Here is a 144179-nt window from a genome sequence, read left to right on the forward strand (position 1 = left end):
AGACTTGATCACAGCAAGTGGTGGGTTGCTTGCCATTGACGTTCACATGCAGCATCACTGTGGGGTTCCACTTGACCGAGGAAGCAAACCAACCCTGTGTTTGACCCATGCAAGAGGGGAAGGAGAGAGGGAGTGGCAGAGTTTGAGAGGGAGAGGTTAAAATGGGAAGAGGGACTGAGCACAAGAGAGAGGAAGGGAGAGAGGGAAAATGAGAGAGAGCGTGAGAGCACAAAAGAGAGAGAGAGAGGGAGAGAGAGACACCCTGGGGGATTACTACAGTACACTCTAATTTCTCCTCCAGATGTTAGTAGCCTATGAGAAACATTCCAGTGTCAAGTGAGGGTCTCAGTACTGCACATTTGACCAAGCCAAGCATAAATCTTGTTTCTAACCATAATGTTTGGGCTGAATATTGCCCTAGCCTAGAGCAGTGGTTGTCACACACAAAGACTTATAGCAGTTCTAAATGGGGCATTTCAACCAGTAGCCTTTGAGAACCTCCCAGCCCTAATTGGCACCCTAACCCCTATGTAGTGCACTACCTTTGACCATGGCCCATAGGGGGACTATATAGACAATAGGGGGCCATTTGGGACACAACCTTTTATTCGGTGTCCTAAACACTTGAACCAAGGAAAGACCTCTGACTTCAAGAACCGCGAATTCCCACAATTGTTCTGCTGCCAAGGACTTTTATTTTTCTGTTTACTGAACAAGGCCAGAGACCACTTGGCTAAATATACCCTTTCCCATGCAACACGGGGGAATTAGTCCCCATGGCCAGCACACAGTGCTTTAATTCAAGAACACAGCAACATTAAGCTTCCGCCACACCTCTTTTGTTATTGTTTTGTTATTGTTTTGATATTTCCAAAAGGAAATACGAGTCATGGGTTTTGTGAGCCAAACAAAGTCAAATCAAATAGGCTAATAAAAAATGCAATAGGCTTGGTTTTTCTATTCTATCTCCAGAAAAATACAAGTTTTAAAGTTGCCTATTAGCAATACGTTAGTTAAATAGGTGTTCAATAATCATTTTAACTGTGAGACTGAGAGACCGGTTGAACCCGACTGAGCACCTTTACAGACATGAAATGGGTGGCTGTTTTGAATGATGGGACCCCAATGGAAACTCGTGATAATGAACTCTATACTTTCAGTAACAATGTCATGATTAAGCTCAACATCAACGTTGTTTCCAATACAAAAACATCTACATACAAAACCAAAATCTACACTCAAAATAAATGGTTAAAATGGCGGGGAAAGATTGTTAAATATCTTTCACTCATTCTAGCCAAGCCATTATATCCTGAGACATTGATGAAAACATCATGAGATAAATTATGCTTAAACTACTACATTCATTTTCTGTGACCCAGGGGTCAAAACATGTATCTTGTGATTTCAAAAACTAAAGCAGACAATTTCAGACAATTTCAAATTCAAGTCAATGAACATAACTTGAAATTTAAATAGATCATCCTTTATTGTGAAATTAAATGTTTCCATGTTTTCTTCCTCTGTGTTTATGACCTCAATGCAGCAAAGTAGGTAATGTTTTGACAAATAAACGCAGCAAAAAAGAAACATCCCTTTTTCAGGACCCTGTCTTTCAAAGATAATTTGTAAATCTAAATAACTTCACAGATCTTCATTGTAAAAGATTTAAACACTGTTTCCCATGTTTGTTCAATGAACCATAAACAATTAATGAACATGCACCTGTGGAATGGTCATTAAGACACTAACATTACAGACGGTAGGCAATTAAGGTCACAGTTATGAAAACTTAGGACACTAAAGAGTCCTTTCTACTAAATCTGAAAAACACCAAAAGAAAGATGTCCAGGGTCCCTGCTCATTTGTGTGAACGTGCCTTAGGCATGCTGCAAGGAGGCATGAGGACTGCAGATGTGGCCAGGGCAATAAATTGCCATGTCTATACGGTGAGATGCCTAAGACAGCACTACAGAGAGACAGAACTGAGAGAGGCTGGACTTAGGGCTTGTAGGCCTGTTGCAAGGCAGGTCCTCACCAGACATCACCGGCAACAACGTCGCCTATGGGCACAAACCCACCGTCGCAGGACCAGACGAGACTGGTAAAAAGAGCTCTTCACTGACGAGTCGCAGTTTTGTCTCACCAGGGGTGATGGTCGGATTTGCGTTTATCTTCGAAAGAATGAGCGTTACACCAAGGCCTGTACTCTGGAGTGGGATCGATTGGGAGGTGGAGGGTCCGTCATGGTCTGGGACGGTGTGTCACAGCATCATCGGACTGAGCTTGTTGTCATTGCAGGCAATCTCACGCTATGCACTACAGGGAAGACATCCTCCTCCCTCATGTGGTACCCTTCCTGCAGGCTCATCCTGACATGACCCTCCAGCATGACAATGCCACCAGTCATACTGCTCGTTCTGTACGTGATTTCCTGCAAGACAGTAATGTCAGTGTTCTGCCATGGCCAGTGAAGAGCCCGGATCTCAATCCCATTGAACACGTCTGGGACCTGTTGAATCGGAGGGTGAGGGCTAGAGCCATTCCCCCCCCCAGAAATGTCTGGGAACTTGCATGTGCCTTGGTGGAAGAGTGGGGTAACATCTGACAGCAAGAACTGGCAAATCTGGTGCAGTCCATGAAGAGGAGATGCACTTCAGTACTTAATGCAGCTGGTGGCCACACCAAATACTGGCTGTTACTTTTGATTTTGATTCCCCCCCTTTGTTCAGGGACACATTCAATTTCTGTTAGTCACATGTCTGTGGAACTTGTTCAATTTTTGAATCTTGTTATGTTCTTACAAATGTTTACACATGAAAGCAAGTGTTGCTTATGTTCAGCTTTGCAAAAACGTTGTGTGCTTTTCAAAAGTTAGGATTCTACTCCCATGGAACTATAATGTGTTTTTAATTTTCCCAAGAGGCTTACAACAAGCACACATGAAACAGTACAATGTAGAGAGATTGATTGTCTCTCCCATCAACCTCTGTCACCAAGATAATTGAGCAGCCTACAACGCTCATTTCACTTGATATACTTATACTAGCTGCATTCAAATATATTAATTTACGTGTGCATCACTGGGGAGCAAGTGAAATTAATCAGAACTATGCTTGGGATTTGCAACCACTCACTGAAGGTTGGCCCAACCCTGTGTATCTCAAATGGCACCCTATGCCCTACATAGTGCATTACTTTTGACCCCGAGCCCTAAGGGCCCGGGTTGAATGGGGTGCCATATGGAAACTCACTAACTAACTTATGTATTTCTGGTCAATATCCAGGCTTATAAAGGAGGAGTTCACAGCAAGGGCAGAAGCAAAGGCAGCGTCATTCTGTCTCATGGTGAGCCACACAAATTGGATCGATTTGGTCTCTAATAACTCTACAAAGTCAGGTTGAAATATTACGTCTCAAAGGAGGACGTACAGTATGTAAGAAAGAGCCACGGCAGACAGCACCGTCTTCCATTATATGTATTATCATAGGTCTATCTTATCTGGATGTCGTAGGGGCATGGACTGGCTCAAGAATGTGCAGACGGGCATTTAAAAGCTAATAAGGTAGGATGACAACAAGAGACTCATTGAGCCGATAACTCAATAATGATATAGATGGTCCGCTCACATGAATGTAATCACGTTATAGTGCTGTGATCAAATGTCAGAACGATGACAATCTCTCCCCGGCATCTTCGCATTATTTTAGGCCATCCGGACTGTTGCACCTTTGGCAGTCAGCTATGCACACTTAGGCTACGTACGGCTGTAAACACACTCTTGTTAACACACACACAGACGTACACATAGATACACACACTCAGGAAAGCACACGCATGCACAAGGGAGCACGCGCATGCACAAGGGGGCACACGCATGCACAAGGGAGCACACGCATGCACAAGGGGGCACACGCATGCACAAGGGAGCACACGCATGCACAAGGGAGCACACGCATGCACGCATGCACACAAACACTAATGATACATCATCCCATTGCATGCTGGACTCATTTCCTTTTAAGATTCTGATCAGAATGTCTGACATTCATACAAATCTGGCCTAGAGGCAGACTTGAAATAACAGTAGAACATAAGAGAAAATTCAACAAAGAACCATTACCCATGAAATCACAGTAGAGCACAGTAGAGTAAATAGAATGAAATCGTAGAGACCATTAGCCATCTATGAAATCAGAACAATCTTTTAACCACGTCTTTCAAGCATGCAAACAACTTCCTTCACACGAGGAGAGAAAAGACAATGTTGAAACGGTTACAGGGTGTTTGACTTTCAAAACAAATCTGTTATTTGCGACATGCTTTGTTAATTAAAAAGAGGTGTGGACTAACATTGAAATGCTTACTTATGGGCCCTTCCCAACAATGCAGAGACATTTTTTGATATTATTATTAATAATAATAATAGAGGAATAAATACATAATGAGTAACGATAACTTGGCTATATACACGGGGTACCAGTACTGGGTCTATATGCAGGGCTACGAGGTAATTGAAGTAGATATGTACAGTACATACAGTGGGGCAAAAAAGTATTTAGTCAGCCACCAATTGTGCAAGTTCTCCCACTTAAAAAGATGAGAGGCCTATAATTTTCATCATAGGTACACTTCAACTATGACAGACAAAATGAGAAGAAAAAAATCCAGAATTGTAGGATTTTTAATGAATTAATTAGCAAATTATGTATTTGGTCAATAACAAAAGTTTCTCAATACTTTGTCATTGCCAACAAAGGGTATATAACAGAGGTCATACGTTTTCTGTAAGTCTTCACAAGGTTTTCACACACTGTTGCTGGTATTTTGGCCCATTCCTCCATGCAGATCTCCTCTAGAGCAGTGATGTTTTGGGGCTGTTGCTGGGCAACACGGACTTTCAACTCCATCCAAAGATTTTCTATGGGGTTGAGATCTGGAGACTGGCTAGGCCACTCCAGGACCTTGAAATGCCTCTTACGAAGCCACTCCTTCATTGCCCGGGCGGTGTGTTTGGGATCATTGTCATGCTGAAAGACCCAGCCACGTTTCATCTTCAATGCCCTTGCTGATGGAAGGAGGTTTTCACTCAAAATCTCACTATACATGGCCCTATTCATTCTTTCCTTTACACGGATCAGTCGTCCTGGTCCCTTTGCAGAAAAACAGCCCCAAAGCATGATGTTTCCACCCCCATGCTTCACAGTAGGTATGGTGTTCTTTGGATGCAACTCAGCATTCTTTGTCCTCCAAACACGACGAGTTGAGTTTTTACCAAAAAGTTATATTTTGGTTTCATCTTTTAATGGGTGACTTTCACTTTAACTTAGTAATTTTTACTTTAAATTAGTAATTTTCTATTAAGGTATCTTTACTTTTACTCAAGTATGACAATTGGGTACTCTTTCCACCACTGCAAACTGGTGAACCCAGCACCTACTACCATACCCCGTTAAAAAGGCACTGAAAAATGTTGTCACCCTCTGAATGGCACACATACACAATCGATGTCTCAATTGTCCCAAGGCTTACAAATCCTTCTTTAACCCGTCTCCCCCTTCATCTACACTGATTGAAGTGGATTTAACAAGTGACATCAATAAGGGATCATACCGTAGCTTTCACCTGGATTCACCTGGTCAGTCTGTCATGGAAAGAGCAGGTCTTCATAATGGTTTGCACACTCAGTGTATGTGTGTGTGTGTGTGTGTATATATAAACTCAGCAAAAAAAGATACGTCCTTTCACTGTCAACTGCGTTAATTTTCAACAAACTTAACCTGTGTAAATATTTGTATGAACATAACAAGATTCAACAACTGAGACATAAACTGAACAAGTTCCACAGACATGTAACTCGGGCAGTTGTTGCCATCCTGTACCTGTCCCACAGGCATGATGTTCGGATGTACCGATCCTGTGCAGGTGTTGTTACATGTGGTCTGTGGGATCCTGGGCATCTTTCTTTTGGTGTTTTTCAGAGTTAGTAGAAAGGCCTCTTTAGTGTCCTAAGTTTTCATAACTGTGACCTTAATTGCCTAAGCTGTTATTATCTTAATGACCATTCCACAGGTGCATGTTCATTAATTGTTTATAATTCATTGAACAAGCATGGGAAACAGTGTTTAAACCCTTTACAATTTGGATTTTTATGAATTATCTTTGAAAGACAGGGTTGCTGAGTTTATATACAGTACCAGTCAAAAGTTGACACACCTACTCATTCCAGGGTTTGTCTTAATTTTACTATTTTCTACATTGTATAATAATACCGAAGACATCAAAACGATAAAATAACATATGGAATCATGTATTAACCAAAAAATTGTTAAACAAATCTAAATATATTTTATATTTGAGATTCTTCAGTAGCCACCCATTGCCTTGATGACAGCTTTGCAGTCTTGGCATGGTTGAGTCTTCTCAACCAGCTTAATGAGGTAGTCACCTGGAATGCATTTCATTTAACCGTTGGGCCTTTTATTAAAAGTGAATTTGAGAATTTATTTCCTTAATGCGTTTGAGTCAATCAGTTGTGTTGTGACAAGGTAGGGGTGGTATACAGAAGATATCCCTATTTTGTAAAAAACCAAGTCCATATTATGGCAAAAACAGCTCTAATAAACAAAGAGAAACGACTGTCCATCATTATTTTAAGACATAGCTCAATTGGGCCGACCAACCAGTGCCCCCGCACATTTGCTAACCTGGCTATCTGCATTGTGTCCTGCCACCCACCACTCGCCAACCCCTCTTTTACACTACTGCTACTCTCTGTTCATCATATATGCATAGTCACTTTAACCATATCTACAAGTACATACTACCTCAATCAGCCTGACTAACCGGTATGTAGCCTCGCTACTATATATAGCCTGTCTTTTTACTGTTCTATTCCTTTACTTACCTATTGTTCACCTAATACCTTTTTTGTACTATTGGTTAGAGCCTGTAAGTAAACATTTCACTGTAAGGTGTTGTACTCGGCACACATGACAAATAAACTTTGATTTTAAGGTCATCTGATGCAGCACTCCATCACTCTTCTTCTTGGTCAAATAGCCCTTACACAGCCTGGAGGTGTGGTTGGGGTCATTGTCCTGTTGAAAAACAAATGCTAGTCCCACTACGCGCAAACCAGATGGTATGGCGTATCGCTGGTCAAGTGTGCCTTGAGTTCTAAATAAACGACTGACAGTGTCACCAGCAAAGCATCCCCACACCATCACACCTCCTCCTCACAAATTCCACAAATTAACTTTGAACAAGGCACACCTGTTAATTGAAATGAATTCCAGGTGACTACAACGTTTTGGTTACTACACAATTCCATGTGTTATTTCAATGTTTTAATGTCTTCTACAATGTAGAAAATAGTAAAATAAAGAAAAACCCTTGAATGAGTAGGTGTGTCCAAACTTTTGACTGGTAGTGTATATACACACACAGTGAGCTCAAAGTATTAGGACAGTGACATTTTTTGTTGTTTTGACTTTGTATTATTTCAAATCCAAAGTACTGGAGTTTAAAGTGCAGACTTACCTATTTATTTTATTTAACAATATTTATTATTTGTGAATAATGATGTGTGAGAAAGTTGCAGACGCATAAATATCATACCCCCGAAAATGCTAACCGCCCCTTTTATTGTAATGGTGAGAGGTTGCCATGTCTGGGGGGGGGGGGGTGTATGATATTTGTGCGTCTAACTTTTTCATTTATCCGTAATCATGGCAGCATTCACATTAATGTAGAAGTGTTTAGAAACATATTCCATTTTTATTAACAACAAAAGCAACTCCAAAATGACCCTATTTACTATTCAATTCTATCAGGCAGAAAATACTCTGAAACACAACCATGTATTCAATTACACGTAATCTGACTACAAAAAAGCAAGAATATTGAAATCAGGTTAGATACTTTTGAAAAACTAGATGATTACTTCTTGGATTACTTTTAAATCAAGAAAAGATGTTTGCGGAAAAAAATACATTGATACCTTTTATGTTTTCTCAATGAAATTCAATTCAGCATTGAAAAAAGGTACACCAAGTCTAAGACCTCTATGATAACACACCAAATGTGTTTGATGGATCCTTTGTCTTCTTCTTATGCTCTTAAGGGAAAAGTAATCTAAAAGTAACTGAAAGTAATCATATTACATTACTGAGTTTGAATAAGCTTAAAGTTACACAATGGATTACAATCTGACAGGTAACTAGTAACTAATGGATGACATTTAGAAAGTAACCTACCCAACCCTGCCAGGAATGCATCTTATGGAGTGAGTAGAGGGGACTAGACTCAAGAGAAAGTGGGTTTGAAACTGAGCCAAACAGTAAGGATCAAGAGTACAGCGATGTGCTGTATTACCTCACTGCTGCCATCCTAATCAAGTCGGAGCCTGAGCATGTAATCAAGTTTTATCTAACCTTCCTTAATATCTTATAAAATATTGATCTAATTTGATCTTTAATCCTAGTAATCTTTTTGTGTACTTTCCCCTTACCTCCCCCTTATGAAAGCAATGCTTTGATCAGAGGGCAAAGTTGAGCTGATACCATATCCTTATTCAATTCTTTCAGATCAATATTACATGCCTAGGGGCTGGTGCTAGGAGTGAGGGCTAGGAGAAGTTTCTGGACCAGGCTTGCGTAATGTATGGCCGACTTCAGAGAGACTTGCTAGGTGCTGAAGCTCCCTCGGGAATGTTTAGCACACCCAAGAAATAATGTATTACTAGATGCATGTTTAATACACCATAGATTGCACCACCCCTACTCAACGACCAAGCCACCCCTTAGCTAGACAAAGTGAAAATTCCCTGGTGCACCCACTGGGGTAATGTGGCCATCAAAACAAACACCTACCATTTGTAGGACCTCTGACCATACAGTTGAAGTCACACACTCAGATTTGAGTCATTAAAACTAGTTTTTGAACTACTCCACACATTTCTGGTTAACAAACAAAAGTTTTGGCAAGTCGGTTTGGACATCTACTTTGTGCATGACACAAGTATTTTTTCCAACAATTGTTTACGGACAGATTACTTCATAATTCACAGTATCACAATTCCAGTGGCTCAGAAGATTACATACACTGAGTTGACTGCCTTTAAACAGCTTGGAAAATTACAGAATATTATGTCATGGCTGTAGAAGCTTCTGCGAGGCTAATTGACATCATTTGAGTCAATTGGAGGTATACCTGTGGATGTATTTCAAGGCCTACCTTCAAACTCAGTGCTTCTTTGCTTAACATTATGGGAAAATCAAAAGAAATCAGCCAAGAACATTGCAGACATCCACAAGTCTGGTTCATCCTTGGGAGCAATTTCCAAATGCCTGAAGGTACAACGTTCATCTGTACAAACAATAGTACGCAAGTATAAACACCATGAGACCACGCAGCCGTCATACCGCACAAGAAGGAGACGCGTTCTGTCTCTTAGAGATGAACATACTTTGGTGCGAAAAGTGCAAATCAACCCCAGAACAAAGGCAAAGGACCTTGTGAAGATGCTGGAGGAAAGAGGTACAAAAGTATCTATATCCACAGTTAAACGAGTCCAATATCGACATAACCTAAGAAGCCACTGCTCCAATACGCCATAAAAAAGCCAGATTACGGTTTGAAACTGCACATGGGGGCAAAGATTGTACTTTTTGGAGAAATGTCCTCTGGTCTGATTAAACAAAAATGGAACTGTTTGGCCATAATGACCATAGTTATGTTTGGAGGGAAAAGGGGGACGCTTGCAAGCCAAAGAACACCATCCCAACCGTGAAGCACGGAGGTGGCAGCATCATGTTGTGGGGGTGCTTTATTCCTGGAGGGACTGGTGCACTTCACAAAATAGATGACATCATGAGGAAGGGAAAATTAGGTGGATATATTGAAGCAACATCTCAACATCAGTCAGGAATTTAAAGCTTGGTCACAAATGGGTCTTGTAAATGGACAATGACCCCAAGCATACTTCCAAAGTTGTGGCAAAATGTCTTAAGGACAACGAACTCAAGGTTTTGGAGTGGCCATCACAAAGCCCCGACTTCAATCCAATAGAAAATTTGTAGGCAGAACTGAATAAGAGTGTGCGAGCAAGGTGGCCTACCAAATACTAATTGAGTGTATGTAAACATCTGACCCACTGGGTATGTGATGAAAGCAATAAAAGCTGAAATAAATAATTCTCACTATTATTCTGACATTTCACATTCTTAAAATAAAGTGTTGATTGTAACGGACATAAGACAGGGAATTTTTACTTTGATTAAATGTCAGGAATTGTGAAAAAAACGGAGTTTAAATGTATTTGGCTAAGGTGTAAGTAAACTTCCGACTTCAAATGTATATCGCCCCCAACTGTTGGGAGCTAGTCTCAGAAATCCCAGACCTAGATATACCGGAACACTTTTTAATGTGGAAGGCAACCGGTCTGCCAAGGGAGACTAGATGTTAGCTGTAAGACATACAGAAAAATAACATGTAGAAGTGAAAAGCACCTGGAATCCCCACCACTATCAAGCACCCAGGAGCCAAGTCGATATCAGGGCTCATATTAGAAAACAAGGGACAGTTTTAAAAATACATTTTTTATTTTTTTAAGCGATTTAAAATTAAAATAATTTATCAATTACATTGCAGGTGAAACATATTTGCCCATGACAAAAGTGATAGATATGGTGCTTGAATAGAATTGATGTGCTCTCTACAAATCTGATATCTTTGCAGGCGAGACAGTTCTTTCAAGGCATTTAAATATTCTTGATTGATTACAATTGTAACACTTTCGGAGCACTCGTCTTGCATGATAAAAGATAGCCATGCTAAACAACGTACCATATATTTTAAGTGGCAAACAATAACAGTACTGAGAGCTCACAGTGCATGCAATAAATAAACAAATACATACTGGACGTATATAAGCATCTCACACAAATCATCAAGGAACCCACCAGGTACAACCCTAACTCTGTAAGCAAGGGCACCCTCATAGACGTCATCCTGACCAACTGGCCCTTCAAATACACCTCCGCTGTCTTCAACCAGGATCTCAGCGACCACTGCCTCATTGCCTGTATCCGCTACGGTGCCGCAGTCAAACGACCACCCCTCATCACTGTCAAACGCTCCCTAAAACACTTCTGTGAGCAGGCCTTTCTAATCGACCTGGCCCGGGTATCCTGGAAGGACATTGACCTCATCCCGTCAGTTGAGGATGCCTGGTCATTCTTTAAGAGTAACTTCCTCACCATATTAGATAAGCATGCTCCGTTCAAAAAATGCAGAACTAAGAACAGATACAGCCCTTGGTTCACTCCAGACCTGACTGCCCTCGACCAGCACAAAAACATCCTGTGGCGGACTGCAATAGCATCGAACAGTCCCCGCGATATGCAACTGTTCAGGGAAGTCAGGAACCAATACACGCAGTCAGTCAGGAAAGCTAAGGCCAGCTTCTTCAGGCAGAAGTTTGCATCCTGTAGCTCCAACGCCAAAAAGTTCTGGGACACTGTGAAGTCCATGGAGAACAAGAGCACCACCTCTCAGCTGCCCACTGCACTGAGGCTAGGGAACACGGTCACCACCGACAAATCCATGATTATCGAAAACTTCAACAATCATTTCTCAACGGCTGGCCATGCCTTCCGCCTGGCTACTCCTACCTCGGCCAACAGCTCCGGCCCCCCGCAGCTCCTCGCCCAAGCCTCTCCAGGTTCTCCTTTACCCAAATCCAGATAGCAGATGTTCTGAAAGAGCTACAAAACCTGGACCCATATAAATCAGCTGGGCTTGACAATCTGGACCCTCTATTTCTGAAACTATCCGCCGCCATTGTCGCAACCCCTATTACCAGCCTGTTCAACCTCTCTTTCATATCGTCTGAGATCCCCAAGGATTGGAAAGCTGCCGCAGTCATCCCCCTCTTCAAAGGGGGAGACACCCTGGACCCAAACTGTTACAGACCTATATCCATTCTGCCCTGCCTATCTAAGGTCTTCGAAAGCCAAGTCAACAAACAGGTCACTGACCATCTCGAATCCCACCGTACCTTCTCCGCTATGCAATCTGGTTTCCGAGCCGGTCACGGGTGCACCTCAGCCACACTCAAGGTACTAAACGACATCATAACTGCCATCGATAAAAGACAGTACTGTGCAGCCGTCTTCATCGACCTTGCCAAGGCTTTCGACTCTGTCAATCACCATATTCTTATCGGCAGACTCAGTAGCCTCGGTTTTTCGGATGACTGCCTTGCCTGGTTCACCAATTACTTTGCAGACAGAGTTCAGTGTGTCAAATCGGAGGGCATGTTGTCCGGTCCTCTGGCAGTCTCTATGGGGGTGCCACAGGGTTCAATTCTTGGGCCGACTCTTTTCTCTGTGTATATCAATGATGTTGCTCTTGCAGCGGGCGATTCCCTGATCCACCTCTACGCAGACGACACCATTCTGTACACTTTCGGCCCGTCATTGGACACTGTGCTATCTAACCTCCAATCGAGCTTCAATGCCATACAACACTCCTTCCGTGGCCTCCAACTGCTCTTAAACGCTAGTAAAACCAAATGCATGCTTTTCAACCGATCGCTGCCTGCACCCGCTTGCCCGACTAGCATCACCACATTGGATGGTTCCGACTTTGAATATGTGGACACCTATAAGTACCTAGGTGTCTGGCTAGACTGCAAACTCTCCTTCCAGACCCACATCAAACATCTCTAATCGAAAATCAAATCAAGATTCGGCTTTCTATTCCGCAACAAAGCCTCCTTCACTCACGCTGCCAAGCTTACCCTAGTAAAACTGACTATCCTACCGATCCTCGACTTCGGCGATGTCATCTACAAAATTGCTTCCAACACTCTTCTCAGCAAACTGGATGCAGTTTATCACAGTGCCATCCGTTTTGTCACTAAAGCACCTTATACTACCCACCACTGCGACTTGTATGCTCTAGTCGGCTGGCCCTCGCTCCAGGCCATCTACAAGGCCATGCTAGGCAAAGCTCCGCCTTATCTCAGCTCACTGGTCACGATGGCAACACCCATCCGTAGCATGCGCTCCAGCAGGTGTATCTCATTGATCATCCCTAAAGCCAACACCTCATTTGGCCGCCTTTCGTTCCAGTACTCTGCTGCCTGTGACTGGAACGAATTGCAAAAATCGCTGAAGTTGGAGACTTTTATCTCCCTCACCAACTTCAAACATCAGCTATCTGAGCAGCTAACCGATCGCTGCAGCTGTACATAATCTATTGGTAAATAGCCCACCCATTTTCACCTACCTCATCCCCACAGTTTTTATTTATTTACTTTTCTGCTCTTTTGCACACCAATATCTCTACCTGTACATGATCATCTGATCATTTATCACTCCAGTGTTAATCTGCAATATTGTAATTATTCGCCTACCTCCTCATGCCTTTTGCACACATTGTATATAGACTCCCCTTTTTTCTACTGTGTTATTGACTTGTTAATTGTTTACTCCATGTGTAACTCTGTGTTGTCTGTTCACACTGCTTTGCTTTATCTTGGCCAGGTCGCAGTTGCAAATGAGAACCTGTTCTCAACTAGCCTACCTGGTTAAATAAAGGTGAAATAAAAAAAAATAAAAAAATAAAACATACACTATGTAGTGTTTTAGGAGCTCAATGATAAGTAAATGCATGATCATGTTGAGACTGCTAGGAGAGTCATGTTTCATATGAGGCCTCAGGCCAACCATCATATCACACTGACAATGTTTCTTAATTGAAGATATCAGCAGATTTCCATTAGGGTAATCGTGACTGACAGTGAGTGCGAACAGATGGACACACCATCTTTCAGTGAGTGCGAAGAGGAAAAAGGAACAGATTGACACTGCACAGTAGAGGTCTGCAACTAATCACCAGGATACAAAACAATCATGGAACACTGAGGGGTTAAATAAGGGGTTAAAGAGATGCAAAACAATGGCAGGCGAGTTTTTGTTTCACTTAGCTAATCATAGGTTTCTGACAAGTCACATTATCTCTTTCATCAAACATCAAACAAAAACACTTCCATTCCAGGTAACTCAAACTCAACATTAGAATGACAAGTTGAAAACAAAAAAAATCAAGATAGCAACAAACAGCATGTTAATTACATAAAGAGAGTGAAGGAAGACAGACAGAGAGATGGAGAGAAACAGAGAACAAGGTCAACGTGCTGAGCTGCAGTGGGAGAAGTAAAAATAAAGAGGAACTGTTATGCACAATAACTGTGCTGTGAAATCCTCCCTCAAAGAGAGAGGAAGCATCTTGTGTAAATGATAAAAAACACATGGCACAGCCTGAGGGAGAACATGGGAGGGAGAGGGGCGAGGAGGAGCATGTGTCACAATCCTCACGCCAAAACTGCCTGGTATTGTTGCAATCAGAGATGTTATGATACGTGAAGAGTGAAGACGAACAGCAGAAAACAATATTTCTGTCTGGTGGTGGGTCAGGTTGCATGTGCATGAACAGACATGAACTGAATACGAGACAAACAGCTCCATGGAAGCACTATGAGATACGGGCTTTGCTATGAGGAGAGTAACACTGACGACGTGGCAAACAGGAAGTAAAGGGTGAGATCAATAAGTGAAAATAGTCAATGGGGTGCCATGTGGTGTAGTACGCTGGCGCAGCAGCTGTAGTAATGGGTTATTTGGAGATGCATACAACATACAGAGATCCTGTATGCCTGCAGTAGTGTCCATTACGTCATTTCCTTTCATTGTTCGTGATACAATCATTCCTTTTTTAAACACAATACCTGGCTACGCACAGAGTGAGTCACACGTAAAGAAATCCAGTGATCAACAACTTATCTAGTAAACATATCAAAACAAACCAGTATAAATTAGGATATGATAAAATGACATTCAGAAGAAGCAACACACAGGGTTATGCATCTGTAGTGGAGATTAAATAGACTATGACAAATCGCGTTGTGCTCTTCCTTTCTCGTGCTGTTCAGAGAACAAACAAACCACAATTTCCCTTTAATACTTGCAATGGTGTTAAAATTATGGGACACAGCAGATAGGGTAGCCCCTAAACATGATTAAAAGAAAAAGTGAGTTAAACCAAGCATGATGATGTGGGGAGTGGTTTTGTTTCTTAAAACCAACAGAGTTTGTGGCAGTGTCCGAAATGCCACCCTATTCACTACTGTGGGCTTCTAACCTATGGGTCCTGGTCAAAAGTAGCGCACTATATACACTGAGTGTACAAAACATTATTATTTTTATTTGATTTTACTCAAATAGGCAAGTCAGTTAAGAACAAATTCTTATTTTCAATGACGGCCTAGGAACAGCAGATTAACTGCCTTGTTCAGGGGCAGAATGACACATTTGTACCTTGTCAGCTCGGGGATTCGATCGTGCAACCTTTCGGTTACAAGTCCAACACTCTAACCACTAGGCTACCTGCCGCCCGATTAAGGACAATTTACTAATATTGAGACCCACCCCGCCTTTTGTCTTAATACACACGGGAAACTGTTGAGCATGAAAAACCCAGTAGCGTTGCAGTTCTTGACACAAACTGGTGCGCCTGGCACCTACTACCATACCCCGTTCAAAGGCACTTCCATAGTTTGTCTTGCCCATTCACCCTCAATTGTCTCAAGGCTTAAAACTTATTGGCACCTCTCTCCTCCCGTTCATTTCATTTTAGACTGAAATGAATTTAATAAGTGACATCAATAAGGGAGCATACCTTTCAACTGGATTCACCTGGCCAGTCTGTCATGGAAAGAACATGTTCTTAATGTTTTGTATATGTTATCATAGGGTACAATCTAAGACGCATCACACCTGTGATTCATGGGCTGTTAGTAGCTCTACAAAAATGTGCCCTGCGCTGCGGTAAATAACAACAAGGTTAATCACCGCATAATATGAAGTCAATCTCCTCCAGTCTCTCCAAGGCGGATGCCCGTTTCTTCTCTATATCTTTAATCTCTTTTGTGGATTCGCTCTTAGTCCTCAGCTATTTGTCAGCCTGGCTGCCGTCCAGATGCTCTGATTGGCTGTTGCCACCAGCTCGAAAGCTTTTTGCCATGGAGGATTTCCGTGTATTCTTCTTATTCCCGGCACCCTCCCCAACCCTATCGCTGTCGGTGGCTCCACTCCCTTCCTCCTCCTTACCCAGCTTCTTTTCCTCCGCCTTAGCTAGCGTAGCCGCGCCCTCTGCTGACGCTGGGCTCAGCGGCTGCCACGCTGCAGACATGGGGCCGCCGTCTTGCCGCGTGCGATGCCCAGGTGGCGGCGCACGTACTCCTCGTTGGGGCGCCAGGCCCAGCGTTTCCTCCAGGCAGCGCTCCGCTCTCGGCAGGCCTCGCTCCTCAAAGTAGACCACACGCAGGGTTGTGTGTTCCCCCTTGCACGTTGGTGGGTGTCCATACGGAGGATCCTCTGGAAGCAGATCTTGGCACCCTGGATGTCCTTCTTGTGGTTCATCAGGATGCCTATCCCCCATGAGAATCAAACCGTTAACATGCTCTGGGTGGTGGTGCAGCAGCTCGTCTAATACAGGCAGGGCATCCACCTCCTGTCGAGACTGCGAGTGGAGCAGGGCCAGGTTGACGAGGGCGCGATGGGTGGCCTCCCTCATCCAGCGCTCGGCTGTAGCATTCTCATCTGCATCCATGGCAAGCATCCCCAGGTTGAAGTAGCCGTTGGCATCGTCTGGCTCCTGGATGTAGGTCAGGGAACGACGGTTGGCCTCCGGACAGAACCTGGGCTCACCTGGAAAACAAAGACAAAGAAAAATGCACACCCACATGCACACACACACATAATGGTTAGGGCACAATAACAACAGTCATTGTTTATTTAGTTGGAGGTAGGTGTGATTTGTTAAACGTGTTCGGATGGCAACACTATACTGGTTTGTGGGTCAAGGTGGGGCACGCACACTCAGCAAGTCACAGGTGCAGACTGTACAGCAAAAACTGTGTGATAAGATAGGAATGGCATTCAATAAAATGTACACACAATTTATACCGCCCAATGTTTCACCAGACTGTTTTATTACATCTATCAGTGCTTGCAACTAAAGAGTGTGCCAAGAGTGTTCATTTTTTAACATGAACTTATTGTATGTGCCCTGTGCCTGTAAACTATGCTGGGTGTACGTGCAGCCGCACAGTGTACGCGCAGCCGCAACAACCTCGTAGAGTGCCAAGGGACTCTTGCTGGCACCAAGTCAAAAACTCACACCTACAATTGAATCAACAGTTGGGCCACCGTGAACAGAATGAGAGTAATACCAAAAGAGAGAGAGAGCACAAAGAATACAGGGAGTCAGAACAAAAACATTGGTGGTGAGTGACAGCATTATTAGAACACAGTTATTAACAATAACACCTAGAGCCGAAATTAATCTCTCATTTTACAGCTGCAGCGAACCGTGAGTGATCTGGGCAGAGCCAGGGGAGTGCCGAGTCACACACACACACACACCACGCCACACACACACCTAGTGGGTAGGGTTAAGGTGCATTTATAATAATTGTAATAATACTTCTTTTGTCCAATTCCCAAATCTGAAACCCTTGTCGACCCAACCTGCTATCATGGTACATTTGCTCGCACCACGGGGGACCATTAATCACACTGGTATAACTTGTTAGTCTGCAAATGTGAGGAAAATGTCGACGTGTCGCGTGCTGGGACTTTTGTTTAAATTCACCTTCAGGGTTAGGGAGCACTGCCCCGGCCTCTTACAAAGAGGATAAGTTACGCTGAAAATGAGCGTGGGTAAAGAGAGCGGCCCAGGAGGAGGGAAGGGGGTGGAGGAAAAGTCAGCACCAGGAAGAGGAGGAGGAGGAGGCACCAAGGCAGCACCAGGAAGAGGAGGAGGCACCAAGGCAGCACCAGGAAGAGGAGGAGCCACCAAGGCAGCACCAGGAAGAGGAGGAGGCACCAAGGCAGCACCAGGGCTGTGAACTTGGCCTTGAACTCACATGGCTGTTTGGGTAAACAATCTAGTCAACATAGCTACAGACGGCACACCTGAAGGGCTCCAGTTCCAATGAAACCAAGCCTCTTCAGTAGAATAATTAAAGACATTAGGTTTGTTTAAAATAGAGCCCTAGTACTCTAATGCAATGGTAAATCTAACGCTATAGATCCGGGGGTGTCAGAAATATTTTTGATTTTCACAGCCATTATTATGTGCAAAATAGCTGCCGGTGGCATGAAAGGCTTGGGTTTAAATGAATAAATAAGTTGTAGGTGTGACGAGGGCTTGGACACTCACTGGTCCAACAAGGCGTTCCATAGCTTAATACTGCATGTGTTTGTCTCAAGTTCTGTAGGTTATTGAATGTCTTTGCATTCTCATCAACTCCAATGCGGCTGGGGGCACGAAATAATCTCCTCCTAGTCCATTGTGGAATAATACTACAAGTTTATATATTAGCAGAGGCTAGTGCGTGATAGCAACAGTAAAAAAAAATAATAATAATTAAGCAGTTATTGCTCAATATGTTTGGAGTCAACATTGTTGTAATTGGCTTCAACGAGTATAGGCTCCTGTAAACTGTATTGTATGTGTGAGTCGTGTTCTCAATAAGCAAGATATACTGTAGGCCTACTGTTGATATGGCGTTATAGACGGAATAGCCTACGTTTGGAGGACCGTGTCTTTGGTAACAGGACAAGAGGCACTCTTTGGAAATGGGGATGGATACAAGCCTAACGGAGTATGCACTGCAGGTAGGCCTATGTGAATTGTGAATAATGCAAAAGCATGTCGGCAAAAGCCTCACGAGGGGACCATTTGGAAACCTTTTATGCATAGGCTACTCGGCTAATGCATGGCCAGGATAAGAAAGACACCAGATACATTGTTGTGGAAACAAGGGTGGCCTATTAAGGGCTTTTTTAATCAAATAAAAAAGGAGCAGAATTGAAATGTTTCTAAATAGGAGTGTCACGGGATTCTCATCTCTCATGCTATGACGGGCATATAGCCAACATGGAGTTTTTTTAAATGCACAACCAAAATAATACCCCTCCTACCTCAGCGCAAGCGAGCTGATATAAGAAAGGTAAACTACCAATCCTGACACTAGGGTTTGAAAATAGAAGAGAGACTGCTTTATCAGGACGAAATGGCAACCGAGCGTGCGTTTGACAATTGGCTTGACGCCAGCCAAAAATAGAGCCCCTTATCTCTTATCTGGTAATGTTTATTAATGACAAGATGAGTGATTCATTGTTGATTGATAATCTACATTTCAAATGGAACTTCCTGATTTAAATAAAGGTTAACTAAACAAAACAACTGCTACGTGCTTTGGTTGAGCCTGGGTTGTATTCAGTAGGAGCAAAACGGAAGCAGACGGGCCGATACAGGAAGTGTCATTCCTGTATGCTTATTTTCGTTTTCCATTGCAAAACGTTTTGCTACGATGTGCACTAATGAATACAACCCTGAGTTTCTCAGCCTCAGTCACATACCGGATTCCTGCATGAGCAGGGCAGAGTTGAAGAGGGACAGTTTGTGGTATGGGTTGAGCTCCAGGGCGTAGTTGAAGTTCTTCAGGGCATCTGAAGGCTCCTTCATCTCGATGTTGACGATGGCCAGGTTGTACCAGAGGTCAGCGTTGGATCTGACCAGCTCCAGGGCCCGCAGTTAGGCGTCCCGGGCCTGGGTGGCTTGTTCATCTTCAGCAGCAGCTCCCCTCTGGGTTTGTACAGAAAGAAAAGTGAAATCAAGCCAAATCTAAAGCTCACCTTCACAACTGGCTATGAAAAAATTATTATAACTCTCATCTTATCGACATCAATTCTCTATTGTTGTTTGTTAAAGGTCCAATGCAGCCGTTTTGATCTCAATATCAAATAATTTCTGGTTAACAATTGTGATTGTTTCCAAAAAGAAACTCTTAGAAAAGAGCAATTTCTCATGCAATAATTTAGCTAGGACTGTCTGGGAGTGGTCGGAGTGGGGAAGTTGAAAACTAGCTGTTATTGGCTAGGTTTAGAAGAGATGTTTAGAACTCTTTCTTATTGGTCTAACTAATTTCTTACACTAAAATAGAATCATCATAATTTCACAGTAGTATTACAACCTCAGTGTGGAAATATATATAAAACACAGGGGAATCATGTTTTTGACTCCACTGGGCCTTCTCCTTTATGTACATGCTTTGATGAACACACGGTCACTATGATGTAGAGCAAACTGTATAGAGAATTATTTTTTATTTAATTTAACCTGTATTTAACTAGGCAAGTCAGTCAAGAATAAATTCGTCCCAATCACGGCCAGTTGTCATACAGCCTGGATTCAAACCAGCGTGTCTGTAGCGATGCCTCGAGCACGGAGAAGCAGTGTCTTAGACCGCTGCGCCACTCGGGAGCCCAAGCAGTCTGCTTGGTCAGCTGTGTTAGAGCAGAGTAAATAACTGGCTTTTGATGAACACACTGTCACTGTGATATTAGTAGACTGTACAGTTGACAAGTAGTCTGACCAGCCAACTGTGTTACAGAGCCGATTAAATGGCTTTGATGAAGGATGTAAACAAAATACCTTATGTTGGTGTAGAATTAGGGCTGTTGCGGTGAACATATAGATTACCGCCACACCGGCAGTCATGAGTCACAGTAATCTCCTTGTATGCTCTCTGGACATGTGTTGGTAGTACCTAACTGGCTAACGACGTCAGGTCGCTAATGGCCTGACACTCAATGCTCTATTGTACCTCTAACCACTCTGACATCAATTCCAATGCAATCGAAGCTCACATCAAACACTTATCAAAACAGTATTATGCCTTTAAAACCCAGCGTTAGTCAAAAATGTTTGACCTCAATGTGATGATCAATATGAAGAAATAAGTTCAACAACCGGTTGAAACTGAGTGAAAAACTTGGTCATTGTGGATGTTGTTTGAAAGCTAAACAACAAAATGGATAGAGTTTCCTAAGGTGATGATTTATTCAAAGCATTTAAGCCGTTGCATGTAGAACAACCCTATGCATATTAGAGCTTACGTATACACATAGGCCTATATATGAGCCCAAGCCCCCGCCCCCAAAACCTGAATTCAAATAATGATTGTGCCATTATACAATACATAGCCTAATAGCCTACCGCACGGCAGGCTATTACGCATGGCATTAAAAGAAAGAAAGATTTAAGTAATCGCCTTTGAGTGTGGACTGTTATGTATTGTTACTTTCTATCCACGAGTCTGGGAGAGAACATATAGGCTTAGGCAATACAGGGCAGTTTACAGAGTTCGCCTACAATTCTAGTGAAATATTTTCATAATTAATAAGCTGACATTACATTTAGCTACATAATATCTCACCAATGTGCGTTTCCATCTCCTCTCTCTCTCCTTCATCCCTTTCTCAAGCGCGCAGAGATAGGGGCTGTCAACAGTTGAATTAAATACGTTTTGTCGTGAAAACATGATACTATCGATGTTCCCGAAAAGATTTCACCTGGTTTCCCAAATTAAGCACGGGCTAGCTGCAGGAACAGAGTCGAAGAGCCCATAGCATACAGAGTTTGGGCGGAAAATCACCTGTCGCGCAGCGAGTGGCTGCATACTCCTCTAACAGTGGTTGATGGGTGAAGTGGAAGTATTCTTATAAACCCAGACATTTCTATATGCAATCCCAGGTGAAAGCAGAGTTGATGGTTTCCACTAAAAAGTGGAGGATCCCAGCTGCTACTATAGTTATTTCTCAACTGTTCCACTCTAAAATCGGAGTAGCCTCGACGGCATGATTTAAACTGTGGGAAAGCGGTCTCCATTCACTATTTGAGTGCATAGGGATGATTCCCCTGCTCCTTTTCCTACCCGTTTGATAATGGAACATTTTCATTATTTTTTTGGACATTAAAGATTAAATTGGGAATAGTCTGATGGTTGAAAATATGATCACTTGATTAGAGAACAGTGTGTGTGAGGCAAGTCACAGAGCGCAAGCTTTTTTGTTGTTGCTAATTTCCAAATAGTCAATAGGCTTCCGTCGCATCATGCAGCTCATATATGGTTTGATTTCGAAGACATTCTAAGGTTTGTATCATTCACAACAAAATTTGCCAAATAACTATAAATCTAGCGTATAGGACCTTTTTCAAATGATCACTTTTACACTCAACATAGCCACTTCATATTCGCACTAGCTCCGGAATGGGAAAAATATCCGTTCCATTTTATTCAGCTAAGTTCAATAATATATATATATATTTTTACAATAAAATCACATAATATAAAATAATGGCATGGGACTCATAAGCATATATTGTCTGATAAATGAAGTAGTCTTAAGTCTATGGCATGACTCCTATTCGTTTTTTTCTGAAATACATTTTCGTCATATCATGTTTGTTCGGCCCTGCCTAAAATAAATTGATTTATTGTGATGGTGTATATTAAATGGCTTATTATACTTTTATAAATGCAGATGTTCCAAAGGCACGCATCAGCGGCTTGTAAGTGTGGAGGCCTGGAGATGCTAACCATGTTTATGTTCATTAACGGTCAATTACCATGATACCGTCAGTCAATTGCATAACAATAACTGTCTAATAAAATGTCATGACCGCCGAAGTCCAACATAGAATCTAGAATGACTGCTTATGTAATTGATTCGTTTAAGTCTAATTAGTCATTTACAACCTACGTCAGCAGTCAATGGACCCTTCGCCGAGCTGAATTCATGTAATTGACTGCTTACGTATGTTGTAAATTAATTAATTCAACTTCTGATGGAGTGCCTACTGACGTATATGATAACCATTCAAATATCAGTATGCTCAAGGTTGTAATTAAACAGTTATGATGTAGATTGTACATCACCCTAGACTTCTGATGAAGGATGTTAAGAAATAGTCAACAGCCTTGTTCAACATCATTATTCTGATATGGTGTAAACTAACCACCTTGCCAACTGATGTAGGATGTTAGTAAAGGGGCCTTGCCTGCTGATGTAGGCTTGCTTGAAGTCAGGCCTCAGGCTGATGGCCTGTCTGTAGAGTTGGTACGGATCAGGTTTGTCAGGTTAATGTACAACGTTCAGGTGGTTGGGCGCCACACGGGTGGCGTACTTCTTCCCTGGAATGATTTTGAAGGGTAACATAATAAACGAGTCCTTATCTCTAATTTGTTGACGATTGATCAGTAACTGATCCATGATGCTTGTTCCACATGAAAGAGATTAGATCACACTATATTATATGCTTGCAGTTGTTTTGGTTTGTTATTAACTTCGTTCTGACAGGTTAGGGGTACTGGACACTAGTTTGCCAGGTGAACTATTACGAAACAAGTGTTCTTTTCTTCTCAGGAAGGCCAAGTCTGAATATTTTATGTCTGTTACCTCTGATAACCTGAATGACCCTAGAAAGTTTTGGAAGGCTATTAAGTCTATGTCTGGTAACAGTAATGTTAATGAATTAATGTCATGTGTATTGAAGGACTCTGTTGCTATATATGACAACTGAAATGTTGAATTGTTTCAATGAGCACTTTGTATCATCTGGTAGGCTGTTTGATTCAGTGTCCTCTGTCTCTGTATAACCCTGTGTGGATGAACCAGTGAGAGCTGGTCAAACGTTTAGCTTTTTGCCATTCTCAGTGCAGGTGGTACATGAAGCCCTGAAATCCTTAGATCAGAGAGAGCCTGCAGGTCCTGATCTTTTGGATCCCTACTTTTTAAATCTGGCAGCTGATTTCATAGCTGAACCACTTACATCTCTGTTCAATCTAACCCTGGAATGTAATGAAATTCCAAAGATCTGGAAATCAGCATTTGTCCTCCCACTTTTAAAAGGGGGAGATCCAACTATTTTAAATAATTATAGGCCAATCTCAAAGCTGTCACCCCTGATGAAAATACTTGAAACCCTTGTAAGTGAACAGCTAAAAGAGTTTTTATTTACTAACTCTATTTTATCAATGTACCAATCTGGCTTCAGGAAGAAGCATAGCACAATTACAGCAGCCATGAAGGTTTTAAATGATATCACTGAAGCCATTGACAAAAACAGCACGGTGTCTCAATTTTTATTGATTTCTCTAAGGCGTTTGATACAGTTGATCATGCTATACTAAGGCAAATATTGTCGAATGTAGGTCTTTCAGAGCATGCAGTTGCATGGTTTGCTAACTACAATGCCTTGCGAAAGTATTCGGCCCCCTTGAACTTTGCGACGTTTTGCCACATTTCAGGCTTCAAACATAAAGATAAAACTGTAAAACTGTATTTTTTGGTGAAGAATCAACAACAAGTGGGACACAATCATGAAGTGGAACGACATTTATTGGATATTTCAAACTTTTTTAACAAATCAAAAACGGAAAAATTGGGCGTGCAAAATTATTCATATATATTATTACTCATATCTGCAGTAATAGTGTAATGACGTTTCACAATATGTTATCCCACCCAAAAAATATTGGGCACACACAGAAATGCACTTGAATGGTGCAGCCTTCTTATATTGTCAAAAAGCATCTCTTGTTGTCAATTTGACTGGGCCAAGCGTCAAACATATAGAAATAGCCCCCAGTCAATTTGACAACAAATGATGTTCCTTCCCAGGGCCCATGTCCGGCCATGCACGGCCAGTCATTGTAAAACTCATTGCATGCTATTTCTATCTCACTCGAGTTGAGGGGTCCTTGAATAACTTGCCATCACAAAAAGGCGTCCCCGGGCACCGAAAGGTTTGAGAACCCATGACGTAGAGAATGTAGTGAGCTTATGGTACGTTCTTAACTCTGTTATACTCACCCCACAGAGATCCAAGCCGTCAAGCTGAGCACAACTGTGCATCCGGGTCATGGCACTACTGTTACCCGGGTCAGTGTGCTGCTAACAGCTTAGCTTCCTCCACTTTCCCGATTGCCCGATACTGGGCTCGAACCAGTGATCCTCTGCTTCGCAACGCACATGACCTCCCTCCCTCTGATAACGTTGTAACTTGTTGAGCCACCCAAATGGTAACAATTGGATGGCTCCATCCTTGACTTTCCAAGCTAGCTGTGGAGTTCTTAACTGTTACACTAACATCACTTTTCATGAGATTTTGGATCTTAATTTGAGAGATGGCATTGCAGGAAATGCAAACGTGTAGTTTATTCAAGGCTTAAAAAGGTTTATTAAGCTTGTAATTTCCACTTTAAAATGTCAAATTTGATTTGCCCTAACGAAAAATGTCCATTAATTATAATTCACATTTCCTGTTGCTGCAGAATTATTTTCCTGCTGTAGCAAATTGGCTCAAATTAAGATCCTACATCTGTACCGACGTTTCAGACATGGCCTTAAAATTACAAAGCAATCAACAGAAGAGACAACAAGTCACTTTCTTAGAGGCCTAGTAATGACTGAGCTGGAAAACTAGCATATCAATATAATTTCAAAGCCACCGACAGCCTCTGATGTGGGCAATATGCTTCTGTCATGGCCAACATGAGTGGAATTTTTTCACAGTTGGATTTTCTTGGAAGAAAAGATCAAATTTGTATATATATCCCAGTCATACATTTCTATACTCGCCACACATACAGCCAGAGGGAGAGAAGATCTGTTTCTTTTATGTTTTCTAAACCGATTAATCGAATCAGAGTTTACGCAGTTTGTCACACCCTGACCTTAAAGAGCCTTTTTATGTCTCTATTTGGTTTGGTAAAAGTGTGATTTGGGTGGGCATTCTATGTTCTGACTTCTATGTTTTGTGTTTCTATGTTTTGGCTGGGTATGGTTCTCAATCAGGGACAGCTGTCTATCGTTGTCTCTGATTGTGATTCATACTTAGGCAGCCCTTTTCCCTTTTGTTATTGAGGGAGGTTATCTTTGTTTGTGGCACTATAGCCCTTGTAAGCGTCACGGTCGTGTCTTTGTTTCTTGTTTTGTTGGCGTCATTTATATAAATAAAGTAATGCACGCTCACAACGCTGCGCTTTGGTCCACTTCTTCTTCAGACGGTCGTGACACATTCTTTCAAATACATTATGAGAACATGAGACTGAGGCAGGGACTTCCTCCATCGACAGGCTCACAGAATCGTATAAAACACGTACTAATGCACCATGTTGTCCGTTTCATGCCATGGGGTTGTCAGTCGTTGGATTCCTGGACAGAAGCGGGAAATCTGGATATAGAGTTAACTCGTTTGGGGAAAACCAAATGAAGAGGCATGATCAAAATAAGTGTAGTGTATCAAAAGCAATTATCATTGGGCCCCACGCGGAAATCCTGTTCAGTCCCTTCAGCATCGGTCGTCGATACATGATGGCCATAGCCGCTTGCATGCTTCAGCTGAAAAATCTCTTTAAAGCTCAGACAAGGCCTCGCCTGTTCCGTTTCGTGAGGATAAAATTGAAGAAATCAGCCCCGCTGCTTATTCACAAAATCGTCATTTGATTCGAAGCTGACCCCTCGCATGGGAAATACAGTCAGGCCCTTCAAATTATTATTAATCAAATAGGCCATAGTCCAGAAGTTGTTTTTCTTCTGAAAGTTTGGGGTGGATAAATTGAGGGAACTGTCACTCATAAATGACAAAGAAACACCACATCAACGCTTACCTACAATAATGACCAAAGGGCTTTCACATGCCAGTCATGTTTGTAGGGATGCTATTTCATTAGGTCTTTTACAAGGAGATCGGATCACAGAACTCGGTTTTTATTTTATGAACAATAGAATAGTGAGAACTGGGCAGTTACAGAGAGAGACCGACAGTAGAGATGTAATCTAGAGTCTGCAGCGCAACCACTAGGCCAGGCTGAGGCACTGCCATTTCCTTGATTCCTGAGATAAACCAACTTTGAGGGATTGGGGTAGGAAATTAGGCCGGCCTCCCGTTGACCTCTAAAAATGTAACCTCATCAGAGCTGAGGCGACGGAGCTGCATTTCTAAGCATTAGACAGCTGAGCATCAGCTCAGACTATTAAATGATCAATTAATGCCAAAGGTTTTTACAAAGACAAGTCTTCAGGAGACCTTTAACATTTAAATGATGATCAATGATCTGTCAAGCGTGAAGAAGTGCCCCTTTAAGTTGATTATGGTAATTGAAGCTGCACTTCATTTTGTAGAATATTGGCCTGTTGGAATCTACAACTCCCTACTTACATTGCACAGTTCGGGCATGATCTGATTTATCTCTAGAGAAACTTCGCATCGAGCCCACAAAAAGTGAAAAATAACCGACATTTTGGTTTGGGTAGGAAGTCAGATAAGAGGCATGGCCTTTATTGACCTCCATCATCATAACAGACTAGAGGTGAATGAGTTGCACTGATTAGCATTAGACAGCTAAACATGATTTGATGACTAAACATTTAAATTAATGTCAAAGAATGGCGCTGGAATGTATAACATCCATTTTACGGAATCCTGGCCCATTCTGCTATTTTGTGGGGGGGGGGGGGGGGGGGTTGTCGCTAATCTTAACTTCTTTTGTACATAATGTTTCCCCACCATCATTTCCTATGACCGAAAAGAGCTTCTGGACATCAGAACAGTGATGACTAACCTTAATTTGGTTGAAAATTTCTACTTCAATGAGTCAGCCGCACAGGACATACTGCTCACCCCGGACCAGGCACTAATCCCCCGGCACTCAGAAGAGAAAGATGGCGATAGAGGCCAATGTGCGAGTACCCTGATAAAACTACAGCGGAGAGTAAATAATCCGCCTCTACCCTCTGTTCTATTGGGAATGCACATTCACTTGAGAATAGTGCTGAGAGATTAACCAAAATGTTGGTTAGTTATGCCAAAAAGGGTGGTGTGTGTCCTTGTTAACAACAGCTGGTGCTTGACCTCTAATATTAAGGAAGTGTCAAGGTTCTGCTCGCCTGATGATAAACTGTAGATCAGGGGTACTCAACTCTTACCCTACGAGGTCCGGAGCCTGTATGTTTTCTGTTCTACCTGATAATTAATTCCACACACCTCGTGACACAGGTCGAAATCAGTCCCCGATTAGAGGTGAACAATGACAAAAAGTTAGTGGATCTGGCTTCGAGGTCCAGAGTTGAGTTTGAGGGCTGTAGACCACACTATTTACCAAAATAGTTTATCTATATTTACCACTACAAACCTATGCTGGCACTAAGACCACATTCAACAAGCTGTGTAAGGCCATAAGCAAACAAAAGGCTCACCCAGAGGCAAAAGAAATCTGTCTTACCTCATTTCTACCAGCATGTCACCTGTGCAACGAGAGAGAAAAAAACTATACACCACCTTTACTCCACACACAAAGACGTATAAAAAGCTCTCCCTCCCCCTCCATTTGGAAAATCTGACCATAACACTATCCTCCTGATTCCTACTTACAAGAAGAAAATAAATCTAACAGGAAGTACCTGTGACGCGTTCAATACTGAAATGTTCTGATAAAGCAGATGCTAAGCTACATGAATGCTTCACTAGCACAGACTGGGATATGTTCTGGGATTCATCAGATGGAATTGAGGAGTTCACCACATCAGTCACTGGCTTCATGAATAAGTGCATACAATGACAATGCCACCACAGTGACTGTACGTACATATCCTAACTAGAAGCCATGGATTACAAGCAACATACGCACTTGAGCTCAAGGCTAGAGCTGCTGCTTTCATGGAGCTGGGCACTAACCCGGACACTGATGAGAAATCGCTCTATGCTCTCCGACAAACCATCAAACAGGCAAAACGTCAATACAGGACTAAGTAGGAATCCTACTATTCCATGTAGCACTCACATCTGTAACCATGAAATACTTTGAACGGCTGGTCATGGCTCACTCACATCAACACCATCATCCCAGACCCCGCTCCAACAGATCCACAGATGACGCAGTCTCTATTGCAATCCACACTGCCCTTTCCCACTTCAACAAATCTAACATCGATGTGAGAATATTGTTCATTGACCACAGCTCAGCATTCAACACCATAGTGCCCTACAAGCTCATCACTAAGCTAAAGACCCTGGGACTGAACACTGCAACACTATTATCTGTCACTTTATTCATAGTTATATGTTCATATCTACCCAATTACCTCGTACCCCTGCACATCGACTCGGTATTGGTATCCCTTGTATATTGTGTATCTTATTACGTGTTTTACTTTTCTATTATTTCTCTATTTACTTTCTCTCTGCATTGTTGAGAAAGTCCTGTGAGTAACCCATTCACTGTTAGTTCACACCTGTTGTTTACGAAGCATGTGACCATTTGTTTTTTTTTTTGAGTTGATTTCAAAAAGGTGCTCCTTTAAGGTTGTCCTGTTGATCAATGATCTGTCATGTGTAGAGATTAAACCAGGTGCCAGGACATCATTGTACAAAATACCTTGTTCAAACTTGACTGCCTGGATAAATAAAAGGTAAACAAAAAAAAAAATAAAGTGTGAATGCAGCTGACAACAAATAGAAAACACAACACAGAGGGATTTTGTCTAAAAGCCTGGCACAATGAACAATGAGACACTATTCTTCCCACTCGCTGCTGTTACCTCCCAGCTACCGATTCCTCTCGTTGTCATGTCCCTCAAAGGATGATGAAGGAGAAACGTTCTGAAAAACAAACAACTGATGTTTCCCCTCTTAAATACACATGGGGGCTGAGGCGTTGTTGGCCTTGTGACATACAGTACCTGTGGCATGAGGGATTTGGCAACCAGGTAGGCTTCCTCAGCTTCCTTGAACTTGTTCAGGTTTTTGTAGGTCCTCCCCACATTCATATGGGCTCCGATGTCATCTGCAGGGACATGCCACATGAGAATGCACATGGGTTTAGGTATGACAACTTGGCAGGGATATCAAGACTGAATCGGGTTTAGGGATTAGTAGTACTGTACATGCCCATGCAGTCAGGTCAGGTGGTGGTTTGGCTGAACAGTATATCTGAACTGAGCTAATCTGAGGGAGTTTAGAGGAACATTGTATGTGTGCCAATTGCCACCCTATTTCCAATATAGGGCACTACTTTTGGGACGCATCATTTCAATAGGACCACACAATACACAGCACAGCTCTACAATTGTGTAGTGATGGAGAAACAAATGTTTACAGTTAAGTATCACAACATTATTCTTAGACAATATCATTTCGATATTTGACTCCACACACACACACACACACACACACACACACACACACACACACACACACACACACACACACACACACACACACACACACACACACACACACACACACACACACACACACACACACACTTGAAGTCAGAAGTTTACATACATCTTAGCCAAATACATTTCAACTCTGTACCCCACACAGGTCCCTCAGTCAAGCAGTGAATTTCAAAAACAGATTCAACCACAAAGACCAGGGTGGTTTTCCAATGAGTCAAAGGGAACCTATAGGTGGATGTATCCATAAATTAGATATCCCTTTGAGCATGGTGAAGTTATTAAATACACTTTGGATGGTGTACTGTATCAATACACCCAATCACTACAAAGACACAGGCATCTTTCCTAACTCAGTTGCCGGAGAGGAAGGAAACCACTCAGCGATTTCACCATGAAGCCAATGGTGACTGTAAAACAGTTAAGAGTTTAATGACTGTAATATGAGAAAACAGGATGGATCAACAACATTGTAGTTACTCCACGATACTAACGTAATTGACAGTGAAAAGAAGCAAGCTTGTACAGAATTAAAAAAAACATGCATCCTGTTTGCAACAAGGCACTAGAGTAAAACTGCAAAAATGTGGCAAACAAATTAACTATATATCCTGAATACAAAGTGTTATGTTCGTGGCAAATCCAACACAACACGTTATTGAGTACTACTTATATTTTCAAGCACGGTGGTGGCTGCATCATGTTATGGGTATGCTTGTCATCGGCAAGGACTAAGGAGTTTTTTGGTGGATAAAAATAAACGGAATAAATAAAATTGATGACCTACGCGGAAGATTAAACTACCAACGGAACATTCAAAACTGTAATATTTTATGCTTCACGGAGTCGTGAATGAACAACGACATTATCAACATATGGCTGGTTATACACTGTATCGACAGAACAGTGGCGTCTGATAAGACGAGGGGCGGCGGACTACGTATTTTTGTAAATAACAGCTGGTGCTCGATATCTAAAGAAGTCTTGAGGTTTTGCTCGCCTGAGGTAATCATGATAAGCTGTGGACCACACTATCTACCGAGAGAGTTTATCTGTATTTGTCGTAGCTGCCGACATACCACCACAGACTGATACTGGCACTAAGACCGCAATGAATGAGCTGTATTTCGGCATAAGCAAACAGGAAAACGCTCACCCAGAGGGGGCGCTCCTAGTAACCGGGGACTTTAATGCAGGGAAACATAAATCGGTCTTATCACATTTCTATCAGCATGTTAAATGTGCAACCAGACGGAAAATAACTCTGGACCACTTTTACTCCACACACAGAGATGCATACAAAGCTCTCCCTCGCCCCCCATTTGGCAAATCTGACCATAATTCTATCCTCCTGATTCCTGCTTACAAGCACAAATCAAAGCAGGAAACACCAGTGATTTAATCAATAGAAAAGTGGTCAGATGAAGCAGATGGTAAGCTACAGGACTGTTTTGCAAGCACAGACTGGAATATGTTCCGGGATTCCTCCGATGGCATTGAGGAGTACACCACGTCAGTCACTGGCTTCATCAATAAGTGCATCAATGACATCGTCCCCACAGTGACCGTAATTACATACCCAAACCAGAAGCAATGGATTACAGGCAACATCCGCATTGAGCTAAAGGCTAGAGCGGGAGAAGAAGCGGGACTCTAACCCGGATGCTTAGAAAAAAATCCCGCTATGCCCTCTGACGAACCATCAAACAGGCAAAGCATCAATACAGGACTAAGATCAAATCATACTACACCGGCTCTGACGCTCGTCGGATTTCGAAAGGCTTGCAAACCATTAGAGGGAAACACAGCCGAGAGCTGCCCAGTGACACGAGCCTACCAGACGAGCTAAACAACTTCTATGCTCGCTTTGAGGAAAATAACACTGAAACATGCATAAAACCTTTAAACAGGTCAACATTCACAAGGCCGCAGGGCCAGGCGGATTACCATGATGTGTACTGCGAGCATGCGCTGACCAACTGACAAGTGTCCACAAAGACATTTTCAACCTCTCCCTGTCCGACTCTGTAATACCAACATGTTTAAACCACCAAAGTCCCTGTGCCCAAGAACGCTAAGGTAACCTGCCTAATTGACTACCGACCCATAGCACTCACGACTGTAGCCATGAAGTGCTTTGAAAGGCTGGTAATGGCTCACATCAACCCCATTATACCAGAAACCCTAGACCCACTGCAATTTGCATACCACCTTAATAGATCCACAGATGATGCAATCTCTATTGCACTCCACACTACCCTTTCCCACCTTGACAAAAGGAACACTTATGTGAGAATGCTATTCATTGGCTACAGCTCCGTGTTCATCACCATAGTGCCCTCAAAGCTCATCAATAAGCTAAGGACCCTGGGACTAAACACCTCCCTCTGCAATTGGATCCTGGACTTCCTGACAGGCTGCCCCCAGGTGGTATGGGTAGGTAACATCCGCCACACTGATCCTCAACACAGGGGCCCCTCAGGGGTGCATGTTCAGTGGAGCAGGTTGAGAGCTTCATGTTCCTTGGTGTCCACATCACCAACAATCGAACATGGGCGAAGCATGTATACACAACTCTCTGTTATCATATACAGTTTGCATCGTCACATTAATAACTCAACCTACAGGTACATATTACCTCAATTAACCGGTGCCTCCGCACATTGACTCTGTACCGGTACCCCACTGTATATAGTCTCACTATTGTTAATTTACTGCTGCTCTTTAATTACTTGTTACTTTTATTTCATATTCTTACTCATATTTTTAACTGCATTGTTGACTAGGGGCTTGTAAGTAAGTATTTCACTGTAAGGTCTACCTGTTGTATTCGGCACATGTGACTAATACAATTTGATTTGATTCATGCTTGAAAACCCACAAACGTTGGAGTTAAAGCAGTTCTGCATGGAAGAGTGGGCCAAAATTTCTCCACAGTGACATGAGAGACTGATCAACAACTACAGTAAGTGTTTGGTTGGAGTCATTGCTGCTAAGGGTGACACAACCATCTGAGTGTAGGGTGGCAATTACTTTTTTTACAAAGGGGCATTGGGTGTTGCATAACTTTGTTTATTAAATAAGTATGCAATTGATGTGTTATTTGTTCACTCAGGTTCCCTTTATCTAATATTAGGTTTTGGTTGAAAATCTAATAACATTCAGTAGAAAAAAATATGCAAAAGTAGAAATAATTAGAAAGGTGTGACGACCGTCATTCGAATGAGACCAAGATGCAGAGAGGTGGGTTACTCATATTCTTTAATGATAACCAGGAAAAACAAGAAAGGGAAAACCTTGTAGGGCTCAACAGCAACAATACAAGAACAAGATCCCACAACATAGGTGGTAAAAAATGGCTACCTAAGTATTATTCCCAATCAGAGACAACAATAGACAGCTGCCTCTGATTGGGAACCACACTCGGCCAAACACAAAGAAATACAACACAGAGAATGCCCACCCAAACCAAATAGAGACATAAAAAGGCTCTCTAATGTCAGGGCATGACAGTACACCCCCTTCCCAAAGGGGAGGGTCCGGGTGGGCATCTATCCTCGGTGGCGGCTCTGGTGCGGGACACGGATCCCGCTCCACCTCTGGCTCCCCCCACTTTGGTGGCGCCTCTGGTGCAGGGAGGGACCCTGGAGGCCCCGTGCCGTGGACCGTCGCTGGAGGCCCCGTGCCGTGGACCGTCGCTGGAGGCTCTGTTCTTGGAGCTGGCACAGGATATACTGGGCCGTGGAGACGCACTGGAGGTTTGGAGCGCAGAGCTGGCACAACCCGTCCTGGCTGGATGCTCACCCTAGCCCGGCAACTGCGGGGCGTTGGCACAGGACACACTGGGCTGTGGAGACGCACCGGAGACACAGTGAGCAGAGCCGGCGCAGGATATCCTGGACCGAAGAGACGCACTGGAGGCCAGGAGCGCTGAGCCGGCACAATCCGTCCTGGCTGAATGCCCACTCTAGCTTGACAAATGTGAGGAGCTGGAATGTAGCGCACCGGGCTGTGCATGTGCACCGGAGACACACTGCGCAAAGTCCCATAACATGGGGCCTGACTAGTCACACTCTCCTCACGGTAAGCACGAGGAGTTGGCTCAGGTCTATAACCTGACTCCGCCAATCTCCCCATGTGCTCCCCCTAAAACATTTTTATAATTATAAAAAGAATCCCTATTACTAGGCTATTCAAAATCAAATAGAAATTCACGATAGTAGTCCAACTCTGTAAGCTGGCCTGCACAATCAATGAACCAACAGCATTGCCTAGGACTATACATTTACATTACGTTCTCTCCCAGACTCATGAATATAAAGAAAGAAAGAAATTACAACTGAATGTGTTTAGCTTTAAAAAAATGGTTAAACATTTTTTTTTTGGGGGGGTAACAACAGACGATAAGAACAATCGGAGAGTTTATTTTAAATGAGGCCAAGGATGAGGAGATCAGGATGGCATGCTTTCAGGGCACAGGTGAAGTGTGTATTCAGATTCCCAGTCCCAGTTTCTGTTGAAGGTCTTGACTGTGTGTGTGGTGAGGAGCACTCCGATCATCAGCCAGGAAATTTTCTTCAAGTGTCTGGTCAATAAAGGGAAAAAGTAAAAAGACACATTTTGATTCTGTAAACCGAGATTTATGGATATAAATGGCATATTATTGGAAAAAAATTAAATGTACTGTGTAACATGTAATATTACTGTCATCTGATGAAGATTTTCAAAAGGTTAGTGAATTATTTATTTTTTAATCCTACTTTTAAATTTTATTTTTTTCTGGGACAAAATGGCCGCAGCTTGCCTTTTGTTTCGGTGGTGATCTAATATAAATATGTGCTATGTTTGCGCCGTAAAACATTTTAGAAATCTGACTTGCTGGGTAGATAAACAAGGTGTTTATCTTTCATTTGAGCCATTGGACTTGTTAATGTGTGGAGGTTAAATATTTTTAGGAATATTTTTGCGTTCCATGCGCCACCTTCCAGCTGAACGTGGGGGGGGGAGTTCCCAGATTGGAACCCTAGTCCCCTTCTGGTTAAAAGACTGTAAATCACCCAAATAATACCCTCCAAATTGATAATGCTGTCTAGTTCGTACAATTTTGTTTGAAATTGTGGCTGAAGAGAGACACTGAGGGCTCGTTTCCTGGACACAGATTAAAGGTCAGTTTTTCTTGTTTTGTATCATATTATACAACAGCTGACGAAACTAACACTGTAAAAGTGTGACAAAATTTGACAGGGGCCGTGTGAGTTTTGAAATCTGCCGAGCAGAAATTTCAATAAATTCAATTAATTTGTTACAAAACGCAGCAAGATGAATTCGTATGAATTGGATTTAATTCGGTATGAAAAACGCAAAATTCTGCATTATCGCGGCCACCCTTTGATCAGTGTTATATCCTGATAGTTGCTGGAATCTACAAAGGACCTTATAATTAGCCTGTTTGCATGGGCGGGAGTTTCGGCTTGCCTGGTGACATCACCAGGCGGAAAATGAGTTAATACGCTGAATATACCTTCTTTAACGTGTCTCCTTCCCTTCATCTACACTGATTAAAGTGGATTTTACAAGTAACATCAATTAGGTATCATAGCTTTCACCTGGTCAGTCTATGTCATGGAAAGAGCAGGTGTTCTTAATGTTTTGTGTACTCAGAGTAGACGAATAACAAAGGTTCCAAACCTTTCTGCCAATAGCATCCCATTCAGACCACTCCCAGACAGTTGCAGCTAAATTCTTGGCAGAGAATTTTTTTCCACAACTATTACAGTAACTTCATTGTTACCCAGAAATGATTTGATATTGATATACAGCACAAACAACTGCATTGGGTCTTTAAGCCTCGTCTTGGATAATTGAAAGTGCTTCTTAGTCCAAGACTAAGTTTATTATCAGTTTCCGGTATACCGCCCCAGAGAGTGGTCCATTGTTAAAGTGCTTATTTTATGCTTTGGATATGTTTAATACCCCATTACACCCCTATGGGCGTTTGTGTTGGAAGGGTACTACTCACTCCAAATGGTCCCAGATGCATTTGTGTTGTCTTTACAACAATGACCAAAGACAACACAAACAGATCTGGGACCAAGCTAACTACTGTACTACCCACCCTTTGGGGGGGGGGGGGGGACACAATCCTGAAGCCGTGTGCCACGAGAACACAGAGTCTCATACTGGGGACATAGAGCACCTTTTCTGCTACCACGAAGCTCACGGGGAAGAAGAGGTTAGAGGCTGAATGAAGGGGAGCAAGATCAAAGAGAGGGCCTGGAGAAAAAGGGGAAGGAAGGAGGGGGGGAAGTAGGGAACAAAATACAAATAAGAACACAATGAAAGGCATGATGAACATAAGCCTCCTTGAGTACACTTATCCTGCGAATTACTGAAATGCTCATTTTGAACGGAAGAGTGCATTGGGCACAGAGGCATGGGTTCACATGCGCAGTGAACAAAACATTAGGAACACCTTCCTAATATTGAGTTGCACCCCCCTTTGACCTGAGAACAATTCATAGGGGCATGGACTCTACAAGGTGTCAAAAGTGTTCCACAGGGATGCTGGACCATGTTGACTCCAATGTTTCCCACACTTGTGCCAAGATTGCTGGATGTCCTTTGTTTGGTGGACCATACTTGATACACACGGGAAACTGTTGAGTGTGAAAACCCCAGCAGCGTTGCAGTTGTTGACACACTCAGACAGGTGCGTCTGACACCTACTACCATAGCCCGTTCAAAAGGCACTTAAATATTTTATCTTGCCCATTCATCCTCTGAATGACACACATACGCAATCCATGTTACAATTGTCTCAGGGCTTAAAAATAACAATGTAACCTGCCTCCATCTACACGGATTGAAGTGGATTTAACAGGTGGCATAGCATAAGGGATCATAGCTTTCACCTGGTAAGTCTGTTATGGAAAGAGTTTTGAACACTCATTGATTTAGCTGTTGGGACTCATACTCAGTACACACACTATCAGTTGAACACTTTACATTACATGTTAGCATACATACATACATGCATACATACAAGGCAAGCTAGAGTTTTCCCAACTATATGTTATAGTTCGTTATAAGTGACCATTTCAGGTTGATCGGAGGACACCAACACAAGCATGTTAGAAGAGTTACTTATCAGTTCACACACCATATCAGCAGAGCACTCTCCCTTGCATTACCAGTCAGCATATCTACATGATAGATTAAAGAGATCCCTTTTGTATACTTTTTAGACAGCAGTTCTGAAAGTAGCGCTCCCGAGCCAAAAGTGGTCCCTGAAGATTGAGCACCATGTTACATATGTGCAGATACAGTCTGTGCCCCACGGCATTGCTCTCTCCCGCTCTGCTGTGTGTGCCCCTTTGCTAGACGTCACTCAAATGGCGAGGGGCTGAAGCTCACTGGTACAACTCGAATTGATATGGGGCCGGCACGCACGGGGGACAATGAAGGAGAAATGGCGCAGCACAGCTTCCAGAAAAACAGTCGCCTTCAAACTAGGGATTTTGTGGCTAATTGAGGTAAGACTTATTCTGCTTATCGATGCATGTATGAACTTCATTGACACATCCAGCCCAAAGCGGAAGGATTAACAGATCATTAGTAGTCACCAAAGTTCCCGGAGTACGTCTTTAAGCAAGGTCAAATTTGCCTGGCATGCATGTCACTCTCACTTCCTTATCTTTTATTTGTTATGAATACAGAATCATTTTCATTGGAAACCTAGGAGATGTTTTAACGCTTTGTGCTGCTTGTGAACTAGGGGGAAAACAATGGGCACAGAGAAACACTTGGCAGGGAATGCAATGCATATTATGTTACTTTAATTGCCTCACGCCCTCAAGAAAGGAAGAAGAGTGGTCCTCTGTAGTGCATGGTGCTTGCAACGCCAGGATAGTGGGTTCAGTTCCCAGGACCACCCATATGTAAAATATATACACGCATGAACGTAAGTCGCTTTGGATAAAAGCATCTGCTAAATGGCATATATAAGAAATGCAAATCAGACATAACATAATGAGTTGTTAGCCGTAGCATTTACTACAAAATGCCTAAGCCTAGAGGTACTAGCCTAGAGGAATAGGTGTGCAGTATGCAATTCAATGACTGACTGCCAAGATCGACGTTTTAATGTCACTTGCATAAGTACAGTGAAATGCCTTTCTTGCAAGCTCTTAACCCAACAATGCAGTAATCCAATGACTGAATGTCATATTGAGTTCAGCAGTTTAAAAGTGAGATTGTGTGACTGTGAAATTCAGCAGTGCGTTATGTTAAATGGTTAGCTAACCACAAAATAACCAGGGGTGTCAAACATAACGTCCACAGGCAGTTTGCCTGCCTGCTTTCTGATTTAACGTGGCCCCCATTTGAACTCTCAATAACTAGCTTGACAGAGTATTTTAAAATCATATTTCAGAAGTACAAAAAGGCAACAAAATGTGGTTTACAATGAAGCAATAGCTTCAGTGGACTCTGAACTTGTCTTGTAGCTATGAGTTATGAATTTGGAGAGGATTAAGGATATATCAGGATAACCTTGTATTGTAAAATGTAAAAGATCAAATGTTATGTTGTGGTACCATTTCAGGCACAGGCTAATGAGGCTGTGTCCTTCATTTACTGTTAACATGTAAGCTTTAGGCTACGCCTTCTCTATAGTTAGGGCTGGGCGACATAGCGCCAATATATAATATCATTTTTTTTTCTCATTTTGACCGTATGACTGAATTTTCTATTTGGGAATAATAAGTTCTTAATATGATTTATGAGTAGTGCATGACCCTAAGATGGCAGCAAATTCATTCTAAGTGGCCTTTCTCCATTCTGATTTGTTTTGAACTAGGTCAAACTAGGTCAACGCTGACAGTGAACTACTGCAAGGCTACACTTTTAGGGTACACAGTCTTATGAAGTCAGGATCGCTCTGGTGTACACCTTATGTCACCAACCACGTGGTTAGATTCAGCTCTGTGTTGTGACACTAGTTAAATCATAAGTCTTTATTGTGTCTGTCTACCAAAACATTCAACTGCCATACATCACTCTACCATCAAAACCCCGTTGACCTAATGGAGAGAAAATACCTAAACACTTTTGTAATTTCAATTAAAAACCTTAAACCCACCGGTTTAGCAGTACTTTCAGACCAAAACTTCACGACGGTCAAAATTACCATATGCATATTTAACAGTAGAAGAGTCGGGCCTTGATGAGTACCAATAGCCACCAGTCAAATAAATCGATTTAACTAGAAAAGCAAGGCCTCATTTCCAATGTCATTTAGGTGTGTTTATGAAGTTGTTAGGTAACATTACCAAATGTAAGTAATTGAAAGAACATAACATTTTCATTAGTTTGTTACTGTAGGCTATATGTAAAAACGAAAAAACAACAACTATGAAACAAAAAGCATGTGTATTGAAACACAGTAAAAGCTTATGTTTATAATGACAAAACAAATGGAAATACCCAAACCGCAAGACACGCGGTCAATGAAGAAAATATCAGTAGCCTAAATATCCGTATAGCGTGCTTGTGAACGGTGAAAATCAGCACAAAAGCAATAATGGCATTTTAATGAATATAAGTGTTGATATGACAGCGGTCAAAAATAGTCATATTTTCAGTTATTTGTGGCCTCGCTCCTGCTTACAGTATTGTGTGCGTCTTCATGCAATAGTTGGATCTCATTTGGTTGTTATCCTTTAACTCACTTGAATGCAACGCTTCCCACAAAAGTCACTTGCAGCCGGATTGGGTGTCCGGTTCTGTTCGAAGTGCATCTGCCAACCTTGCAGCTTCTCCTCCACGAAACCAGTGCACAATTTTGCACGCAAGGAATCTTTACTTGGACCTCGTGTCTCTCACGCAGCCTGTGTGCCAGACTCATGATGAAGTCTCTTCTGGTCTCATGGGTGTTGTTTATGCACTGCTTGAACACACGTGTGCGTTGATAGCAGCCAAGTCGAGCATGTTTGTTGTAAAACACAGCAACAGGCCAGCAGCAAGTTCCTCCTCTCAGTCTTGGTCCCATTGTAAATTATGCACGCTCACTGTGTAGCTTACTCCAAGTCGGCCTAGAGTAGACTAATGAAACGGCTTGGATTTGGTGGACTGGTTTTGGGTACAACGTTTTGAGATTATAATTAGAATAGATTAATACAATAGCCCTGAATACAATGGCCGCCCTGTTCTTCATTCACAATTGATGATTACATAATTATGCATCGTCCATTTCCCCTCATCGTTCATTTCAACTATCGGAGAAGGAGCGGAGCAGGCTGGGGAAGATCATTCTGAAAAGTGACATGCCCTCCTTAAACTGGTTATAACTCCAGTTCTGTTTGCGATATTAAGATTCTAACAATGACAATGTGTTGTATAGGAAAAGCGAAGGACAAGGGGGACATTACTTTGCCATTGTTAGAGTAATTAAACATTTAAATTTGTTTTGAGACATGTTACACTCCGCCATTCTAGTGTTAATATACACAATCACAAATAAACCTGTTCATATTTTGTTTAGGAGGGTCATAAAAAAACAAACAATGCAATTTATTTAAAGCGAACAGATTTTGAGTTGTATTTATCTGAGCTTCGTAGCTGCGCCATGCCAATGAAATCAACTTGTTCGTTTAGCAGACATCAGTCCTACCACAGTCAACACACATTTTACAGTAAGAATATAATGGAATATCCCAAATGGCCATTGATTAGTCACCAGACGCCTACTCCCTTGAGGAATACATGGAGCCACGGTTATTCTAAGAAAAAGCAATATTTTGAAACCGAGACCATCTGCACAATTTGTACAGGTTTTTTTGTGTGCCAAAAATAGATTAGTTAGTTAGATTAATTAGTTCAAAACTTTGGAATCTGCTCTTTCTGATAGGGTTTCGCAAACAAAACATCTGGAATGCACAGGCCATCAGTCTCGTCATTTTCTATTTGACAATTGATAATATCAAATCAAATTTTATTTGTCACATACACATGGTTAGCAGATGTTACTGCGAGTGTAGCGAAATACTTGTGCTTCTAGTTCAGACAATGCAGTAATAACCAACGAGTAATCTAACAATTCCACAACTACTACCTTATACACACACAAGTGTAAAGGGATAAATAATATGTACATAAAGATATATGAATGAGTGATGGTACAGAACGGCATAGGCAAGATGCAGTAGATGGTATCGAGTACAGTATATAAACAAAGTGGCATAGTTTAAAGTGGCTAGTGATACATGTATTACATAAGATGGCAAGATGCAGTAGATGACAGAGTACAGTATATAAATATGAGATGAGTAATGTAGGGTATGTAAACATAATATTAAGTGGCATTGTTTAAAGTGGCTATTGATACATTTTTACATCAATTTCCATTATTAAAGTGGCTGGAGTTGAGTCAGTATGTTGGCAGCTGCCACTCAATGTTAGTGGTGGCTGTTTAACAGTCTGATGGCCTTGAGATAGAAGCTGTTTTTCAGTCTCTCGATCCCTGCTTTCATGCACCTGTACTGACCTCGCCTTCTGGATGATAGCGGGGTGAACAGGCAGCGGCTCGGGTGGTTGTTGTCCTTGATGATCTTTATGGCCTTCCTGTGACATGGGGTGGTGTAGGTGTCCTGGAGGGCAGGTAGTTTGCCCCCGGTGATGCGTTGTGCAGACCTCACTACCCTCTGGAGAGCCTTACTGTTGTTGGCGGAGCAGTTGACATGCCAGGCGGTGATACAGCCCGACGGGATGCTCTCGATTGTGCATCTGTAGAAGTTTGAGTGCTTTTGGTGACAAACCAAATTTCTTCAGCCTCCTGAGGTTGAAGAGGCGCTGCTGCACCTTCTTCACCACGCTTTCTGTGTGGGTGGACCAATTCAGTTTGTCCGTGATGTGCACGCCGGGGAACTTAAAACTTTCCACCTTCTCCACCACGATGTGGATAGGGGGGTGCTCCCTCTGCTGTTTTCTGAAGTCCACAATCATCTCCTTTGTTTTGTTGACGTTGAGTGCGTGGTTATTTTCCTGACACCACACTCCGAGGGCCCTCACCTCCTCCCTGTAGGCCGTCTCGTCGTCATTGGTAATCAAGCCTACCACTGTTGTGTCGTCCGCAAACTTGATGATTGAGTTGGAGGCGTGCATGGCCACGCAGTCGTGGGTGAACAGGGAGTACAGGAGAGGGCTCAGAACGCACCCTTGTGGGGCCCCAGTGTTGGGGATCAGCAGGGTGGAGATGTTGTTACCCACCCTCACCACCTGGGGGCGGCCCATCAGGAAGTCCAGTACCCAGTTGCACAGGGCGGGGTCGAGACCCAGGGTCTTGAGCTTGATGACGAGTTTGGAGGGTACTATGGTGTTAAATGCTGAGCTGTGGTCGATGAACAGCATTCTCACATAGGTATTCCTCTTGTCCAGATGGGTTGGGGCAGTGTGGTTGTGATTGCGTCGTCTGTGGACCTATTGGGGCGGTAAGCAAATTGGAGTGGGTCTAGGGTGTCAGGTAGGGTGGAGGTGATATATGACCAGTATCTCAAAGCACTTCTTGATGACGGAAGTGAGTGCTACGGGGCGGTAGTCATTTAGCTCAGTTACCTTAGCTTTCTTGGGAACAGGAACAATGTTGGCCCTCTTGAAGCATGTGGGAACAGCAGACTGGGATAAGGATTGTCACCCATCAGACCATTATCAATTTAATCTAGTCTTTAAGCCATATCAATAATAATAATATTGTAATGTGAAATTAGTTTTAATATAGTTTAGGATTTGTTTGGACGGGCCAGCTTGGTAGGCAACTGTTGTCTTAGTCAGAAAATACACTATCACCTTATTTTAGTATTACAGTCTATGTGCTTCTGGATCAATCAACACATTTTGTGACTGATTACGATTTGCATTTTGAGTGCTGAGGTTTCTTATTACCTATTTTACCATAATAAATGCATTAATTTAGTATTTATTATGGAATATTTATACAATTTCAAATATCAACGGTCAGAATGACTGGCATGGCCATTCTACTAGTTATTGAATTCCAGCGCTCTGAGTGTTAAAGGAGAAAAGTGTAAACCCTTTCTTTCATCAGCTATCAAACTAAATCACTCACTCTACGCTATAGGTGGTCCTCATCGTGAACTATCCAGAGTTATCCGCTCTCCCTATGTATTAACATCATACTATGATATTTACAATGAACAGCATAATTGCGTTTGGCAGCCGCTTCAGAGAGCCCGGTGATGAGCGAATAGTGCTTTTTGAGGTCGCTTTTGGTTCGATTATTGAAAGAATAAATCAGGGAATTCGACTTTTAAACATTAAATGCACTATGAAATAATGATATTCCAATGATTTTAGAGCTTTGCAATGGAAATTCCACAGCCAAAAATGGTAAACATTCAATTGCCAAAAATATTCCACTGTCTCTTTCATGTCACATTGGGTAGGTAGCCTAGACATCAATATAAAAATAGGAAATTACCAAATATTTCAGATGTGTATATTGCCTAGTTATTATATAATTAGTTTATTATTTTTAATTCCTGAAAGTAATCATCTCTGCTCAGGCAGTAGCAGCCAACCAGCCAGCCAGCAACTATAACATTAACTCTGTGTAACTGTCTTTGTTCATCCTATTTAGCTAGGCTAGCCTGCCTAAGTATGCTGAAAACTGTCTGACAAAATAATTGACTAGTTATTCAATGTAGATAAGGCATATTTTCACAAACTCTCTCTATCCCTCTCATCATTGTGTTGTGTACATTCTTCTCTCATGTAGTCTATGTGGTCTGTGTGTATCTAACCTAACATTGCAGGCATGAAAGTGTATCCGACCCAGAAAAAACACTTTTCACTGTCCGAGCCGGAAAGAACAGGCGCAATGGATTATGGTCATTGTAGTTCATTAAAACAGACATGGGTCACATCCCAAAATATACAGGCCCAGGTGCACAACTGAGCAAGTACATTAGTGTGTCTAGTTTGAGAAACAGGCACCTCACAAGTCCTCAACTGGCAGAAAGGACATTTCTAAGTGACCCCAAACCTTTGAACGGTAGTGTACAAAATGCCCAAGTGGAGACCTGGATGGTAAGATAAATCAACATAACATTCATGTAAGAAATGTAAAAAATATAGAATGAAAATGTGAAAAAAAATCATTATTTTGATTCTATGATTTTTGTGAATTTATTGGTAAGAATGTTCAAGGATGCAGTTTTGAAATGTAATGTTTAAGAAAACTCTTACTGTATTAGTGTCTCTTACTGTATTTTGCTGTATTAGTGTCTCTTACTGTATTTTGCTGTATTAGTGTCTCTTACTGTATTTTGCACTGTTCAGGAAAAGCGACTGACTGCGTGTCCATAAAACCAGGGTCCAGTCTACTCACTAGAGTCCCTAGAATACAAAACAGGTGAGTAAAAAACAGATAGGTCATACGAAGTGTTCGGGACCCATAACCCTGCTACTTTCAGTCGAAAAACCCAAGTCCAAGATGGAAACAGATTCATTGCGACCAGGGTGGGTTGAAGAAAAGCGCTGTAATCACCATGATAACCATTGATAGGCTATAGGTGTAAGTGGGCTGGTGAACTCTAACCTACGGCATCATGATGTTACTAGAATACCGCCTCAAATAAATACACTGCTCAAAAAAATAAAGGGAAACCTTAAACAACACAATGTACCTCCAAGTCAATCACACTTCTGTGAAATCAAACTGTCCACTTAGGAAGCAACACTGATTGACAATACATTTCACATGCTGTTGTGCAAATGGAATAGACAACAGGTGGAAATTATAGGCAATTAGCAAGACACCCCCAATAAAGGAGTGGTTCTGCAGGTGGTGACCACAGAACACTTCTCAGTTCCAATGCTTACTGGCTGATGTTTAGGTCACTTTTGCATGCTGGCAGTGCTTTCACTCTAGTGGTAGCATGAGACGGAGTCTACAACCCACACAAGTGGCTCAGGTAGTGCAGCTCATCCAGGATGGCACATCAATGCAAGCTGTGGCAAGAAGGTTTGCTGTGTCTGTTAGCGTAGTGTCCAGAGCATGGAGGCACTACCAGGAGACAGGCCAGTACATCGGGAGATGTGGATGAGGCCAACAACCCAGCAGCAGGACCCCTACCTCCGCCTTTGTGCAAGGAGGAGCAGGAGGAGCACTGCCAGAGCCCTGCAAAATGACCTCCAGCAGGCCACAAATGTGCATGTGTCTGCTCAAAAGGTCAGAAACAGACTCCATGAGGGTGGTATGAGGGCCCGACATCCACAGGTGGGGGTTGTGCTTACAGCCCAACACCGTGCAGGACATTTGGCATTTGCCAGATAATACCAAGATTGGCAAATTCGCCACTGGCGCCCTGTGCTCTTCACAGATGAAAGCAGGTTCACACTGAGCACATGTGACAGACGTGACAGTCTGGAGACGCCGTGGAGAACATTCCGCTGCCTGCAACATCCTCCAGCAACGATTTGGCGGTGGGTCAGTCATGTTGTGGGGTGGCATTTCTTTGGGGGGCCGCACAGCTCTCCATGTGCTCGCCAGAGGTAGCCTGACTGCCATTAGGTACCGAGATGAGATCCTCAGACCCCTTGTGAGACCATATGCTTGTGCGGTTGGCCCTGGGTTCCTCCTAATGCAAGTCAATGCTAGACCTCATGTGGCTGGAGTGTGTCAGCAGTTCCTGCAAGAGGAAGGCATTGATGCTATGGACTGGCCCGCCCGTTCCCCAGACCTGAATCCAATTGAGCACATCTGGGACATCATGTCTCGCTCCATCCACCAACACCACAGACTGTCCAGGAGTTGGAGGATGCTTTAGTCCAGGTCTGGGAGGAGATCCCTCAAGAGACCATCCACCACCTCATCCGGATGTTCTAGCTGTGTCTGAATCCTGGCTTAGGAAGTCCACCAAAAATTCTGAAATTTTAATTCCAAACTACAACATTTTCAGACAAGATAGAACTGCCAAAGGGGGCGGTGTTGCAATCTACTGCAAAGATAGCCTGCAGAGTTCTGTCCTACTATCCAGGTCTGTACCCAAACAATTTGAACTTCTACTTTTAAAAATCCACCTCTCTAAAAACAAGTCTCTCACCGTTGCCGCCTGCTATAGACCACCCTCTGCCCCCAGCTGTGCTCTGGACACCATATGTGAACTGATTGCCCCCCATCTATCTTCAGAGCGTGTGCTGCTAGGCGACCTAAACTGGAACATGCGTAACCTCTTCAACCTATGGGGGCGCTATGTCATTATTGGATAAAAAAAGTGCCCGTTTTAAGCGCAATATTTTGTCATGAAAAGATGCTCGACTATGCATATAATTGGCAGCTTTGGAAAGAAAACACTCTACCGTTTCCAAAACTGCAAAGATAGTATCTGTGAGTGCCCCAGAACTGATGCAACAGGCGAAACCAAGATGAAACTTCAAACAGGAAATGAGCAGGATTTTTGAGGCTCTGTTTTTCATTGTCTCCTTATATGGCTGTGAAAGCGCCACGAATTAGCCTGCCTTTTCTATCGTTTCTCCAAGTTGTCTGCAGCATTGTGACGTATTTGTAGGCATATCATTGGAAGATTGGCCATAAGAGACTACATTTACCAGGGGTCCGCCCGGTGTCCTTTGTTGAAATTGTTGCGTAATCTCCAAGCTGCTCGCATTCATCCATGTGATTGAGAGAGAGGAGACTTCCAGGAATGATATATCATGAAGAGATATGTGAAAATATTCATAATATATTATGGAGTTAATGTGGAAGAAAGTTTGGCGTTTGGATGAATGAATTTGTTTTTTTTGGTAGCCAAACATGATGCAGAAAACGGACCGATTTCTCCTGCACAACTAATCTTTCAGGAAAACTGAACATTTGCTATCTAACTGAGAGTCTCCTCATTGAAAACATCCGATGTTCTTCAAAGGTAAATGATTTATTGAATGTTTTTGCTGGTTTTTGTAAAAATGTTGCCTGCTAATGCTAACGCTAAATGCTAATGCTAAATGCTAACACTAAATGCTAAATGCTAGTTTGCTATGGTTGAGAAGCATATTTTTGAAAATCTGAAATGACAGTGTTGTTAACAAAAGGCTAAGCTTGAGAGCTAGCATATTGATTTCATTTCATTTGCGATTTTCATGAATAGTTAACGTTGCGTTATGGTAATAGACTTGAGGCTGTAGTCATGATCCCGGATCCGGGTTGGCTCGACGCAAGAAGTTAACACCCCAGCTATCCTACAATCTAAACTTGATGCCCTCAATCTCACACAAATGATCAATGAACCAACCAGGTACCTCCCCAAAGCCTTAAAGATGGGCACACTCATAGATATCATCCTAACCAACTTGCCCTCTAAAGACACCTCTGCTGTCTTCAACCAAGATCTCAGCGATCACTGCCTCATTGCCTGCATCCATAATGGGTCAGCGGTCAAACGACGTCCACTCATCACTGTAAAACGCTCCCTGAAACACTTCGATTAGAAAGGCCTGCTCGCTGACCTTGCCGGGGTATCCTGGAAGGATATTGATCGCATTTAGTCAGTAGAGGATGCCTGGATATTTTTTTTAAATGCCTTCCTAACCATCTTAAATAAACATGCCCCATTCAAGAAATTTAGAACCAGGAACAGATATAGCCCTTGGTTCTCCCCAGACCTGACTGCCCTTAACCAACACAAAAACATCCTATGACATTCTACATTAGCATCGAACAGCCCCCGTGATATGCAGCTGTTCAGGGAAGATAGAAACCATTATACACAGGCAGTTAGAAAAGCCAAGGCTAGCTTTTTCAAGCAGAAATTTGCTTCCTGCAACACTAACTCAAAAAAGTTCTGGGACACTGTAAAGTGCATGGAGAATAAGAACACCTCCGCCCAGCTGCTCACTGCACTGAATATAGGAAACACTGTCACCACTGATAAATCCACCATAATTGAGAATTTCAATAAGCATTTTTCTACGGCTGGCCATGCTTTCCACCTGGCTACTCCTACCCCGGTCAACAGCACTGCACTACAGCAACTCGCCCAAGCCTTCCCCATTTCTCCTTCTCCCAAATCTGTTCAGCTGATGTTCTGAAAGAGCTGCAAAATCTGGACACCTACAAATCAGCCGGGCTAGACAATCTGGACCCTTTCTTTCTAAAATTATCTGCCGGAATTGTTGCCACCCCTATTACTAGCCTGTTCAACCTCTTTCGTGTCGTCTGAGATTGCCAAAGATTGGAAAGCAGCTGCGGTCATCCCCCTCTTCAAAGGGGGGGACACTCTTGACACAAACTGCTGCAGACCTATATCTATCCTACCATGCCTTTCTAAGGTCTTCGAAAGCCAAGTCAACAAACAGATTACCGACCATTTTGAATCTCACCATACCTTCTCTGCTATGCAATCTGGTTTCAGAGCTGGTCATGGGTGCACCTCAGCCACGCTCAAGGTCCTAAACGATATCTTAACCGCCATCGATAAGAAACATTACTGTGCAGCCGTATTCATTGATCTGCCCAAGGCTTTCGACTCTGTCAATCACCACATCCTCATCAGCAGACTCGACAGCCTTGGTTTCTCAAATGATTGCCTCGCCTGGTTTACCAACTACTTCTCTGATAGAGTTCAGTGTGTCAAATAGGAGGGTCTGCTGTCCGGACCTCTGGCAGTCTCTATGGGGGTGCCACAGGGTTAAATTCTTGGACCGACTCTCTTCTCTGTATACATCAATGAGGTCGCTCTTGCTGCTGGTGAGTCTCTGATCCACCTCTACGCAGACGACACCATTCTGTATACTTCTGGCCCTTCTTTGGACACTGTGTTAACAACCCTCCAGGCAAGCTTCAATGCCATACAACTCTCCTTCCGTGGCCTCCAATTGCTCTTAAATACAAGTAAAACTAAATGCATGCTCTTCAACCAATCGCTACCTGTACCTACCCGCCTGTCCAACATCACTACTCTGGACGGCTCTGACTTAGGTATCTGGTTAGACTGTAAACTCTCGTTCCAGACCCATATCAAACATCTCCAATCCAAAGTTAAATCTAGAAATGGCTTCCTATTTCGCAACAAAGCATCCTTCACTCATGCTGCCAAACATACCCTTGTAAAACTGACCATCCTACCAATCCTCGACTTTGGTGATGTCATTTACAAAATAGCCTCCAATACCCTACTCAACAAATTGGATGCAGTCGATCACAGCGCAATCCGTTTTGTCACCAAAGCCCCATATACTACCCACCATTGCGACCTGTACGCTCTCGTTGGCTGGCCCTCGCTTCATACTCGTCGCCAAACCCACTGGCTCCATGTCATCTACAATGACCCTGCTAGGTAAAGTCGCCCCTTATCTCAGCTTGCTGGTCACCATAGCATCTCCCACCTGTAGCACACGCTCCAGGAGGTATGTCTCTAGTCACCCCCAAAACCAATTCTTTCTTTGGCTGCCTCTCCTTCCAGTTCTCTGCTGCCAATGACTGGAACGAACTACAAAAATCTCTGAAACTGGAAACACTTATCTCTCTCACTAGCTTTAAGCACCAACTGTCAGAGCAGCTCACAGATTACTGCACCTGTACATAGCCCACCTATAATTTAGCCCACCTATAATTTAGCCCAAACAACTAACTCTTTCCCTACTGTATTTAATTTATTTTGCTCCTTTGCACCCCATTATTTTTATTTCTACTTTGCACATTCTTCCATTGCAAATCTACCATTCCAGTGTTTTACTTGCTATATTGCATTTACTTTGCCACCATGGCCTTTTTTTGCCTTTACCTCCCTTCTCACATCGTATATAGACTTGTTTATACTGTATTATTGAATGTATGTTTGTTTTACTCCATGTGTAACTCTGGTGTTGTTGTATGTGTCGAACTGCTTTGCTTTATCTTGGCCAGGTCGCAATTGTAAATGAGAACTTGTTCTCAACTTGCCTAACTTGCCTAAAGGTGAAATAAAAAAAATAAAAGAGCATGCCCAGGCGTTGTAGGGAGGTCATACAGGCACGTGGAGGCCACACACACTACTGAGCCTCATTTTGACTTGTTTTAAGGACATTACATCAAAGTTGGATCAGCCTGTAGTGTGGTTTTCCACTTTAATTTTGTGTGTGAGACTCCAAATCCAGACCTCCATGGGTTGATAAATTTGATTTCCATTGATCGTTTGTGTGATTTTGTTTACATTCAACTATGTAAAGAAAAAAGTATTTAATAAGAATATTTCATTCATTCAGATCTAGGATGTGTTATTTTAGTGAGCAGTGTATTTATACACACACACACATTTTTAATTTAACCTTCATTTTACTAGGCTTGTCAGTTAAGAACAAATTCTTATTTACAATGACGGCTTACATCGGTCAAAACTGGATGATGCTGGGCCAATAGTGCGCCGCCCTATGGGAGTCCCAATCATGAACTGTAACCTAGTAAAATCGTTGAAATTGTTGCATGTTGAGTTCATATATTTATATTTGTACAGTGTATTTGATTTGTCTAGCCAAAATGCTAGACCTGATGCATGTTAAATAAATAATAAAATTCACCAATTTACACACAATTAAAAATATTAAGCATATATTTGGCCTTGTTTTAGGTTATTTTCCTGCTAAAAGGTGAATTTGTATCCCAGTGTCTGTTGGAAAGCAGACTGATCCAGATTTTCCTCTAGGATTTTGCCTTTTCCGTTTATTTTAATTTTAAAAAAGGGAGTCCTTCCTGATAAGCATACCCATAACATGATGCAGCCACTATCATGCTTGAAAATATGAAGAGTGGTACTTCGTGTTGTGTTGGATTTACCCCAAACATAACGCTTTGTTCAGGACATTTCTTTTTTCAGTTTTACTTTAGTGCCTTCCTCCTTTTCACTCTGTCAATTAGATTAGTATTGTGGAGAAACTACAATATTGTTAATCCCATCCTCTGTTTCTCCTATCAAAGCCATTCAACTCTAACTGTTTTAAAGTCACCATTGGCCTCATGGTGAAATCACAGAGCAGTTTCCTTCCTCTCCGGCAACGGAGTTAGGAAGGACGCCTGTATCTTTGTCGTGACTTGGTGTATTGATACACCATCCAAAGTGTAATTAATAACTTCACCATGCTCAAAGGGATATTCAATGTACAGTGGGGCAAAAAAAGTAGTTAGTCAGCCACCAATTGTGCAAGTTCTCCCACTTAAAAAGATGAGGCCTGAGACACTTCAACTATGACAGACAAAATTAGAAGAAAAATATCCAGAAAATCACATTGTAGGATTTATGAATTTATTTGCAAATTTTGGTAGAAAATAAGTATTTGGTCACCTACAAACAATGGCACCTGTTTGATCTTGTTATCAGTATAAAAGACACCTGTCCACAACCTCAAACAGCCACACTCCAAACTCCACTATGGCCAAGACCAAAGAGCTGTCAAAGGACACCAGAAACAAAATTGTATACCTGCACCAGGCTGGGAAGACTGAATCTGCAATAGGTAAGCAGCTTGGTTTGAAGAAATCAACTGTGGGAGCAATTATTATGAAATGGAAGACATACAAGACCACTGATAATCTCCCTCAATCTGGGGCTCCAAGCAAGATCTCACCCCATGGGGTCAAAATTATCACAAGAACAGTGAGCAAAAATCATGCTGGAAACATCATGCTTTGGGGCTGTTTTTCTGCAAAGGGACCAGGACGACTGATCCGTGTAAAGGAAAGAATGAATGGGGCCATGTAGCGTGAGATTTTGAGTGAAAACGTCCTTCCATCAGCAAGGGCATTGAAGATGAAACGTGGCTGGGTCTTTCAGCATGACAATGATCCCAAACACACCGCCCGGGCAACGAAGGAGTGGCTTCGTAAGAAGCATTTCAAGGTCCTGGAGTGGCCTAGCCAGTCTCCAGATCTCAACCCCATAGAAAATCTTTGGAGAGAGTTGAAAGTCCGTGTTGCCCAGCAATAGCGCCAAAACATCACTGCTCTAGAGGAGATCTGCATGGAGGAATGGGCCAAAATACCAGCAACAGTGTGTGAAAACTTTGAAGACTTACAGAAAACGTTTGACCTCTGTCATTGCCAACAAAAGGTATATAACAAAGTGTTGAGATAAACTTTTGTTATTGACCGAATACTTATTTTCCACCATAATTTGCAAATAAATTCATTAAAAATCCTAGTGTGATTTTCTTTCTCATTTTGTCTGTCATAGTTGAAGTGTACTTATGATGAAAATTACAGGCCTCTCATCTTTTTAATGGGGAGAACTTGCACAATTGGTGGCTGACTAAATACTTTTTTGCCCTACTGTATGTGTTTTACCCATGCACCAATAGGTGTCCTTCTTTGCCAAAGAATCTTTGAAATTCACTACTCGACTGAGGGACCTTACAGATCATTTAAGGACATTTTTACTCCTGAACTTATTTAGGCCTGGGGTTGAATACTTATTGACATAAGACATTTCAGCTTCTCATTTCTAATTCATTTGTAAACTTTTCAAAAAATATAATTCCACTTTGACATTATGGGGTATTGTGTGTAGGCCAGTGACACAAAATCACAATTGAAATACATTTAAAATGCATACTGTAAACCAAAAGAAAATGTGGAAATAGTCAAGTGGTGTGAATACTTTCGGAAAGCATTGTGTAAATACTACAGACCCTAATGAGTTACGCAAACCCACTTTTACTTTCGCACCTAGAAAAGTTAATCTAAACAAATATGTATTTCCTATAAAGTGTACAGTATATACATACAGTACCAGTCAAAAGTTAGGACTCCTACTCAATCCAGGGTTTTTCTTTATTTAAAATTATGTTCTACATTGTAGAAAAAAGTGAAGACATCAAACGGTATGAAATAACACATATTGAAACATGTAGTAACCAAAACACAAATTCTTTGCTCATTGCAAAAGAAGCTTGAAAATCTGGAACATTAGTTGAATATCAATGGAAAAAGTGTTCCAAATCGAACCGTCGGTAGTAGACTACAATCTACAACACCGCTGGGAGAAAGGCAGTTGATAACTAAACACTGGCCAACAACACAACAGCTCATTCAAGTTGCACAACTTTTAGGACTAGGGGGTTTCCCCACACCCAGATGAAGCCTATTCCTGGACAAAAAAAGCACTTTCAAATGGAGATTCAACTGAAAGTGTGCAGGACTCAAAAGTAGGCTATTAATCTGGTTCTGGAAACCCAGCCCATCATGGAGAACTCAACAGTTCTAATCGCATATTAGGAAAGATCGATTATGAATGTTCTAGTTCCAGACTGCTAAGAATTACTCAATGTTCCACACTATCATGACGCCTCAAGTGTTGAGGTAAATTATAGCCTGGATTCTAACAAAAACTGGCATTTTATGTAATTTGAACTACTGTCAGGACAAACATTCTATATCTAAAGGAAACAACCATAAATGACAACTCAAGTAGTATTATTTGGAAGATGCTATACAAAGCACAGCAACACTTCGTCAATGTAGCCAAAACAATAACGTTTCCTGTTGTTCTAAAATTAGTAGGCTATGGGGGATTTCTGCAGGTGGGGTTAATTAAAATAACTTGTAATAATTGCCAAATCAAATAGGACATACAGTGGGGAGAGCAAGTATTTGATACAGTGCCGATTTTTGCAGGTTTTCCTACTTACAAAGCATGTAGAGGTCTGTATTTTTATCATTAGGTACACTTCAACTGTGAGAGACTGAATCTAAAACAAAAATCCAGAAAATCACATTGTATGATTTTTAAGTCATTCATTTGCATGACATAAGTATTTGATACATCAGAAAAGCAGAACTTAATATTTGGTACAGAGATCATACGTTTCCTGTAGTTCTTGACCAGGTTTGCACACACTGCAGCAGGGATTTTGGCCCACTCCTCCATACAGACCTTCTCCAGATCCTTCAGGTTTCGGGGCTGTCGCTGGGCAATACAGACTTTCAGCTCCCTTCAAATATTTTCTATTGGGTTCAGGTCAGGAGACTAGCTAGGCCACTCCAGGACCTTGAGATGCTTCTTACGGAGCCACTACGTAGTTGCCCTGGCTGTGTGTTTCGGGTCATTGTCATGCTGGAAGACCCAGCCATGACCCATCTTCAATGCTCTTACTGAGGGAAGGAGGTTGTTGGCCAAGATCTCGCGATACATGGCCCCATCCATCCTCCCCTCAATACGGTACAGTCGTCCTGTCCGCTTTGCAGAAAAGCATCCCCAAAGAATGATGTTTCCACCTTAATGGTTCACAGTTGGGATGGTGTTCTTGGGGTTGTACTCCTCCTTCTTCCTCCAAACACGGCGAGTGGAGTTGAGATCAAAAAACTCTATTTTTGTCTCATCAGACCACATGACCTTCTCCCATTCCTCCTCTGGATCATCCAGATGGTTATTGGCAAACTTCAGACGGGCCTGGACATGCGCTGGCTTGAGCAGGGGGACCTTGCATGCGCTGCAGGATTTTAATCCATGACGCGTAGTGTGTTACTAATGGTTTTCTTTGAGACTGTGGTCCCAGCTCTCTTCAGGCCATTGACCAGGTCCTGCCGTGTAGTTCTGGGCTGATCCCTCACCTTCCTCATGATCATTGACGAGGTGAGATCTTGCATGGAGCCCCAGACCGAGGGTGATTGACCGTCATCTTGAACTTCTTCCATTTTCTAATAATTGCGCCAACAGTTGTTGCCTTCTCATCAAGCTGCTTGCCCATTGTCCTGTAGCCTATCCCAGCCTTGTGCAAGTCTACAATTTTATCCCTGATGTCCTTACACAGCTCTCTGGTCTTGGCCATTGTGGAGAGGTTGGAGTCTGTTTGATTGTGTGTGGACAGGTGTCTTTTATACAGGTAACGAGTCCAAACAGGTGCAGTTAATACAGGTAATGAGTGGAGAACAGGGGGGCTTCTTAAAGAAAAACTAACAGGTCTGTGAGAGCTGGAATTCTTACTGGTTGGTAGGTGATCAAATACTTATGTCATGCAATAAAATGGAAATTAATTACTTAATCATACAATGTGATTTTCTGGATTGTTGTTTTAGATTCCGTCTCTCACAGTTGAAGTGTAAAAATTACAGACCTCTACATGCTTTTTAAGTAGGAAAACCTGCAAAATCGGCAGTGTATCAAATACTTGTTCTCCCCACTGTATGCACGCACCACTTTTGTTATTTATTTTATACGTTTTTGAAACAAGTATTTTTTAAAATTTTATTTCACTTCACCAATTTTGAATATTTTGTGTATGTCCATTGAATGAAATACAAATAAAAATCCATTTAAATTAAAGGTTGTAATGCAACAAAATAGGATGAAGTTCTGGGATTTGTCCCCTGGGAAAGATCGAACAGCGGACATATGGAGAAAGGAGGCAAGAGAAAGCGAAACAGAATATTGTGTTGTAGAACAGCTGAGCTGACACGAGAGTGGGCATTCGACTCTCAGTTGATACTGTTTCTACAGTAACATGACATGACGTGATGAAACTAAGTTGCAAGCTACTTTCGTAGCAAGGTGTTGTGGAACAAGTTTCTTATGAAACACATTCCAGACACTGGAATCTTGCTAACTTGACATGCAGCTACCATCAAGCTATGCTAGCTAGCTGTTGTCAGCTTGGCTAAGTACAAGGTCAGTGCAGGAATCGACAAGAAAATGATGAACACGCTTCAAAAGGAGCGTTTTGACTGATGTCACGTCTATGCTAATATGGCAAAACATTTGCTACCCAGCTAACCAACAACTGTAACAATTGTATTTGAGAGACAAGAACTCATTGTGCAAATGTATTTGTTTTTAAATAAACATTGCAGATGACACGTAGTTTATATGTTGTCAACAATCGAAGTTAACCCTGTCTGTTTGCCACATAGTTGCGCACACGTCAGTTCTGTTGCTAAACAGTCAACCCATCTTTAGAACTGAATTAGCTGACCATCCTGAGATGGCAAGTCAATCAGGAGGGGAGAAAGTCCTCAACATCAAAAACTTTGTTCTCTCCATAGCAAAACTAGCTTAGCTTACCTCACTGTACTCATTACTGGCCTTGTTTGTTGTGATTGAATGGCAAAGACAAACCAAGAAACACCAACATCAAACCACACCCCCAAGACAATTGTAGTTGCCAAATCAGGAAGTGCAGTCGCCCTATTACATTATAAATGATCATTTGTGGTGGTTGTCTCATAGGGAGGGTAAAAGCAACATTGTGAGGAAGTTCACTGACACGTATTGAGTCACAGAGAGAAAACAGTGAGGAGAAAGAAGTCATGGGTCTGTTACACAATATACACTCCTCCCATCCATTTCTCTTCCTCTATCTATGGGCAGGCAGATGATACAGTAGTAGATTCAGGGCAGGCATCCACACTGCTGAACTTTCCAATGCACAAAATCTGCCAAGCAGGGTCATTCAGAAGAGAACATTAGTTGTGCTGAGCCAGGCTGAGGATACGGAGAAATGCTATCTTTTGGGACAAAATATTAAAACATCCCAAGGCTCTAGTTGTATGTTGGACAGAATTTGAATAGTCTTGAAACAAGGCCAAATCTTTACTTTATAAACACAGCAGGGTTATGTCTTAAGCAGAGGCGAGTGAAACCCAACATCAAGAGGTCATCATTCACTTTACACTTTACAAGCAGAGTGAGTCAAATGTTTGTCTTCAATATGGGAATTCCACACTCTGTTTGATGTCTTTATAGTTATGAGGTTTACAAACAATTTAAAGGTCACAACTGGCAAACTTCAGGTCAGACAAAACAAACCACACTAGTGCAGACAAAACAAACACCACAAGCAGAAATATTCCACAACTTTCCGCACCACATAAGAACATCCATGTCAGCTGCCAAACGCACATAGAAAAATAAATGTCATCTGATCTAGCAAAACCACAAAAACTAAAGCACTGACACGTTTTAACAAACCACAAACTCTCACTACACTCACCATGAAAAATAAATGTAATCTGATCTGGCAAAACCACAAAAACTAAAGCACTGACACGTTTTAACAAACCACAAACTCTCACTACACTCACCATGGGGACGGTCTGGTGGAGGAGTTTGAGTGGCGCAGGCCCAGGAGGCTGTAGAAGGCCAGGGTGGCAAGGTTCCTCAGGTCCAGAGAGCTCTCCACCAGAGGAATGGTCACCGTTGTCCAGTCACAGCACAGCTATGATGGGTTTGAGAAGGAGCCAGGCATTCACTGGCAGCAGGTTGTTGAAAGTCAGCTGCCTGGCCAGAGTGTGGCTGACTGCCGCAGGATTGTCAAACCTGGGGAGGGAGGAGAAAGAACGAAAGGGAGAGAGAAAATGGGTGAACGAAAATCCTGATGACAAAAAAAAAATGGGGTTAGGTGAAGGGGAGAGGGGGTCAGGCTCACCGCCCGCTGGGTTGTCAAACCTGGGGAGGCAGGGAGAGAGAGAAGAGAGAGAAAGAGCGAGAGAGAACCACGGAGAGAGAGCGAGCGAGGGAGAGAGTCAGAAAGAGGGCGAGTGGATAATTGACAAGTTGGGTTAATAAATCTTGGATGGTAAATGGAAGAGTGCGAAAGAGGGGAAGATAGAAAGAGGGTGAGTGGACAATTAATAAAAGTTGGGTTGTCAAACATGGTGAAGGAGGAGGTGATAGAGAAAGACAAATGTCAGGTGAATAAGGAAAGGGAGTAGAGTGGAACAGGCACAAAGAGGGTGAGTGGAGGCATACGCTTGACTAGACCAGGAGGGTGTGGACGAGGAGTAACTGATAAGATGTTTTTTTTTTACGGAGAACCAATTTGTGCCAATTCAGCACTTATTAGCACTCAAGAAACATCCTTGCACAAATACTGTATGCTACCGTCATCTTTGTAGAGCCTCCACTACCTCCTATTTATCCTTTTCCCTTATAACTTTGAATGGACTGGCATTCATGACTCACATTCTTCAGGACCATGAGCACTATAGTGTGTCACAAATGGCTCCCAATTCCCAATGTAGTGCACTACTTTTCACCAGGGCCCATAGGGCTTTGTGATGGGGCCTTGGTCTCCATGGCTCCGAGGAGCACCATTCAGACGAAATCTGTAAGGGTTAAACCAATTACTGCTAGCTCCCACACATAAATATTGTGATTATCCAAATATGCACCATTGTTATGTCTGGGAACTGGTTATTTTTCTGCTAACACTAATTATGAGATACAATCTGGAGACTGCCAGTGGATTAATTGATGAAGAATTTTAATAGAAACTAATCTTTAGGAATGTTATCTGCATGATGCCATCAAATTGTTTATGTCTGCGATTGGAGATTAATAAAAAATGTCACGTTAAAATGTTCCCGAGTTCTTCTGACTCCCTGACCTTGTTTAGGCTAACACCTGGAACCCAAAACAATATTTCACATTCTATTGGGGAATTATAGAATCTGATCATCCAGGACTTAGTTTCTAGATATGGCTGCAACATATCCATCAATGCCGGTTCCATTTCCCAATACTTTTAACAACCGCTGCGCCTCCCTACAAATACCCCAGTCACAGGGCCACAGTGACTGCCCACTCGTCGAACCTCTCAAGCTGTGAAATACAAGACACATTTCACTACATAGATGACCAATTACATAGGCTAGGACCCCAACCCCATACATGTTGTAACCTTTACATTATGCAAGACATGTTTCATGTACAGCCGACCACTGACATAGGATAAGGTCCGATCCCCACGCATATTAACATTAAATACTGCAAGGATACAATTTATGTCTCTGCATTTGAAGTTTGAAGATAACTGACATCAGGTTATTGTTAGCTTATTGGAGTTATATTAGCTTGCTTGGAGTTTCCAGGTACAGTAGCTAGCTCCTATCAAATACAGGGAAATAGACCTAACTACTACAAAGCTGGGTGGTTAGCACTTTGTACTCAGTATCCTTTTAAAATACACAGTTGTAACCGCTTGTAACCATTAGGGAAAAGTGAAAACCAGGCCACGCCTGTTCTATGGTAATGGTCCTCTGGAATGGGGTCCTGGTAACTTTCCCAGATGTGGAGAACAATGTTTTAGCTAATGTCGGCACATTGGCGCATGACATAGGAATGTTTTCCACTACCACAAAGCACAGCTCAAATCTGTTAGGTCTGATGTAAGTAATATACTCACCAAAAAGATGCCGGTGAAATTATGTTCACACTGCAATGCAATTTGTGAATGTGTGAATTATGCCCTTGTTGGTGTTCCATTTCCACTTGACTTGTGGCTGTTGGTTTCACCACTAAGAAAGCAGTCATCCGAAGAGCCTGTATGTCTGCTCCATGCTATCACGGGAACTGCAACAACAGCCCTTCAAACCACAAATAAAACATTTTGCCGCCTTGAAAATGCAGGTCCAATATGTATTTGGTTGCTCAATCGATCTTGTAAACAAGATCTATTTCTCACTGTATCTAGGCTTACACTTTTAAGGGTGAACAATGTTCATTGATTGGGTAACAGACAATGTACTGTTCCAAGTGGCAGGGCTACAATGAGCAGAACAGAGAATCTAGATTTCCCAGGGTCATGGCTTCAATAGAAAAAATAATTTGATGTTGCCACGGAAACACATCCACGGCTCCACCCACCTGGTAAAGACGGGAAGCTGTGATTGGATGACCTGTACCCTGATCATGACCAGCAGCAAGATGTTGATGAGGATTACGAGCTTGAGGAGTGTCTGCAGGACGGCGTAGGGGAAACCATCTTTACCCCTCAGCACCTGGAGCAGCATGGGTAGTGTGAACTGAGAAAGAAGAGGGGGGGGGGGGAAGAGAAAAAATTAACTGACTGATCAGTAAAATGGGAATCATGATGGGGTGAGGCCAGTTGTGTGTACTCTAGTGCATTCGGAAAGTATTCAGACCCCCTTGAATTTTTCCACATTTTGATACGTTACAGCCTTATTCTAAAATGGATTATAGTTTTTGTTCCCATCAATCTACACACAACACCCTATTACAACAAAGCAAAAACAGGATTTTAGAAATTTTAGCAAAAAAAAAAAAACAACTGAAATATCACATTTACATAAGTAATCAGACCCTTTACTCTGTACTTTGTTGAAGCACCTTTGACAGAAATTACAGCCTCAAATCTTCTTGGGTATGGCGCTACAAGCTTGGCACACCTGTATTTGGGGAGTTTCTCACATTATTCTCTGCAGATCCTCTCAAGCTCTGTCAGGTTGGGTGGGGAGCGTCGCTGCACAGCTATTTTAAGGTCTCTCCAGAGTTGTTAGATCGGGTTCTAGTCCGGGCTCTGGCTGGACCACTCAAGGACATTCAGAGACTTGTCCCAAAGCCACTCCTGCGTTTTCTTGGCTGTGTGCTTAGGCTCATTGTCCTGTTGGAAGGTGAACCTTTGCCAAAGTCTGGGGTCCTAAGCGCTCTGCAGCAGGTTTTCATCAAGGATCTCTCTGTACTTTGCTCCGTTTAGCATGACGCTGCCACCACCATGCTTCACTGTAGGGATGGTGCCAGGTTTCCTCCACACATGACGCTTGGCAATCATGCCAAATATTTCAATCCTGGACTCATCAGACCAGAGAATCTTGTTTCTCATGATCAGAGTCCTTCAGGTGCCTTTTGGCAAACTCCAAGCTGGCTGTCATATGCCATCTACTGAGGAGTGGCTTCTGTCTGGCCACTTTACCACAAAGGCCTGATTGGTGGAGTGCTGCAGAAATGGTTGTCCTTCTGGAAGGTTCACCCAAATCTACAGAGGAACTTTGGAGCTCTGTCAGTGACCATCGGGTTCTTGGTCACCTCCCTGATCACGGCCCTTCTCCACAGATTGCTCAGTTTGGCCGGGCGGCCAACTCTAGGAAGAGTCTTGGTGGTTCCAAACTCCTATTTAAGAATGATGGAGGCCACTGTGTTCTAAGGGACCTTCAATGCTGCAGATATTTTTTGGGGCCCTTCCCCAGATCTGTGCCTCGACACAACGCTGTCTCGGAGATCTACGGACAAGTCTTTCGACCTCATGGCTTGGTTTTTGCTCTGACATGCACTGTCAACTCTGGGACCTTGTATAGACAGGTGTGTGCCTCTCCAAATCATGTCAAATCCATTGAATGTACAATAGGTGGACTCCAATCAAGTTGTCGAAACATCAAGGATGATCAATGGAAACAGGACGCACCGGAGATCAATTTTGAGTCTCATAGCAAAGGGTCATAATAATTATGTAAAGAAGTTTAGTTTTTTTATACATTTGTAAAAATAAAAAAAACTTTTAAAAAACCTGTCTAGCTGTGTTAATCAATTGTGTTGATTGATGAGGAAAAACATGAATTGAATCCAATTTCAGAATAAGGCTGTAACGTAACAAAATGTGGAAAAAGTCATGGGTCTGAATACTTTCCGAATGCTCTGTATACCCAGATGAATAAAGAATATTTAATAGTTAGGAAACTTTTTCAAAATGAAGGCCTCTGGCTTTGGCTCTCTGATGGTTTTGTGTCATGTAACTAATTTGTCTATTTTTGATCAAGGGGAAGGATAGCCGACAAAACAGCTGCTCACCATCATTCCATCTCAAGTACCCCTTTTGTGGTAAAAATGGGAGCTAGCCAGTTAAAAAAAAATAATTGTCTCATAACTCAAATCTATTACTGGGGTTTTTGAGTGAGGGCGTGACCGTGCAGTATGATGGTTGGAGCAACAGCGTGTTGCAGTGTGGAGTGAGGTTACCGGCGCTGGCCCGCGGTGTCTTACCCCTTGTGCAACAAACACCTCATGACATAGCAGATGCCAATGACTGTGATTCCCTGCTCCTTGCATAATGTGGCTGCAGCCAACAAAACCACGGTCACAGCAATGGGCGTCCACACTAGAGAGAAAGTCAAAAAAGGAGAAACATAGAGAATGGGATGTTGCCAGATGTCATAGTCATACGCACAATCATATCCTAATAAAACTTAGGTGCTGGGTTAATTAGTTTACATACACCTCAGCCAAACGCATATAAACTCAGTTTTTCACGATTCCTGACATTTAATCCTACTAATAATTCCCTGTTTTAGGGCAGTTAGGATTTCCACCTTATTTTAAGAATGTGAAATGTCAGAATAATAGTAGAGAATGATTTATTTCAGCCTTTATTTCATTTGTCACATTCCCAGTGGTTCATAAGTTTACATACACTCAATTAGTATTTGGTAGCTTTGCCTTTAAATTGTTTAACTTTGGTCAAACGTTTCAGGCAGCCTTCCACAAGCTTCCCACAATAAGTTGGGTGAATTTTGGCCCATTCCTCCTGACAGAGCTGGTGTAACAGAGTCAGGTTTGTAGGTCTCCTTGCTCGTACATGTTTTTCAGTTCTGCCAACAAATTTTCTATGGGATTGATGTCAGGGCTTTGTGATGGCCACTCCAATACCTTGACTTTGTTGTCCTTAAGCCATTTTGCCACAACTTTGGAAGTATGCTTGGGGTCATTGTCCATTTGGAAGACCCATTTGCGACCAAGTTTTAACTTCCTAACTAATGTCTTGAGATGTTGCTTCAATCTATCCACATAATTGTCCATCCTCATGATGCCATCTATTTTGTGAAGTGCACCCGTCCCTCCTGCAGCAAAGCACCCCCACAACATGATGCTGCCACCCCCGTGCTTCAGAGGTCATTTCTCCAAAAAGTATGATCTTTGTCACCATTTGCAAATCACAGTCTGGCTTTTTTATGGTGGTTTTGGAGCAGTGGCTTCTTCCTTGCTGAGCGGCCTTTCAGGTTATGTCGATATAGGATTCGTTTAACTGTGGATATAGATACTTTTGTACCCGTTTCCGGCAGCATCTTCACAAGGTCCTTTGCTGTTGTTCTGGGATTGATTTGCGCCAAAGTAGTTCATCTCTAGGAGACAGAACGCGTATCCTTCCTGAGCGGTGTGACGTCTAAACAATTCTTGGGAAAATGACTTATGTCATGCACAAAGTAGATAACCGACCGACTTCCTAACAGACATGCCAAAACTATAGTTTGTTAACAAGAAATTTGTGGAGTGGTTGAATAACTAGTTTTAATGACTCCAACCTAAGTGTATGTAAACTTCCGACTTCAAATGTATTGCATTATTTTATGGCCGGTTAGGCACCTATATGAGACTGTCAAAAGCCACAAACCCTACCACATGGCAAAACAGTCCATTACACCATAGCCTACGTGTCAACAGTTTTATGACAATGCATGTCAAGTAAAGTGTTACCCAATATTACTAAATTTGCCCAAGTTTGTCATTAGACACGGACAGAATGCATCAGTGATTCGAATTTCCTGCTACATTCTGATGAAATAACAAGACTGCCCGCCTGTGTGTGTGCATGGGTCTAACACCTTGTGTAGCCGTTCGCAATGTTGCTAATGAAAACAGTCTTCTGGTAGAAGGCAAGGCTTTCCCAAATATCTTATCAGGTAAATGTTAACTACTAAGTAGCCTATGCTTATCGGTTTTAATAAAACATTATTTGAAGGACAAATATTATTGTAGCAATTCCTATCTTGCAGTAAAACTGAATGACTACATTAACCTCTCTAAAACTGGCCCTACTGAGGCTAAATCACCATGGTAAGATATAGGTGAACATAGCATTCCACAGCATTCCTAACCTAGCCCACAATGTCTGCTGTGTGGATCGAGCAGTCAACAAGTCGAGCAGTCATTTGAAAGAGTAAGGAAATTTCGGCGAGACAACTCAAAAGGCGAAATCCATTAACGCCAAGATAATGGAATCCATTGCCCTTGACAATCAACCGTTCTCTGTTGTGGGAGATGTTGGCTTTCGCCGACTGGTCGAGCAACAGCACACTTTTACATTTATTTTTTAAACTATTTTTCAGATGTTGCCCTACCGGACTTACACAGTAATAGCTTCACTGTTATTATCTTAACGACTGACATTTGGACCAGCGATATCTCCCCATGAGCATGCTGAGTCTGACAGCACAGTGTGTCATCGAGGATTTCGAACTGAGGAAAGTCGTATTGCATACTCATGAATATGCTGGTTGAACATACCGCTGCTGCCAATTCAATGGCATTTGAGAGCATGTTTGAAACATGAACACACTAGCTAGCTCCATTCGAACAAATGACTTGAGAAATAAGCTCATCAACTGCGCCTGCAGCAGACTACCCCTCTGTCATGGCACTGAAACGCCTGCTCGACAAATGTGCACAAAATTTGAGATAAGCTTCAAGCATATGGAACATTTTGTGCGTATGGAACATTTCCTGGATCTTTTTTTTTCAGCTCATGAAACATGGGACAAACACTTTACATGTTGCGTTTACATTTTTGTTCAGTGTAGTATTCTTATTCTAATTCCTAATTCTAACACCACTGATTCTGTCACAATAGTGGAGTAAGCATGCCCATTCTGACTTTGTCAATGCTAAGCTAAACAGTTAGCTAGAAAATAGTGAGCGATGTTAATGCTGACTAGTTTCTATGGAGTGAAGATGGCCCCTTTTCCCGATGAGGTGGATGTTTTTACTGGCTCACATTGGCGATTGAAACAGTTGCCCTTGACAACAGTTTGCCCACACAGGCTGTGAACAAGCGATTCAGTGGCATTCTCTCTTTACTGTATCGCCACCATGCAAGATGCTATGTACAAGGACCGCTACTTTGATGCAGGCAAGAAACAGGGTTGACGTGAAATGTTACATACACAGCTGGTCAAGATGGAAACGGACACAGATAGAGTGAACCGAGGAAGAGGCCACAGACAGACAGAGCTGAAACTTCACTGCTTGACATGTATGATGCAATCCTGGTTGAGAATGAAACAACTGTCACGACTTCGGCCGAAGTTGGTCCCTCTCCTTCTTCGGGTGGTGTTCGGCGGTCGACGTCACCAGCTTTCCAGACACCACCGATCTAAGTTTCATTTTGTTTTGTCTTGATCATACACACCTGGTTTCTATTGCATTAATTATGTTCCTTATTGAACCCTCTGATTTCCCTCTCTGTTTTGTGCGTTATTGTTTGTCATGTGGGTTCTCGTTGATCGTGCTTGGGATTATTGTATTTGTTCCTTGTTGGAATCTTACTTATTTTGGATGATTACTCAGAACTGTGTCCTGTGCCTGACTGCATTTTTTTCCCATTTTACCAACAACCTCACAACAACTGTGAAATAATCAAATGGTTTTGATTACGTTTTACAGGTAAATGCCAACAAAATAACTTCTTGGTCAGTGTGTGTGTGAGTAATCTTTATTTAATGAGGCAAGTCAGTTAAAAACAAGTTCTTATTTACAATGACGGCCAGCCCCGGCCAAACCCAAACGACGCTGGGCCAATTGTGCGCTGCCCTATGGGACTCCCAAACACGACCAGATACAGCCTGGATTCGCACCAGGGACTGTAGTGACACCTCCAGAACTAAGATGCAATGCCTTAGACATCTGTGTCCGTGCGTGTGTGTTAACTAATTAACTGTACTAGAATGCTTAAAAGGCAGCTAAAATCTTAAATATCGGATACCACGAAGTGATGTACTGGGCCATTCGCACTACCCTCTGTAGTGCCTTACAGTCAGATGCCGAGCAGTTTCCATACAAGGCAGTGATGCAACCGGTCAGGATGCTCTCGATGGTGCAGCTGTAGAACCTTTTGAGGATCTGGGGACCCATGCCAAATCTTTTCAGTCTCCTGAGGGGGAAAAGGTTTTGTCGTGCCTTCTTCACGACGGTCTTGGTATGTTTGGACCATGATAGTTCCTTGGTCATGTGGACACCAAGGAACTTGAAACTCTTGACCAGCTCCACTACAGCCCTGTTAATGTCAATGGGGGCCTGTTTGGCCCGCCTTCTCCTTTAGTCCATGGTCAGCTCCTTTGTGTTGCTCACATTGAGAGAGAGGTTGTGGTCCTGGCACCACACTTCCAGATATCTGACCTCCTCCCTATAGGCGGTCTCATCGTTGTCGGTGATCAGGCCTACCACTGTTGTGTCGTCAGCAAATGTAATGATGGTGTTAGAGTCGTGTTGGCCACGCAGTCGTGGGTGAACAGGGAATACAGGAGGTGACTAAGTACACACCCCTGAAGGGCCCCAGTGTTAAGAATTAGCATTACTAATTGTTGTTGCCTACTCTTACCAACTGGGGGCGGCCCGTCAGGAAGTCCAGGATCCAGTTGCAGAGGGAGGTGTTTAGTCCAAGAGTCCTTTGCTTAGTGATGAGCTTCGTGGGCACTATGGTGTCAAACACCGAGCTGTAGTCAATGAACAGCATTATCACATAGGTGTTCCTTTCCTCCAGGTGAGATTTGGCAGTGTGGAGTGCGATTGCTGCATTTGCGGATCTGTTGGGGCGGTATGCGAATTGGAGTGCGTCTAGGGTGTCCGGAAGGATGCTGTTGATGTGAGCCATGACCATCCTTTCAAAGCACTTCATGGCTACCGACGTGAGTGCCACTGGGCGGTAATCATTTTGGCAGGTTACCTTTACTTCCTTGGGCACAGGGACTATGGTGGTCTGCTTGAAACGTAGGTATTACAGACTGTCAGGGAGAGGTTGAAAATGTCAGTGAAGCCATCAGAGACTCTGGGTTCGCGCCCAGGCTCTGTCGTAACCGGCCGCGACCGGGAGGTCCGTGGGGCGACGCACAATTGGCCTAGCGTCGTCCGGGTTAGGGAGGGCTTGGCCGGTAGTGATGTCCTTGTCTCATCGCGACTCTTGTGGCGGGCCGGGCACAGTGCGCGCTAACCAAGGTTGCCAGGTGCACGGTGTTTTCTCCGACACATTGGTGTGGCTGGCTTCCGGGTTGGATGCACGCTGTGTAAAGAAGCAGTGCGGCTTGGTTGGGTTGTGTATTGGAGGATGCATGACTTTCAACCTTCGTCTCTCCTGAGCCCGTACGGGAGTTGTAGCGATGAGACAAGATAGTAGCCACTAAAACAATTGGATACCACGAAATTGGGGAGAAAAAGGGGTAATTCAAAAAAAAAAAAAAAAAAAAGAACACGTCCTGGTAACCCGTCTGGCCCAGCGGCTTTGTGAATGTTGACCTGTTTTAAAGGATTTGTTCATATTGGTAACTGAGAGTGTTATAATAGTCATCCAGAACAGCTGGTGTTCTCGTGCATGCTTCACTGTTGCTTGCCTCGAAGCGAGCATAAAAAGGCATTTAGGTAGTCTGGTAGGTATGCGTCACTAGGCAGCTTGCGTCTGGGTTTCCATTTGTAATAGTTTTCAGGCCCTGCCACAACCGACAAGCGTCAGAGCCGGCATAGTAGGATTCAATCCTAATCCTGTATTGACGCTTTGCTTGTTTGATGGTTCGTCTGAGGGCATAGCGGGATGTCTTGTAAGGATCTGGATTAGTCTCCCACTCCTTGAAAACAGCAGCTCTAGCCTTTAGCTCGATGCGGATGTTGCCTGTAATCCATGGCTTCTTTTTGGGACATGTACGCACAGTCACTGTGGGGATGACGTCGTTCATGCACTTACTGATGAAGCCGATGACTGAGGTGGTGTACTCCTCAAAGCCATTGGATGAATCTCGGAACATATTCCAGTCTGTGCTAGCAAAAACAGTCCTGTAGTTTAGCATCCGTCATCCGATCACTTTCTGTATTGAGCGAGTCACTGGTACTTCCTGCTTTAGTTTTTGCTTGTAAGCAGGAATCAGGAAAATATAATTATGGTCAGATTTGCTAAAAGGTAGGGTGGGGGAGAGCTTTGTATGTATCTCTGTGTGTGGAGTAAAGGTGGCCTAGGATTTTTGTTTTTCTGGTTGCACGTGACATGCTAGTAAATATTTGGTAAAACAGTAACTAGTAAGATAAGATAGTGACAATGAGTTCATGTTAATTTCCTTGAAATCAGGAGGGGGAAAACCAGTCAGTCACATCCCCATTCATCCCTCTCCTGTGATAACCATCATCGCTCAGAAATCAAACCCCTGAGTCATTTATCTACCTTCTGACTTTCCTTCAAATCAGGCATCCTTCAAATCAGGCATCAACTGCGCAATGCCTTTTTCTATTTCTCAACATGACCGCCCGCAGCCTTTAACAAGCTTATCTTTCGAGTGAATTGATGGAGCTGACCGGACACTCAGAATGCTCAAACCCATGTGTACACAACAAACAGGGGGACAATATTAGTGGAGGGCTACAGTAGACTCACCGATGGAGTGGTCGGCTCCTTTAGATCTGGTGTATAGGCCAGGAACGCAGCCAGGAAGAAAGATGGAGGACAGGAGCTCCGCTCTTCCTACAACACCAGTCACCTGCCAGAGAAACCAAACAATTTTTTTTTAAATCAACATTTCTGGCACAAATATGTTCTTCTTTCATAAATGAATCATAGAGTTCCACTTTCCCCATGACAGCCATTACCTGTCATAGGCACAAAGTTGAAAGTAAACGGTCAAAGTTAACGTTTCTGGCACGAAGATGTTCAATCATCAATCAATCATCCTTTAAAACACTTCCTGCTCAGTCTCTCTGGAGTTCACACTTCTCAACATGTCTCCCAGGCATGCTTAAAATTGGCTGAAACCTGATTCTCCATGACAAAGGCTAACCTAAACCTACAATATGCACCCAACTGAAAACAACAAGACCGTAAATGAAAAGCATGCCCGTCACCTAGTCTAGAACTAAATCATGGAGGCAGTCAGCAGAGGTAACTCACACTGGCGCCTGCCAGCCAGGGGCCACTTATAGAAATATATGAAGGATGATTGCCACCTTATGGTAGAACATGGAACTGCACATGTCCTGTTTTCACAAACGCAGCTGGGGCTGGTAAATCCTGAACCAAGAGGAGAGCAAATCTGTGTCATGTTCAGTAGGGAGAAAAGGTTTTGAAACAAAGTGAGGTATTAACTGAACTTGACCAGTAAGAATAAGAACCTTACTGAACATGACCCAGGTGAGGTTGACTCACCTGACCTCTACCACATAGATGTCCTAAGATCAACACAGACTGATACACAATTGCTAAACACTTGACTGTGACAGTCTTGCCTGACGACTCAAACTTAATTATTCCGCTGCGCTATCGTTCACGACATACAGTACTTCAGTCTGAGACTTCAATTACTGAACTGTTTCGCGGTGACGTCAAAACGACGGTGTTGTACAAAACCAAGTCATCAGCAATTGGATCATCTCGAACCAATCTGAGTATCAAAGCCAATGACGAATATTCAATATGTCGCTTTACCCGTGTGTTTTGGCTCTAGCCCAACCCATCAATTTCTGGGACCAAACAGACGGACTAGAACGTATTTACAGTCTAGAAATCGTAGGGCATGTACTCAGATCCAGATTCAATGAGAATAATGAACTAACGTCTGTGGGTGTGGTGTAGCATTTGGCCAAAGCAAGGAGTTTGTGTAGCCAGGCAAGTGACAGTCAGCCTCTTAACAACATACGTTGACAGACATCACTGTTATGCAAGCATTTTCATCTCTCAACCACTTGCAACTATTGAATCCAATGAAACTATTCAAAGCATGCATCTTTCAGTTCCATCTTTAGGATTACCAATGTCATACAAACAAAGTTCTAGTTGAATATGTTCACTATGAATATGTTCAGGTACCAGACACAGATGCACACAAAAACTCTCAACGACACATTCAGAAAGAAAGCCATTCTAAAGATGCTAAAAGCCAGAGGGCGTGGAACAACAGTCTCTTTGTCCATGTTTATCATGAAGGGGAGCTTCATTGCTCAGTGTATCAAATGAAAAACAAATGATCTGTTGAGAGAGAGATTCCAGACCTAGACAACGTGAAGACCATTGGCCGGGCCAAGGGCTACATTGTGAAATGGGTCCTTCCAAGCGATTGAGAGGCTGCACTCAGCTGAAGGAGCACTAGAGCTGTGTGACATCACAACTCCCTTTCCCAGAGTGGCAGAATGTTGTCTTTGTTTTACTATTCTGTTTTTGTTTTCAAATCTTCTATTCAGTTTTTCTAAGGCCTGTCTGGTTGCCGGTGCAACTCGGTTGAATGTGGTGAAATACAAGTACAAATTGGGGGTAAGGGGGTCAGCAAACAGGCAAGATGAGAGAAATTGTTGTTGAGGTAGACAGTAATGGCTGAGATTAGTTCAATTTAGTTCATTTCCAAACAATTCAGGCATTGAAAGGGACATTAACCAACTCAATGTCCAAATTGTATTGAATTCCATTCTTTCCATGTCACCAATGCATGCAGGTCTGTTTAACTATTATAGCAGCAATGTTGAACGTTCAAGCTGCTGCACAGACACTATGGGATTGCTAGTTTAGAGCGCCCGGTTTAATTTAACTTAACTATTTATCTGTACATGGAATTGTATTATTTATTTATTTTACTCATGTTTTTCTAATCTTTACAGGAAAATGCCACGGGCACTATCTGATGTGTGGAGACATTTCACTGCAGCTAATGTAGAAGGAAAAGCTATGTACATTTGCAAATACAGTGCCAAATCATATGTGAAGAATGCAACAAAGATGCAGAATCATCTGGCCAAGTGCATAAAGTTCCCACAGTGCTCACAACAAGCAACCTCTGATAAATGTCCCTCTACTTCTAGTCGAGGTGAAAATGATGAATCAGACACCTTATCAATAGCAACAGCTCATGGTCTTCCTGGAATCAGAAGTTTGACTCAGTGGAGGAACATTGTCACCTCTGATGCTCACAGGCAATGTGTATTGGAAGAGATTTCTGAATGTTCTTCGCCCAGCATACACCCCTCCAACCAGACATGCTTTATCTACTCATTTATTGGAATCAGAGTTCAACAAACTTCAAGTGAAGGTCAAGCAAATCAGAGAAAGCAGACTGTATTGCAGTCATCTCTGATGGGTGGTTGAATGTTCGTGGGCAAGGAATAATTAACTACATAATCTCCATCCCTCAACCAGTATTCTACAAGAGCACAGACACAAGGGACAACGGACATACCGGTCTCTACATTGCAGATGAGCTGAAGGCAGTCATCAATGACCTTGGACCACAGAAATTACCTTGGATCACACCCATTGGCTGTGCTGCTCATGCATTGAATCTGCTCCTCAATGACACCATGGCACTGAAAACAATGGATACACTCTACAAGAGAGCCAAGGAAATGGTAAGGTATGTGAAGGGTCATCAAGTTATAGCAGCAATCTATCTCACCAAGCAAAGTGAGAAGAATAAGAGCACCACATTGAAGCTGCACAGCAACACCCGTTGGGGTGGTGTTGTCATCATGTTTGATAGACTCCTGGAGGGGAAGGAGTCTCCAAGAAATGGCCATATCAGTCTGCCAATATAGACAATCCCTTCAAGAGGATCCTCCTGGATGATGTATTTTTAGAAAGTGGTAAGCAGCCCATACATCCATATACATGTTGAACCCCATGTATGCTGGCAAGAGCATCCTGTCTGGTGCAGAGATCAACAAGGCCTATGGTGTCATTACTACTATGTCTCACCACCTTGGCCTGGATGAGGGCAAGGTTTTTGGTAGTCTGGCGAAGTACACTTCCAAGCAAGGGCTTTGGGATAGAGATGCAATATGGCAGTCGTGCCTCATATCTCATCAGCCACCTGGTGGAAGGGACTTTGTGGATCTGAGGCTCTTTCCCCTGTTGCCTCCATCACCCTCCAAATCCCACCAACATCACCCACCTCAGAGCACAACTGGTCCTTGTTTGAGAACACACACACCAAAGCACGCAACAGGCTACCCAATACAAGGGTTGAAAAATTGGTGGCCATCCGGGCAAATGTTTGGCTTTTAGAGCCTGACAACAAGTGACAGTGAATATGAGGCCTGAGAGTCTGATGTTCAAGAGGTGGACATTGAGGAGGTCCAGGGAGAAGACATGTAAGCTTGAGAGGAAGACGACCAAAGATTTAGTTTCTAGACAATCATTTTACAGACGTATGTTTATCACATTTTTGAGAGATGCGATGGATCATTCAACAGACTGTAAATACGTTCTAGTCAATTCATAATTAAATAGTTTTTTATATTGGAAGGATTTAATATACTTATGATAAGGTAAATGTTTGTCTCCATAAATGGCAAATATATATAAATATATATAAAATATATATAAAAATATATATATACAATGCAAAAAAACATCTACATTTAAATGGTATTAATATTAATTTGCATATTTCCATTAATTCCCATATATTCCTGGTAATTTCCATAGAAATTTTCCAACTCTGAATATTCCCAAAAATGTGCAACCCTAGTGGGCAACATATACAATCATCCTAAAAAGACATGTTGAAACATTTAGATATAAACTCAGCAAAAAAGAAATGTCCTCACTGTCAACTGTGTTTATTTTCAGCAAACTTAACATGTGTAAATATTTGTATGAACATAAAAAGAATGACCAACAGACATAAACTGAACAAGTGCACAGACATATGACTAACAGAAATGGAATAACATGTCCATGAACAAAAGGGGGGGGGGGTCAAAATCAAAAGTAACAGTCAGTATCTGGTGTGGCCACCAGCTGCTGGACTGCACCAGATTTGCCAGTTCTGGCTGTGAGATGTTACCCCACTCTTCCACCACCTGCAAGTTCCCAGACATTTCTGGAGGGAATGGCCCTAGCCCTCACCCTCCGATCCAACAGGTCCCAGACGTGCTCAATGGGATTGAGATCCGGACTCTCCGCTGGCCATGGCAGAACACTGACATTTCTGTCTTGCAGGAAATCACTCACAGAATGAGCAGTATGGGTGGTGGCATTGTCATGCTGGAGAGTCATGTCAGGATGAGCCTGCGGGAAGGGTACCACATGAGGGAGGAAGATGTCTTCCCTGTAACGCACAGCATTGAGATTGCCTGTAATGACAACAAGCTCAGATCGATCCCACTCCAGAGTACAGGCCTCGGTGTAACGCTCTTTCCTTCGACGATAAACGCAAATCCGACCATCACCCCTGGTGAGACAAAACCGCGACTCGCCAGTGAGAAGCACTTTTTGCTAGTCCTGTCTGGTCCAGCAACAGTGGGTTTGTGCCCATAGGCGACTTTGTTGCCGGTGAGGACCTGCCTTACAACAGGCCTACAAGCTCTCAGTCCAGCCTCTCTCAGCCTATTGCAGACAGTCTGAGCACTGATTATGCGTTCCTGGTGTAACTCGGGCAGTTGTTGTTACCATCCTGTACACACACACACACACACACACACACACACACACACACACACACACTTTTATTTAAATAGGCAAGTCAGTTAAGAACAACTTGTTATTTTTAAGGACGGCCTACGAACAGTGGGTTAACTGCCTGTTCAGGGGCAGAACGACAGATTTGTACCTTGTCAGCTAGACGATTTGAACTTGCAACCTTCCGGTTACTAGTCCAACACTCTTACCACTAGGCTACCCTGTCCCGCAGGTGTGATGTTCAGATGTATAGATCCTGTGCAGGTGTTGTTACACGTGGTCTGCCACTGCGAGGACAATCAGTTGTCCATCCTGTCTCCCTGTACCGCTGTCTTAGGCAACTCACAGTACAGACATTGCAATTTATTGGCCACATCTGCAGTCCTCATGCATCCTTGCAGCATGCCTAAGCCATGTTCACGCAGATGAGCAGGGAACCTGGGCATCTTTCTTTTGGTGTTTTTCAGAGTCAGTAGAAAGGCCTCTTTAGTGTCCTAAGTTTTCATAACTGTGACCTTAATTGCCTACCGTCTGTAAGTTGTCTTAACGACCGTTCCACAGGTACATGTTCATTCATTGTTTATGGTTAATTGAACAAGCATGGGAAACAGTGTTTAAACCCTTTACAATGAATAACTGTGAAGTTATTTAGATTTTTACAAATTATCTTTGAAAGATAGTGTCCTGAAAAAGGGATGTTTCTTTTTTTGCTGAATTTATTAAAATATTGTATATTGCGCTAATGTGGACAGTTTGTGTTACTACATTATAAGCTTGCATTTTAACCACATACATTTAATGGAATTAGCTTACACATCCTTTTTTTTTTAACCTCAGACTGGTGATACATAGTCATCAGGATTATACTGAAAAGATTGCTTTAAACAGATTCATATATTTGGTTTGGTACAATTGCTTTTATCATACGCGCCTATCCGTCGAAGGACTCATTTCCATACTCAAATGGCACAGATCATTTGGAGCGCTCTCTGTATTAAAGTCGTTGGCCACAAACAAATATATGGATTTGACAGTCAAGCTATCCCTCAAATGAAAGCCAACCCCTGTCACTATGGTGCAGCGGTCTAAAGGCACTGAATCTCAGTGCTAGAGGCGTCACTACAGACACCATGGTTCGAATCCAGGCTGTATTACAATTGGCCCAGCATAGTCCGGGTTTGGCCGGTGTAGGCAGTCATTGTAAATAAGAATTTGTTCTTAACTGACTTGCCTAGTTAAATAAAAGTTAAATAACCATTTTATTTTAAACATTAGGCGAGGGGGGGTGCCTTGTAAGAACCAAGCTAATTTAAGCTATTCCTTTGCTTGTAGCCAATCAGAATCCACAGATTTAAACAGAAGCAGCTAAGTTTGTGTCAGAAAGCTCCCTTTGACCACTGTGCCACTCGGGAGCATGGATGGGGTAAGGATTTAGGGATAGTTCATTCAGCTTGTTAGTTCCTAGATCTGTGCCTACACTATGCGCAGACTTAGGGCCTCCATGTGGATGGGATGCACAGCCGCTGCCACAGCAAACAGCAGTGTTTCATCTGATCCTAGATCTGTGTTTGCCTACAATATGAGCGGACTTACAGCCTCTGTGTGGATGGGGTGCACTGCAAAAAGCAGGGCCGCCACCAGGCTGGAGGTCTTATCCAGGAAGAGACGACAGATGCGCAGGAAGAGCACACACACCACGGCATGTTGAGCAGGTGTTGAGCAGGTGGTAGGATGCAGACATCCTACCACCATGCATGACATGTCATGTGTAATCTCATGCACCAAATACTTCCCTCCCCAAGCTCGAGGATATTTCATGATAGCTTCATCACCTCAGACATGGGCGTGCCCCAGAAGTCATTGAAGAACAGGTTGCAGAGTGGGGTGGCGGGCCGAAGGTCCTTGTTGTCCAGAATGGCTGAGACATCGTTGAACACAAAGCCACAGGACAGGCTGTTCCAGTAGCATCCCAACACCAGTCCAGTCAAAATCTCATTCCACGACACGACAGCCATTGCTGACCAAAGGCTTCATTGATCACTGTGATGGATGAAGTAACAGCAGGACAGTAGAAATTAGACTAGAGAGGTTATTTTTATTCATTATCATGGTTCACAAAATACAATGTGCCCAGCCCAGATTTGCTAGGATGCCACTGACACAGCTTGGTGCTGCCAGGTCAGGTGACAAGACTGGCATCATAACAATGTATTTTATTTTATTATTTTACCTTTATTTAACTAGGCAAGTCAGTTAAGAACAAATTATTATTTTCAATGACGGCCTAGGAACAGTAGGTTAACTGCCTGTATGCCTGCAGGTACACTGAGTAGGTCTATTATCAATTCCCAAACAATGCAGAAATATTATATTAGCAAAAAAACTATGACAGTTGCATTGAGGATGTCGTATTAAAACTTGAAAGGCAACAATGTAGTTAGCTAGCTAGGTAAACTATATCAACCGAGAACAAGATCCTGTAGTTGCAGCCACGCTAGCTGGTCACTGTAACTTTGAAAACATTGTCATCCAGCTAGGCAGCATCGGCGATACTTCAGGATTTTTGCAATTAGGCTTTTTACTTTATCTACTTCCACAGAGTTAGATGAACTTGTGGATACCTTTTGTAAATCTCTGCTTACACTAAGAAGGAAGTTAACTAGCGTTAGCTAACAAATACCCATACTCTTACTTCTAGACATTGTGTTAACGCTAGTTAGCGACACTGCCTATAACGTCCTTAACACAGATGTATACAAATGGTATCCAATAACTCACCCAACTCTGAGGAAGTAGATAAAATCCCGAAGTATGCCTTTTACAAACACACCAACGTTAACTTAGCTAGATAACTGTTGTTGAAGATAACCTAATCGTCTCTAGCTGGGCTAGCCTCTTGCATTTCCACTTGATTGTTCACGATTCAGTCTAGTTTATCTACTGTTGATGAAAATAGTTTACAGTAACATGTCCTAACATAATATTGTTAGAAGAAATTTGAACATTTAGAAACTTACGTTAAAATATTCGGCGATTGACATTCCAATTTGAACGCTAGCAAGCCAATAAATCCCCAAACTTCCGGGGCAAAGTTTAAGCTAAAAAGGGGCACTGATTTCAGAAACGTGTTGTCCCATATGTACTGACACTATCAAGAAGAGGAGAACACGCTTTGTTTGGTATAAACCATGAACATGTTTGTGTTGAAAATCTCTCTAAGCTATCTAGCTGGCTAAATGACTGGCTAGCCTTTTGCGACGGTGAAACGACTTTATCAGCCATAGTAATTCTATTTACGATTGTTGTCAGTGGTAACTTAGCAACTGGAGCAGCTGTTTGATCAAATATGTTCTCATTGTTCTATCTGTGGTATGCTTAGCTAAAATACCAAGTAAGCTCGCCAAATATGTTGTGTCCGGTATATGAAAAAAAGGTAAGATTCACACGGATATTGATTTAATTTAAATGAAAATAACTCAGTTGCATGTATACGTAATTTCTATACATGTTACATTTACATTACATTTAAGTCATTTAGCAGACGCTCTTATCCAGAGCGACTTACAAATTGGTGCATTCACCTTATGACATCCAGTGGAACAACCACTTTACAATAGTGCATCTAAATATTTTAAGGGGGGGGGGGGGGGGTGAGAAGGATTACTTTATCCTATCCTAGGTATTCCTTAAAGAGGTGGGGTTTCAGGTGTCTCCGGAAGGTGGTGATTGACTCCGCTGTCCTGGCGTCGTGAGGGTGTTTGTTCCACCATTGGGGAGCCAGAGCAGCGAACAGTTTTGACTGAGCTGAGCGGGAACTGTACTTCCTCAGTGGTAGGGAGGCGAGCAGGCCAGAGGTGGATGAACGCAGTGCCCTTATTTGGGTTGTTGAATGCAATGTTTAGGAAGTCTGGAAGCACGTAGCTAGCAGCAGCTAACAAGCTAAACATGTTATGTGCAATAGTCAGCTAACCTAGTTAACTAGCTAGTTACAACTAAAATGCACATTGCAAGGATAATAACCACAGCTCTATGTTGTCCCTTTACAGCATTACCCAAGCTTACAATGTGTGTCTGTCCATCTATTTGTTCCCCAGTTCCTGTTAGCTAGCTGTAACTACACAATTGTCAAGATGCCTTCTCATCTTGACTGGAGTAGGGTAATTGATTCTGACCTAGAACAAATGCAGGAGAGTGGAGATGCAGATATAATTAACCAAATGTGTCTACAGGTAACGTTACAGTACTGTTCCAAAATGCACATACCTGCACCCCAAATCCTCTTCTAATCTGATACTGTATCAATCAAATAAGTCCAATCTAGTTTTTCGTGTTGATATGGATGTATGACCATTGAATTGAGTGGTTCTGCTACTGATTTGTCCGTAAACCATTCCCTACCATTCCCCCTGGCCAGGATCAAGCACCTGGTTTGTAGACTAAACAAACGTGTAAGCAATTTGGTTCTCTGCTACTACCAGTGAGACAGGAACATATATAAAAGACCAAGCAGTACTTGTTACTGGATCTCTAGACACTGCTGGTCACAGGGTTTCACTTCATTCTGCACCAAGCATTACTGTTGACGTGTTTCTGCCTGATGTTAAAATCACTGTGCGTTTCACTGAACAGCTGGGGTGCCCTGTTTCTCTGCAGGTCAAACAATGGGAGCAGGAGCTGAAAGATGGAATCCCAGAGAAAATAGTTCAGCTCTTGCGAGTCGCTCGGGGCCTTCTTAAGGTGTCCCATGCTATTATTACCCATTCAGATCCAGAGCTGCATTATTCAAACTCATTACAACTCTTTGATCCATTCACATCGCTGTGCTGAAATGCATTCCTAATATTATTAGATCCAGTGTTAATATCAGTAGAATACATTACATAGTTGCTTTGAAGGATAAGCTCTACACAGTGTGGTTTTAAGTCATATAGTAGAGTTTGATTATATTTGCATCACATAGTGTACATGACCTGCGAATAGCAACAGTGTACAGAAGGGGGGGGGTCAATGTAAATAGTCCGGTGGCGATTTTATTAATTGTTCAGTCTGTTATAGTCAGTGTCATGTTATTTATTACTGGTGGTACTGATACAGACCCTAAATCTTTATATTTGTTTGTAGTGGAAGAAAGTGGAGGTTACCATGGCATTTGAACTCATTGATAATGTTGGCACAGAAGCATTGCTGTTAATTAAGCGTTGTTAAGTGTATTGTTAGAAATGAATTGCCCACAGTAGATACTTTAACAGTATCTCTTTTGTATCTCACAGAAAATAGGTGGAAGGCAAGGAATTAAAGTGGGAACAAGTGTTTGAGGTAAGGCTTGGTGTGAATGTGGTCATTAAATGAAATGGTGAATCATTAGAGTCCATTTTCAATCAAAACTGCCGGTTCTGGATAGCAGTTTTGTTTGAATTGGATCACAGGTTATTTTACCTCATGCTGCTCAGTTTCCTTCAACTGGCTTAGTATATCTCTCAGCCAATAGTAAAGTCACTCATAGTACTTAACGAGATTAGAGCGTGCTGGCTAATTCTTCTCTGCTACGCTGCTGTATGTTGTGGTTTTCTCTCTCTGTGTTTTCTGAACAACAAATTTGCCCCGGTCTGTGATTTCTTAAGCACTTTCACATAAGCAAATGGAGACATAATATTGTGTTAGGATCCTGGTAGTTCAAGTGTGTAGATTTATAAGTGTTGTAAACAGATGGAGTCTTAGTTTGTTGTCCACCTGGTTTCCTGTCCAGATGGCTAAGGAGTCAGGCAGTGGCAGGGGGCAGGACATGCGCTTCATGCGGGACGAGATGCGGACACTGGAGGCTCAGCTGGACCACAGAGAGAAGGACATCCAACAGTTAAAGAAAGAGACAAGGAATGAGAAGAAAATCAACAAAAGTATTTATATCCACAGTAAAACGAGTCCTATATCGACAGAACCTGAAAGGCTACACAGCAAGGAAGAAGCGACCACTCCAAAACCGCCATAACAAAAGCCAGACTGCGGTTTGCAACTGCACATGGGGACAAAGATCGTACTTTTTGGAGAAATGTCTTCTGGTCTGGTGAAACTGAAATAGAACTGTATGGTCATAATGACCATCGTTATGTTTGGAGGAAAAAGGGGAGGCTTGCAAGCCACATCATCCCAACCGTGAAGCACGGGGGTGGCAGCATCATGTTGTGGGGTTGCTTTACTGCAGAAGGGCCTGGTGCACTTCACAAAATAGATGGCCTCATGACAAAGGAAAATTATGTGGATATATTGAAGCAACATCTCAAGACATCAGTCTTGGTTGCAAATGAGTCTTCCAAATGGACAATGATCCCAAGCATACTTCCAAAGTTGTGGCAAAATGGCTTAAGGACATCAAAGTCAAGGCATTGGAGTGGCCATCACGAAGCCCTGACCTCAATCCTATAGAACATTTGTGGGCAGAACTGAAAAAGCGTGTGCGAGCAAGGAGGCCTACAAACCTCACTAAGTTACACCAGCTCTGTCAGGAGGAATGGGCCAAAATTCACCCAACTTATTGTGGGAAGCTTGTGGAAGACTACCCAAAACGTTTGACCCAAGTTAAACAATTTAAAGGCAATGCTACCAAATACTAATTGAGTGTATGTAAACGTCTGAACCACTGGGAATGTGATGAAAGAAATAAAAGCTGAAATAATTAATTCTCTCTACTATTATTCTGACATTTCACATTCTTAAAATAAGATGGTGATCCAAACTGACCTAAGACAGGGAATTTTTACTAGGATTAAATGTCAGGAATTGTGAAAAACTGAATTTAAATGTATTTGGCTGAGGTGTATGTAAACTTCCGACTTCAACTATTTCACACTTTTTGTTTTTGTGGTTTTTGTTTAAAGGAAGATAATCTTTGAAATGTGTGTTGAATTATGTACTGTATTTACACCACCTCCATCTGTGATTTCCACTGCAGATTCTCTTCTTCTTTTGTTACTGTTCAATCTGTTCTTTTCTCCTGTCCTTACTTGAACTTCTCTTCCATCACCGACTCGTGACCAGATCATATATGAGCTATGTGTTGTAAGTTACTCAGTCTTCCAGATTTCTTGCCTATTTTGCATACCTCTCTCTGCTTTCTTTTATACTCCTTGCACAATTTCTCATGTATTTTATTACACAATATTGTTCACAAATCAGAACCTGCTGTGATCTTCTATGGTTGTCCTTGTATTAACGTTGGCTCTGCTCTGCCTGTTCGTCCTACTCGATCCAAACTAATAAAATGTTTTTGAATGTCTTCAAGGCTGTGCAAGAGCGGGACAATCAAATCAAGATGCTGACAGAGCAAGTATACGGGGGAGATGGAGAGAAATGCCCTGCTCAAAGAGGAACTCAAGAATCCCCTGAAGAAAGACAGAGGTGCTTGTCAAATTCTCTTGTTGTAAAAGCACAGCCATTTAGCACATTAGCATGAGCTCTTTAGTATAAGTGTAGCCATAGATTCTGATGTAGCATTGGACAAGCTAAATGCTAAGCTGCAAGCCACAGAGACAAGAGCACGGGAGGCAGAACGTGTGGCTGAGCTAGCCGAGACAGACGCCAGGGACACCCTAAACCACATGATAATCTACGAGTCTGTAAGTCTGCCCAGCCTGTCCAGTTTCCCACACGCCCAGTCGCTTAAGGGTTCTCCAACAAACCCAAGTTCCTATAAACTAATCAAAAACCAATTCTCCCGACCCCTGTGGTTATTCTCATGACTCATGCAACAGATTTTGTTTTTGAGATGTCTGGTCTGTCAAAGCTTTTTTCCTAGATTCAACAAAGTTCGAAAGCCATGGCTGATCTTTCTAGGCTCTCTTTACTGTCCTGCAGGGCACTGATGGTCTGCAGGTGGCCATCGCTGAGATCAAAGAATGTAAGAATCGGATGAGAGTGTGAGACGGCGAGACGGAGGCCATGACCACAGATATCAACCAGCTGGAAATGAGAATCAATGCAGATGTTAAGGAAAGTCTCAGTAAGTCACCAAACTAATTCAATTAAAAAACGTTAAGTCACATTTAAAGTTAATTTCACATTATCTCAACACACTTTACAGAGAGAATTTTGTTATGTAAAATAAGAACAAGAAACAACAACAAAGAAATCAAAAACCGAGAGAGAGCAGATATTTCATAAAGTTAGTGAATGACCTTAGAGGCTAGACAGTTTTGTTGTTGTAGTGGATATCCTTTCATTCAGTTTCTGTTTTTCACCCATCATCCTCTTTCATAAGGTCTGGAGCCCCAAGAGGAAGTGGATCTGACGGAATTCAGAAGAACCGAATCTCTGAAACAGCGGCAGTTCAAAGCAGAGAACCAGGATCTCACTAAAGATGTAAATGTCTTTTAGGTCAATTTGACTGTGTCTCAATTGGCACCCTATTCCCTACATAGTGCACTACCTTTGACCTGAGCCCTATGGACACTGGTCAAAAGTAGTGCACAATATAGGGAATAGGGTGACATTTGGAACAAAACCTTTAGCTCGGCCAGTGGCCCTGTTTCCTTCATGACCCCTTTTGACCTCACAGATCGAACCACTGGAAGGGGAGGTACTTGAACTGAAGAAACAAATCAGAGGAATGGTAAAGGACAAAGGTAAATACCAGAGGTGGGACCAAGTCACCTATCATTCGAGTCACAAGGTCCGAGTTTCAAGTCAAGTCCCATGTAGAACTTGTCAAGTCCAAGTTGTGCATTCTAAGAGCAAGTAGAGTTGAGTCGCAAGTCAAGTTTAAAAAAAACATGTATACATGCAATGACTTGTTGAACGACAAATCAATCAATCAAATGTATTTATAGAGGTCTTTTTACATCAGCCAATGTCACAAAGTGCTAAATCTTTGTCTATTTATCGAGTCTACCAGACAGCCCTTTTCATGAGTTTGTCTACAACACATTTTGATTAGCCTATGTAATTGTAAAATAGGGACCTTGTAGCAGTTGTAAGGGCATGAAATCAGCAGAAGGCAAGGCAGGTTGACGTGCTCAAGAGTGTAGATGTATTTACAGGTTTAGTTGGTGCAACGGTGAAAGTGCCATATCATACCAAATATACAAGTAGATTTACCAAAGATATATGGGCAATAGCCCAAAAGGAATAGCCTCTGTATCAGGCTTAACCTGTCCTATCTGAACGGAGACAGGCGAGAGGGCAAAACTCTAAAGCGTCCCCTTGAGACACCAAATTGAATCTGTTTAACAGCTCAAACAGGTAGACCTACATAATATAAGCACTTGGCCCCCAGAAGCATATAATTACCCAATTGGCAAATACAATCAATAAACTGGTTCTACAATGTAAAAGGCAATTTCCACATCCTTTGTTACATTGGTACATTCTTCTTAATCAGACTTAATGAATCTTAATGTAATTTCAACACCATGTGTAACAGTATAACTTTAGACCGTCCCCTCGCGCGAACCAGGGACCCTCTGCACACATCAACAACAGTCACCCATAGCTCCACAAATGCTACTTCGACTCTCGAGCAAGTGACGTCACAGATTGAACCGCTATTTAGCACGCACCACCGCTGACTAGCTATCCGTTTCACATCCGTTACACATGCATACATGGGAACAGAATGAAAATGACAGGACACAGAACTCTGACGTAACCCGGGAAATATGAACAAAGGAAACCATACATTTAATTAAATAAACAGAACTTCTACCCCATGAGTCTTGTGAAAATTCATGTGCACAATAAACATTTTCCCCACTCAGAGGGTAAGAAATGGTTGGCTAAATGAACATGTATCGTAGGGCTATGAAACAAATGTTTACATGTTGCAATAAACGGTACGGGGATGGAATGATGAAACGCTAGCAATTATTGTGGTATTAGATGGAATATAGATTGACCACATAAGACCTATGCATTTAAACGTGTGAACGCAAGAGCAAACATTTCAGCAATAATTTTTTTTAAAGCACTCCACTGAACTGAGGAAAAGACAGTTTCAGGTTGGATATTCGCCTGTAGTTTTCCTTACGTCCACCAACAACAGTTGTTCAAATTTCAATAGCTCATTACTCCTAACACTTTCAAAACTGTTTGTAGCTAACCCGATGGCATAGACTTTGCACACCCTTTAGTTTGTCAATTTTTGTCTCACATGGTTTTACATGAATTTATAGCTCCTTGGTCGTGTGACCTACTGACTTCAAACAAGGTTCAGGATGTCCACTTAGTGGCCCTACACTTTGCACACCGCTTAGTTCAAAATGTAAAATTTCAATAGCTCCTTGGTCATGTGACCTAATGTCCGCTGACTACCCTTCTATATTGCACACTCCTGTTTGTGTACTGTAAAATCATGCGGTGTAATGTACATTTTTCAAATTTTTCAAGTTTCAAATTTGCAATAGCTCCTTGGTCATGTCAATTACACACCTAAGAAGCATGCAGTGGATATACACCCATATTGCATAACCTCTAGTCATGTATCTTCTATATTGTTGTATATTATTAATTTGACAATTAGGGGGCTCAGTCCAGTGTTTATCCTTTTCTTCAATATTTATCTACAATAATTGGTACTTCTAAGTACTTATTTTCCCTGATTTTTTTGTTTTTTTTCCACAGTATATAACAGCGGTACACAATAGGAGAGAGACAGATAATATCTCCTTTCTTCGTAAATGTCAACCATAAAGGAAAAGGGCAAAGTACGAGAGTCATGCTATTAATTGTCCAAAGCAGGAATGGAGAGTGAGCTAGTGAGGTAGGCTGCAGTGGGTTTGCTGGCCAAGACATATACTGAACATGTAACCACAGTAATGGTGGCCAGTAAATCAATTAATAAAAATGTAATATTGACAAATTGATGTACATTTCAGAGCCTCTTCAGTGTGGATGGAGTATAGCATACCTTTTCAACAACAGACTGTACTTCCAGTTTGTGTTGTTTACTCTGTTGAACTGTTTGTCTTCATTCCTAGGCACAGCACATGGAACCACCGTTGGCAGGAAAAACATTCAATCAAAACAAAACAATGCGTAACACGTTATAAAACGTGTTAAAACGGCACCTCAGTACCTCCAGGCTCTGATCAGGCCCTACACCCAAATAAGGGCACTGCGTTCATCCACCTCTGGCCTGCTCGCCTCCCTACCACTGAGGAAGTACAGTTCCCGCTCAGCTCAGTCAAAACTGTTCGCTGCTCTGGCTCCCCAATGGTGGAACAAACTCCCTCACGACGCCAGGACAGCGGAGTCAATCACCACCTTCCGGAGACACCTGAAACCCCACCTCTTTAAGGAATACCTAGGATAGGATAAAGTAATCCTTCTCACCCCCCTTAAAATACTTAGATGCACTATTGTAAAGTGGTTGTTCCACTGGATGTCATAAGGTGAATGCACCAATTTGTAAGTCGCTCTGGATAAGAGCGTCTGCTAAATGACTTAAATGTAAATGTAAATGTAAATAAATAATATCAAATATCAATGCAGAATGACAAATTAGCCACCCATGGTGTTAAAGTGTATAATAAAGTGTCTTCTATGCCGTCACTGTTGTCAAAAGATTATAAACATGTTAAATAAAGTTACTAACCCAGTCAGTCTTTGGGCCACATCCAGGTTCTTTATCAGTGGCACACATGAAGCAGTTGTTGGCTTTGTTGAACTCAAAAATCATAGGCATGAACTGAACATATGGCTGTCCCACACAACTACATCAAAATAAACAATTAACATTTTGTTATGCAGGTGAATGAGGACCCAAAAGCGACTTGGCGAAAACAGAGTCTTTAATCCAGTAAAGTAAATATACAATCATAAAGCACAATTCCACTCGTAATGACGAGAACAGACTGGAGACTCGATCATGAACTGCAGGTTGCCTCGGGAAGGCACTTGAACGTAGCAGACTCAGACACCTGCTCACCACGCAGCATCTGAGGGAAACACGACACGACAGGGCGATACACAGACACAGCACGGTGAACAATAGACAAGGATCCGACAGGGCAGGAACGGAAAACAAGGGGAGAAATAGGGACTCTAATCAGGGAAAAAGATAGGGAACAGGTGTGGGAAGACTAAATGATTGATTAGGGGAATAGGAACAGCTGGGAGCAGGAACGGAACGATAGAGAGAAGAGAGAGAGGAAGGGAGAGAGAAAAAGGGGAACGAACCTAAAAAGACCAGCAGGGGGAAAACGAACAGAGGGAAAAGCAAAATGACAAGACAATATAAGACAATACATGACAGTACCCCCCCACTCACCGAGCGCCTCCTGGCGCTCTCGAGGAGGAACACTGGCGGCAACGGAGGAAATCATAGATCACAAACGGTCCAGCACGTCCCGAGAAAGAACCCAACTCCTCTCCTCAGGACCGTAACGGAAAAACGAAAAAAAAGGGAAACTAGGGTACTACTCTAAAAAAAAAATGAGACACGGGTAGAGAACTGAAAGCTTTAGAGCAAACAGGACCAAACAGGCCAGGAGAGTAACAACTAGGGACAGACTGAGACACAGCAAGGGCAGGAACAAGAACAGGAGAGATGCGATGGCAGGGAACAGACTGAGACCCAGCAAGACCAGGAGCAGAAGCAGAAAAAAATTACCAGACTTCTTCTGCGCGCAGTCCGAACACGCAGCCACGAAACGGCGCGTGTCACGCTCCTGAGTAGGCCACCAAAACCGCTGGCGAATAGAAGCAAGCGTACCCCGAACGCCGGGATGGCCAGCTAACTTGGCAGAGTGAGCCCACTGAAGAACAGCCAGACGAGTAGAAACAGGAACGAAAAGAAGGTTACTAGGGCAAGCGCGCGGCGACGCAGTGTGCGTGAGTGCTTGCTTAACCTGTCTCTCAATTCCCCAGACAGTCAACCCGACAACACGCCCAACAGGAAGGATCCCTCGGGATCGGTAGAAGCCACAGAAGAACTAAAGAGACGGGATAAAGCATGAGGCTTGGTGTTCTTAGTACCCGGGCAATAAGAAATAACGAATTCGAAACGAGCGAAAAACAACGCCCAACGAGCATGACGCGCATTCAGTCGTTTGGCAGAACGGATGTACTCAAGGTTCTTTTGGTCAGTCCAAACGACAAAAGGAACGGTCGCCCCCTCCAACCACTGTCGCCATTTGCCTAGGGCTAAACGGATGGCGAGCAGTTCGCGGTTAGCCACATCATAGTTACGTTCCGACGGTGACAGGCGATGAGAAAAATACGCACAAGGGTGGACCCCATCGTCAGTATCGGAGCGCTGGGACAGAATGGCTCCCACGCCCACCCCCGACGCGTCAACCTCAACAATAAACGGTTTAGTGACGTCAGGTGCAACAAGGATAGGAGCGGATGCAAAACGCTTCTTGAAGAGATCAGGACAACAATCATACGACCGGTGAGGAGGAAGGGAGTTGGTTCTGGACCGACTGAAGACCGTGCGCAGACCATGATACTCCTCCGGCACTCCTGTCAAATCACCAGGTTCCTCCTGAGAAGAGGGGACAGAACAAACAGGAGAAATAGCAGACATTAAACACTTCACATGACAAGAAACGTTCCAGGAAAGGATAGAATTACTAGACCAATCAAAAGAAGGATTATGACACACTAGCCAGGGATGACCCAAAACAACAGGTGTAAAAGGTGAACAAAAAATCAAAAAAGAAATGGTCTCACTATGGTTACCAGATACAGTGAGGGTTAAAGGTAGTGTTTCATATAATATACTGGGGAGAGGACTACCATCCAAGGCAAACATGACCGTGGGCTCCCCCTAACTGTCTGAGAGGAATGTCATGCTCCCGAGCCCAGGCTTCGTCCATAAAACAGCCCTCCGCCCCAGAGTCTATTAATGCACTGCAGGAAGCTGCCGATCCGGGCCAGCGTAGATGGACCGGTAAGGTAGTACAGGTACTTGACGGAGAGGACCGTCTAGTAGCGCTTATCAGTCGCCCTCCGCTTACTGATGAGCTCTGGCCTTTAACTGGACATGAAATGACAAAATGACCAGCGGAACCGCAATAGAGACAGAGGCGGTTGGTGATTCTCCGTTCCCTCTCCTTAGTCGAAATGCGAATACCCCCCCAGCTGCATGGGCTCAACACCTGAGTCAGTGGGGAAAGATGGTAGTGTCGGAGAGAGGGGAGACACAGTTAACGCGAGCTCTCTTCTATGAGCTCGGTGACGAAGATCTACCCGTCGTTCAATGCGAATAGCGAGTTCAATCAAAGAATCCACGCTGGATGGAACCTCCCGAGAGAGAATCTCATCCTTAACCTTAGCGTGGAGTCCCTCCAGAAAACGAGCGAGCAACGCCTGCTCGTTCCAGTTACTGGAGGCAGCAAGAGTGCGAAACTCTATAGAGTAATCCGTTATGGATCGATTACCTTGACATAGGGAAGACAGGGACCAGGAAGCTTCTTTCCCAAAAACTGAGCGATCAAAAACCCTTACCATCTCCTCTTTAAAGTTCAGATAATTGTTAGTACACTCAGCGCTTGCCTCCCAGATAGCTGTGCCCCACTGCCGAGCCCGACCAGTAAGGAGTGATATGACGTAGGCAATCCGAGCTCTCTCTCTTGAGTATGTGTTGGGTTGGAGAGAGAACACTATATCACACTGGGTGAGAAAGGAGCGGCACTCAGTGGGCTGCCCAGAATAACATGGTGGGTTATTAACCCTAGGTTCCGGAGGCTCGGAAGACCCGGAAGTAGCTGGTGGCACGAGACGAAGACTCTGATACTGTCCTGAGAGGTCGGAGACCTGAGCGGCCAGGGTCTCAACGGCATGCCGAGCAGCAGACAATTCCTGCTCGTGTCTGCCGAGCATCGCTCCCTGGAACTCGAGAGTAGAGTAGAGAGAATCCATAGTCGCTGGGTCCATTCTTGGTCGGATCCTTCTGTTATGCAGGTGAATGAGGACCCAAAAGCGACTTGGCGAAAACAGAGTCTTTAATCCAGTAAAGTAAATATACAATCATAAAGCACAATTCCACTCGTAATGACGAGAACAGACTGGAGACTCGATCATGAACTGCAGGTTGCCTCGGGAAGGCACTTGAACGTAGCAGACTCAGACACCTGCTCACCACGCAGCATCTGAGGGAAACACGACACGACAGGGCGATACACAGACACAGCACGGTGAACAATAGACAAGGATCCGACAGGGCAGGAACGGAAAACAAGGGGAGAAATAGGGACTCTAATCAGGGAAAAAGATAGGGAACAGGTGTGGGAAGACTAAATGATTGATTAGGGGAATAGGAACAGCTGGGAGCAGGAACGGAACGATAGAGAGAAGAGAGAGAGGAAGGGAGAGAGAAAAAGGGGAACGAACCTAAAAAGACCAGCAGGGGGAAAACGAACAGAGGGAAAAGCAAAATGACAAGACAATATAAGACAATACATGACACATTTACTTTGAATTAAACGTCATTACATACCAGACATTTTTAGTATATCCTCAGCCATTTCTTTTCGCAGTTGCTCCATTTATTTTTGAAGGTTCCATATCGACTTGGGAGGGGATGTCGGGGAAGTTCTGTGCAACTTCCTTGGCCATCTACACCAAAAAATTAAATAGAGTTTTTTTACCTAATTGTCACATAACAGCTAACCATTCATTATTGAAAATATAATTATCAAACCTGCATTGCTAAGACCCCACAGCTGAAGGTGTCCTGCTGCATGGTGTGAGTTACTACCCCTCCTTTACAGTTTATGTCCACCCAGTCGTCTTTTCCATGGCAGGATCTTCTCTTTTTTTGTCAAAATAATGGAATTATGATTAGTTATAGGAAAATGAATACACAAGCCAAATGTGTATGCTGTTTTCCTTATCACTATAATCTCGTAGTAATTTATTAGTAGAGGTCATTTCCTTTATGCCCAATTCTACACACAGCCTAAATTATAGGCACTGAACCATTTACAGGACAATAAAAGTAGCATATAGGATCCAACCCTATCACAGATTGAATAAATGTACAGTATTGGCCAAAAGTTTTGAGAATGACACAAATATTAATTTTCACAAAGTCTGCTGCCTCAGTTTGTATGATGGCAATTTGCATATACTCCAGAATGTTATGAAGAGTGATCCGATGAACTGCAATTATTTGCAAAGTCCCTCTTTGCCATGCAAATTAACTGTGTCTCGGGGAACAAAACATCGATATTTTGGGTCCATGGCCAGGAAACTCCCCCGACATTAATCCCATTGAGAATTTATGGTCAATCCTCAAGAGGCGGGTGGACAAACAAAAACCCACAAATTCTGACCAACTCCAAGCATTGATTATGCAAGAATGGGCTGCCATTAGTCAGGATGTAGCCCAAAAGTTAATTGACAGCATGCCAGGGCGGATTGCAGAAGTCTTGAAAAAGAAGTTTCAACACTGCAAATATTGACTCTTCATAAACTTCATGTAATAAAAGCCTTGAAATGCTTGTAATTATACTTCAGTATTCCATTGTAACATCTGACAAAAATATCTAAAGACACTGAAGCAGCAAACTTTGTGGAAATTAAATGTTTGTCATTCTCAAAAGGTTTGGCCACGACTGTAATTTACACCATCCCAGCAACTGTCTTGGAAATATAACTTTGCTCTGTGCTTCTCCGAGCATGCACTTAGTGCTAGGCTATGGATCATTTGATTGAGACCAAACTAAATAGCATATACGCACACTTGATATTTTGTGCCCAGTGGAGAATCAGAGATGAGGCGCGGCATTGGGCACTCATCGATATATACAGATGAAGTCGGAAGTTTACATAAACTGAGGTTGGAGTCATTAAAACTTGTTTTTCAACCACTCCAAAAATGTATTGTTAACAAACTATAGTTTTGGCAAGTCAGTTAGGACATCTACTTTGTGCATGACACAAGTAATTTTTCCAACAATTATTTACAGACAGATTATTTAACTTATAATTCACTGTATCACAATTCCAGTGGATCAGAAGTTTACATACACTAAGTTGACTGTGCCTCTAAACAGCTTGGAAAATTCCAGAAAATTATACAATGGCTTTAGAAGCTTCTGATAGGCTAATTGACATCATTTGAGTCCATGAGAGGTGTTCCTGTGGATGCATTTCAAGGCCTACCTTCAAACTCTGCTTGACATCATGGGAAAATCAAAATAAATCAGCCAATACCTCAGAAAAAAATTGTAGACTCCCACAAGTCTGGTTCATCCTTGGGAGCAATTTCCGAACGCCTGAAGGTACCACGTTCATCTATACAAACAATAGTGTGCAAGTATAAACACCATGGGACCACGCAGCCGTCATACCACTCAGGAAGGAGACGCGTTCTGTCTCTGAGAGATGAATGTACATTGGTGCGAAAAGTGCAAATCAATCCCAGAACAACAGCAAAGGACCTTGTGAAGATGCTGGAGGAAACAGGTACAAAATTATCTATTTCCACAGTAAAACGAGTCCTATAATCGACATAACCTGAAAGGCTACTCAGCAAGGAAGAAGCCACTGCTCCAAAACCGCCATAAAAAAGCCAGACTGCGGTTTGCAACTGCACATGGGAACAAAGATCGTACTTTTTGGAGAAATGTCCTCTGGTCTGATGAAACAAAAATAAAACTGGCCATAATGACCATCGTTATGTTTGGAGGAAAAAGGGGGAGGCTTGCAAGTCGAAGAACACCATCCCAACCGTGAAACATGGGGGTGGCAGCATCATGTTGTGGGGGTGCTTTGCTGCAGGAGGGACGGGTGCACTTCACAAAATAGATGGCATCATGAGGTAAGAAAATGATGTGGATATATTGAAGCAACATCTCAAGACATCAGTCAGGAAGTTAGAGCTTGGTCGCAAATGAGTTTTCCAAAGGGACAATGACCCCAAGCATACTTCCAAAGTTGTGGCAAAATGGCTTAAGGAAAACAAAGTCAAGGCATGGAGTGGCCATCACAAAGCCCTGACCTCAATCCTATAGAAAATATGTGGGCAGAACTGAAAAAGTATGTGCGACCAAGGAGGCCTACAAATCTGACTCCGTTACAACAGCTCTGTCAGGAGGAATTGGCCAAAATTCACCCAACTTATTGTGGGGAGCTTGTGGAAGACTACCTGAAACGTTTGACCCACGTTAAACAATTTAAAGGCAATGCTACCAAATACTAATTGAGTGTATGTAAACGTCTGACCCACTTGGAATGTGATGAGAAAATTAAAACTGGAATAAATAATTCTCTCTACTATTAGTCTCACATTTCACATTCTTAAAATAAAGTGGTGATCCTAACTGACCTGAGACAGGGAATTTTTACAAGGATTAATAACTTTTCATGTTTATAATTGTGTACTCTCCTCAAACAATAGCATGGTATTCTTTCACTGTAATAGCTACTGTAAATTGGACAGTACAGTTAAAACCTCTCTAGGGTAAGTGGGATGCTAGCGCCAAATTAAAAAACAGAAATACTGATTATAAAAATTCAGAAAACATACAAGTGTTATACATAGGTTTACAGATTACCTTCTTGTGAATCCAACCACGGTGTCAGATTTCAAAAAGGCTTTTACAGCAAAAGCATACCTTGCGATTATTTGACAATATCGCCCTTCAGACAAATCATTAACAAAAGTAACCAGCCAAGTAGAAGAGTTACACAAGTCAGAAATAGAATAAAATGAATCACTTAACTTTGTTGATCTTCATATGGTTGCACTCAGAAGACATTCATTTACTCAATAAATGTTCATTTTGTTCGATAAAGTCTCTCTTTATATCCAAAAACCTCCATTTTGTTTGCACATTTTCTTCAGTAATCCACAGGCTCAAACGCAGTCACAACAGGCAGACAAAATCCAAATTGTATCCGTAAAGTTCATAGAAACATGTCAAACGATGTTTATATTCAATCCTCAGGTTGTTTTTAGCTTAAATAATTGATAATACTTCAACCGGACAATAACGTCGTCAATATAAAAGGTAAACAAGAAAGGCGAGCTCTCGGGATTGCGCATGAAAAAGCTCTGTGACACTTTAGGGTCCAGTCATTCAAACTGGTCTTACTCCCTCATATTTCAGAATAACTCCTTCAATTTCTAGATCATCTGCAGAATAACATTCTTCAACAGGAAGGGGAGCCAGGGCAACCAGAGCAAGCCCAATATGTTGTCATTTGGGATAACGTGAGTTTTCATCGGGCTGCTCTGGTTCGCTCCTGGTTCAATGACCACCCCGGGTTCACTATTATTATTTGACGTTGATGAGATATTATGGCCTGACCCAGACCTGAGACGAGATGATAAGAACGCTGATGTTGAGTAACCTGTATATTTGCTGTATTTGGAAATAAATAAAGCTTTTAGAAATTGGGTATTGTACTGTGCATGGACTCTTACTTACATGTTCTGTCAGTGTGACATTTCAAAAGTCAGGTTTTTGACCAAAACAGCACATACAGTAGTATTCCCTTATCCAGTAATGTAAGAGGTACTTATTACAGTACTGTTTTGAATTTCTCTCGCCAGGGTGTTCCTGAAAGTGTTATCTGGATAGTCAGTGCTGTGATTTTACCATGTTCCAAATTATTTATCTGAAAACCTATTCTAAACATTTTGGTAGCAGTGTTTTGAATTAATCCCTCCAGTGTGTAACAAACAGTCATGTAGTCTGTGTTTTTGACAGCTTGTGTGTGTTGTGTGGGAAAAGTTTGAATTGGGACCCAGAAGTTAGATGTTTAAATCGTTGGGTGTGAGTTTTTACAATTGTGTGTGAAGATTTGAGAAAATTATGAGTTGTTCCAGGAATTGTGTCTCCGCAATTGAGAAACTGTAATATGGACACAACCTTACATGCCATTCCAGGGTTTAAGGCTCAGCTATACTCGTTAGACCACACAGTTTGTGAATGAGACTATCCACTGTGATGTCTTTCCTTAGGAAGATGAGTTCCAGGCCCAGGGCATTGGTGGTGGAGGAACAGAGGCCAGCCAGATGAAGCAGGAAGCTGATCTGGAGAAGCGCTTGGCAGAGGCAGGAGGGCACAACTAAGTGTCTCAACTGGAGGGAGAAACAGGCGCTGGCAGACATCTTCAGCGCTAAGGAGGACCTCAAGTCTCAGAAGCAGAACAAAGCAGTGAGCCAGACTCTGACACCTTCTGCAGCACCCAATGTATCAGCAATCATCCTACTTTTCTCAGGTAGCGGAGATGTGATCAGAATGACAGGCAATAGCGCCATCTAGCTGTTGACCAGCTAATGGTTGTCAGGCCATGGGTAAATTCCTCACTTACTAGTTATTCATTTGATTTGAGTTGACTGTCGAGCGAATATGAGCTTTTTCCCTGTGCATGAAGGAATGACCAGAGGGTGAAGATTCTGAAAAACCAAGATGGCACTTCCAGGAACATAATGGTGAGGTTTAAACTACCATTTGACAGGATCAAATTAAATTTTATTGGTCACATGCAGATGTTATTGCGAGTGGAGCAAAATGCTTGTGGACATTAGCAAGTAATATACTGGGAAGTGGTGGGTGGTGTGCGCGCCTTCGAAGTCTGACCAGAAGACCGCTCCGTCTACGTCTTCTCTGGCAGTATTGTTTTGTGTCAGCCTCTGGAATCAGCTCAAATGCCCTGGGATGTCCGGACAAAGGACCCTCTTCGGGAAAGCCATATTCCTGGTCGTAGTGCTGGTAAGTTGACGCCGCTCTGATATCTAATAGTTCTTTCTGGCTGTATGTAATAACACTTAATATTTTCTGGGCTAACAATGTAAGAAATAATACATAAAAAAAACAAAATACTGCAACGTTTCCTAAGGGCTAAAAGTGAGGCAGCTCTGTCGGTGCCATTTTGAACATCACTAGGTCAAGCGATGCGGTTGGTACAAAGGTTATTCTACCCCACTCCCCTCTCTCAGGAAGGGGACCCCTGTCTTAATCTCCACACGAGAGCCTGGGTCCGAGGATGCTGACAGGAGCTCATCCAGGTAACCAAGCACATTATCAAATTTGGCACTCGTGAGATGCCTTTACCATTTTTTCCCAGTGAGGTTGTTTTTCCATTCCTTGAAATATTTTTGTTCCAAGTCAGGTTCAGTTTACATGGAATATGCAGATGTACAGTACTAAATGTTCACACTTGTGACTGCTTCCTTTTCCCAAGAGTATCTGCCCCCGCGAGTGGGAAAGGAACTGTCCCCTGGCATGGGGGGGGGCATCCACAGAGAAGCAGGAAAGACTGCATTACACACATCGTTCAACACTGACTAGTTACAACCCACTTCAGAATAGCCTCTTGATCTAATGATATATTGTTTGTTATCCTGTTATAAAGGGAAAAATGTGAAGTCAACTTTCATCATGCAAAATAAAGCCACAATGAATCATAATCGGCATGAGAAAATGTAACATTAGAATTAAAATAGTGCAAAGGACAACAAAAATGTGTCAGTGCTCAAGTATTGGACTTTATTGACGGTTAAGCAATATCAGTGCACAATACTCATCACTTGAATTACAACATGATCAAAATCCATTGCTTTCTACATACACATGGTTTGTGAGCACATTGGCTAATCTTGTTGGGCAAAGTGAAGATTTGATTTTATGACTTCATTAAGATTTAAGTTCAGTATGGTAAGCCTTTATGCGCTATACAACTTTCTCACAAGCTTTTATTCACCAATTAAAAATAAACATATTGGTGTAAACTCAATATGCTGGGGAAAATATATTCCTGTACCCCCACCTTTGACAAACCTTACAGGCAAAAGGGATGCGGAGGTAAGAAGTTATCCAATTCATTTAAAAAAGGTGACTTTTGTTACGTTCTTAGACGTTCACACTAGTAAACCAGATCGAGCTTCATTGGAAGTCCAATACAGGGGTTGTATTGTGTTAGTAGACCAGGATATTTATATCAACATTTCTGCATTGGGCTGGGCTTTCTTGTATAGGCATTTCTCAACAACAACAAAAAGGATATTCTGTATCCCAACATGAAACACAAAGCCCATCTAAGAGGTAAAAACAAAGGCAACTTTTGAAACGTTACAGCAGCACACCAATGATTAACTTACAGTTTACGTAACAATTAAATAATGAGTATTGCAACCACTACAGCCTTGCGTGGGAAGAATAGAATTCCCATAAATAAAATGCAACATGCTCCTTTGTCAGCAACAGGGCATTCGAAGAGATCTTTGGTTTAAAACAAAGATTTTAGGCAAGATTCAGTTGACTTACTCTCTAGATTGGACATATTTTGCATGCCCTTTAGGGAAAAGACCCTAAACAGGTGTCAAACATTTTCTTTAAAGGGGATAACAAATCATATCAAATAGTGTTAATGCAATACTTGTCAGTCAGTTATTGTGGTAAAACTAACTCCGTGGTTACAGTAGGAGCAAAACAAAAAAAGTACAGATGTGGTTTGAGACAAGTCCATAGGCTACATTAAATTCATATTGCAGAAACGGGACAGGGACCCAAAACAAATCAACCATTAAAATAAAGGTGAAAGGCTTCAGTGCCTATACAGAGCTTGATGGTTATCTACTATGCCATGATAACATGCTTGGCTAATTATTGCAGGACATAAGCAGTCTCTAGCAGTGGTTAGTTAAAGGGGAGATTAGGGTGGTAATAGATAGATAGCTGTACTGTATGTCAAGGTATGTTTCTCTACTCTATGGTGCCTGACAGTTCTGGTTTGTTTCTCAGTCAGCCTCTTCTTCTGACTCCTCTTCCTCAGCTGTTTCCAGCCAGGTTAGCCACTGGTTGACCTAACAGGAGAGAGATAGAGGGTTAGCAACTGGTTGACCTAACAGGGGAGAGTGTTATACAGGGTCATGTTAAATAGGGCAGAATGTTAAGCAGAAATATGTGTTGTTATTGAACAAGTTCGGGTAGGAGGCTACCTCCCGGTTTCACTCAGTTTCCAAATGCTTTCCCCATACTGAGCGCAACCCTGTTGTGGTTGCAGGCACAATTGTCATGATTTACTCACAAAAGAATAAAGGACTGGGTACACATGTTTAAGTGTATAATCGACTACAACTCAGCATTTAACACCATAGTACCCTCAACTCGTCGTCAAGCTCGAGACCCGGGGTCTCGACACCGCCCTGAGCAAGCGGCTACTGGACTTCCTGATGGGCTGCCCCCAGGTGGTGAGGGTAGGTAACAACATCTCCACCCCACTGATCCTCAAAACTGGGGCCCCACAAGGGTGCGTTCTGAGCCCTCTCCTGTACTCCCTGTTCACCCACGACTGTGTGGCCATGCACGCCTCCAACTCAATCATCAAGTTTGCGGACAGCAGAGGGAGCACCCCCCCTATCCACATCAACAGGACAGTAGCGGAGAGGGTAGTAAGTGTTAAGTTCCTCGGCCTGGTACGGCAACTGCTCCGCCCACAACCGTAAGTCTCTCCACCCAATGTTACAGGAAGGCCATAAAGATCATCAAGGACAACAACCACCCGAGCCACTGCCTGTTCACCCTGCTATCATTTAGAAGGAGAGGTCAGTTCTGTTGCATCAAATCAGGGCCCGAGAGACTGAAAAACCGCTTCTATCTCAAGGCCATCAGACTGTTAAACAGCCACCACTAACATTGAGTGGCTGCTGCCAACATACTGACTCAACTCCAGCCACTTTAATAATGGAAATTGATGTAAAAAAATTTTTATCACTAGCCACTTTAAACAATGCCACTTAATATGTTTACATACCCTACATTACTCATCTCATATGTATATACTGTACACTATATCATCTACTGAATCTTTCCATCTTTATGTGATACATGTATCACTAGCCACTTTAAACTATGCCACTTTTATGTTTACATACCCTACATTACTCATCTCATATGGATATACTGTACTCGATACCATCTACTGCATATTGCCTATGTCATTCTGTACCATCACTCATTCATATATATTTATGTACATATTCTTTATCCCTTTCCACTTGTGTATAAGGTAGTAGTTGTGGAATTGTTAGGTTAGATTACTCGTTGGTTATTACTGTATTGTCGGAACTAGAAGCACAAGCATTTCGCTACACTCGCATTAACATCTGCTAACCATGTGTATGTGACAAATAAAATGTGATTTATAAGCTACCAGTTGGTCAACTGTGACAGATTTCTCAACAAAAAATACCTGGAATAAAGCTTTTCCCTTTCCAGGGAATTCTTGGGTAATATCTTCTTTCCATGCAAGGAAGGCTTCTTCTTCAATGATCTCCATATCGTAGAAGTGGACATAGTAGCGCAGCAGCATACCTGAAATAAACACACACAACACGCAGCAGCAGAGACACAGTTGCAATGAAGTCGACAGAAGAATATCCTACTCGCATGTCCAAAAACGATCAAATAAATTACAATCTTGATCACTGACAACTAAAGCAAAAGTTAGGTTTCCACCAAAATATTAGTTTCAATGACAGCCTGGCAAGTGGCGTGGGGCAGTAAACCTACCTCTGGGAAAGTGGCTGGCATGGCAGTGCACCTGCAGGGCGTACAGGGCTGAGACCTGCAGCTGGGGCTGGTCGTGTAGGAACTTCTGCATGACAGGTTTGAAGGCCAGCAGCAGCTGCTTCTCTTGGTCCAGCTGCTCTTTGGAGGGCCCCACCACCTGCTCCTCTCCACCACTGCCCTCCTCCTCCTCCACACAACACAGCTCTCCTGAGATGTACTGCAAGAAACTGGGAGGAGAGGGGAAGCAACAGTAAGAGCATGGTAAAATGGATACACTAATGAATGCTCCCAAAAGTGTATTTTACACATTCCATTAGTTTGTGTCTTCACCCACCACAGTGTGCATGAAATATTGTGCACAAAGACTGAAAGGGCGATTCTGTATTGTGACAAGTACAGTTTAGACTCCACTGTCATATTGGTCTCAAGCCTTGAATGAATACATTTATTCAACCATAAGCAGTCTAAATAAGATTTCAAACGTAGTCTACGGGCCTCCGGAGTGGCGCAACGGTCTAAGGCACTGCATCGCTACAGATCCATGTCCGACCCCGGGCTGTGAAGAGCCGACCGAGACCGGGAGACCCATGAGGCGGCGCACAATTGGTCCAGCATCGTCTGGGTTAGGGAAGGGTTTGGCCAGCAGTAATGTTCTTGTCCCATAGCGCTCTAGCGACTCGTGGCGGAAGGGCGATTGCACACTGATTTCAGCTCACCAGCTGTACGGTGTTTCCTCCGACACATTGGTACGGCTGGCTTACAGTTTAAGCCAGCAGAGTGTCAAGTAGCATTGCTCTCGACCTTCGCCTCTCCCGAATCCGTATGGGAGTTGCAGTAATGGGACAAGACTAAATACCAACTGGATATCACGAAATTGGAGGAAAGGAGTGACAATTTTTTAAAACAAAAAGTAGACTCCATCATGGAGGTTCAGTACCTACCTGGTCATCAGGATGTTGACAAAACCCTTGTCGGTGTGGAGCTTGGGGGAGATGTTGTCTTTGATCCACTTGTAGATGGCCTGCGGTGAGGGGTCTGCCTTGATCTGCAGCAGCAGGTCCTTCTCAAGCTTCAACAGGGGGAACAGGAAGCTCAGGCCCTTACCCTCCAGGATCTCCAACATGCGGTCCTTGTTCTGGTCAATCTCTGGAGGACCAGAACAGACGGACAGGTCAGATTAGCCATAGCATCACTGTCAGGGAAGATGAATGTGCTGCAGTCTCTGCTGATACTGTTCAGATATTGTAATCATTAGTCTCTTTAGTTGGTCATCCGTGATATCAAGTGCCTTTAGTCTAATGATTATGAGATGTCATCACATGACAAATTTAAAATCGCAGTGAAATCCTTCCATTTAAGTCACTAAAGCGCCTTTAGAGGGAGTATGTGGAGAGAGAGGGTTGTCAACCTACCGGGTAGCATCTTTTGCATGTTGACCTTGCTCTGTTGGAAGAGGTCAGTGAGCCACTCCTTGTCCGTGAGCTTGGCAGTCTGCTGCAGACAGAGCAGGAAGAGGGGGAAGTGGGTTCCATTCTCCAGAGGGTGGGCCAGCTCAGACACGCTCACCAGCTCAGATATGAGGGCCAGGGCTGCAAACTGGGCTAGGTAGGATTTCACAAGCGGCACGTCCACCTCGATCTTAGGGCACTGGTCAAGCACGTTGAGGAAAGCCTTGGAAGCAAGGATGTAGGGAGAGAGACAAATAAAGTTAGGACAAAGACATTAGTGAGATGAAAACAAAGCTTTACCAAGCGCGTCAAAAATATTGCATGGAAGAGACACATACCTGCATGAAGTTATCCCCGGTAACGAGGCCTTCTGTGCGTAGCGTGTGTATGAGGGTGCTGGCATGCTCCTTATCCTCATCTGACCGGTCCAGCGACACCACAATGATCTTACTCAGCATCTCCGGCAGGAAGTGCTTGGGAGCCTTCATCTCTCTGACACCGTTCACAGCATCATCAATGTTTTTGCTGTTCAGGTATTCCGTTACAACAGTCTCCTAAAGGGGGAGAGTGAAAAGTGAACCTTGTTTAGTGTTGCACGGTGTATCAGTGCCAATAATATACATTGTGATAAAGAGTCGTGATACCAGAATTCAATCGCATCGGTACTAAATTGTTGCCTACTGTCATTTTCAGCAGCTCCTCCCTAGCCGGCGGTGGTTTCTTGCTGGTCTTATGAGGTTTCTCATGAATGTGAGGAGGGTTGCTTTTGAGGCCGAGCTGTGGAGACTGGGGGAGAAGGGGGAAGACTAGGTGAACTACATTGGAACAACAAACATGGCAAGCCCTCAAAAGCCCAGTTGGATTCGGAGTTGGAGTCAATTCCATTTTAAGAGGTTAACTGACATTCCAATTTCGTCATTGAACAGCAACGGGAAGAATTTGAATGTCAGTTTTCTTCCAGAATTGAAAATGAATCGACCCCAACCCTGGTTGGGGGTTTTAAAAGGTGAAGTGGGGTGTGCTCTGCTGATCCCTTACCTGTCCCAATGGAGGGGTGTTGGTGCGGGGGCTGGGCACTGGGGGGATCATGGTGGGGATTTGGGGCTGCAGCTTGGGAACCTGGTTCTTATTCAGGAGGAACGACTGAGCTGGTCTCAGGCTGATCTACAACACGGCGGGGGGGGGGGGGGAGTAGTAGAATGGTTATAGCATGTTAGAATAGAAACACGTGAACATTTGAATAACAATGTGATACTATGTCAAGTATCACGATACCGTGAAGTATCATCACACCACAGGATTTGCCCCGGCCACCCCTCCCCAGGATGCCTGTTCTCCTTCTCTATACGTTCTGCACATGTGCTGCACAAAAACAGTGTCCCTGATATTCACACCTCTACTCAACACAAGACATTGAATTTAACTTCATACTTTTTACTTTATAATAGAAAAGGCAGGACTTGACATTAACTCTTTTTTTGTCCCTTGGACATGTAGGACAGTTGTTTTTAGTTGTCCAAAAGATCAAGAGACTTCTAACACCATTTTAACGTCATTGTATGATGCAAGGAACCACTTTACAAAATTAAATGCATCACTATATTTTTTTACCATAGAGAATCAGACAAAAATGTAGCATATAAAATAGTGCAACATCACAATTACAACCAAATACTTATGGCTTAATAAAATGAATTCCCTCCAGGGCTCGAAATTAAGGGCGTCCGGTCGTCCGTGACCATAAAAACAAAACAAATATGTCCACGGTTCAAAACAGAATCTGGAACAGTTCTGGGACCACTGCACATTAAAACATTTTTAAAAGCAAGTGAGGCTGATGCAACAAATCAAACCGTTCATAAAGCTATATTTCTAAATATTATAAACTCAACAATGCACACATGGCTGTAAGCTGTGTGTGAGAATGTCCCAAAATGCAATTAGCAGGAAAACACTTCCCAAAAGTGCACAGCACGCCGAGCAGTTATGTGACAGATGAAAATATTTCATAGAAATAAAGTGGAGATCTAAAGATGGGTCAACTAGCATGGGTTACTACTGCAATATGACTACAATTATGCCTTGGGCTGCTGGACAATAAAAGGAACATTGATTTGAAAACCAGTAGAACGTGAGAAATTCTGGTTTCAATGGCATATTTGTTAACTCGAAATGACACAACGACAAGGTTCCAGTTTAACAAAGTTTACTATACTATATGAACACACTACAAGGTAGCCATTCCACTCATGGCTAGGTCCATCAACAACAAGACTCTGGCGTACTCTTGACTGAGTGATAGCCCCGTAATAACAGAAATATAGGGATACATAAAACATGAACTTAACAATCTCCCCCTTTTCTTTAAAGACAAATAACACATAATTAAATGTCCAAGTATTATTCAAGATCCCCATTACAAATGGGTTGTGTGACAGTTTTTAATTTGTATTACTCAAGCTGCCACTTTCCACTACTGAGAGCCTGTAGGAGCACAATACCAGATGCTCCTTTTTTAGTCAGACAGTCAGCAAGCTGTTCCTTTGTGGTCGACCACAGAATCCACTGGATTCTCTGGGCTTGAATAAGTTCCTTGATGCTGTTAAGCTCAAGACAAAGTATTTTCTCTGTGACAGACTTGGTTGACTTCACAGCATCAACTAATGAGTAGTTGTCAGTGACACAAACTACAGGTAGAAAGTGACGTTTTGTCTCAAACATTACATCAGGTCTACTCGGTCTAGCAACCCATAAAATGTGTCCTCTTTGACCTCAATTGATCAGCTTCAATTTCACAGAGGGGAATTCCTTTGTACGGCTTTTGAAGAATCCAGGTGAATGGGTTGAAGATTCTTGATATAGCTCTCCTGTTGCATCAGTATTTTTCCATCAACTGTAATAAACTCTATTCCAACATAACAAAAATGATCATGCTCCTCACGGCCGATCTAGAAAACAGCTTTGAGGTGTGGAATCACAGTTGAAGCAAAGGTCTGTGAGCCACCCCAGATAGTCATCAACATGACAGGCAAGTACTCCAGTCACATTGCAGTCTTGATCAAGCCAATAGAAGACTGCAGGATCCACTTGTGACATTTTTCCACCTGTATTCAGCATTGCTGCCTTGACTTTGTTGTACCAGTAGAGTGATGCATCTGCCAGTCCATACACACTTTTTTAGTTTCCACAGTGTTCCTTCGCTTTTAGCTTCAGGCGGAGGTCGGATGTGAATGCAGATTTGCAGATTGAATGCAGATTTGATGTCTATGGAATTCAGTTTCCATTTTTTCTGGCAGATCACTGACATCAGCAATCTGAGTGACTTGAGGCGCATGTCGGTGAGTCTTTTTGGAGTTCTTTAGCAGCCAGCTCCTCAAAACCTCTAGCCACTAGACGTGCTTTAGGCACTATTCCAGTTAAGGATTCTTTAAGGGTACACACCCACCTTGTTGAGACACATTTTTGGCCAAGTCTTTGACTTCCTCAAACACTTAATTTTTCCTCTAATTACTGCGCTCATCTAGCTTAGCGGAGTCAAATGACACGTCCTTTGTTTCAAGTACATCATCATTTTGAATGTCATTGTTTTTCTCGATTTTCCATTGGTTCAATTCTGATATGATCTACAAGTGACAGGTCTAGACAGCTAGTTCAGAGTACAAGTTGTACCAGTTCTGGTGTTTTCCTTTGGCTTTTCCTGCTCGTCCAATGACGGTTTCTGTATGTGGAACACATTTACATTACATTTAAGTCATTTAGCAGACGCTCTTATCCACTTTCTCTGTCCATGTATTCAACAGTTTGTCCAGTTTTCAGAATGGAACAACCATGTTCTCTTAATACACGTGGTTGTTGTTGAATGTTTTCCTCATTTGAACACTCAACAGTATTACAGGGGCATGGTTGTAGGTCTCTGCTCCATTTCCTGTGCCAGTTTCAGTGTCCATATCGGATGCGACATCTGGTAGGTTTGTGTCTGTTACTGTGTCTTTGTCATTTTCATTAGGAGACAGAGGGGCTGTTGCTGAGAATCAATCTTGTTGAAAATTTACTTTCCGCAATCTTGAGTGATGCACCCTGACAATGATGCCTCCGTACCTCAAAAAATATCACACCATCTTGACCAATGACTACTCCCGGTCCATTCCACTCTTGACAGTCAGCTCGTTTGTAGTACACTTTGTTTCCAGTTTCGTACTTCTCATCATCATTATTCCCTGAACTGCTGAGTAACTTCTGAAGTCTGTCAACTGTAGCATGTCCAAACTGTTTGTGTTTTTCTTTTGTGTTCATGTTCTCTGTGACTTTCAGAATCTCCATGTGCTCTGTCAGTCAGAATCTCATTTTTGCATGGACTCTGTGTGATGTCTGTGTCTAAAATGTTTACACAATAGTGGCCTGAGGTAGTAAGTTCAAGAGTCACTGGTTGTTTAAACATCACTACCTTGTCATTTGTATGTCTAGTACAGCCTCTGCCTTCTTGAGGGTAGCTTTGCTTAATAGTAAGGGGATCTGTAGGCACCACCTCTGTTTCAATGTGACACTTTGTCTGACCAATTTTTGCTGGTGGCTTAACTCTCTTGGTAGAATGGACAATTCTCCCATCTCCAAATTTGAAAGCTCTGTTGCTTGGTGTGTCAATCATATTTTGTACTTCTTTCATTTTTAGTTCACTGACATAGCTATCAAGCCATTTTGCACCACACACTGTCCGTGTACATGCAGTATCAATCACAGCAGATCCTAAGGATTCAACTATAAAAATCTCAGTGTCAGAAGCAGATTCATTTGAAAACAGTGTAATGTTACACTGCTCTGTGTTTACATTTTCCTGTTAGTTTAACTTGTTCATTTTTATGAGGACAGTCCTTAACCCAATGGTAAGTGCTTTGACAAATAGCACATTTTGATCTTCCATATTTGACCAGTGGATTTGTGCCAGGAAATGGCACCCTCTTCTGGTTGTCTTAAAAACGTGACTTGTTGGCGCCTTTTCTCTGCTGCTCAGTGTAATATGCTGCGTCACTCACTTGCATTCCATCTGCTATTGGCACGACAGACATTTCTTTCACCCAAAATTATTTTTAGTGCCAACTTCATTGATGCAAAAGTCAGCACAGTACAAGCAGTCAAAGCCAACTGTTTATCCCTACCATCCAGACAGGCAGTATCTAGCAACTTGGAAGATAACACACATCCGGGAGAACCATGTCATATTTGCGCATCCTATTGTACCTCTGTTCGAAATCAAAGATGTAGTCCGTCATTGCAACCGAAATATCTCTCGTAACACTGTCAGAGTTTGAATATGCCTCGTGGGCACAGTCTTTCTCTTCTTTAAGAAATATAGAATCCAGTGCTCTGATCAAAGTTCCCATACCGTCATCCTTGTTCAAATCCTCAATGGTTATTTATATATATGCCATTTATCAGACGCTTTTATCCAAAGCGACTTACAGTCATGTGTGCATACATTCTACGTATGGGTGGTCCCGGGGATCGAACCCACTACCCTGGCGTTACAAGCGCCATGCTCTACCAACTGAGCTACAGAAGGACCACAGGTATTTCCAGTGCTGTATCTCTCGCTCTTCCTTCGAGCGATAATACCACCGCAAGTGCTCCTTTTTTCCAAGTTAATTTTTCCAACTTTCGTACGGCCTCTTCTCGTCGAAGCGAGGTGGCACATTGGTAGCAGAAGATGGTTAACAACTACAATGTTAACTCGAAATGACACAACGACAAGGTTACAGTTTAACAAAGTTTAATATACTATATGAACACACTACAAGGTAGCCATTCCACTCAAGGCTAGGTCCATCAACAACAAGACTCCCTGCGCAGGCGCACTCTTGACTGAGTGATAGCCCCGTAATAACAGAAATATAAGGATACTTAAAACACGACCTTAACATATTAAGTGTTAATAAAATAATTCCCTCAACATTTCTATGGTTATATTTTGGCTAGTCTACTTTGAAGGTAAGACATGCTTCATAAAATGACATACTTAATTGTTTAAAACCTGGACGTTTTATGGTTAAAGTGAAGGTTGCACAATATAATTTCGACAAATCTGACAACGCAGACTGATTATTTTCCATGGAAAAGTGTTAACTACTATTTTCGAAATTAAGTATATTTATCAAAAACTCAAACATGGCTTTGACGTCAAGAAAGGAACAGCATGCTGGTGGTTTCGGTGCGTTCTTATTATACCTCAGTGATGAAGGCGCATCAGGTAAGTAGGTACTAAAGTGACCAAAGAGTTGTATTGTCATGTTGCTAGCAGATAGCAAGCCAATAAGTGCACCAGGATATGCAAAATGAACTGGCCCACTCAGATCTAGATGGTAGTAGTAAGCCAGCAGGGGTGTAAAAAATGGGCTATACTAGATTTTTAGCTGATACAGAAATCACAGGATATGGTCTGATGATAAGTTGTCTTTATTCAGTGACAAAAAGTATTTTTCAAAATGAGGACTTTGTATTACTTGGGTCTTCACCGTCTTTTGTGGACAGTGGCTTCACTCCTGCTGTGCATTCACTCGTGTTCTTCTTGATGTTGCTTTTCCGACATGACTTTGCTCAAATTTGGATTACATTTTTTGGGGGCCCAAAATACTAATGTAAAGCGATATGTCAAATCGGGACTATTAGTTGGAAGGATGAAACCAATCAGAATGTTTGGTGGGAAAGGTAGTTAGTTGGTGGTTTGGGCTCGAAATTTGAGCTTTTCAGTAATGTAAAGGTGCAAGCATGACTGTCATTGTGCTCCGTTTTTCCTGTATGGCAGTGGCACCCAAGCCTAGTCAAGCCTGGCTTGACTGTTCTTACGGGCGAAATTAAAAAATACGTATCCACTTCGCTCGCGCTGACTGCCGCTCCAATAATTAAACAAATGTAAGAAACCACATCACGGAAAGAAGCAGCAGAGTATGCTAATGGCTGGTTAGAGGATGTGGCTGGCCGCTCACAGTTGTCAGACATTGGATGAAGCACTAATTCTGATGTAACATATGACATCACGCTCTGAACGGTGCTCAATTTCAATATGAGAAACATACAACACTATTTAACGATCATACAAGAAGATCCTTTCGCTTCTCTTTTATAGCCCAATGGGTGATACACTGCAGACTTTATTAGGTTATTTTTCAGTGTTTAAAACAACTAATTGACAGAGGTCGGTTCAATTATTTGAATTCCACTTAAATCAGATCATGCCCGAACTGTGCGATATAGTACTTGTCCGGTCTGTGTTTCTTTTACGCCTGCTATGTAAGAGAGAAGAATGCGCAATCAAAAGAGGATAAATAGAAAGCCGTTGCTTCGTGATGTAGGTATTGGTATTCAGCATTCATTAAAGTATTCCTTTTTAAATTTGAAGACATACTAATATTGTGATTTTGTCAGACAACATAGGTAAGCAGCTCTATAGAGATTATACACAATGACCGAAATATTTTATTAACTTTGTGAATAACTAAAACAGCCATAGGCAGTCACTACCATCATGGGATTTGTATTAATTAGCATGGTTAATGTTTTTTTTTTATTATCGAAACCCAAAATTGTGATTATTATTTTTTGTATAGTCAAACAAATCTCAAAAAGCACTAATCGCTCAGCACTAGTGGCCAGACTGGTGGGGAGTGGGTTAATGTACCTCTTCTAGGTTGAGTTGTCCCTTCTTGCTGAAACGTGGAGGCATGTCCTTGCTGGACTGGACCTGCTGTTGCTGGCTCTGGTGGTTCTGGTTCTGGAAATGCTGATTCTGAACCTATAAAACAGACCAGACAAGAAACATAAATTGGTGGAGCTAGTGGGAAGAGACACATTTCCTTTCCACAAGCAGGAAGAAAGGACAGCTCATCTCTGTTGCGCATACATGCTGCAAGTTTACTAAACCATTAATATGGCCAAAATGCTCCCGTTATTAAAAATTTAAAATTGTATTGAATCAAATCAAATCCAGTTATTTACCTGGTTGGACTTGATAAAAGACTTGTTGGCTCCAATTTCAAACGGAGACTGTGGTTGGGGGGCGGTGTTGTGGCCGTTATGTCCGTTGACGTTGAAGAGTGGGTTGGAGCGATGACGTCCCAGAGTGGGAGAGAACCTGTCCTGAATGACCCCCGGGCCCGTCCCTATCCCACCACCTGAGGAGACAGGTTAGAGAGGAGTGAGAATTTACATCTGGCTGTCACATTTTCTCAGTCACAGAGCATGTTTGAAGTAGACTTTATAAGTCAGACTGGGTAGAATCACTGGCCTACAAAATCATGTTACATCCCAAATAACTACTCATTTTGTGATAAATGATCCCCTCAAACACGCTGGCAGACAATAAGTGGTTAATGGACGAGACCTAGACAGGCAGATGGACAAACCTACGCCCGTGCCTACCTGGCATTTGTCCAAACATGTCAGCCAATCCCCCGAGAGTCTCCATTTTCATCCTGTTTGGCATAAAAGGGCCTTCCAGGAAGAAGTCCATCCTCATTCCCTGAGCCATGGTCGCTGGGATGAAAACACCCAAATCCTGGGGGAGACAAAAACACACTCCAGTGAATAGTGCTCAAAAAGACACTAAAAATACATCCTATTTGTTGCTTCTTGATGTTGTAGTTATATAGCCATGTGCATTCTCTGTCACTCATCACTCTTAGATACACTGGGCAACTACTGAATAATCATATGCTTCCATTAGTAGATGTGTGAAGGCATTCTCTCTGTTGTGTAATAAGTGAGAGTTGCTTTGGAGAAGAACAAAAGAGACCCGGAGGGGTTGTCAGGAAGCTCCAGTTATAAAAGAAAAAGCATAGGGTTGCTGTACCAATAAGCTTGGCTTAAGAAGCCACAGGTAGGGCATCACAGGTTCAAAGATGCTACTTTGACTTAGATGGTGATATACACAGGCTCGTTCTCAATTGGTCTTTCCTCAATTCCTCATGTCCTCTTTCCTCGCCACCTTCACAACTGTACTGGATGAGAAGGTCCAGGGTCTCTCCTCCTTTTGAGGATGCGGCAAAAGAGAGGATGAGATGAACAGGCCATTAATTCCAGTTCTCTCCACTGACTCACTTTCACTGCCTCTTGACGGATCTGGTTGATGGTCTTTGGTCCGTTGTCGATGAAAGCTTTGCGGGGGACCCAGTTGTTGTCTCGCAGCTCTACAGTGTCCTGCAGCAGGAAGCGGATCCTGGCGGGCAATTCCTTGTTGTTCATTAAGGATAACATACGGCCAAAGTACTGGTCCATTAAAGACTGTAGGGCAGAGATGGACAGTGGTGTTAGGAGATGGACACATTCTCAGACAGCGGGCGTATTTGGCCAAAGTACTGATACATTTCAAACTGGGGGAGAGATGAACAGTGGTGTCATGACAGAGAAAGAGACAGACATACAGGCCGTAGGGATGACAGCAGACAGACCGCTAGGAACAAGAGAATGTACCTTAGCTTTTTCATGGTCGAGTCTAGGCCCCACTGTTCTCATTATCTGACAGAGGCACTCCAGATCCTCCCCCATATCCTTGAGTTGGACTCTCTTCTTCTTTTCCAAAAGCTAGGGAGAGGGGGATGATGGTATTATACAAGTGGCATATTAGGGACCAGTGCCAGTAGAAAAGTAAAAACTAAGAAGATTGCAAAGCAGAACAACTAGACAAAGTTGTATCTTAAGTTGCAAATAATGATTAAAAGGTATACAAAACTAAATCCAAAAGAACTACACTGAAATGGTTGAACATACTGTTTTGATGCACTTATGAAGGATAGATTCATGGATGAGGTCAAGTTTGCCAAGTTCCGAGATGAATTTAATGTTGCCAAGCATCTTGATCTTGGCAATGGCACGCTGCTCCTCCTCCTCAGAAGTAAGAGGGTTGTCATGTTTGTCATAGACTGGTAGAAGGAGAACATCAAGTTAGTACAAGTACAATAGGGAGTAAAGGAGCGGACTTGTGGTGGGCCTTGTCCCAAAAGAGCCGTGTTGGGGAGTTGTGGTACTCACTTTCAACATTTCTGCTGCGGTTTTCAAATTCATCTTGAAGCTTGGAAATTAGAAGTCTTCTGAAGGTCTGCAAAATCAGGACAACATTTGAGATTGAACATCAGAACCAGTGACATTCTATACAGGCACTTGGAACATAAAGAGAAGACCAGAGCTGGTTCTACACTATTGTACAGCACATACAGATTACCATACAACTAGACTAAAAGACATAACCGTGCAGAAAATAAAAACTAAACTTGATGCTTACAGTGCTCTGCTTTTGGGATGTTTGGATCTCGGGCGAAGGGCCATCAAAGTTTGGTGCGTCCTCTGCCAAACGCAGACATAGCTGCGCATAGAGTGAGCTATACTTCGGCTCTTCTAGGGCTTTGTCTACAATCTAGATGGGAGGGAGGAGAGATGAAAAAACATATATTTTCTTTTAATCCATTAAAGCATCAGTTATACATGGAAGATGCCAGGAAATTATAGATTACATTTGCAAAGAGCAGACACGGTTAACAGGAAAATAAATAAGAGGCTTACTTACCAGCAAGATGATTGCTTTAAGGACGAGTTTTGTATCTACGCCCACATTCAGGAGCTCAAGGCATAGCTTGTCAAACTTCTCAGGCGTGAGCTTGTTGAGTATGCTAAAGAGGAAAAGGAGGAGCGGGGAGAGAGAACAGGGACATGTCAACTCATGGGCACATGCATAATCAAGAGGGGTTGGGAAATCAACAAGATTTGCTTGTTAGCCATATAAAGTTGATGGTTTGCTCTTGTAAACATCTGACAGAGAAGCATGTGCTCATGCAGGCGGCAAGGGCACAGAGCATAAAACCAAACACATCGAGAACATTTGAGGAAATAAAGCTTAAACCAATTTGTGGACAAATTGTGTTTCTTGACACTTACCCTCTCACTTTCCTAAAGATTGCATCGTGTCGCTCTTTTTCGTTGCTGGAGTTGGCATCTCGTCTAGTGCTTCGTGAAGGAACCCATTTCGGAGCGCTGTGCCCGGGGGTTTTCCCCAGGAACTCGCTGGAGTAACAGAAAGGAGACTTTGTTGAGCTTCGGCACAAAGTGATCATACACCACCAGTATTACATACAGGTGACAGCAACTCACATCTGCAATGCTGGAGAGCAAATACACTGAGGATGACGTGTATCATTCTAGAGAGCATCAATTCTACTCAGATACAGATCGCATACAAAAAAAATGCCTTTTAGCTGAAACAGGGTTCCCAGTATTTATTATTTGTGGATCCCTTAGAATGATTTCTGGGAATCATGCCTGTGTGGTAGGCCTACCTGTTGCCGACAGTCTTGGGATAGTGCTGAGGTGCACCCCTACCAACACCTCCCCCCGAAGAAGCACTGTTAGGGTAAACGGAGAACAACTTTGAATATGCAAGAGCAATGCATAGGAATTGTACATGTTTAACTGATTGAAAGAGTTGATCACAGTTTCACACTCCCCTCCATAGGTCACTCATGTCCTGTAAGTGAGAGCTAAAAAGTGTTGATTGATTTAAGCAACATATGGTTGGTTCCACAAGATTAGTCAATACATTGTCACCCAGAGCCCTATAATTTGCATACAAAGCTCTGTTGGCATCTATTCATCTAGGACTATAGCCTACTTCAAGCTAAAGTTACTGTCAAGATGAATCTGGACATACACTGAACAAAAATAAACAACATCCAAACATTTTGAAAGATTTACAGTTCACATAAGGACATAAGTTAATTGAAATAAATTAGGCACTAATCTATGGATTTCACATGATTGTGAATATAGATATGCATCTGTGGTCACAGATATATACAAATTTAAAAAAAGGTAGGGGCGTGGATCAGAAAACCTGTCAGTATCTGGTGACTACCATTTGCCTCATGCAGCACGACATCTACTTCGCAGAGTTGATCAGGCTGTTGATTGTGGCCTGTGGAATGTTGTCCCACTCCTCTTCAATGGCTGTGCGAAGATGCTGGATATTGGTGGGAACTGTCGTCCACGTTGATCCAGATCATCCCAAACATGCTCAATGAGTGACATTTCTAGTGAGTATGCAGGCCATGGTAGAACTGGGACATTTTCAGCTTCCAAGAATTGTGTACAGATCCTTGTGACATTGGGGCAGTGCATTATCATGCTGAAAAAGTGGCGATCGTGGCAAATGTGCCTCAGGATCCCGTCACGGTATCTCTGTGCATTCAAATTGCCATCGATAAAATGCAATGGGTTCCTTGTCCTTAGCTTATGACTGCCCATACCATAACCTCACCATGGGGCACTCTGTTCACAACGTTGACATCAGCAAAACGTTGGCCCACACGACGCCATGTTTGCCCGGAACAGTTGAAACCGGGATTCATCCATGGAGCCTACACTTCTCCAGCGTGCCAGTGGCCATCGATGGTTAGCTTTTGCCTACTGAAGTTGGTTACGATGCTGAACTGCAGTCAGGTAAAATCCTGGTGAGGACAACGAGCACGCAGATGAGCTTCCCTGATACGGTTTCTGAAATTCTTTGGTTGTGCAAACCCACAGTATCATCAGCTGTCCTGGTGGCTGGTCTCAGATGATCACGCAGGTGAAGAAGCCGGGTGTGGAAGTCCTGGGCTGGCATGGTTACACGTGGTCTGCAGTTGTGCGGACAGTTTTAAAACATTGGAGGCAGCTTATGCCAGAGAAATTAACATTCAAGTCTCTGGCAACAGCTTTGGTGGACATTCCTGCAATCAACATGCCAATTGCACGCTCCCTCAAAACATAAGACATCTGTGGCATTGTGTTGTTTGACAAAACGGCACATTGACTGGCCTTTTGTCCCCAGTACAAGGCGCACTTGTGTAATGATCATGCTGTTTAATCCGCTTCTTGATATGACACACCTATCAGTTGGATGGATTATCTTGACAAAGGATAAATGCTCACCAACAGAGAAGTAAACTAATTTTGGCACAACATTTGAGAGAAATACGCTTTGAGCGTATGGACAATTTCAGCTCATGAAACCAACACCGTATATGTTGCACTTATATTTTTTGTTCAGTATAAAAAAGGCCCATCGGCCATAAAGACACGACAAATCACAATCGACTGACATTTGACCGTGTTACCATCACCATAGTGATATCGCCACTGTGGACCAGAACAATGGCAGTTATTTACATTCAACATCTAGAGCATAGAGACTTGAGCACTTTTCCTTGTTTTTGCTTTGCTGAAGCCCTTTGTGTTGCATAATATCCACGGCCTTAATCTTCATGGAAAGCAAGTACATACCTTATTACTAATTATTAAATTAGGCAGATCATATTCTTTGGATAACTCCTGGGTGGGTAAGGAAGGGAGTCCAAATAAATGTTCCCATGTCATAACGATTCATTGCAATATTGACTGTGAAACAACGGTGGAAATTGGGAGAAATTAAGTATTGCCATCGCTGGTTATCCAAAAAGCTCAAGCTCTGGTGCAGAATTAAAAATCAGTACATGTGAAATGGTAGTGGCAGGGGAAAGAGTGACCTCTGAAATCTTTATTGATAAACATTGCTGATTACCATCTCCAAAATATAGAGGAAGAAAAATGTGTTACTGTCTGGTATGACAATGTGCACATTCAGAGTAGGACTACTCATTGTAGCAGTACATTTACCAAACCTAATACTGTAGCTAAAACCCCTTACTTACTAAATCAATGGTGCCTGGTACATTGTTGGTGCTCAGGACATTAAAGTGGCACCCACCCACATACCATTACACCATTCTTAACAAAGGGCCCATTGAACACAAATATTCTCCATATTTGGCCAAATCACAGTTGATGCTATACTATTTTATGTTATACAGTGTCAGCTTTAGTAATTTTTGGAGCCACGGCTTTCAATGTGAATGTGGTTTGACTACATCCTGACCCTAAAGCCTCTGGATAACATTAATGTCAAGTGACATGTCCTAGTTTCGTAGATACACTATATACACACAAAGAAGTACATGGACACCCATTCAAATTAGCGGATTTGGCTATTTGTTGCGGACAGGTGTATAAAAATCGAGCACTTTACATTCTCCCAACCACTTGTGCTATTTTTATTTTTTGGAATAACTTATTTTGAACATAATGTTGCTGCTACTGTCACTCATGACCGAAAATAACTTCTGGACATCAGTACAGCGATTACTCACCGCGGACTAGAATAAACTTTTACCTTTAACGAGTCCGACGAGAAGGATGTACTGCTTTCACTGGAAAAGGCCCAGAACAGGACCTGTAATTTGCTTGAAGAAAAGATGCAGGAAAAGGGGCCGCAGATGGGGCTGCCTTTGAGAATCCGTAGGCGAGCGAGTAAACTCCCACTACTATTTGTTCTTCTTGCTAACGTTCACTTATTGGAAAATATAAAATGATGATCTACGATTAAGATCATCCTACCACCCGGATATTAAAAACTGTAACATCTTAAGTTTCACCGAGACGTGGCTGAAAGACGTTACGGATAATATAGAGCTGGGGGCATTTTCTATGCACCTGTAGAACAGAGAAGCTATGTCTGGTCTGGTAAGATGAGGGGTGGGGGTGTGCGTCTATTTGTAAATAACAGCTGGTGCGTGATGTCTAATATTAAAGAAGTCTCGAGATATTGCTCGGCTGAGGTAGTGTACCTTATGATAAGCTGTATACCACACTATCGACCAAGAGAGTTCTCATCTATATTATTCGTAGCCATCTATTTACCACAACAGAACGAAGCTGGCACTAAGACCGCTCTCAACCAACTCTTGTAAGGTCATATGCAAAGAAGAAAATGCTCACCCAGAAGAGGAGCTCCTAGTGGCCGGGGACTTTAATGCAGGCAAACTTAAATCAGTTTTAACACATTTTTACCAGCATGTCACATGTGCAACAAGAGAAAAACAAATCCTGTACCACCTTTACTCCACACACAGATGCATAGAAAGCTCTCCCCCGCCCTCCATTTGGCAAATCTAACCACAATTATATCCTCCTGATTCCTGCTTACAAGCAAAAACTAAAGCAGGAAGTACCAGTGACTCGCTCAATTCGGAAGTGGTCAGATGACGGATGCTACACTAAAGGACTACTTTGCTAGCACAGACTGGAATAGGTTCCGGGATTCATCCAATGGCATTGAGGAGTATACCACCTCAGTCATCGGCAGCATCAATAAGTGCATCGACGACGTCGTCCCCACAGTGACCGTACATTCATATCCCAACCAGAAGCCATGGATTACAGACAACATCCGCATCGAGCTAAAGGCTAGAGCTGCCGCTTTCAAGGAGCGGGAGACTAATCCAGGTTCTTATTAGAAATACCGCTATGCCCTCAGACAAACCATCAAACAAGCAGTGTCAATACAGGATTAGGATTGAATCCTACTACACCGGCTCTGACGCTCATCGGATGTGGCAGGGCTTGAAACTATTACGGATTACAAAGGGAAACCCAGACGCCGAGCTGCCCAGTGACGCAAGCCTACCAGACGAGCTAAATGCATTTTATGCTCGCTTCAAGGCAAGCAACACTGAAGCATGCACAACAACACCAGCTGTTCCGGATGACTGTGTGATAACGATATCGGTAGCCAATTTGAACAAAACCTTTAAAACAGGTCAACATTCACAAAAACGCTGGGCCAGATGGATTACCAGGACATGTCCTCAAAGCATGTGCCGACCAACAGTCAAGTGTTTTCACTGACAATGTAAACCTCTCCCTGGCCGAATCAGTAATACCTACATGTTGTTTCAAGCAGACCACCATAGTCCCTGTGCCCAAGAAAGCAAAGGTAACCTGCCTAAATGATTACTGCCCCGTAGCACTCACGTTGGTAGCCATGAAGTGCTTTGAAAGGCTGGTAATGGCTCACATCAACACCATCCTCCCGGACACCCTAGACCCACTCCAATTCGCCCCAACAGATGACACATTCTCAATCCACACAGCCCTTTCCCACCTGGACAAGAGGAACACTTACGTGAGAATGCTGTTCATTGACTACAGCTCAGCGTTCAACACCATAGCACCCACAAAGCTCATCACTAAGCTAAGGACTCTGGGACAAAACACCTCCCTCTGCAATTGGATCCTGGACTTCTTGTCGGGCCGCCCCAGGTGGTAAGAGTAGGCAACAACAAGTCTGCCACGCTGATACTTAACACTAGAGCCCCTCAGGGGTGTGTACTTAGTTCCCTCCTGTTCACCAATGACTGTGTGGCCAAACAACTCCAACACCATCATTAAGTTTGCTGACAATGACGAGACGGCCTATAGGGAGGAAGTCAGAGAACTGGCAGTGTGGTGCCAGGGCAACAATCTCTCCCTCAATGTGAGCAAAACAAAGGTGTTGATCATGGACTATTGGAAAGGGCGGGCCAAACAGGCCCCCATCAATATCGACGGGGCTGTAGTCGAGCGGGTCGAAAGCTTCAAGTTCCTTGGTGTCCACATCACCAATGAACTATCAGGGTCCAAACATACCAAGACAGCTGTGAAGAGGGGACGACAAAACCTTTTCCCCCTCAGGAGACTGAAAAGATTTGGCATGGGTCCCCAGATCCTCAAAAGCTTCTACAGCTGCACCAGAGAGCACTCTGACCGGTTGCATCGTCACCTGGTATGGCAACTAACGGCATCTGCCCGCAAGGCACTACAGAGGGTAGTGCGTACAGCCCAGTACATCACTGGGGCCAAGCTTCCTGCCACCCAGGACTTATATAATAGGCGGTGTCAGAGGAATGCCCTAAACATTTTCAGCGACCCCAGTCACCCAAGTTATAGACTGTTTTCTCTGCTATCGCACAGCAAGCTGTACCGGAATGCCAAAGCTAGGACCAAAAGGCTCCTCAACAGCATCTACCCCCAAGCCATGAGACTGCTGAACAATTAATAAAATCGCCACCGGACTATTTACATTGACCCCCCCCGTTTGTACACTGCTGCTACTTGCTGTTTATATTATCTATGCATAGTCATTTCACCCCTACCTACATGTATAAATTACCTCAAATAACCTGTACCCCCTGTTATATAGCCTCGTTTTTGTGTTACTTTTTATTGTTATTTTTTTACTTAAGAAAAGATTTGCCAAATAGACTAAACTCTTCTTGAACTGCACTGTTGGTTAAGGGCTTCTAAGTAAGCATTTCACGGTAAGGCCTACACTTGTATTCGGCGCATGTGACGAATAAAGTTGGATTTGCAATCTCCATAGATAAACATTGGCAGTATAATGACCTTACTGAAGAGCTCAACGGCTTAATGCGGCACCGTCACAGGAAGCCACCTTCCCAACAAGTCTGTTCGTCCAATTTCTGCCCTGCTGGAGCTGCCCCGGTCAACTCTAACACCCTGACTACACCAATCGCATCGCGTGCGTGAGCGTTGCAAAATAAATGTAGGAATCTACGCTATTCAATTATTGCACACACACTGCTCGCGAACATCTGCGTTGCCAAGGGCTAAAATAGAAGTAATTCCTATTGCTGATGCAGATTGCGCTGCAAGTCCTGCCCCTCCCATCTCCTCATTGGTTTACAGAAGCAGGTACCCACATGCCATCTCCTCATTGGTTATACCCACGTGGGTGACAGAGACTATGCTGTTGAATTGCTGTACTATGTTGTAATACAACAATATCAGACATTATAAGAAGTCAGGGACCTGATTTTCAGAAAAGCAGCATACTGATCCATGACAGGTGGGGTATGAGGTACAAATGACACAGCAAAAGAGGATGCTGCTTGATGAAACCCCAGTGTGTGTGTTTGGAAATGTCCCCTCAATATTTAAAAGGATTCCTATTGAGGGAAGAACATACCTGAAACGAGAAGCACCCCCTACTGCAATCACACTCTCCACTTTGGCGGCTTGACAAAGATGAATCTTTAAAAGAATAATAATAACAGGGAGGGGTGGGTGGGGAAAACAGTGCTGTAGGAGAGAAAGATATGGATCATGCATTAGTATCATGAGTTTCACGAGTTACCAAAAATGACGATCTATTCAACTAAGATAGATTCTAATGCTGACTTTGTCTGGTGCAACGACGAGGTAGCTAACTTCAATTAATAGGAACAAAAATATATATATAATGCAACACGCAACAATTTCCTTGATTTTACTGAGTTACAGTTCATATGAGGAAATCTGTCAACTGAAATAAATTCATTTGGCCCTAATCTATGGAATAAAAATGACTGGGAAGAGAGATGCATCTGTTGGTCACAAATAGAAAATTAAAATGGGCTTCAGGATTCGTCACGTTATCTCTATACATTCAAACTGCCATCGATAAAATGCAATTGTGTCCGTTGTCTGTAGCTTATACCTGCCCATACTGTAACCATTTTAATTTTACCTTTATTTAACTAGGCAAGTCAGTTAAGAACAAATTCTTATTTTCAATGACGGCCTAGGAACAGTGGGTTAACTGCCTGTTCAGGGGCAGAACGACAGATTTGTACCTCGTCAGCTCGGGGCACTCTGTAAACAACATTGACATCTGCAAACTGCTCGCTCGCCCGCATGCCATAAAAGCGGTCTGTGGTTGTGAGGTCAGTTGGACATAGTGCCTCATTTTCTAAAACGACATTGGAGGCGGCTTATGGTAGAGACATCTATGTTCATAATTATATGGCAGCAGATATGGTGGACATTCCTGCAGTCAGCATGCCAATTGCACACTTCTTCAAAACTTGAGACATCTGTGGCATTGTGTTGTGACTAAACTGCACATTTTAGAGTGGCCTTTTCTCCCCAGCACAAGGTGTACTTGTGTAATGATTACGGTGTTTAATCAGCTTCTTGATATGCCACATCTGCCATGTGGCTATATTATGTTGAAAAATTATAAAATGCTAAATAAAACAGGTATGTACTCGCTTTGGTAACGTGATATCAGCAATTTGTGATATAAGCTAGCTAACAATAACTCATGCTACCTCAAACGTTAACTACCCAGCATACATTGAACGTAGCCGCGAGATAGTTAGCTCGTAGGAAGTATTGTGTTCAACTGCTGGTCATGTCATTAATTTGTGGGAAACAAAGATGTTCGTAATGTTTCAATAGGTGTCGATAAAACGCCGGTAACCGCATGGCAGCATTTAAACATGACCATGTTATTCCATCACGACGCCATTTTATGCAGTAACGTTAATCAGCTGGCGAGGCTAGCTGGCTTACATCGGGCAGCCATTTTGGATAAAATGATGCGAATTTGTAAGGAATTGCAAACTTACCTTCACTAAAAGAACTTCAGTTTTATTGTTTGGGTGGCCACCAAAGAAGAAATGTAAAATCTGGAAAATAAAAGCACATTTGGAAGCGTGAGAAAGCCAGCGATATCAGGTACGAAAAGTAGCTAGCTAGCTAGCTAGACGTACACTGTCTGCTGCTTCGTGCTGGAGAATAATGATGCGTTCAAGACAACTGGGAACTCGGATATTTCCGACGTCAGTGCGTCCAAAACAACAGAACTCGGAGGGGAACAAAATAGCTCAAACTCGGGAACTGTGACTTATTTCTGGAGATCTGCTTTGCCGACCACGAAGATCACTGACGTTATGGTTCGACCTTTATTTTTTCGAGTCCCCAGTTGTCGTGAACCGTTTGAAGTCAGAAGTCGGAGTTTTCCGAGATCCCAGTTGTTCTGAATGTGACATTAGACTAAAAAGTAGCCTATCTACGACGTCATTCTTGAAATTTCACAATATGCGGTGTCATTTTTAAGAAATGGGGTGTTATTCAATTGTTGTGGAGTGTGCAACCTTTCTCCAGGAAAATGACCCATCAGTCTAAATTTCACGAACAAGCCCGGAAACTTTTATGTCCACAGCTTCTCCCCACACAAAACACCTATGTAGAACAACAAATATTTTTGTTAAAACCAAGTCTTTATTCTTCCCTAAGTGGTTAGAAAAAGATTTGAAATTGATTTATTTGATAAAGGGAATATATGCTCTTATAGAACATTTTTAGAAATGACTTCCCAATACATGCTTCTATATACAGTTGAAGTTGGAAGTTTACATCCACCTTAGCCAAATACAATCCTAGTAAAAATTCCAAAGAATAGTAAAAATGTGTAGGCCACCTTGCTCGCACATGCTTTTTCAGTTCGACCCACAAATGTTCTATTGGATTGAGGTCAGGGCTTCCGTGATGGCCACTCCAATACCTTGACTTTGTTGTCCTTAAGCCATTTTGCCACAACTTTGGAAGTATGCTTGGGGTCATTGTCCATTTGGAAGAACAAATTGCAACCAAGCTTTAACTTCCTGACTGATGTCTTGAGATGTTGCTTCAATATATCCACATAATTGTTAATCCTCATGGAGCCATCTATTTTTGAAGCAAAGCACCTCCACAACATAATGCTGCCAACCCCGTGCTTCACGGTTGGGATGGTGTTCTTCGGCTTGCAAGTGTTCCCCTTTTTCCTCCAAACTTAATGATGGTCATTATGGCCAAACCGTTCTATTTTTGTTTCATCAGACCAGATGACATTTCTTCAAAAAGTATGATCTTTGTCCCCATGTGCAGTTGCAAACCATTGTCTGTCTTTTTTTATGGCAGTGTTTGAGGTTATGTTGATATAGGTTTTACTGTGGATATAGATACTTTTATACCTGTTTCCTCCAGGATCTTCAGGTTCTTTGCTGTTGTTCTGGGATTGATTTGCACTTTTCGCACCAAAGTATGTTCATCTCTAGGAGACAGAACACGTCTTCTTCCTGAGCGGTATGGCGGCTGCGTGGTCCAATGGTGTTTAATACTTGCGCGCTATTGTTTGTACAGATGAACGTGGTACCTTCAGGCATTTGGAAATTGCTCCCAAGGATGAACCAGACTTGTGGAGGTCTACATTTCTTTCCTGAGTTCTTGGATGATTTCCCCATTATATCAAGCAAAGAGGCACTGAGTTTGAAGGTAGGCTTTGAAATACATCCACAGGTACACCTCCAATTGACTCAAATTATGTCAATTAGCCTATCAGAAGCTTCTAAAGCCATGACATAACGGCATAGGCAAGATGTAGTAGATGGTATAGAGTACAGTGTATACATATGAGTAATGTAGGGTATGTAAACATTATATAAAGTGGCATTATTTAAAGTGACTAGTGATACATTTATTACATCCAATTTTGAATTATTAAGTGGCTAGAGATTTGAGTCAGTATGTTGGCAGCAGCCACTCAATGTTAGTGATGGCTGTTTCACAGTCTGATGGCCTTGAGATAGAAGCTGTTTTTCAGTCTCTCGGTCCAAGCTTTCATGCACTTGTACTGACCTCGCCTTCTGGATGATAGCAGAGTGAACAGGCAGTGGCTTGGGTGGTTGTCGTCCTTGATGATCTTTATGGCCTTCCTGTGACATCGAGTGGTGTAGGTGTCCTGGAGGGCAGGTAGTTTGCCCCCGGTGATGCGTTGTGCAGACCTCACTACCCTCTGGAGAGCCTTACGGTTGTGGGCAGAGCAGTTGACGTGCCAGGCGGTGATGCAGTCTGACAGGATGCTCTCGATTGTGCATCTGTAAAAGTTTGTGAGTGTTTTTGGTGACACGCCAAATTTCTTCAGCCTCCTGAGGTTGAAGAGGTGCTGTTGGGACTTCATCATCATGCTGTCTGTGTGGGTGGATCATTTCAGTTTGTCGGTGATGTGTACGCAGAGGACCTTAACTTTCCACCTTCTCCACTACTGTCCCATCGATGTGATAGGGGGGTGCTCCCTCTGCTGTTTCCTGAAGTCCACAATCATCTCCTTTCTTTTGTTGACATTGAGTGTGAGGTTATTTTCCTGACACCACACTCCGAGGGCCCTCACCTCCTCCATGTAGGCCGTCTCGTCGTTGTTGGTAATCAAGCCTACCACTGTAGTGTCGTTTGCAAACTTGATGATTGAATTGAAAGCGTGCATGGCCACGCAGTCATGGGTGAACAGGGAGTACAGGAGAGGGCTGAGAACGCACCCTTGTGGGGCCCCAGTGTTGAGGATCAGCGGGGTGAAGATGTTGTTTCCTACGCTGACCATCTGGGGCCGACCCGTCAGAAAGTCCAGAACCCAGTTGCACAGGGCGGGGTCGAGACCCAGGATCTTGAGCTTAATGACGAGCTATGGTGTTAAATGCTGAGCTGTTGTCGATGAACCTGTGGACCTATTGGAGCGGTAAGCAAATTGGAGTGGGTCTAGGGTGTCAGGTGATATGATCTTTGACTAGTCTCTCAAAGCACTCCATGATGACGGAAGTGAGTACTACTAGTCATTTAGCTTGGTTACTTTAGCTTTCTTGGGAACAGGAACAATGGTGGCCCTCTTGAAGCATGTGGGAACAGACTAGGGATTGATTTAAGTTTTTGTAAACTTCCAACTTCAACTTTACAAAGCAATATCTTCAGGACTTAATTAATTACATCTCATTTATGTTTTGGAGAACATTTCAATATAGATGCCCATTTTATATTAGAAAGTTGCACCCTGCTGGATAAGAAATGTAATAATACATTAAGGGTACTACTGAAATTGAATGAAAGAACGCTTGGTTGCTCCCTCACAAATATTTTATATGAAATAAAGTAAAAAGTGCACTTTATTATACTGCACAAAATATACCCCTGTAATAACGTGTTGTCTAAATTCATGGACTTAGATTACATCTGTCAGGATTTGGCCAGGGTTGTTCCGGTTTTTGGTCACTAGATGCCCCCATTGTGCCTTTTGACCTTTTGTTTTCCCTTGATCCCCATTATTATTTGCACCTGTGCCTCGTTTCCCCTGATTGTATTTAAACCCTTTGTTTTCCTCTGTTCTTTGCTCTGTGTTTGTATGTTAGCACCCAGCCCTAGTACTCTGAGAACTCTTGTTGATCCCGGTGGACTCTCTTGTGGAATTCTGTTTTTTTGTTCTTGTTTGTTTTTTGAGTATCTTTTGAGGCTTTTTGTGCTTTACCTTCCACCTTGTGGATTTACCTTTTTTGTCTCGGAGGATTACCTTTGTTCTTGTGGAATTCCTTTTGAGGTTGTGGAGTTACATGTCTTCCTGAAGAACTTCACTTTTTACTTCATTAAATACACCGTCTCAAGTACTGCTGTGTCTGCCTTATCTTCTGGGTTCTGCCAACTATTCGTGGCTCAGTTGGTTAAGTGACTGTTTCTCACTCCGGAGACCCGGGTCCTGACAACATCTGCCTGTGATTTTTTTTTAAAGGGGGAAACTATTAGACACATTTATATTAGTCGGACTCTTTGAAGTTGTTAATAAGGCCCATGTATTTACAATTAAATATTTAAACGTTATTATTGAAATGAGAACAAAGCTACTGAATTAGTCATAAAAAAAAAATTCCCTCTGGTGAATTTTACATACACAAAAACAAACATTTGAAATCTGTCCCCAAATGTAATATATTTGTGCTTATAAAATCTCTAGAATTAGACAATAACAAAAAAAATATGTATTCTTACAACTATATAACAGGTTTATACAATTGTAACCCCTGACCTTATTCAATTTATTTTGAGGTACTTTAACTTTTGAACCTGCAATTAGCTTGTAGGTATTTTGTTGTTTTTGTTTATTTACCTTAATTTTATTTTGTTTCTTAAAAAAACATCCTGTTTTTATTTGTTATTGTATTGTAATTCAACATTTAAAAAAAACAATCTTCATTGTTCACGCAATTCATTGCTATGTCTCTTTTAGCAAATCACAACTAAGAAATATGTTGTAGGCGGTACCTAGTCTAGGAACATACATACTCGGTATGTTCATATCTTACAGTCAAAGACAGTATCTTTGCTGTAGTTACACAATTAGTGGTTATAAAATAAAGGTAACTGCCCCTTGTGGTTGATTGAAGTATCTTTCACTCAGCAGCAGTGCAGGAAAAAAAAATTGTCCCCCCAGAAAAAGCATAATGTATGAATTATTTTCAGTATAACAAGTACTCAGTGCATAAACATAGTGCTTTTTATCACAGACTACTTTGTGTCAAAGTCTAACAATGAATCTCTCCTCCTCACTAGTGTCATGATCAAAGATTTGTTCAAGAGCCTCATATAGAGTATATCATTTGGTCATTGTGCTGCCACAGAATGAATTGTGAACAAGGCCTCAAAAAACCTTTATACACCAGATCTGTGAGAAAAGTTCTATATATTATTGAAACAATGCCAACAGGTGTGATTCTATTGGGGAAAGGTTCCCGTGGGGTTGCCATGGAAGCTTAAGGACAATAAAGTCAAGGTTAAGGACAACAAAGTCAAGGTATTGGAGTGGCCATCACAAAGCCCTAACCCCAATCCCATAGAAAATTTGTGGACAGAACTGGAAAAGCGAGTGCGAGCAAGGAGGCCTACAAACCTGACTCAGTTACACCAAAATTCAATATACTAATTGAGTGTATGTAAACTTCTGACCCACTGGGAATGTGATGAAAGAAATAAAAGCTGAAAAAAATCACTCTACTATTATTCTGACATTTCACATTCTTAAAATATAGTTGTGATCCTAACTGACCTAAAACAGGGAATATTTACTAGGATTAAATGTCAGGAATTGTGAAAAACAGTTTGAATGTATTTGGCTAAGGTGTATGTAAATCTCCAGCGTCAACTGTATATAAAGCTGACACTAAAAATGCTTAGTCATGGTTGGTTCCACGCATCCCATGCAGATTGGGGAATCATAAACCACTCTGGGTTAATCTGGTCGTTATCTGCGTGGGGTTGTTGTCTTAACCCCACCCTGATTTAGTTTCCCAGATGCAAGGATGATTTTGAGACAATGAGGGATTGTTCTACTCCTAAACTATCCCTGGTAAAACACGTTCTTGTCTTTGTAATGCAGTCTTTAACTAATTTGTCAGATCAAGCCATGTCTGATGACCATACGCCCAGATTATCTGCAGGGAACTAGAGTGTAGACCATAAAAACACAGACACTAGTGGAACTGAAATGTGTCATTATTAGTTAAATATTAATGTTAACCATTAATATCAAATAAATACGTAATTCGTCTCTCACAGATGTTACAAAGACGATATATATATATATATATATATTTTTCAGCAAGGAAACAATGTTTCTGCCTTGTATAAATGCTATATAAACAAATGATGTAGATAGCACAAACTGGGATTCAGGCCTACTAAATCTACCTTTTCATGTGTGTGACAATACAGAGGCGGATGCAAGATGCAAGCAACGATGGTTTAATGATTACAATTTATAGCAGCAACAGGACAGACAGACTGTACTCAGACGGAATCCGACCCAGGGACTAGGGCGCATCTTCCGGTGATAGCGTGCTGAGAAATCCAGGGGAGTGTGTCCGGATGGGAAGGAAGGAGCACAGCAGATAATCCACACAAGGGCGGCGAGAGATGAGCACTGACACACGACACAACCTCAGGGAAGTAACAACACAACCTCAGGGAAGTAACAACGATCTGACAACAAGAAACACTGGTTACAGAACATATAAAGGGAAGATAAGTGGTTCCAGCTGGCGCAGACAATCAGGCCGAGATTGGGAACCACGCCCACACAAACACGAGAGAGAGAGAGAGAGAGAGAGAAAGGGAGGCAGTGGATTCATGAACCGTGACAATACCCCCCCCCCCCAGGCGAATTTACCTGTCGATTGAAGTCATCGATAAGGGAGTGATCCAGAATGTCCCTAGCAGGTACCCAACTTCTCTCCTCCGGGCCGTAACCCTCCCAGTCCACCAGGTACTGGAATCCGCGTCCCCTCCTTCTAGAGTCCAAAATATGATTGACAGAAAAGGTGGGTTCCCCATCAACAAGTCGTGGCGGTGGGGGAACCGGGACCGGCGGGTTAATGCGTGCCTGAAACACAGGTTTTATTTTAGACACATGAAAGGTAGGATGAATTCTCCTATATGCCGGAGGAAGCTTGAGCCGGACCGCCACCGGACTAATGATCCTGGTGACTCTGAACGGGCCGATAAATTTGGGGGCAAGCTTGTTCGAAACGGATCGGAGTGGAATGTTCTTAGTAGAAAGCCACACTCTTTGGCCAACGACGTATACCGGAGGCTTCGACCGGTGGCGATCGGCCTTAGCCTTGGTGCGCGCCCCCACCCGGAGAAGAGTCTCACGGGCTCTGCTCCATGCCTGACGGCACCTCTGGATGAAAGCGTGAGCGGAGGGAACAGTGACCTCGGACTCCGTACTGGGAAAGATAGGTGGCTGGTAACCTAAACTACACTCAAACGGAGAGAGACCCGTGGCTGCCACTGGCAACGAATTGTGAGCGTACTCAACCATAGAGAGTTGTTGACTCCAGGAAGAGGGATTCTTAGAAACCAAACATCGCAACACTCTCTCCAAATCTTGGTTGGCCCTCTCCGTTTTACCGTTGCTCTGGGGATGAAACCCTGAAGACAGGCTGACACTCGCTCCCAGTAACCTATAAAAAACTCTTGCCAAAACTTGGACACAAATTGGGGCCCCCTGTCAGAAACTACGTCCATCGGCAGGCCATGAAAGCGAAAGACGTGATCCACGACAGTTACCGCTGTCTTCTTGGCAGATGGTAATTTAGGCAAGGGAATAAAATGAGCCGCCTTCGAGAACCGGTCCACCACGGTCAAAACAACTGTCTTACCCTGGGAGGGTGGAAGACCGGTAACAAAATCTAGCGCGATGTGGGACCAGGGTCTCGAAGGGACCGACAGCGGTTGGAGTAACCCATCTGGGGGTCGATTAGAAGTCTTCCCAGTGGCACAAACCGAGCAAGCCAAGAGGAAACTGTGAATGTCACGAGCCATCAGTGGCCACCAAAAGCGTTGCTTAACCAAAAAGCTAGTGCGGCTGACTCCTGGATGACACGCTACGTTGGAGCAATGCCCCCACCGAATAACATCGGACCGACACCCCTCCGGCACAAACAACCGATTAGGCGGGCAACAGGGCGGAGGCGTTACCCCTTCTAAGGCCGTTTTGACCCTCGATTCAACCTCCCATGTGAGTGTGGAGACCACTAGGGTCCCGGGTTGGATGCACTCGGGAGTGGATGGGCGTTCGGAATGGTCAAAAATGCGAGAAAGGGAATCGGGTTTGACATTCTTGGAACCCGGGCGATACGAGAGAGAGAAGTCAAAACGTCCGAAAAAGAGTGCCCACCGCGCCTGCCTGGAGTTGAGTCGCTTGGCGGTTCTGATATATTCCAAATTCTTGTGATCGGTCCAAACTATAAAAGGTACCCCCGACCCCTCTAACCAATGGCGCCACTCCTCCAGTGCTAACTTCACTGCCAACAACTCTCTGTTGCCAATGTCATAGTTGCGTTCCGCAGGTGATAACCGATGGGAAAGGAACGTGCAAGGGTGCATCTTGTCATCAGAAGAGGAACGTTGGGAAAGTACCGCACCTACCCCCACCTCTGAAGCGTCCACCTCCACCACGAACTGACGCGAGGGATCGGGAGCTATGAGGATGGGAGCCGAAACAAAGTGGCTCTTGAGTTTGGCGAATGCAGCCTCGGCTGTATCGGACCACCTGAACGTCACTCTGGGGGAGGTTAAGGCGGTAAGAGGAGCGACTATCTGACTAAAGTTGCGAACGAAACGCCGGTAGAAATTGGCGAATCCCAGAAACCTCTGTTGGGCCTTACGGGAATCTGGGCTAGGCCAATCCACCACAGCCTTAACCTTGTCAGGATCCATGCGAATACCTTCAGTCGAGACGATGTAACCTAGGAATGGAACGGATTGTGCATGAAAAATGCATTTCTCCGCCTTGACAAAAAGTCCATTCTCCAACAACCTCTGAAGCACTCGTCTGACGTGCTGAACGTGTTCCTGGAGAGAAGTAGAAAAAAATCAGTATGTCATCCAGGTAAACATATATGAACTGATCAATCATATCTCTCAGCACGTCATTGACGAGTGCCTGGAAAACCGCTGGAGAGTTGGATAGCCCAAAAGGCATGACCAAATATTCGAAGTGCCCTCTGGGGGTGTTAAACGCGGTCTTCCATTCGCCCCCCCCCCCCTTATGCGAACCAAATGATATGCATTACGTAAATCCAACTTAGTGAACACGGATGCTCCCTGTAACCTTTCAAAGGCTGAGGACATCAACGGTAAGGGATAGGTATTCTTCACTGTGATGTTATTCAACCCACGGTAATCAACGCAAGGACGCAGAGATCCGTCCTTCTTCCCCACAAAGAAGAACCCCGCCCCCCGCTGGAGAAGAGGAAGGACGAATGAATCCAGATGTCAGAGAATCAGAGATGTATCTCTCCATAGCCTCCCTCTCTGGAACAGAGAGTGAATATAACTTGCCTTTAGGCGGAGACTCACCTGGCAATAATTCTATTGCACAGTCATAGGGACGATGCGGAGGAAGAGAAGCAGCACGGGACTTACTGAACACCTCCTTCAGGTCAAGGTATTCAACGGGCACGTTAGACAAATCCACTGCCTCCTCTAGAAACACAGAATCAGACACAGACGAACAAGCAGACACTAAACAGGACTCAAGACACTTGTTACTCCACATGGATATAGATTTATGAACCCAGTCAACTCTGGGGTTGTGTTGGGTGAGCCAAGGGTGGCCGAGAACTAATGGTGCAAGGGGTGAGTCCATGAGTAGAAATGATAGTGTCTCAGTGTGATTGCCAGAAGTGATGAGTGTGATAGGTTCAGTGGTGTGAGAAATGTTGGGGAGTTCTTGACCATTGAGAGCGTTGACGGATATCTTGTGCGTGAGTGAGTTGATAGGAATCTGGAGTTTGTGAGCGAGCTTGGTGTCCATGAAATTACCCTCTGCTCCGGAGTCCAGTAAGGCTTGGGTGTCGTGCGTGTGGGTGGCCCATCTTAGTCTTACCGGGAGGAGAGTAGATGATGAGGTCTTCTCTGTGGTGACAACACCCGATAGTAGCCTCATGCTTACTACCGGGCCTGATCTTTTACCGGGTAGGAGTGGATAAAATGGCCCGCTCTACCACAGTAGAGACAGAGTCCTTGGGATCTCCGCCTCTCCCTCTCTTCCCGAGAGAGGCGAGCTCTCCCCAGCTGCATGGGTTCTTGAGCGGAGGCTGAACTGGCCGTGTTCCCGCCGCTGGCATGCCAGCCCTCCGTGTCGTTATACGGTCTGTTAGGGCATGCTCGGCGGCCAATACGACTCAGACGAGCGTCGACCCTCAAGGCTAGTTCCACTAGTCCATTTAAACTCCTGGGAAGGTCCAGAACATAAATCTCCTTCTGGATCCGGTCCTCCAGCCCATGCAGGAACATGTCCCACTGCGCCTCCTCGTTCCACTGACACTCTGCGGCCAGAGTGCGGAATTGGATGGAGTATTCCGATACGGAACGGTCTCCTTGGCGAAGGTCAGCGAGTAGTCTGGCCGCCTCTCTACCCGCCACGGCCCGATCGAAAACCCTTCTCATCTCCTCGGAGAGTGTCTGGAAAGAGGTGCAGCATGGGTCCTGGTTCGCCCACACCGCCGTTCCCCAAAGAGCCGCTTTGCCTGATAGCAGTGTGAGTACGAATGCTACCTTAAGACTGTTCACGGTTGAAGGTCCGTGGCTGCAACGAGAAATGCATGGAACATCTCGTAAGAAAAGCTCTACAATAGTCAGGATCACCTGAATAACCCTCTGGTGTCGGTAGCCGTGGCTCTCGCTGGGAATCCGGCTCTGGCGGGGCGGGTTGAACTGCCGGTGTAGGTGGCGCAGCGGAACCCCTCAGATGTTGTAATTGTTGGGTCAGCTGGGATACCTGCGTCGCAATGGCTTGTACTGCCCGACCTGTGCTGGAGACGTTCTCCTCTTGTTGATCCATTCTCGTGATACTGCGGGAAATGAATTCGGTCAGACTCGTTGAACTCGCTGCATCCATGGTCAGGTCAGATCGTTCTGTGACAATACAGAGGCGGATGCAAGATGCAAGCAACGATGGTTTAATGATTACAATTTATAGCAGCAACAGGACAGACAGACTGTACTCAGACGGAATCCAACCCAGGGACTAGGGCGCATCATCCGGTGATAGCGTGCTGAGAAATCCAGGGGAGTGTGTCCGGATGGGAAGGAAGGAGCACAGCAGATAATCCACACAAGGGCGGCGAGAGATGAGCACTGACACACGACACAACCTCAGGGAAGTAACGACACAACCTCAGGGAAGTAACAACGATCTGACAACAAGAAACACTGGTTACAGAACATATAAAGGGAAGATAAGTGGTTCCAGCTGGCGCAGACAATCAGGCCGAGATTGGGAACCACGCCCACACAAACACGAGAGAGAGAGAGAGAGAGAGAGAGAGAGAGAGAGAGAGAGAGAGAGAGAGAGAGAGAGAGAGAGAGAGAGAGAGAGAGAGAGAGAGAGAGAGAGAGAGAGAGAGAGAGAGAGGCAGTGGATTCATGAACCGTGACAATGTGTTGCCAACTGTTCCTAGAGAGCCACAGTATACAATATTTTTCTCCAGCTAAGCCTCAACACAATTGAATCAAACTAATCAACTTATTATGATATTAAATCGAGACTGGAGACTTCATAATTATGAGACAACTGTCTACTAATTGTCTCTTCTTCCAGAGTCAGATGTATAAGGAGTAAGAAAAGTAACAAAGTTATGTCTAATATGGCAATTCATATATTTTTTACTAAATTAATTATTGGTCATTTACAGCTCAAAGCCATGCATGCAAGAAGCCTTGACCTGGTGCACACATTTATCTGGCCTCAATCTGTATTTTTGCCTTGTAACTGATTGCTTCTAAAAAGAGAGAAGGAACAACACATGATCACAATGTGCTAGCTACCAGTTTAAAGGAATAGAATAACAAATTAATATATGGGTTACATTTATGAGAATAATGCATGCATTTGCCTACCTTATCAATTCATTTATCACTCGAAAAAGTGTTATGAGGGAGTGCACTACAAACAGGATGTTGATGCATCCTCCTACCAATTCAGCCTCTTCCAACACCACAGGTAGGGGAAGGGTATCCATCTGCAAAAATAAAGTTTTGCCAGATCATATTGTTGCTATCTAGATGATGTGCTAGCTATAATTAGACAATAACAAAAAAAGATGTATTCTTACAACTATATAATAGGTTTATACAATTGTAACCCCTGACCTAATTCAATTTATTTTGAGGTACTTTAACTTTTGAACCTGCAATTAGCTTGTAGGTATTTTGTTGATTTTGTTTATTTGCCTTGATTTGGCTTCTGGTAAACTGTTTGCCACAGGTTTGCCACAAATTCAAATGGAATCTTGAGAGAATTGTTTGCCAGAAAAAAAAACTGTGAGCTGTTTGCCACTAGTGGCAATAAATATATTTTTTGGCCAAAGGAGGTAGCTCATTTATTTGTTTGTTCATCTATTACTGAACAGAAACATTTAGCATGCAATAATGTGAATAATTTGATTTTCTGGTTTTAAGCATTAAACTTTCAAATAACTATTTGTTGACTGTTGTTGGGTGTTATCATCCTCCATCAGCACCAGCCTGTACCCTACCTGCCCTAAGCTCTCTCCTGGCCCCTTACACTAAGTCTGAATTTGTCCTGCTAGGTGATCTAAATTGGGACGTGCTTAAACTACCTGAACAAATTCTAAAGAAATGGGACTCCCTAAATCTTTCTCAGATTATTACCAATCCCACAGGGTATGACTCCAAACACACAGAAAAGGCTACTCTCCTCTATGTTATTCTCACAGATAATCCTGATAGTTATCAGTCTGGTGTTTTCTGCAATGACCTTCGTGATCACTGTTTTACAGCCTGTGTTCATAATGGCTGCTCAGTGAAACAACCTGTTCTAATTTGTCATAGATGCTTGCTAAAAAACTTGAATGAGCAAGCCTTCCTTCATGAACTGGCCTCTGTCAAGTGGTATAGAATCAGCTTGATCCCCTCTGTCGAATACACTTGGACCTTCTTTTTGATGTTTTCAGTGGTATTGTTAACAAACACGCCCCCATAAATAAAATTATAATTAAAAACAGGTTCAGCCCCTGGTTCATCCGTGATTTTTTGTTCAGGAAAATGAGAAGTAAGTGCACTCTGGCTTTCCGGAAGGACTAAGTTTGTTACTTTAAGGAGCAGTTCTCTCTCTGTGGGTCTAACCCCAAGAAGTTTTGGAAAACGGTTAAAGACCTGGAGAATAAACCCTCCTCGTCACAGCTGCCCATGTCCCTTAAAGTTGATGATGTGGTTGTTACTGACAAGAAGGCTAAGCTTTTTAATCACCACTTCATTAAGTCAGGATTCCTAATTAACTCAGCCATGCCTCCTTGCCCTTCCAACACTTCCTCATCTCCCACCCCTTCTATTGCGACTAGCCCTGATGCTCCTCCCTCTTTATCCCCTGCCCCGTTACAAAAGTTCTCCATGCAGGCGAGGTGCTAAAGGAGCTCCCTAAACTTGACCCCCAAAAAATGTCCGGGTTTGGACCCTTTTTTCCTTTAAGGTTGCTGCCCTTATAACCACAAAGCCGATCTTTTACCTTTTTAACCTGTCTCTCATCTCTGGGGAGGTTTCCATTGCTTGGAAGGCAGCCACGGTTTGTCTTTTATTTAAAGGTGGAGATCAAGCTGATCCTAACTGTTATAGGCCTATTTCTATCAAAAGGGTTGTAAAAACTTGTCAATAATCAACTGACAAGCTTTCTTGATGTCTATAGTATTCTCTCTGGTATGCAATCTGGTTTCCTCTCATGTTATGGATGTGTCACTGCAACCTTAAACATCCTCAATGATGACACCATTGCCCTTGATTCTAAGCAATGCTGTGCAGCTGTTTTTATTTACTTAGCCAAAGCTTTTGATATGGTAGACTATTCCATTCTTGTGGGTCGGTTAACGAATATTGGTGTCTCTGAGGGGTCTTTGTCCTGGTTTGCTAACTACCTCTCTCAAAGAGTGCAGTGTATAAAATCAGAACATCTGCTGTCTCAACCACTGCCTGTCACCAAGGTTGTACCCCAAGGCTCGATCCAAGACCCAATCCCTCTTAGGCCTCACTCCCCACTATCTGCGATATCTACTGCAGCCCTTATCATCCACATACAACACCCATTTTGCCAGCCACATTCTGTTAAAGGTCCCCAAAGCACACATATCCCTGGTTCGCTCGTCGTTTTAATCCCAACTCCTGTCCCCGTAGGAGGTTTTGCCTTTTGGTAAGCCGTCAATGTAAATAAGAAATTGTTCATATTAATAAAATGTAGCCTAAATCAAATGTATTCTTTTGCTCTTGACTCATGTTCAGGCTATAGTAGCCTCATACAGTGGCTTGCGCAAGTGCTCACCCTCTTGGCATTTTTCCTATTTTGTTGCCTTACAACCTGGGATTAAAATGTATTTTGGGGGGGTTGTATCATTTTATTTACACAACATGCCTACCACTTTGAAGGTGCAAAATATTTTTCATTATGGAACAAACGAGAAATAAGACAAAAAAATTAAAACTTGAGCATTCAAACCCCCCCCCAAGTCAATACTTTGTAGTGGCATCTTTTGCAGCAATTACAGCTGCAAGTCTCTTTGGGTATGTCTCTATAAGCTTGGCATATCTAGATATGGGTTTTTTGCCCATTCTTCAAGGCAAACTGCTCCAGCTCCTTCAAGTTGGGTGGGTTCGGCTGGTGTACAGCAATTTTTAAGTCATACCACAGATTCTCAATTGGATTGAGGTCTGGGCTTTGACTAGGTCATTCCAAGATGTTTAGATTTCTGGGCTTTTGCAAGGCAGTGAATGATCTATCCACCATCGAGCTGTGAGAGCGTATCCTGTTTTATCTAACGTAACATACTTCAATATAATTGATTCATGTCATTACACAGCGTATAAATCATTCATGCCTTTAAATTAAACTGAGCTGCCTGTCGGGGTCTTGTAGATTAACATTCTCCCGAGTGCACTCCAGCGTATTCGTATCGCATCTTGGCTTCAAATGTCTCTGGCCCAGTCAATATTGGAATCCTCAGCTTTTGCTGAGAGAGATCCGTCGTAAAAGTTGCGCAGACACGCACACCCACCCAGCCCGAATCAATTCACAGAATTGGGCTCCATTGGGTTCAGGCTGAGAACTCTAATTTACTGTATTAGTCATTTCAGGGATCCTTCTTGAAAATGTCAAAGAGTCAATAGACATGAAATCATAAAATTACACAAAAACCATGTAGGATATCATTAAATACTTCATAATAACAACCCAAATGTTACAAGTGACAGAGTTGTAGCCTAATGGGTAGAACCCAGCTAACAACAAACGTTCCCACAACTTTAAAGCACATTCCCTTATTAAGGGTTTCAGTAGTAATACCTAACATTTTCATAGGAATGTATGTTCCAGTGACGTGCAAGGACTGTTTCCAAGAGACCATTCCCTTAATGTCAAACAGAACTTACCTAGAACGTGGTTAACATGTTCTCCGAATATTATTGGCCTGACAGTAGCAGGCTTTGGTTGAAGCTAAGCTATTAAAATGGATTGTCCGGGATTGTCCGTAGAGCTCTGAGACAGGATTGTGTCGAGACACAGCGCTAGGGAACGGTACCAAAAACATTTCTGCAGCATTGAAGGTTCCCAAGATCACAGTGGCCCCCATCATTCTTAAATGGAAGACTTTTCTGACCACCTGGACAAATTGATCAATCGTGAGAGAAAGGCTTGGTCAGGGAGGTGACCAAGAACCTGATGGTCACTCTGACAGAGCTCCAGAGTTCTTCTGTGAAGATGGGAGAACCTTCCAGTAGGACAACTATCTCTGCAGCATTCCACCAATCAGGCCTTCATGGTACAGTGGAGAGACGGAAACCAATTCTCAGTAAAAGGCACATCGCAGCCTGTTTGGAGTTTGCCAAAAAGGCACGTAAAGGACTCTCAGACCATGAGAACCAAGATTCTCTGGTCTGATAAAACCAAAATTGAACTCTTTGGCCTGAATGCCAAGCGTCACGTCTGGAGAAGCATAGGGGTGGCAGCATCATGCTGTGGGAATATTTTCAGGGGCAGGGACTGGGAGACTAGTCCGGATTGTGGGAAAGATTAACAGAACAAAGTACAGAGAGATCCTTGATGAAAACCTGCTCCAGAGCACTCAGGATGTCAGACTGGGGCTAAGGTTCACTTTCTAACAGGGCAATGACACTAAGCACCCAGCCAAGACAATGCAGGAGTGGCTTCAGGACAAGTCTCTGAATGTCCTTGAGTGGCCCATCCACAGTCCGGACATGAACCCATTCGAACATCTTTGGAGAGACCTTAAAATAGCTGTGCAGCGACGCTCCTGTAATCGCTGCCAATGGTATTTCAACACTGAGTAAAGTGTAAAAATACTTATGGAAATGTGATATTTCAGTTTATTTTTAATACATTTGCAAAAATATAAACAACTTTTGCTCTTTCATTGTGTGTAGATTGATGAGGGACAAAAACAATTTAAAACATTTTAGAATAAGGCTGTAACGTAACAAAATGCAGAAAAAGTCAAGGGATCTGAATACTTTCCGAAAGCACTGTATATAAATGATCTTGCACTTGCTTTCCCACAAGTTAACATGCAGATATATGCAGATGATACAGTCCTGTATGTACACTCAAAATATCGACAACAATTTAACTGGAGCTATGGTATATGTTTCTAAATGGATGACTGATTGTTGCTTGCATTTACTTCCTTAAGAAATCCTATGTTTCTTCCCAACGAGCTGTTCTTGTAAATGGGGAGAATCTGAAAGTTGTGTCTAACTTTAAGTATCCCTTTGGACTCCAACCTGACATTTAAGACACGTGAAGAAGTTTGGATTATAAGAATTTACCTTCCTCTGGAGGCCGCCAAACTATATACGTATGTATGCTATGATCTTCTCATATCTGAGATATTGCCTCACAAGCTTGTCACAAGCAGGAGCAACTATTCTGAAACCAATTGAATCACCCTACAAACACTTCAGATTTTTGATAACAAACCAAACAGTTACCATCATTGTCACATCATTCACAAACATAATGTATTCAGAATTAACAGCTTTAAGCATTATGTAGATGCAAGCCTTGTCTCTAAGATCCTGCATGGTCTTGCCCTTCCACACCATGCTCAAGGAACGCACCTCCAGGATAAAAAGGGTAGTACCTAGAGTGGATTGCATTGTCCCTTTTCAACACAGTAAATTCGGTCAATCGGCTTGATGGCGTTGTGTGGGGGAGTTGTGTGGGGGAGCAATTTGCTGATGTCAACAGAGTGCCCAATGGTGGAGGTAGGATTATGGTATGGGTAGGCATAAGCTATGGACAACAAACACTATTGCAATTTGAATGCACAGAGATACCATGACGAGATCTTGAGGCCCATTGTCGTGCCATTCATCCACTATCATCACCTCATGTTGCAGCATGATAATGCACGCCCCCATGTCACAGGGATCTGTACACTATCCCTGGAAGATGAAAATGTCCCAGTTCTTCCATGGCCTGCATACTCACCCATTGAGCATGTTTGGGATGCTTTGGATGGACGTGTATGACAGTGCGTTCCAGTTCCCGCCCATATCCAGCAACTTTGCACAGCCATTGAAGAGGAGTGAGACAACATTCCACAGGCCACATTAACAGCCTGATCAAGTCTATGTGAAGGAGATGTGTCGTGCTGCATGAGGCAAATGATGGTCACACAAGATACTGTCTGGTTTTCTGATCCACGCCCTTACCTTTTTTTTAAGGTATCTGTGACCAACAGATGCATGTCTCTATTCCCAGTCATGTGAAATCCATAGATTAGGGCCTAATGAATTGATTTCATTTGACTGATTTCCTTATATGAACTGTAACTCAGTAAAATCTTTGAAATCGATGCATATAGTGTTTATTTTTGTTCGGCGATTTTCTGCAACTATTCATCTGATTTCAGATGTGTGCATGTAAAGAGGATTATTAGGGAAATCGTTATTATTGCAAAGCATGTAAACGTTTTAATAGACTATTATCTTAATCTGACTGGCCACAGTGATCACATTATTTCTACAACGAAATTGCTACCAACCTTATTATAACATCAAAATATTGTTTTCAAATATTAGTGTTATTTAACATGATAAATTAATCGGTCGACCTCTAGTTGATATTTCCTTTAAGTTTGCTGCCGACACGATGGTGGTAGGCCTGATCACCAACGATGATGAGACGGCTTATAGGAATGAGGTCAAAGACCCGATCAGTGTGGTGCCAGGACAACACCATCTCCCTCAACGTCAGCAAAACAAAGGAGCTGTTCGTGGCAGGAAACGGAGGGCCGAGCACGCCCCCATTCACATAGACGGGGCTGTAGCTCCAGCTGGTCGCGAGTTTTATGTACTCGGTGTCCACATCACTAAGGATCGCATCACATGATCCACACACACCAACACAGTTGTGACGAAGGCATGACAATGCCCCCCCCCCCTCAGCAGTGTGAAAAGATTTGGCATGGGCCCTCAGATCCTAACAATTTCTACAGCTGCACCATTGAGAGCATCTTGACTGGCTGCATCACCGCTTGGTATGGCAAATGCTTGGCATCCGACCGCAAAACGCTACAGAGGGTAGTGAATACGGCCCTGCCATCCAGGACCTCTATAGCAGGAGGTGTCAGAGGAAGGCCCTAAAAATGTTGAAATAGTCCAGCCAGCCAAATCATAGACTGCTCTCTCCGCTACCAACCAGCAAGCGGTACCAATGCACCAAGTCTGGAACCAACAGGACCCTGAACAACTTCTACACCCAAGCCACAAGACTGCTAAATGGTTACTAAAATAGTTAACCAAATAGTTTACCGTTTTTGGACTCATCACATATGCTGCTGGTACTGTTTATTCTCTGTCACTTTATTCCTAGTTATATGTAAATATCTACCTCAATTACCTAGTAAGTACCCCTGCACATCGACTTGGTACTGGTATCTAGTGTAACTAGCCAAATTATCATTACTCACTGTGTATTTCTGATTACTTTTATTATTATGTATTTTACTCTTCTATTATTTCTCCATTTTATTTCTCGCTGCATTGTTGGGAAGGGCCTGTGAGTAAGCATTTCATTCTTAGTCTACACCTGTTGTTTACGAAGCATGTGACAAATACAATTTGAATTGAATTCTGATTATTTCCAGAGATACACAACATCCTCAAATATATGTAAATATCTTTGTTAGAAAGAATACTATATTTCCGTTGATGGAGTAATGCTGAATGTAAAAAATGTCTCAACTTATCCCACTCCTCCCTACATAGAATGTTTCCCTAATTAACAGAAAACTGGACACTCAAACATCTGAGGAACATTACGGGTAACATTATAAAAACATTATTTCTCTCCAGAATTATTAGCCGGGCAAACCCCTGTTTTTAAAGTATAAAGGGAATACAGGTTTAATTATCTGAGGACCTTTCTTCAGGGTGACTCATAAATCCATATTGATATTTCTGCCTCATGTGGAAATACGGCATCGTCCTTATGATGAGCTACTGTAACGCTCGTCGTGGGTGTAAGAAGAGGAGGACCAATGCGCAGCGTGGTAAGTGTTCATATTCTTTAATGAAACAACGACAAACGAACAGTCCTGTACGGTGAAGAAAAAGACAGAACAGAAAATATTCACCCACAAAACACAGGTGGGAAAAAGGTACCTAAGTATGATTCTCAATCAGAGACAACGAACGACACCTGCCTCTGAGTGAGAAACATACCAGGCCAAACACATAAACACAACCTAGAAAAATGAACATAGACTGCTCACCTCAACTCACGCCCTGACCATACTAACACAAAGACACAATAAAGGAAAAGGTCAGAACGTGACAGCTACAGAGACGCTACTGCAGAAAGGAGGGTATGAAGTGATGATTTGCAACTTTTACTTTCTCCTGTTTACTTTTTCCCCCAGCGGCTAATCTTTTTATTGCTTTATGCAGAGCATGGCAGCAATCGATGTTGTTTCAGTACGAGTAGTTTGGATTTAATAAAGAGGCCTGCTGCCAGGATAGCTGCATTTCTCGTAATGATGATAATCAATAATCACAGAGTTATTGAATTCATGTTGGACAAGTTTAGAGTCTTGATATATTATTAATAAAAGTGATATTCAATCAAATCAGATTGTATTTGTCATGTGCTTCCTAAACAACAGGTGTAGACTAACAGTGAAATGCTTACTCACAACAATGCAGAGAGAAATAAAATCGAGAAATAATAGAAAAGTAATAATGCGTAATGATGACTTGACTATATACACTGGGTACCAGTACCTCGTCGATGTGCTGGGGTATGAGGTAATTGAGGTAGATATGTGACTAGGCAACAGGATAGATAATAAACAGTAGCAGCAGCATATGTGATAAGTCAAACATGTGAGTGCAAAAACGGTAAATGCAAATAGTCCAAGTAGCTATTTGGTTAACTACTTAAACTAGCTTCGGGGTAGAAACTGTTCAGGGTCCTGTTGGTTCCAGACTTGGAGCACCGACATCGTGTACAGAGAGGTAGCAGAGAGAACAGTTTATGACTTGGGTGGCTGGAGTTTTAGGGCCTTCGTCTGACTGGACAGCCGCTTTTAGTACTACCAAGTGACTCGTGACTCAAGTATTAAGGACTCTGACTCAAACACTAGGGACTTGGGACTTGACTTGGACTCGAGGTTATGTGACTTGTCTAGATCACTGCACCTGCCCAAAAGAGAGACTGAAGTGGCTGGAGTGTGTCAGCAGTTCCTGCAAGAGGAAGGCATTGATGCTATGGACTGGCCCGCCCATTCCCCAGACCTGAATCCAATTGAGCACATCTGGGACATCATGTCTCGCTCCATCCACCAACGCCACGTTCCACCACAGACAGTCCAGGAGTTGGCGGATGCTTTAGTCCAGGTCTGGGAGGAGATCCCTCAGGAGACCATCCGCCACCTCATCATGAGCATGCCCAGGCGTTGTAGGGAGGTCATACAGGCACGTGGGGCCACACACACTACTGAGCCTCATTTTGACTTGTTTTAAGGACATTACATCAAAGTTGGATCAGCCTGTAGTGTGGTTTTCCACTTTAATTTTGAGTGTGACTCCAAATCCAGACCTCAATGGGTTGATAAATTTGATTTCCATTGATAATTTTTGTGTGATTTTGTTGTCAGCACATTCAACTATGTAAAGAAAAAAGCATTTAATAAGAATATTTCATTCATTCAGATCTAGGATGTGTTATTTTAGTGTTCCCTTTATTTTTTTGAGCCGTATATATAAACCCATCCACCACCCCTCACTTCAGTGGACACATCTTTTTAAATTATTTTTTTTTACAGCTTTTCTGCAGCATATTCATACGTTTTACATGTACAATTTATATACACATTTTACATACATGGTACATTTATATAAAGCAATCACATCACCAAACATAAACTCTTTAATCCCACCCATCAGCCACTCTCTGTGACAATACAGAGGCGGATGCAAGATGCAAGCAACGATGGTTTAATGAATACAGTTACAGCAGCAACAGGACAGACAGACTGTACTCAGACGGAATCCGACCCAGGGACTAGGGCGCATCTTTCGATGATAGCGTGCTGAGAAATCCAGTGGAGCATGCTGAGAAATCCAGCGGAGTGTGTCCGGAATGGGTAGGAAGGAGCACAGCCGATAATCCACACAAGGGCGGTGAGAGAATGAGCAAGGACACACAACACAACCTCAGGGAAGTAACAACGATCTGACAACAGGAAACACTGGTTACAGAACATATAAAGGGAAGATAAGTGGTTCCAGCTGGCGCAGACAATCAGGCAGAGATTGGGAACCACGCCCAACCAAACACGGGAGAGAGAGAGAGAGATCTTGGTTGGCCCTCTCCGTTTGACCGTTGCTCTGGGGATGAAACCCTGAAGACAGGCTGCTCCCAGTAACCTACAAAACTCTTGCCAAAACTTGGACACAAATTGGGGCCCCCTGTCAGAAACTACGTCCATCGGCAGGCCATGTAAGCGAAAGACGTGATCTACGACAGTTACCGCTGTCTCCTTGGCAGATGGTAATTTAGGCAAGGGAATAAAATGAGCCGCCTTCGAGAACTGGTCCACCACGGTCAAAACAACCGTCTTGCCCTGGGAGGGCGGGAGGCCGGTAACAAAATCTAGCGCGATGTGGGACCAGGGTCTCGAAGGGACCAACAGCGGTTGGAGTAACCCATCTGGGGGTCGATTAGAAGTCTTCCCAGTGGCACAAACCGAGCAAGCCAAGACAAAACTGTGAATGTCACGAGCCATCAGTGGCCACCAAAAGCGTTGCTTAACCAAAAAGCTAGTGCGGCTGACTCCTGGATGACATGCTACGTTGGAGCAATGCCCCCATCGAATAACATCGGACCGACACCCCTCCGGCACAAACAACCGATTAGGCGGGCAACCGGGCGGAGGCGTTACCCCTTCTAAGGTCGTTTTGATCCTCGATTCAACCTCCCATGTGAGTGTGGAGACCACTAGGGTCCCGGGTAGGATGCACTCGGGAGTGGATGGGCGTCCGGAATGGTCAAAAATGCGAGAAAGGGAATCGGGTTTGACATTCTTGGAACCCGGGCGATACGAGAGAGAGAAGTCAAAACGTCCGAAAAAGAGTGCCCACCGCGCCTGCCTGGAGTTGAGTCGTTTGGCGGTTCTGATATATTCCAAATTTTTGTGATCGGTCCAAACTATAAAAGGTACCCCCGAACCCTCTAACCAATGGCGCCACTCCTCCAGTGCTAACTTCACTGCCAACAACTCTCTGTTGCCAATGTCGTAGTTGCGTTCCGCAGGTGATAACCTAAGTCGCTCTGGATAAGAGCGTCTGCTAAATGACTTAAATGTAAATGTAAATGTAAAGGAACGCACAAGGGTGCATCTTGTCGTCAGAAGAGGAACGTTGAGAAAGTACCGCACCTACCCCCACCTCTGAAGCGTCCACCTCCACCACGAACTGACGCGAGGGATCGGGAGCTATGAGGATGGGAGCTGAAACAAAGCGGCTCTTGAGTTTGGCGAATGCAGCCTCGGCTGTGTCGGACCACCTTTTACCGGGCAGGAGTGGATAAAGTGGCTCGCTCTACCACAGTAGATACAGAGTCCTTGGGATCTCCGCCTCTCCCTCTCTTCCCGGGAGAGGCGAGCTCTCCCCAGCTGCATGGGTTCGTGAGCGGAGGCTGAACTGGCCGTGTTCCCGCCGCTGGCATGCCAGCCCTCCGTGTCGTTATACGGTCTGTTAGTGCATGCTCGGCAGCCAATACGACTCAGACGAGCGTCGACCCTCAAGGCTAGTTCCACTAGTCCATTTAAACTCCTGGGAAGGTCCAGAACATAAATCTCCTTCTGGATCCGGTCCTCCAGCCCATGCAGGAACATGTCCCACTGCGCCTCCTCGTTCCACTGACACTCTGCGGCCAGAGTGCGGAATTGGATGGAGTATTCCGATACTGAACGGTCTCCTTGGCGAAGGTCAGCGAGTAGTCTGGCCGCCTCCCTACCCGCCACGGCCCGATCGAAGACCCTTCTCATCTCCTCGGAGAGTGTCTGGAAAGAGGTGCAGCATGGGTCCTGGTTCGCCCACACCGCCGTTCCCCAAAGAGCCGCTTTGCCTGATAGCAGAGTACGAATGCTACCTTAAGACTGTTCACGGTTGAAGGTCCGTGGCTGCAACGAGAAATGCATAGAACATCTCGTAAGAAAGCTCTGCAATAGTCAGGATCACCTGAATAACCCTCTGGTGTCGGTAGCCGTGGCTCTAGCTGGGAATCCAGCTCTGGCGGGGCGGGTTGAACTGCCGGTGTAGGTGGCGCAGCGGAACCCCTCAGATGTTGCAATTGTTGGGTCAGCTGGGATACCTGTGTCGCAAGGGCTTGTACTGCCCGACCTGTGCTGGAGATGTTCTCCTCTTGTTGATCCATTCTCGTGATACTGCGGGAAATGAATTCGGTCAGACTCGTTGAACTCGCTGCATCCATGGTCTGGTCAGATCGTTCTGTGACAATACAGAGGCGGATGCAAGATGCAAGCAACGATGGTTTAATGAATACAGTTACAGCAGCAACAGGACAGACAGACTGTACTCAGACGGAATCCGACCCAGGGACTAGGGCGCATCTTTCGATGATAGCGTGCTGAGAAATCCAGCGGAGTGTGTCCGGAATGGGTAGGAAGGAGCACAGCAGATAATCCACACAAGGGCGGCGAGAGAATGAGCAAGGACACACAACACAACCTCAGGGAAGTAACAACGATCTGACAACAGGAAACACTGGTTACAGAACATATAAAGGGAAGATAAGTGGTTCCAGCTGGTGCAGACAATCAGGCCGAGATTGGGAACCACGCCCAACCAAACACGGGGAGAGAGAGAGAGAGAGAGAGAGAGAGAGAGAGAGAGAGAGAGAGAGAGAGAGAGAGAGAGAGTGGATTCATGAACCGTGACACTCTCAGCCCATCCCACCCATTGACTGACTGACTATGGCTTTCCAAATCGCTTAACACTGCTATTTGTAAGGTTAATTTTCAGTAAGTGTTGGGATTCCTGAACCTGTGACCAGAAACAAGTTACATAGGGAAATTACCAGAACAAATGGTCTAGGGATTCTGTTTCTTTGCAGCAAAATCTAAAGAACTGAGATTGCTGTATGGCATTCTGTTGGTGGCAATGGTACAATAATTAAAATGTCAAAACTTGAAGTGTTGAATCCAGTGCTGTTTTTTGTACCAGTTCATAAACCATGTGCCATGGAATCGGTACATCGAAAACCTCTTCCCATTTATTTTGCAACCTGTATTTTTCGATTTATGCCAATTCCTATCAGCCAATTTAAAAATGTGTATCTCAGTAAATAGTACCTGCTAAACAGCAAAGTCAACAGTGAAGAGGCGACTCCGGGATGTTGGCCTTCTAGGCAGAGTTGCAAAGAAAAAGCCACATCTCTGACTGGCCAATAAAACGAAGATGGGCAAAAGAACACAGACACTGGACAGAGGAACTCTGCCGAGAAGGCAAGCATCCCGGAGTCACCTCTTCACTGTTGATGTTGAGACTGGTGTTTTGTGGGTACTATTTAATGAAGCTGCCAGTTGAGGACTTGTGAGACATTTGTTTCTCAAATTAGACATTAATGTACTTGTCCTCTTGTTCAGTTGTGCACCTGGACCTCCCACTCCTATTTCTCTTCTGGTTAGGCCAGTTTGTGCTGTTCAGTTTATTGGCAATTTATCACGTAGAATAGCCTGACGAGTTTCAGAAGAAAGTTCTTTGTTTCTGGACATTTTGAGCCTGTAATCGAACCCACAAATGCTGATGCTCCAGACACTCAACTAGTCTAAAGAAAGCCATTTTTATTGCTTCTTTAATCAGGACAACATTTTTAGCTGTGCTATCATAATTGCAAAAGGGTTTTCTAATGATCAATTAGCTTATCCATGTTTATCATTTTAAAAAGGCTAACACAACGTACCATTGGAACACAGGAATGATGGTTGCTAAAAGAAATCTGCCGTTTCCAGCTACAATGGTAATTTACCACATGAACAATGTCTACCCTGCATTTCTAATCAATTTGATGTTATTTTAATGAACAAAACATGAACATTTCTAAGAGACCCCAAACTTTTGAATGGTGGTGTAATATGGTACACTTGTCATATTTAGGATTTAGTACAGAGAGGTGAGAAAAGTGATCTTCAATGAGACTGTGCAGGGATCCAGATTGCAGATTTAAGAAACAACTTGAATCATCGGCGTACATTGACACTTTTGTTTTTATCCACAGGATTTCTGATGATGTTCTTGTTGGATCTCATTTTAATAGCTAACATTTCAATGGCCACAATAATAGATATGGAGTCAACGGAAAGTCTTT

At 43.0% G+C, this 144179-nt stretch overlaps 2 protein-coding genes and 1 pseudogene across 4 annotated transcripts; 1 reads left to right on the plus strand and 2 right to left on the minus strand.

The window, feature by feature from the left end:
* Positions 1-16236: 16236 nt before the first annotated feature.
* LOC123990342 lies at positions 16237-76605 on the minus strand (annotated as a pseudogene).
* A 1829-nt stretch (positions 76606-78434) lies between these two features.
* On the plus strand, positions 78435-82661 carry LOC123993113 (centrosomal protein of 290 kDa-like). Of its 3 annotated transcripts, none has more exons than XR_006831370.1 (5): positions 78435-78657; positions 80618-80951; positions 81190-81334; positions 81593-81693; positions 81890-82661. XR_006831370.1 is itself a non-coding variant. In XM_046294918.1 (3 exons), the coding sequence occupies exons 1-3, from the start codon at positions 81274-81276 to the stop codon at positions 82070-82072; spliced, it is 345 nt and encodes a 114-aa protein (XP_046150874.1). In that variant the 5' UTR covers positions 80970-81273; the 3' UTR covers positions 82073-82661. The 3 variants fall into 3 exon arrangements, 1 of the variants encoding a protein (XP_046150874.1); XR_006831365.1 differs by having other exon boundaries at positions 80618-80733; XM_046294918.1 differs by lacking the exons at positions 78435-78657; positions 80618-80951 and having other exon boundaries at positions 80970-81334.
* Positions 82662-94755: 12094 nt separating this feature from the next.
* Positions 94756-121319, minus strand: LOC123990353 (eukaryotic translation initiation factor 4 gamma 2-like). Its single transcript, XM_046290929.1, has 22 exons — positions 121311-121319; positions 118528-118587; positions 117105-117217; positions 110566-110631; positions 110168-110293; positions 109800-109902; positions 109518-109649; positions 109268-109334; positions 109007-109158; positions 108710-108820; positions 108338-108520; positions 107660-107795; positions 107237-107412; positions 106920-107033; positions 100289-100414; positions 99932-100036; positions 99589-99804; positions 99215-99473; positions 98744-98948; positions 97803-98029; positions 97483-97604; positions 94756-96094 (listed from the first exon to the last, which is right to left on the minus strand). The coding sequence occupies exons 1-22, from the start codon at positions 121317-121319 to the stop codon at positions 96029-96031; spliced, it is 2874 nt and encodes a 957-aa protein (XP_046146885.1). The 3' UTR covers positions 94756-96028.
* Between the last annotated feature and the right edge of the window lie 22860 nt (positions 121320-144179).

Source organism: Oncorhynchus gorbuscha, linkage group LG02, assembly GCF_021184085.1.
Source record: "Oncorhynchus gorbuscha isolate QuinsamMale2020 ecotype Even-year linkage group LG02, OgorEven_v1.0, whole genome shotgun sequence".
Lineage (NCBI taxonomy): Eukaryota > Metazoa > Chordata > Actinopteri > Salmoniformes > Salmonidae > Oncorhynchus > Oncorhynchus gorbuscha.

What these genes read in the sequence shown, in the direction of transcription:
- LOC123993113 (XM_046294918.1), top strand. Translation starts at nt 81,274, where the DNA reads ATGACCACAGATATCAACCAGCTGGAAATGAGAATCAATGCAGATGTT. An exon ending in AGATGTTAAGGAAAGTCTCA is followed by an intron (nt 81,335 to 81,592) that starts GTAAGTCACCAA and finishes CTCTTTCATAAG; the next exon opens with GTCTGGAGCCCCAAGAGGAA. An exon ending in ACCAGGATCTCACTAAAGAT is followed by an intron (nt 81,694 to 81,889) that starts GTAAATGTCTTT and finishes TTGACCTCACAG; the next exon opens with ATCGAACCACTGGAAGGGGA.
- LOC123990353 (XM_046290929.1), bottom strand. An exon ending in TTAAAGCAATCATCTTGCTG is followed by an intron (nt 109,650 to 109,799) that starts GTAAGTAAGCCT and finishes CCTCCCATCTAG; the next exon opens with ATTGTAGACAAAGCCCTAGA. An exon ending in AGGAGCTGCTGAAAATGACA is followed by an intron (nt 99,805 to 99,931) that starts GTAGGCAACAAT and finishes CTCCCCCTTTAG; the next exon opens with GAGACTGTTGTAACGGAATA.